Genomic DNA, 144,179 nt, shown 5'->3' on the forward strand with positions numbered 1-144,179 from the left:
TATTTCTTCAAAAAACCCTACCTCCGAACGTACAATCATATAAGAATTGAGTTTCAGGCTGAAGTTGTAGCTCAGTGGCAGAGCGCTTGCTTAGTGTATGTGAGGTACTAGGGTTTATTATCAGCACTGCATGTAAATAAATAACAAAGTTTCAACAACCAAAAAAAATATTCAAAGAAAGTAAATTTCGGGGCTAGGGTTGAAGCTCAGTGGTAGAACACTTGCCTGGCACATGTGAGGCACTGGATTTGATCCTCAACACCACATAAAAATAATAAATAAAATACATAAAGATATTGTGTCCATCTTAAAAAAACATTTTAAAAAAGAAAGTAAGTTTCAACATAAAATTTTGGAGAGGACACATATTCAAATCATAATATTTAGTATGTGTGAGATTCTAGTAGAAAAGGTAGACAACATGTATGAACAATTGGGAAATTTTAGTAGAGGGTTGGAATCTTCAAGAAATATAACAAGATGAAAATATTAGGAATATAAGGTATAAGAATAAATACAAACAATGCCTTTGATGGTATACTCAGTATATGTAATATAACCACAGATATAATCAGTTAATTTGAAGAATGGTCAAGAGGAACAAAAACAAACTCAAACATAAAAAGTAAAAAGAAAGAGAGCATGAGTGAGTATAGAGCAGTAAACAACTGTGGAATAATTATCAAACGATCTGACAAACATAAAATTGGAATTCAAGAGGTGAAGTTAAGAGAATATGAGTTGGCTGAAATATGTGAAGACATACTGACCAAGATATTTCCATAATTATGAAATATTCAAATAACAACTTCAAAAAACTCATAGATACCTTGTTCAAGAGTGCAATTGACAATCTGAATTCTAATAACATGGGGCTGGGATTGTGGCTCAGAGTTAGAGTGCTCGCCTAGCATGCATGAGGCACTGGGTTCAATCCTCAGCACCACATAAATATAAAATAAAGACACTGTCCACCTATAACTAAAAAGTAAATATTTTTTTTAAATAAAATAAAATAAATTCTAATAACATGTTGAAGATTCATGGTACTTATAAAAATAAAATTTATGATAATAATAGCACAAAATGGGAGACAGAACAAACAGAGGTATAATATTATAGGGTCCATGTACCACATGTAAAACAGTATAAATTTTTTGAAAGTAGACTTGGTAATTAAAGATAAAAATTATAAACATCAAGACAATATCTTAAAAATTAAAAAGTGGTATAAACAGTGGATTATAATTGGAGTTAAAACAGAATAATAAAAGCAGTCAAATGATCCAATAGCAGGCAGAAAAAGAAGGATGTAGAGAAATTAGAACCAATGGAGTAAAGAGAAAACCATTATGATAATGGTGCTTTAGTGTCAATCATACTAGTAATGACATTAATATCAATGGTCTAAATCGAATTCTAGATAGATCAAGGGAGAGGGAGGGGAAGGGAGGAGCACGGGGTTAGAAAAGATGGTGGAATGAGATGGACATCATTACCTTAAGTACATGTATGTAGACACCAATGGTGTGACTCTACTTTGTGTACAACCAGGGATTTGAAAAATTATGCTCTCTATGTGTAATATGAATTGTAATGCATTCTGCTGTCATACATAATATATTAGAATAAAAAAATTAAAAAAAAATAAAAATAAATGGTCTAAATCAAGGATTAAAATATTATATCATTTCAACACAAATCTGCCTTGAAACTTACTTTTGTAAATAAGATTACTTGAACATAGCACTGATCACAAATTTATCTATTTCTGTGGCTGCTTCCATGCAGGAGAGAGAGTGAAAGGCCTGGAAAGCCTGAACTATTCATTATATATTCTTTTATGAAAAAAATATTTTTAAACTGTAATCTAAGCAAATCAATTAAAGATATTGGAAGTTTGAATTTTTAAAAAAAGCTTCAATTAAATTTTGTCATAATTTGTTAAATATAGTTGCTGCCTCAACTTCCATTTTTAGGCTTGACATAAATTATTTGAAATATAGTCATACCCCATTCCCTTTGGTCTTCTTAAAATTTAATTTCCCTGTGTGGTTATTTGTAATACAGCCTGCTTATTCTTTATCCTATGGGCCTTTAAAACTCCAGACAAATTAAATTTAGCAGGGCTTATTTAAGCAAAGAACAATTCATGAATCAAACCTCAGAACCATAAGTCTTAAGAGTTCCACCCAGAAATGTGGATAGGCAGTACTTAGAGATAGAAAAAAAAGTGATATATAGAAATATATTGGTTACAGCAGGATATTTTCCTTATATGGGAATAATATGAAGAGGCATTTTCTTTTTATGGACATGATTTGATTAGTTCGCAGTCTATGATTAATTAAAGCTTGGCTGTTGAGATTGGCTGAGTTCAGCTATTCATTACAATAAAATACTTTTAAGTTGGGTTGTGGTTTGTTTATATACTAAGTTAAGTTGCAGATTATTATGTAGGGATTCAAAATATGGAAATACCTATAGGACAAATTTAATTTAACAGATCCCAAACCCAACGCATCCCACAGTTGCTGACCACAATCAAACCTAGTAATGGAGATAAGTTACCCTTTTCACTCATTTTTTTTTCTTTTTTGGTATAAGGAAATGAACTCAGGGACACTCATCCACTGAGCCACATCCCCAGCCGTATTTTGCATTTTATTTGGAGACAGTGTCTCACTGAGTTCCTTAGTGCCTCACTGTTGCTGAAGTTAGCTTCAAACTTCCGATACACATGTCTTAGCCTCCTGAGACACTGGGATTATAGGTGTGCACCCAACCATTCATGTTTTCTTTAGCCAACCCACAACTTTCACAGGAAAGCCTAAGGGCTAATTTCCATTGACCTTTTAACAGACATTAAGGTCCCAAAGTTTCTCTCTTTCTTGCTCCCTACACACCGGGTGAACTCCCAGTCCCCAGTCAGGACTTTCCTAGACAGTGCCTTTATAACTTGCTTTATGACTACTTTTATCCCTAGAGTATGATCATTAATTTTCCTTTCTTTTCGCATCCTAAAGAAGACACTGATTGAGAGGTTTGCATTTTATTTGACATGACTCAGATCTGGTTCCATGGGAAAGACTCTACCTATTTTCAGGTTATTTGCCAAAAATAATTAGGCAATGATAAATATCAAAATTACCTAAAGCTGTACCAGTTTGAACAAAAACGATCATAGCCAAAATTCATAAGGAAGATCTGGAGAGCAAGATGTCCACAGGGAGCTTCAAGAAACTCTGACATGTTTTTTGTGATCTAGAGGCAATGTGAAATTTCAGAGTTGTGCTTTTATCCAGAAAATATATGGAAAAAGCTAAGTAACACCTCTAGTTGAAATTCATGCTCTGTAAAAGCAGTGAATTAAGATTAAGGCAGATTTATAAACTCCTGAGTGATGAATACGTGCCCCCAAATACACAAAGAAGTATTCAAGGCATTTAAGGAAATATGTAACTAATCATTATCTATTCTCTAAGCTACCTAAAAACATACTCTAGTGGCCATTTACTAAGAGAATACAGAAGTTGCAGTAGTAGTCCAGAAAGATTGTTAACAGAAAAAAATCAACAATAGCAACATCATCAAAACAATAAAAAGACAACAGTAACAAAACACAGTCCAGAGCAAGCTTAATCTCATTTCCACATTGACATACTATTATTTATATTATTTAAAATGTCAATTTTTTTTCAAAAATTATAATGCATGTAAAGAACAGGAAAGTATGGCTTATAACACAGGTAATAAAATCATACAACAGAAATTGCTTATGTTAGAGCCCAGATGTCAGATTTAACAAACAAATTCATTAAGTCAACTGTTATAAAATACATTCAAATAACTAAAAACATTTCTAAAGAATTAAAGGAGTATATAGGAATGTTCTCTCATTCATTAGAGAATATCAATACTAATAACACAGAAATAAAAATAGAAATTCTGCAATTGAAAAGAATGATAACTGAAATGGAGAATTTACTAGATAAATTAAATAATCTCAGATTCAACTTGGCAGAAGAAATAGTCAGCAAACCTAAAACTAGGTCTCTTGGGATTATCCAGTCTCAGGAAAATAAAGTATAATGAATTAAAAAAAAGAATAGACTCAGAAAAATGTAGGACAACACTAATGTACCACTATTATATTTATTTATTTATTTTTATTCTTTTTAGTTATATATAAAACTAGGATGGAAACACCTTGACATTATCATAAAACAATATAACACAACCATCTCCCATTCAATTCCCAACACTTTCCTGCTTCCTGCCCCCTCTCTCCACTTTATTAATCCCCTCTTCAATCCATTTACAGTTTACTTTTCAAAAAAATTTTTTAACTAGTATCTTGTGAATACATCCAATGCCAGGACCCACCATGCCGCATCCATGTATGTACATATGAAATTTTGGTCAGATTCAATTCACTGTACTTCTGTTTTCCCATGTCTTCTTCCTTTTCCTCAATCACTTTCATCTACTGTACTAATCCTTCCTCTATTTAGATGAAAGTATCCTTAGTGAGAAAAGCAAAGCAGGACACATCACAATAGCAGACATTAAATTACACTACAGAACTGTAGTAAAAAGTGGTGTGATATTGGCGCCAAAACAGGCATGAAGAACAATGGAATAGAATAGACACAAAGACAAACCCATATAAACACAGTCATCTGATACTAGACAAAGGTGCCAAAACCATATGCTGGAGAAAAGATAGCCTTTTTCAACAAATGGTGCTGGGAAAACTGGAAATTCATATGTAGCAGAATGAAATTGAACTCCTACTTCTCAGCCTGCATAAAAGTCAATTAATAGTGTGTTAAAGACCTACAAATTAGATGAGAAATGCTGCAACTGCTAGAAGAAAATGTAGGCCCAACTCGCCAACATGTAGGCACAGGAACCTACTTCCTTAACAAAACACCTGAAGTGCAAGAAATAAAATAAACATCAATAAGTGAGATGGCATCATATTAAAAGCTTGTGCAGAAATAAAATCTTTTCTCCTCAAATTTTTCCATGAAATAGAAAAGGAGGGAACCCATCCAAACTCATTCTATGAGGCTAGTATCACGCTTATACCTAAGACAGACAAAGACACATCAAGGAAAGAAAACTTCAGACCAATATCTCTGATGAACACAGATGCAAAAAGTCTCAATAAAATACTGGCTAATCATGTACAAAAACACATTAAATGATAGTGCACCATGATCAAATGGGTTTCCACCCAGTGAAGCAAGGTTGATTCAACACATGTGAATCAAAAAATGTCATTCATCACATAAATAGAGGTAAAAACAAGAATTACATGGTTATATCAATAGATGCAGAAAAAAAAGCATTTGACAAAGTCCAGCACCCATTAAATTAAAAATTATAGAGAAACTAGGGATAGAAGGAACTTATTTCAATATTGTAAAAGCTGTATATGACAAACCCAAGGCCAACATCATACTGAACAGAGAAAAAAATGAAAGCATTTACTCTAAAAATGGGAACCAGAAAAGAATGCTCACTCTCATCACTCCTATTCAATATAGTCCTTGATACTTTAGTCAAAGCAAATAGGAAAGAGAAGGAAATTAAAGGAATACAAATAGGAAAAGTGGTCAAACTATTCTTGCTTGCCGAAGTCATAATCCTATATTTAGAAGACCCTAAAAGCCCCACAGAAAACTTCTAGAGTTGATAAACAAATTTAGTAATGTAGCAGGATACAAAATCAATATATATAAATCACTTGTTTTACCCTACTCCAATAATGAATCTGCTGAAAAAGAAATTAGGAAAACTATCTCATTCAAAACAATTTTTTAAAAAAAGACCTATGAATTAATCTAATGAATGATGTGAAGAACCTCTATACTGAAAACTACTGAACACTGAAGAAACAAATCAAATACATTAGAAGTTAGAAAGATACCCCATGTTCTTGGATAAGAAGAACTACTGTCATCAAAATGGCCACACTACAAAACTTGTTATGCATATTCAATGCAGCTCTTATTTGCATTGACAATCTTTACAGAATTAGAAAAATCAGGACTAAAATTCTAATGGAAAAATAAGAGTCCCAGAAATAGCCAAAGCAATCCTGAGAAAATCGAGCAATCAATGCTGGAGGCATCACACTATTTGACCTGAAATTATAATACAAAGCTATAGTAACAAAAGAGAATGGTACTGGAACCAAAACGGAAATGAAGACTCATGGAATAGAAGAGAAGACACAGAGATAAAACTCACATAAACACAGTTATCTGATATTAGACAAAGGTGCCAAAAACGTATATAAAGGATAATTTTAACAAATGGTGCTGGGAAACAGGATATACATATGGTGAAGAATGAAGATGGACCCATATGTCTCACCCTGTAGAAAAACTCAAAAAGCAATGAAGAGATGGGAATTAGACCAGATACTCTGTAACAATTAGAAGAAAATTACCAAGACTCCCGAAGTGCAAGAAATATAACTAAAAATCAATAGGTGTGACACAAACGAAAAAGCTTCTGAATAGTAAACAAGAGTTTGAATACAGAACTTACATAATGGGAAAATATCTTTGCTACCATCTACTCCCAAGAGCATTAATATTTAGAATATATGAAAAGCTCAAACAACAACTATACACACACACACACACACACACACACACACACTAAAGTAGATGAAAAGGAACCGGGTGATAGAGAAGGAAGAGGGCAACATTAATACTGGGGACTTAATTGGACTAAACTATACTTCATGCATTTGTAATCATGTCTAAATTAATCCTAATGTCTTGTATATTATAAACAAAAGTTAAATAAATAAAAAGCTTCTGCAAAGCAAAGGAAACAAGAGTGTGATGACAGAGTCTACTCAATAAACTAAGAATGGAACCACCATATGACACAGCTATCCCACTCCTTGGTATATATCCAAATTAAGAGCTTGTGCAGCTGTGATTTAAAATCAACATATTATAGTAATACAGGCACATCAATATTTATAGCAGCACAATTCATAATATTCAATGTATGAAACCAATCTAGGTGTCCTTCAATGGATGAATGAATTAAGAAAATATGGTATATATACATTATTTAGTATTACTCAGCCATAAAAAGAATGACTTTATGGAATTTGCCAGTAAATAAATGGAAATACAGAGTATTATGTTAAGTGAAATAAGCCAGTCCCAAAAAGTCAAAGGTCAAATATTTTCTTTGATATGCAGAAGCTAATCCAAAATAAAGGAAGGAGAACTAAAAAAAGCAAGAAGACAAGAAAGAAAAAGAAAGAAAGAAAGAAAGAGAGAGAAAAAAAAGGAATAGGGAATTCCAACCTTATATTTAATGGAAGTCCTACAAAGAGAGGAAATAAAGGGTGAGAAAGAATATTTGAGGAAATAATGGCTGAAATTTTCCTAAGTTTGATGAATATAATCAGTTTACATCCAAAAGGCTCAATCAGGTCAAAGTAGGATAAACTAAAAGACATCCCTACCAATAAGCATATTTGCAAATATTCAAGTGTGATATACAAAGTGTTTAAAGAAAAACAAAGAATATTAACAAATAATTCATTCCATTATTTTTTCTACAAGAAGAGAGATTAAGACAATCTGAGATAAACAAAAGCTGAGAGAATTTATTCCTAGCAGAACTGCTCTGTGAGAAATATTGAACAAGGTGCACTGGTGCACACCAATAATACCAACTACTCAGGAGGCTGAGGCAGGAGGATCACATGATCAGGGCCAGCCTGTGAAACTTAGCAAGAGCACCTCTAAAAATAAAATAAAAAGGGCTGCAGATGCAGGTCAGTAGCAGAGCACTTACCTAACATGTTTGAAGCCCTGAGTTCAATCCCAGTACAAACAAACTAACAAATATTAAAGTGAGCTCCTCAAGTTGGAATGAAAAGATACAAGATAATAACACAAATTTTAAGGAAAAACAAGAATACTCTTTAAGGTAAATACAAAGTAAATATAAAGGTAGTATAAATGTATTTTTGTTCTTAATTCTTTGCTTTTCATGTCTGAATTAAAAGACAACTACATACAGCTATGATTGTAAAATGTGTTTATAAACTCAGTGTATACACATGTAACCTATTGACAATTATAGTAAAAAATAAGGGCTACATTGGACTAAAGTTTTCAGAAATAAATATTCATGTTCATAGTCAATTATTTACACCCATTCAATGGGAGGGAGAATTGATTTTTTTCCCTACAAACAGTGATAAAATTTGTTTCCAAATACAAAATTTCACTCAAAATAACTGAAAGACCTAAATATAACACCTAAAACAAAACAGCCCTTAGAACAAACCATATATGTAAATCTTTGTGACTTTGTATCAGTTAATGGTCTCTTAGATATGATACTCCAAGCACAAGCAAAGGAAAAATAAATTTGACTTTATCAAACTTAACTTTTACCCTTCAGAGAATACTATAGAGAAAATATAATTGATGGAGACAGAAATGTTTAATTTAAACATAACAAAACATAGATATGTATTGAAACACCACATTTCTCCATTATCATATACAATATTTATGTTATATGTTAGGTAATAATAAATCTAGTTAAAATAAAACCTATAAACAAACTGAAAAAACAACTAATTACAGACTAAGAGAAAAATCTCTAACTATATTATCTAGTAAAAGCCTAGTACTGAAATTTATAAAATGCTTAGAACATCAACAAGAAACATATTTAAATACAAACATAAAAGGATTTCAGTAGATAATTCTCCAAAGAAGATATATGAATGGTCAATAAGCAAACAAAAAGACAATATCATTAATTGTTTGAAAGATGCAATTGCAACTCACAATGAGATACCAATTCACACCAAATAGGATGGTTATAATCAAGTAGAAGGACAATAGCAAGTGTTGGCAAAGATTGATCCCTCATGCAATGCTGGTGGGGGTATAGAATTGTTCAAACTTATAGGAAATAATTTGTCAGTATCTCAAAAAGTTAAACATAGAACTAACTTATTACTCAGCAATTTTTCTTCTAGGTATCTAAGTCAAATAAAAACATGCTCACACAAAACACACAAACTTCTATATCAATTGTATTATATTCAATATGCAGAATTGCCAAAAGTGAAAAAGATAGATGTCCACCAACCAATGAATGGATAAAGAAAATATGGTGTATCTATACAATGGGATACTATTCAGTCTTGAAAATATACGAGGTATATTTTCAACATATACTTGAGTATAATTCATACTAGAATATGGATGAGCCTTGGGAACATTTTGCTGATTATAAGGTGCCATAAACTGAAAACAAGATACCATGTGATACTATTTATAAGACATATCCAGAAAATTCAAATTAATAGATATAGAAAGTTGATTATTGTTTGCCTGGAGTTGGCAACTGGAATAAGAATTAATTGTAAATGGGTATACTGGTCTTATTAGGGGATGAAAATATTTTAAAGTTGACTTGAAATGATCATCATATTCCTTGGTAAATTACTTAAAATAGTCAAACTATATACTTGAAATTAGTGAAATGTGTGATTTGTAAAATATACCACAATAAATGTGTTAAATAATCAATGAAAATAAAATTACCATATCAAGAGATATGGTCATCATGTGATCAGTACAATTGGTTTAGGAAAACCATTTGACAGTAGTTAAATATCCATTCACAATATAATCTCAGCAAACAAAATAGAAGAGAACTTCTTTAGAGCCATAAAGAACATCTACAAAACATGCAACTAACATCACTGTAAATGGTTGAAGACAAAAATTATTTCCTCCTAAGATTGGAAGGAATACAAGTCCTATTGTATGAATAGTCCTATTCAACAACATACTGGAAGTCTATTTAGTTCAATAAGTCTAAATGCACACATATATAAATAAGAAGGTAAACAAGTAAGGGAATACATAAATAAATGACATACAGTTGAGAATAGAAGAAATAAAAGTCTTATTTCATAGGGATCTTGATTGTCTACTTAAATATTCTTTAAAATCTACAATATAGGGGTTGGGTTGTGGCTCAGTGGTAGAGTGTTCACCTATCATGTGTGAGGCACTAGGTTGGATCCTCAGCACCACATAAAAATGAAATAAATATAGTGTGTCCACCTACAATTAAAAAAGAAATATTCAAAGAAATCTACAATATAGTTATTAGAACTAATAAGCATCTTCAGCCAGGTGGCAAGATACAAGGTCAATATATAAAAGTCAACCATATTTCTAGGTACTAGAAATGAAAAATCAGAAGATGAATTTGATAGAATGTATCATGTCATTATCACCTAAAACCAACAAAAACAGCATATTTAATTTAGAAAAATATGTATGTTTCTATGGTGAAATTTATAAAACATAAATAAAAAATAATAAAAATTTTACCTAAGTATAGAGAAAATTCATGCTCATGAAAATAATCAATATTATTAAGATATTTGTTTTCCCTAACATGATCTATATATTCTATGCAATCCAAGTCAAATCCAAGCAGGACAATTTTTAATTGAAATAAATTTGATTTAAAAATCATATGAAAAGATAATAGAAGTGGAAAGGCCAAAAACAATCTAAAAAATACAAAGAACACAATTTGAAGACTTCTATTATCTTGTTTAAAATAACATAAAGCCATAGTAATCAAGACAATGTGGTACTGGCAAAAGAATACCCACATACGTGAATTGGAATTGAATAGAAAGTCAAGAAGTAAACCCACACATATATGTATTGACCAAAATAAAAAGGCAATTCAATTTTAAAAACATTAATATTTACAACAAAAAGTGCTGGAACTATTAGATATACACATGCAAAAAATGTGTGCACACACACACATAAATAAAATTTGAGCCATGCTTTCTACCACACAAAAAATGTTAATTAAAAAAAATCCCAGATATAAAATGTCTAAGAAAACAAAAACACAGGAAAAATACTTAAGCCCATGCTTTAGGCAAAACATTCCTAGCTATAACCCATTAAAGAAATGAGACATTGCTCTTGATCAAAACTAGAATTTCTACTCCTCAAAATAACTTAGGCAAAAAAGGAAAAGACAAATAAAAGAGAATATTTGAAAGTCACATATTAGGCAAAGAATGTATCACCAAAATATACAAAGAACCCTCAACATTGAATAATAAGAAAAAAATCCAACCAAATGTATGTAAACATTTGGACACTTCACCAAAGAGGATATATGGACAGCAAATTATCACATGAATGATGTGAGACTCCATTAGTCATAGGATAATACAAATTTAATTATAGTGGAATAGTATTAAAATTCATTCAAATGGCCACAATAAAAAACAACAAAAAAATCTGAATACAAACTTGTACGAACAAGAAACAAACAGAATTTTCTTACTTTTCAGATGAGAATCAAAAATATATAGATCAGACAATGCAAACCATAGGTTTTCATGGAAGTGAAATAAAATTAAAAAGAAAAGTATTAATTTTACACACAACAGTGATAACTCTCAAATGCCTTACTAAAGGAAATAATTTGGACTCAAAAGGATACATACTATAGGATATCATTCCTATAACATTTTGGTAAAAGACAGAACTATACTGATAGAGAGTAGATATGTGGTTGTCAGAGGTGGAGAGTAAGTGTCAGGATGGGCTGACTAAAAAGGGATGAGATGGAACTGGTTATTTTGATAAAAGTATTTAATATTTTGATTTTGGCTGTTGTACAGTTAGATGCATTTTTAATTTCATAGAGCTATACACTAAAAGCGTGGACTTTTGTTTAATATAATTCATGTTTCAACAAATAATAATTAAAATAATGGAATAATACAGAAGATGAACAAAACCAAAATTATTCTCTGATTCAATCAGTGCAATCAATGTCTGAAACACTACGAACGCACTTTTGGAAGGAAAGAGTATTTTCTTTATTCATCATGTTAAAAACATTTCAAATTTCTGCCTTTATACTGTCTTCTTAACGTAGAAACAAAATTTTAAGAACAGTTTCAGTTTGTTTAAATATAAAGTGCTTTCTTCTCAAATATAAAGCAAATACTGCAAATGCCTGTATAATGAAAAAGACAGTTATATTTATGAGAATCATGTTGGCAAATCTTAGGTAACTTGCTAAAAGTGTTTGTGAAAGCTCAGAATAAATGATTTGATATATAAAACAAGACAAGCTTAACTTGCAGTACTTTTCCTCTGAATTTTGAGAAGATTTATTATTATTTGGATAAGCACACCTTTGCCTCGTAGGTTCCTATCTGCTTGGTCGCTATGAGCTACAGATTGCACATTTCATTCTCCTAGCAAACTATGACTTGTTTAAAGAACAAGTCAATATGAACTGGTCCTAATTTAATCTCATTTCTTTCACACCAAACATCGCTTTCAGTGTAATCAAAAGGAGATTCTCTTTGATGCAGTTCAAAAGAATACAGAAATATTGTAGAAAGTACATAATATAATTTTTAATATATGAAAACCAAAATCCTGTGAACAAAGGTAAAAGTTGTAAATATCTTTGGAAAGTTTCAGGAAATGAACTAGCTCTATACTAGAGAATTTTCAAATAAGTTCCTGTAAAGAAATTCATTTCATTGATTATTTTCTGAATGTTTTCTCTCTATAAGGCACTGCACTGGGAATTTTTAAATTGTTTTTTTCTTACTTATACATGGTAGTATAATCCATTTTGATGAAATCACACAAGCATGGAATAGATCTTATTCTAATTAGGACTCCATTCTGGTAGGTGGGCATGATGGTGGGATTCACTTAGGTATTTTCATATGTGTACATAGAAATAGTATGTTAGATTTATTCTACTGTCTTCCCTAATCTCATTCCCCTACCTTCCATTCATTTCCCTTTGTCTCATCCAATGAATTTCTATTCTTCCTTACCACCCCCTTATTGGTGTTAGCATCCACATATCAGAGAGACCATTCAGCTTTTGTAATCTGGGAATTGGAATATTTCACTTAGCATGATAGTCTACAGATATAACCATTTACTGACAAATGCCATCACTTCATTCTTCTTTATGGCCAAGTAATATTCCATTGTGTGTACCTACCACTTTTTCCTTTATCCGTTTATGTGTTGAAGGGCACTTAGGCTGGTTCCATGGTTTAGCTGCTGCAAATTGAGCTGCTATAAACATTGATATGGCAGCGTCACTAAAAAATAAGCATGCTTATTTTAAGTCCTTTGGGTAAATACTGAAGAGCGAGATAATTGGGTCAAATGGTGGTTCCAATCCAAGTTTTCTGAGGAATCTCCATACTATTTTCCAGAGTGGTTACACCAGTCTGCAGTCCTGCCAACAATGTCTGAGTTTGCCTTTTTCCCCACATCCTCACCAACATTTATTATTCCTTATATTCTTGATAATTGCCATTCTGATTAGAGTGAGTTGAAATCTCAGTGTAGTTTTTTTTAAAGAGAGAGAGAGAGAGAGAGAGAGAGAGAGAATTTTTTAATAATTATTTTTTTAGTTTTCGGCGGACATAACATCTTTATTTGTTTGTGGTACTGAGGATCGAACCCAGCGCCACGCGCATGCCAGGCAAGCGTGCTACCACTTGAGCCACATCCCCAGCCCCTCAGTGTAGTTTTTTTAAAAATGTTTTTTTGTATTTGTAGATGGACACAATATATTTATTTATCTATTTTTATGTAGTGTGAGGATCGAACCCAGTCCCTCACACCTGTGAAGCGGCCACTCTACCACTGAGCTTCAGCTCCAGCCTCTCAGTGTAGTTTTAATTTATATTTCTCTAACCGCTAAAGATGTTGAATATTTTTCCATATATTTGCTGAAACTGGTCATATATCTTCTTCTGTTAAGTTCTTGTTCATTTGTTGATTGGTTTTTGAGTTCTTTATATATCCTGGAAATTAACGCCCTGTCTGAGAAGCAGGGGGTAAAGATTTTTTTCCCATTCTGTAGGTACTCTCTTTATGCTCTTGATTATTTCTTTTGCTGTGAAGAAGCTTTTTAGTTTGCTGCCATCTCATTTATTGATTCTTTTTATTTCTTGTGCTTTAGGAGTTTGCTCAGGAAGTTAGTTCCTGTGACAATATGTTGAAGTGTTGTTCCTCTATTTCCTTCTAATATGTGCATTGTTTCTGGTCTAATTCCCAGGTCTTTGATCTGCTTAGAGTCCACGTTTGTTGCACTAGGAATTTTGAAAACAAAGACAATTGATACATTTTTCCTAGCTCAATACAGGCCATTCTAACAGAAAAACAAAGGTATTATAATTTTTATGTCAAAAGTCTTTTTTTTGTTGCACTGTCCTCAGATTATACATTCTCTTCATCACACCTATTATGAACATACTGAATTTATTCTTTGTAAATATCTGTTCTCTTTTTCACCTTATAGCCTTCACATAGTTGTTCACTCTGTATGGGACATATCCATGCCAACTCCTACTTTCACTCCCAAGTACTAACACCATTTTACTAACTTCTAATGAACATTTGTTCCTACTTGGGTTAATAAAAATGTGTACTTTTCTTAGAAATCTTTCATCCCCAAAGTAGGTTAGCTCAACTGCAATATATATATATATATATATATATATATATATAGAGAGAGAGAGAGAGAGAGAGAGATGTTATATATTATATATGATATATCATATATAATATACCATATACATTATATATATAATGTACCTTATATATGATGTATATACTATATACAATATATGGTAGATATATATCATATATATATATATATATATATATATATATATATATATATTCTCTTTTTTAAACAAGAGTTGGACTTTTAATGAGTTGTTAAATGACTACATTTCTTTTTTGGTTTTGGTGCAAGGAATTGAATCCAGGGTCACTTAATCACTGAGCCACATCTCCAGCCCTTGTAAATATTTTCTTTAGAGGCAGGGTCTCACTAAGTTACTTAGGGCCTCACTAGGTTGCTGAGGCTGGCTTTGAACTCATAATTTTTCTCGTTTAGCTTCCCAGTGCTGCTGGGATTACAGGCATGAGCCACCGTGACTGGTTCAAATAACTTTATTTCTTAGTGGAGTTTTACTTTATAAGGAATATTTCTACTGCTTACAATAGAGCACACACATAGTAATTGTTGATAGCTGGGAGAATGGATGAGTCAGTACATGAAAAAGAATAGTCAACCGATTATGAAAGCTTGAGGAGTGGAAATATGTCAGGTAAAGACAATGACATGAAACCCAAGAGAAAGGTAAAGAAAAAAGGTACAGCAATAAGGAACCATCTACTAGCAAAAATCTCCCAGAGCAGAGGCTTTTCATTAGAAAATTGGCAGCATTTAAAGTGAAATTTAGATTAAAGGACAGTCTGCATGACCTTGAATGTGGTAGTAAGCCATCTAATTTTTCATTTAGTTTTAATAGAAATAGGAGGACACTTCACACATTGAACTAGTGAATGACATGATTCAGGTTTCAAGTTAGGAAAAAATATTCAGAACATTTCAAAGCAGCAATACTGTTTCTATTGTTTTTCACTTCTTCATAACTCATGTTATACCCAGGTTATAGACAGTAGGATCAGGTCATAGCATTAATCACTAATTAATGTTACTTCTGTTAATAATAACTAACATTCATTGGGCAGTACTTAGGACTATTTTATGAGCTGTACTTTCATTAGAAAATTTGATTTTTAAAATGTTAATTATTATTAATAGTTAATAATAACTATTATTAACCTTATATTCCAGATAAGGAAACTGAGGATCTGAGAGATTATATAACTACCAAGGTGAACAGAAGATTTGATGGCATGTTGAAATTTCTTGCTCTTTTAGTTGGATTTTTTTTCATTTTAATTTCGCATAATATATTTGTGTATATTTATGGGGAAGAGTATGATAATTCGAGGCATGTATGCAATGTGTAATGACCAAATCAGAGTAATTACATTTTCATGTCCTTAAATATTTATTATTTCTATGTGTTGAGAAAATTTAGAGTCTCTTTTTTCTTGGGAAATTCACATTATTAAGTAGACACTAATGTTATTTGACAGGTACAGAGCAAGCTTTATCCTTAGAATGGGTTATTATCACCTCTCTGCTCTTCCAGAACAATTGACACATTCTAATTTACCTAAGAAGCCATTAAGTTGTCCTAGAATGCATAGCATATTGATAGTTAAGGTTTGTTCATTGTTTTTTTTTGTGTGTGTGTGTGAGTGTGTGTATGTGTGTGTGCCTGAATTTTTTTCTTGACTATTTATTAAGGTGTACTAAGCATAGCTTGTACTTCTTTCTTATAATCCACAATTACTCTAATGTGCCTAAGAAATTTAAAGTTCTGATTGAATACCGATGATTACTCACATTTATTTCTAATTAGTCATATTTAATAATCAAGGTGTTATATTTACTTGCAAATTTTTTTATATTGATGCCCCAAAATCTCAGAGGTATGTGTCTCTGCTGTGTGTTTGTTATAGAATTGAATTGATTTGACAAATAATGGGTTAAATGAAAATGAATCAGATTTATGTACAGCATGACTTTTCAGAAATGCTGATAAGAATTTAGGAAACCCACCAGGGGGCGATGGTGCATGCCTGTAATCCTAGTGGCTTAGGAGGCTAAGGCAGGAGGATTGAGAGTTCAAAGCTAGCCTCAGCACCAGCGAAGTGCTAAGCAACTCAGTGAGAACTTGTCTCTAATAAAATACAAAATAAGGCTGGGGATGCTGCTCAGTGGCAAGTGCCCCTGAGTTCAAACCCTGGTATGGAAATAAATATATATGGAAATAAATACAACCAACAATATAGCATGGTTCAGAGAAATAACTAAAAAGAAAAATTGTATTTTATTGCTGCAGATGTGGGTGTTGCTGGTGTTGTTTTAAGCCTTTGGAGACAAATACATTTGATAAAACTAGGGAAAAGTACTACTTAAAGAGACACTAAAAACTGTCAGTTTGTAGGCAAGCAGACAGATAATTGGTGGAAAAAAGCTAGTAAGTAATATTAAAATATGGTTGCCTTTGTCAGCTTTCCATTATTGTAACCAATACTTAAGGATATAAACTTAGAGGAAGAAAGATTTATTTTGGCTCATGGTTTCAGTGGTTACAATCCATGTTCAGATATCTCCACTGCAGAAACATCATGGCAGAAGGGTTCAGTGGAGGAAAGCTACTCACCCCATGGCAGCTAAGAAACAGAAAGAGAGAAGGGGTGAGGGAAAAGATATAGTCACCAAGATACATTTCATCTTCTGCAGTTTTCATTACTTCTTAGTAACAACATAAAATTATCAATCCATTGAGGAGACAAGAGCCCTCATGATCCAGTCACTTCCCCCAAACCTTGCCTCTGAACACTGTTGCATTGGAGACCATGCTTTCAACAGATGAGCCTTGTTGAGACATTCCAAATCCAAACCATAACAATGGTCAAGAACACCCAAGAAAGAGCGGAGGTCAAGCTTTCAAAAGCATAATAAAAGCTAACTTTTATTTACTGATTATTATATGTTAAATATTATCTGAAGAAATGTTTTGATATAATTTTATTGCACCTTTTATGAGGTAGTGTGCCAGCTAAGTCGTTTGTCAAGCAGATACAGTGATGGAGTTAGTATTTCCAAGTTTATTGACAGATAGGTTTATTAAGTATCAAATGGGGAACAGTAGGATCTGGCAATGAAAGTTTTCAGAATATAATGCAGATTGTAGTACAGATATGAGACCTGTGAAAGGAACTCAAGATAGGGGCAGATGCAAGGTTGTCTTATTCTCAATATCTCAGCACACATTCTTTGACTGGAGGCATAAACAAAGGATGTGTCCTCACCTGAAAATCTGAGGCATATCTTCAAGACAATAACAGCTGGAAACTGTCAGCAATATATACAACTTCCAATTGAACTTATTTTTTTTTATTGAAAGGAGAAACAAGCCAGGCACTTTCATGGCTGCTATAGTTTCTAACTTTCATGTCTGTTACAGCTAAGTACAATTATTATCTTCATTTCTCACATCAGCACAGTGAAGATTATACCTGTTAAAGTTTGCTTAAGATCACAAATCAGGTAAGAGACAAAGCTAGAATTCAAACTGAGATGTCTGCCTGGAATCTTGGCACTTAAATTGCTTTACATTAAAATCAGCAGAAAGTAAAGAGAGAATAGGTGGAGGTACAAAATTACTAAGAATATAAAAATGAAGTAATTATATTTACATTTTACAACTTTCACTTAAGTTATGAAGTCAAGCACTTGGAGAGAGAGATAAGCAAAGAAATCTTGAAGAAAATGGAAATGGTGTATCACAGCCCCTCCCCACAAAAATGATTTTCAGACATTGTTAGCACATTTTATTTTAATTTTGTGACAATTAAGTTTTATATTTGACTATTAAAAATTGTGAATAGAGACTCAAAGATTAAAATTGGGGGGCAAATTCCAATTACATCTTTTCTAAATAATGATGCAGTTCTCCATTTTATCCATGCAATGGCAAAGATTCAGTCTTTAGTTTCTGTTCTAAAAGGGCACAGTGAATCCAACTCTTTCTTTCCTTACCCAGTAATTTCTAATGAGACCACAGAAGAGAAATGCAAGCTGAATGGTATAGGGTAGCTATATTTAGGGCAATTCAGTTTCTGGAAGATATAGCACACAAATTTATTTTTATTCCTCCAAATATAGCTGAAATCCCTGGACATTAAAACAAATATAAGAAGACTGAAATGTGAAGTAAAGAAAGCAGATAATCTAGGAACATTGGATCATAATAAATGACCTGGTAGTGAGTTCCCTTTGTTTTGTTTTTGTTTTTGTGTTCATTTTTTGGTACCTGGTGTATTGAATTCAGGGGCACTCGACCACTGAGCCACATCCCCAGCCCTATTTTGTATTTTATTTAGAGACAGGGTCTCATTGAGTTGCTGAGCACCTCACTTTTACTGAGGCTGGTTTTGAACTCTCTATCCTCCTGCCTCAGCCTTCCAAACCACTGGGATTACACGGTGCCCAGATCCCTTAGTTTTTTATTACCTTATGTAATTCAGACAAGCTGGAAAACAAGAAATGACTATGAACATTGACCAAACAAATCTACCTTTTTTAGTCAAAAAATCAGAAAAAAAGGCAGCCTACAAAGACATAAAACGGTAGGAGAATAGATGTTCCAAGCAATCAACACAGAAAAACTGTGACTTTACTTCCAACCATAGCAGCAAGGACTGAGAGAGGAGCCTACATTTTCAACCTTGCAAAGCTGTAGTGAGATGTCGTAAGACCCTATTGAGGTAAGAAAAGCTGAATAGGAAGTTGGGGCTTCCACTGCAACAAATAATAAAGACATCCTCTCCCAGCATGGTTTCAGTGGAGACCAAGGACCTTTATACCCACTCAGCAGTAGCAAACATTCTTTCTTTTCAACAGAGACTGAGTGGGGAACATGAACTGCTACTCTGGACTGACAATTGTGAGGTAGTATCTCCACTTCTACTATCAATTGTCAGAATAGTGTCAGAAAATAAGCAAAAACAGATTTAAGTAATATTCAAACTATCTTACCTTAATACTCCAAATGCCCAGATTTCAATAGCAGATTACTCACCATCATAATAATAACCAACAAATTATCAAACTGAATGAAAGAGATAACAAGTGCTAGTGATGTACTGACAAAAATTCTAGAGTTATCAGAAATTTTAAAACAACTATAAGAAAATGTTTTGATGAGCAACTATGAAGCACACTTAAAATAAGTTGAAAATTAGAAAGTCCATTAATGGAATATAACAAAGAGGGACCAAATGGAAATTTTAGAACAATAGGTACATTGTTAAAATAAAAAGATTAGTGGATGAACTCAACAATAGGACAGAGGAAATAATAATAGTAATAGTAATAATAATAATAATAATAATAATAATAATAATAATAATAATAATAAACCTTGAGGACAGAAGCAATAGAAATTACCCAATATGAAAATGGAAAGAAAATTGCCTTAGAAAAAAATGACAAGTACCTTGAGTATTTGTGGGACTATAATAAATATCTAACAATCTTGTTATTGGAGTCCCAGAAAAGAGTAGAGGGGAGTGAGACTGTAATAGTACTTGAAAAAATAATGACTGAATACTTCCTTAAGTGGCAAAATCCATAACTTTACATATTTAAGAATCTAAGTGAAACTCAAGCAGGCTAAAGTTATAGAATTCATTCCAAGAACATTTATAGACAAACTTTTGAAAAGTAAAAAAAAAAATGTTTAAACAGCAATAGAGAAAAAATACTTTACCAATAGAGAAGAAATACATTAAATGAAAGTTGATCACTTATCTAAAACCATGCAGGCCAAATAAAGAGGGTCATTTTTTTAATTCCTTAAAAGACTGTCAAGTCATAATTCTAGATGCAGTGAATATATTCTTCAGAAATGAAATAAAAATAAAGATATTAAAAGATGAAGTTTTAAGGGAAGGCACCAAGAACTCTTATACTTCCCAGGTAAGGTATCAGTGGAGGCCTAGTGGGTACCCAAAAACCTTCACAAATGCTCAGAAACAATGAGGAGATTTAGTCTCATGAATGTCAAATAAATGTTGAGTTGGGAATTTAGAGTCTCACATTCATTAAATAGAAATGATGTAGAAGCTCCTCTTCCCCTCCACAGGAGTATAACAGAAAGCCAGATATATATCAACTGAGTAAGTAAGATCCAGAGTCTCATAATTTTCAAAACACTCAAGCTTCATAGTGTATGTACTAAACAATAAACTTACAAATATATGAGTCAAAAAATGATAGATCTGAAAAATAAAAAAAAAAATAGTATTAATGCCTGCAACAAAGCCTCTCTCAACAATTGATGAACCAATTAGACTGGAATTTAGCAATGATATGGAAAAAGTCAATATCATAATCAAACAATAGGATCAAATAGATATTTATAGAACACTCCAATCAACAGCAATAGGATATGCAAGGATTTGTAGTACCCACATACCAGATGTGTCTTGGTATAGATGTCCTTGGATGTAAAAACATCAACAAATTTAAATAACAGATATGACACAGAGTGTGTCCTCTGACCAGAACAGAAGCAAACTAAAGATCATAAGCAGAAAGCAGTAGGAAAGTCTCTCAAACACTCAGAAACTACAAATCACACTTTAAATAATTCATGTGTGAAAGACAAAATCCAGAAGAAAATGAAACAATAATAGTGATACACAGAGCTAAATCAAAAGAGAACACAATATATAAAATTTAGTGATATACAATAGAGTAGTGCTAAGAAGGAGATTTAAAGCATTAAATTGATCTCTTAAAAAGAGAGATTTTTCAAATCAATAATATGTGCTCTCACCACAAGAACTTAAAACAAAATGTCAACAATGTCAAAATAAATACAAATCAAGCAGAAGAAAGTAAAAATAAAGATAAGAAGATAAAACCAAAAAACTAAAATGATCATGAAAAGATTTGAAATGAATTCATTCTTTATGAAGATCATAGAATTGACAAAATTCTAGCAAAATTAACAATCAAGAAAAATGGCAAGATGTACATCACCAACATAGGTTATGAAACATGAGATATCACTATAGTCATTGTAAACGTTGAAATAATAAAAAAATAAATATCATGAACACTTAAACTTAGCAAATTAGATATAATGAATCAATTTCTCAAAAAAAACCCCACAAATGCTGCAATTGATTCAATATGACATCGATCATTTGAATACCCATGAGTAAGCAAATTGAATTTTTAGTTAGTCACAAAAACGAAATCTCCAGTCAAAGATGGTTTTACTAGAAAATTCTACTAAGCATTTAAAAACAAATTAACATCAATTCTATATAATCTCTTTCAGAAAAACAAAGGAAATTCCCAATTAATTTTATGAGAGTAGCATTAATTTGATAATAAAATAAGATAAAGAAAGAATAAAAAAGAATACAACAATTCAACATCCCTCATAAATATAGATGAAAAAATCTTGACAAAATATTAGTATATAAAACTTAATAATAAATGAAAATAATCATACACCATGATCTAATGGGGCTTATTTCAGTGTTAAAAGTCTGATCTGATATTTGAAAATTAATCAAAATTATCCACCATAAAACAGGATAATGAATAAAAATTACACAATCTTAATTAATGCAGAAAAAGCACTTGAAAAAATCAACATTCATTAATGATAAAAATGACCAACATAGGAAAAGTAAAGAACTTCTTCTACTAGATAAAGAGAATCTACAAAGCCTCGGCTGCTGCTATGTTTCTTAATACAATAAAAGACTAACACTTTTCACCTAAGACTAGGAAATGCCAATATTCACTCTCCTTATTCTCTTCAACATAGTGCATGGAGCTCTAGCCAGTACAATAAAATAATAAATAAATAAATAAATGTCTTACAGATTGGAAAGGAAGAAATTAAACAACTCTATTTTACAGATGACATGATTGCTGAGAAAATTCTAATGAATCTTCAAAAACAAACAAAAAACAACTACAAAAAGAAAGACTAATGAGTGAATTTATACAGATCTCAGAATATGAAATTAATATACAGTACTGGGGATGTAGCTCAGTGGTAGAGCACAAACCACAAACACCAAAAAAAAATCACAAAAGTTTAATATACAAAATAAATTTTGATTCTATATAAGGATCAACCAATCTGGACATAAAAATTTAGAATACAATAATATTTTTAATATTTATTTTTTGGTGTAGATGGACACAGCACAATGCCTTTATTTTTATGTGGTGCTGAGGATCCAACCTGGGTCCCGCCCGTGCTAGGCAACCACTCTACCGCTGAGCCACAATCCCAGCCCCAATAATATTTTTAAAAAGAAAGAGGAATTCTTCGGTTTAAACCTAACAAAACTTATACAAGACTTGTGTAATAAAATCTAAAATATGATGAAATAAATCAAAAGATATTTAAATAAATGGAGACATATACTGTGATCATGGATTACAAGACTTGACTCAATGTATTCTCCCAAAATTGAGATATAGGTTTAAGATGATTCCTACCAAAATCACAGCAAGATATTTTATAGATAAAAAACAATTTTGTTTTAAAAAATATATGGAAATTCAAGCAGGCTAAAATTTTTTGAAAAATAAGAATGAAGTGGTTTTTCAATCCAGTCACTGATTTTCCTATTATCTTCCTGTTAGCCATTTTAAGACTAATTATACAGCTCTAGCAAAGAGGAGTGTATGATATTAGTGGAGGAATCGACACATAAATCAATGGAGTAGAAAAAGTCACCAGAAATAGTCCACATAAGAATGGTCAACCAATGGGGGCTGGGAATATAGCTCAGTTAGTGGAGTGCTTACTTTGCATGCACAAGGCCCTGGGTTCAATCCCCAGCACTGCAAATAAAATAAAATAAAATAAAGAATAGTCAACCTTGTAACTTCAGAAAAGGTACAAATATAGTGCAATGCAACAAAGATAATCTTGTCAAAAAGGGTGCTAGACCTGGGGGTATAGCTCAGGGACAGAGTATTTGAGGCACTGGGTTCAACCCTTAGCACCACATAAACAAATAAAATAAAGGCATGCTGTCCATCTACGACTACAACAATTTAAAAAAAAATAATGTTAGAACAACAATTTTAAAAAGTTAACCACAGAGCTGGGGTTGTGGGTCAGCAATAGAGCACTCACCTAGCACGTGTGAGGCCCTGGGTTTCATCCTCAGCACCACATAAAAATAAAAAAAAAATAAAGGTATTGTGTCCAATTACAACTAAAAAATAAATATTTTTTTTAGTGAACAACAATCTCACTCACACCCCTTAATCAAAATGGACCACAGACTCCAATACTAAATGTAAAATTATAAATCTTTAGAAAAAAATTATGAGGGATCTTTTGGATTTAGTTGCAGAATTCTTAGACTTGACATCAAAAGCATAACCCATTAAAAAGTACTGATACACTGAAATTCATTAAAATTAAAATCTACTGTTGTGTGAAAAATCATATTAAGAGTATAAAAAGGAAACATAATCTGGGAAAAAACATTGCAAACCACATATCTGACAAATTATTTGTGTATAGAATATATAGAGAATTCTTAGCAGTAAAAACAAACAAAAAAAACTTCTCAATTTAGAAAATGGGGAGAAAGACATGAAGACACATTTTACTAAACATGATATACAAAAATAAAATGTCACATATTAATCAGTAGGGAAATGAAAGTAAAAACCACAATGATATATCACTGCACATTGATCAAAATGGAGGAGTCAAAAATTTTAATGGCACCAGATGCAAGAAATGAGAGAAACTTCATCCCGCATACATTGCTGATGGAAATATAAAAGATAGAACCACTCTGGAAAACAGACTGACATTTTCTTTAAAAAAAAAACACAAAATATGTAACTGCCATATAAACTAGCAATTGCACTCCAGGGCACTTATGCCAGAAAAATTAATCACATTAAATACCTTTACACAATATTCATAGCAGCTTTATTTTTAATAGCTAAACATCTTGGGATAATCTAGGTGTCTTTCAACAGAAACCACAGGGGCCTTATTTTTAATTATTTTATGAGATTCTCATCATTGTTAACAACACAAGAGATAATAAGGGATCACAAAAAGGAGAAAAATACTAGAAAAAACAGGTGAACATGAATATTTTGTATACACTAAATTTGTTCTACAACTTTGCCAAGAGCCTACCAATTTTGCAAACTCTTTGCTGAATAACTCAAAACATCAAGTTTAAGAAACCCTTACCTTCTGAAGACAGACAATTCAAGAGGTATAACTGTGCTGCTTAGTAAAATATAAATGAAACTAAACCAGTAAAGTGCAATGACATCAGAAAGCCAGTGGTTAATGACCTTGCTTTTCTGGTTTAATCCAATTACAGTTTCACCAGAGAATGTTACCAATAAAGCAGTAATTATCATTGAGTACAAAGTCTATGGTAATTACAACTTGATCAGACAATGGCAACTGCCATCTAAAAAGCTTTTATAAGTCTATTAATGCAATATGCACAGAGACTTGTGGTTAAATAATGAAAATACTCTTTAACCTTTCAACTGCTTTTTTTTGTTGTTGTGGGCATGTTGATTATAAAGCATCTGATTCCTAGGAGATCAAATAAAGACCCCTATTTAAAATGCTTAGAAATTTCATTTTCTACTGCTTTTTATTTATCCAAAGCAATAAATTACAGCCTGCTTACCAAAGTGCTAGCTGAAAAAGGAGGCAGAACATCAGTTAGTGTTTATGTGCTGTTCACAGGATTGTAGGATTACATTGCTGGAGATCAGAGGGGGCTGGGAGCATTTTCACTATATCAGTCTGGTTAGAGGAATTTTCCAGAGAGGTGTACTATGTACAGCTGAGCAGATTGGCACCATATCTAAGGAGATGTTCCATTCATAATATAGCCATCACAGATTATCTATGACAACAATTTCATAGTAGACAGAAGTGAAATGTCTTGAAGAATGGTTACTATTGTGTAAGATGATAGCAACTCCAATGTAAAGGTGATTTTTTTAAAAAAATATCCATTGGGTCCTGTTTTGGAACATATGGGGAGGATCACATATTTTAGATATTAGATTCATTGGCTTAGAATGGCTCATATATCTGTCTCATGGACAGGCCAATCAGGGCATCCTAATAAGTCACCCAAGTCTATCAGAGCAAGATCTGCAATAAAAGATTACTGCTACAGGAAGAAATAGGAACAGAGGAGGACCTCAGAATCAATAGATGACTATCACACTACCTTTGCAGATTGCTTTAGAAAATATACCTTTTGAATGAAGTATCTTCTATTTAAATGATGTTCTTTCTGCCACATAAACACTTTAATTTTATAGTTGACTGTTCTCATTTGGTCAGTCTTTTGTCAATACAGAACACCTTCCAGCAGATTCTTTGTCACTTAGTCCATATTTGTGAGTATTTACAGTGAAACTGGTACTAGAGTAGAAGGTCCATGAAGTACATCTTAAAGATTAGAATATGGAATTACTGGGCTCTTACATTATTCTTATTTTATATTCCAGTGCCATATCCTCAGGGTCCTTATTGAAATGAATTTCTGAATGTCTTTTCTCCGAGACATGGGGAAATAACAAAGGATATGTGATTTTAGAAATGGAGATCTAAAAAAATAAATGCCCCTCATACTGTTGGCTCCTATTTCTCTTTCAAGTTGAAAAAGACATGTACTATTTATTAATTATTGACCTTGGGCAAATTATTTCATTTAATTGAGTCTCAGTTTCCTCAGATGTAAGATGAGGATAATGCCAGTCTATTAGGGTTATTTAAATAAATTAAATAAAATAATTGAAATAAACCATAAAGCATAGCTTTAAATAGGCATTTTCTACATTGTGATTTTTCATTATCCTTGTCATTACTTAACCTCAGGAGGATCTTTCCTGGAAAAGAAGACTGAGGGTACATGATTCACAGAGACTCTTAAGGTTTTTCAGTCACTGAGAAGAATTTAAATAGATAATTACATCGAGAATTTAGATGCTTGAAAAAAATATACATAAATTTATATGCAATCATGTATAATATATATAAATATACAATTTTACAAGCACATACACAGGAATATGAATTACTGAATCATCCTTGTTCTATGATTTTTCTCTAGCAGTACTATATTGCTCATTACCAAGACCAGAGAAAAATATTATTGGATTAATCATTTTATATATCCCCGCTCCCATTATCAATTGCCAAAAATATTCAGAGAAAAAGAAAAAGCAGATACTATTTAGAAACAAACAAAACTGGTCTTAGTGTTCAAAGACCTTTATCAATTATTAACTGGCTGCACTTCAAGAAGGCACTTAACATTTCTTAGCTTAATGTCCTCATTTTGTGTAATAAGAATTAAAAATTAAAGTCATAGTGTTACTATAAGGACTTAATGAGATAATGAATTCTACCATTTATTAGGTGCTTAAATATGCTATGTTCTGTGTTAACTGATGTACCAGAATTGCTTCATTTAAGCCTCTGTACAGGCTTATGAAATAAAAACCTGTCATCATTCCTATTACGCATATTAGAAAAATGTATGCTCAGAGAGGTTGAGCAGAGCGTATTGAACACTAATTACATCCTAGATTCATAGAACATACTGAATGCTTTTTTTAAGTTTCCAACACCTCAAATGAAACAAATTATTTATAGGAAATAATTAGATTTAGAGATATTTACGATGTCTGCTAACTATTTTGATTGGATTAGAATTCTACAGCTCACTTTGATGATCTCTTTTGGGACATTTAATCATTTCTATTAAATGATTGTTTTAAGTATAATTTGATATATTTAAACTTCTGAAAGTACTTAACAATTTAGTGTTTTAAATTCAAAGACATTATTTTGAGCTTCATTCATTTATATAAAAATGCATATGTGATGTGGAAGAGTTTATAGAAGTTTTAGAATCTTTGAAGCTTTTAAATTGAACATTTTCTTGACTCTTCCTTAGAGCCCTGCACTTCCCTAGTCCATTGTATTTAACATGCTTAGAAAGTGTACATTTAATTATATTTCTTAAACTGTTTTAAGCATTTTATTTGTATTAGTTTCACTAACTCTTGCAACAATAGCATAGGGGCAGGTTCGATTTTTATTCCAATTTTATAGTAGAGAAAATGAAGCACATTAATTTGCCAAGGAGACTTAGGTAGTAAGTGATCAGCCAGTATTTAAACTTAAGCTATCTACCTCCAACCTAAACCCTCTTAACTGCTGCATTGTACTTCTTCATAAATTGGCATTTTTTTTTGGTACCAGGGATTGAGCACCAGGGCACTTACCCACTGAACCACATCTGCAGACCTTTTTAATTTATATTTAGAAACAGAGTCTTGCTAAGTTGCTTAGGGCCTCACTGAGTTGCTGAGGCTGGCTTTGATCTTGCAGTCCTCCTGTCTCAGCCTCCTAGACTACTTGGATTACAGGCAAGTGCCACTGTGCCTGGCACAAATTGACTTTTTAAATAAATCAATTTAAATAAGCTTTTGTTTTGTTTTAAGAAGACTCCAACCTTGGGAGATTCAAATATATTTAGAATTTATAAACTGTGAAGGGATAGCAAGAATTCGTCAGTTCTACTATATGGCTCCATTTAACGACTTCTTATATGTATTTACTTATGATAATTCATTTCCCCAAAAATCTTCTTCAAGCCCTTTGGGTAAATTGTTTTGAAGAGTTACCATTTTTAGTGCTTGATTTTCTAACAAATGAAGATTTTAGGCAGGTTTTCATTTTTGACTGCACATTAGAATTACCTGAAGAGCTTTCAAAAATACAAATTTTTTTGGCCCAGCCCCCCAAAATTCTAATTCAATAGGTCTGGGATGGAGCCCAGGAAGAAAAAAAATATAAAAAGCTCCCAAGGTGTTTGTAATAGGTAGCCAGGAATTGAAATCATTGAATTTGGAGCTTTACCTCATCTTGGAAGACAGTTATCTGGAACACAAATGAGTACAACCTATTTGGAGCCAGGATTATTCAGCCGATCATTAATAATATTCAGTGTGTTAAGTTGTTTATATGTTAAGTTCCCTCAAAATGTAGACAAACAAAAACTAAAGTGGAAGCCTTCAAGGAAGGATAAAATTTTACTATTTTCATTCTTAGGCACAACAATGCTAGCTCTTAATTAGTGCTTGCATTTCTCTCTCTCTCTCTCTCTCTCTCTCTCTCTCTCTCTCTCCCTCCCTCTCCCTCTCCCTCTCCCCCTCTTTCTCTTTCTCTCTCAGGAAGTTCATTTATCCTTAATAATCCACGCAATTTTCTACTATTGGGGTTTTCTGGTGTGGTAAGTCAAATGGGGTCTCCCCACAATTTATGTCCATGTTGAAATCTCTGAAATCTGTAAATATAACCTTCTTTGAAAAAAAGTGTCTTTATAGATCTAATTCAGTTAAGGCTGTTGAGATGAGATTATCCAGGATTACTCAAATATATTCTAAAGTCAAAGACAAGTGTTTTATGAAATATTGATGAGAAGGCATAAACACACAGAGAAGTTGATCTAAAGCGTGATATGATATTTAGCCTTGGAAAAAAGCAACTACCAGAACTTCAAAGGACAAAGAGTGGATTCTCCCTTAGAGCCTCAGAGAGTGCACTCCTGCTGATACCTTGATTATATGTTTTTATGTTGTTGTCAGTTTTTTTCTAGTCTCATTTTTTTTCTTTTTTATGGACACCTCAGGAAACTAATATAGAGAAGTGGGTGCTACTAGAAAAACACCTAAAACTTTGGTAGTGACTTTGCGATTAAATAATGGGTAGAGAATGGGAGAATATTGAGAAGCATGATAGAAAACATCTAGAAAATATCTGGAAAAAAACTTGATAGAAATATGAGGCTAAAGGTAATTCTGGTGAGAGATTAGGAAAAGATGAGGAACGTGGTAGAAAAATCTTCTGTCTTCTGAGAGAAAACATATGATGTTATAAACAAAATGCTAGAAGAAATACGAGCATTAAGGGTTCCACTCAAGGGAGCTCAGAAGAAAATGAGGGATGCATTTTTAGAAACTAGAGGGAAGGTAATCATTGTCATGTAGTGGCAGAAAATGTATCCAGATTGTGTTCTATACTCCTTGCAAAACAGGACTTTAATCAATGAAGTTTTTATTTAGCTGAAATTTTCAAGCAGAATGTTGAAGGTGAATGTTGCTTATAATAAAATGTGAGAGTAAAAGAGATAATTTGGGAAAGGTATTATTAAGAAAAAAGAGCCCAAACTTGATGATATAGAAAGTTCTTGGCCCATTCAGACAGTAAAGGCTGATAAAATTAGGAAATTCACTATTAGGATTATATTCTCTGGAGAAAAAGCTAAGGCTACGTGACTAATAGATTCATTCTACATCTAAGAGGAAGCCAGAAATAATGATGGGGTCATCTAAGAAAGATATTTGGGGGACCTTATTGTCTTGTTGTATAGAACTCCAAGATACAGACAAGAATCCTTGAAAATTTTAAACATATCTGCAGAACCACTGTTGTATTGCATTGCAAAGGACAAAGGCAAGATGAAATAAGAGAAGGGTATTGCATTTCCAAAATTATACAAGCAAGAATTAGGCTTACAGAGCTACTCAAAAGCAAACCTTCTACTATTTAAGGAAAAGGAAGACTGGCTTCAACACACAGGCACAAAGACAGGAAAAGTCAAACATATGAGTGTAGACATGGCCCACAAAAGCAGCAGGGCCCAAGGGATGGAACAATGAGCAATAGAAGATAATTCTCAGACCTTGAAATTTCTTGAAATTAGTCCTGATGGATTTCCAGCTTACTTGAACCACTTACTTCTTTATTGCTTCTCTTTCTCCCTTTTGAAATGGGAATGTCTATAACTGTTATTGTAAGCCCACCTATCCCATCAGTTGTTCTGGAGAGCAGATAACTTACATTTTAGTTTAGGTCTACAGATGGAGAGAAAGTCTAACCTTAAATAAGCCACACTCTGAGTTTCATCCATCACTTTTTTAGATGATTTAGGTGATGAGATTTAGTACTTTTGAACTAATAATATTTAGATTAGACTTTGGATTTATAGTTGGTTTAATGGGTTGAGACCTTTGGGTATGTTAGGATGAAATGAATGTATTTTGCATATGGGACAGATATAACTTTTTGAGAATCAGAATGCCAACTCCATTGGGTTGGGGAGTACCCTCTCCTCAAAGATATGTTTATGTCAAAAATCACTGGGATCAATGAATGGGAAATGTTTAAAGGATCTTTGAAGGTATCATTAAGGATCTTGAGATGAGATCACCATGGATTACCCATATGGGCCATTAATTTGATATCAAGGGCTCTTATAAGAAACACAAGAGTGCCAGGAGCAGTGGCACATGCCTGAAATACCAGTGTCTCAGTAGGCCGAGGCAGGAGGATTGCAACTTCAAAGCCAGCTTCAACAATGGCAAGGTGCTAAGCAACTCAGTGAGACCCTGTCTTTAAATAAAAAATACAAAATAAGACTGGGGATGTGGCTCAGTAGTCAAGTGCCCTTGAGTTCAATCCCTAGTAACTCCCCTCCCAAAAAGAAAGAAACACAAGAGAAAAAGAACCCGACAAAGGAGAAGACAATGTGAGCATGGAGGAGAGAGATTTTGTCACAAACTAAGAAGACCACAACCACCAGAAGCTGGAAAAGACAAAGAACAAATTCTTCCCTATAACTATAAAGAGAATGTGGTGGTGATATCTTGATTTTGGATTTCTTGATTGCAGAAATGTGAGAGAATGCATTTCTGCTTTTTAAGCCATGCCATTTATTGTAGTTTGTTATGGAATTCTCTGGAAGCTAATACATCAGGACTTCAGGTGATTATTATTATTATTATTATTATTATTATTATCATTATTTTGCAATTGTTTATCAAAGACCATTGTTATATTTTAGATATTAAGAATCCCCCAAAAGCTGATGTGTCAGAAAATTCATGAGAGTTTAGAGGTGAAACAATTGGGTTATGAGAGCCTTAATCTAATCAGTGTATTAATCCCCTAATACAAATTATATGAGTGTTAATTGAAGGCTGGTAGGATATAGCTGGAGGAGATGGGTGCGCAGAGGCCTACCTTTGGGATATATATTTTGTTCATTAATCTCTCTCTCTCTCTCTCTCTCTCTCTCTCTCTCTGCTTCCTGACCATGTCTTGAGCTGCTATCCTCCACCATTCTCTTCCACCATGATGTTGGCCAGCTATGGAGAGACCACTGAAAGTATGAGCCCCCAAATAAGCTTTTCCTCCTTAAAACTATTCTTCTCAGGTCCTTTAGTCATAGTAGCAAAAAAAAAAAAAAAAAAAAAAAAGCTAACTAAAACAACCATCGGTGGGGATTCTCTTTCTCTCTCCCCACTCTGCATCTTTTTTTCTCCCCTTAATATCTCGTAATTTCAGTTAGTGTAAACTAAATTAAGGCAATCCTGAAAGTTCTGACACAGGTTTAGAGCTAAAAAAATGTGGCATATTGAGCATATGGGAAGGAAGAAATCATCACTGAGAAAATCCTAAAGGTAATCTGTTTATATGTGTATTTTTTATGGTAATGAAAATCAGAGAAAAGCAAGTTATTGTATCTGTAGAAAAATATGTCTGTTTCTTTACATAGTCTAGTGATTAAATGAACATGTAAAGTCAATGTAAATGTTGGAAACTAAAAATAAGCAAATTTTAGAGATAAAACTAGAATATAACATCATGTAACTTATTATTTATTTTCTAGGTTTTATAATAAAATACCATTTCTTAGAATTCTGTATTCAAATGACTAGTATTTATTTATTTCATTAGCATGGGTATAGAATTTTTCAAATGCATGGAGTTGAATCAATCATTCTCCTCTGTTCATTGTATGTTATCACCACTGATCTATGCAGAACTCCTTTTTGTTTTATCTTACATTTATTTTCTTTATTTCCTATAGCCCTCTTAATTTCTGTTACAAATATTGGTAAACAAGTTTAATGCATTTTACTTTGCAATATAAAGTGTCCAAATAAATATCATGACCACAGTTTATGTGTTTGTGTTCATATGTATTTATTCTTTTCAATTATAGTTTACTAATTTAATTGGATTATTTCTACCTGGTATCTTCTGTACCTGTATTCTTAATTTTAAATCATAGCTATAAAGTGCAAGTATTTTGTCTGTATCTGCCCCGATTTAAAACCTAACAGAGTTACTTATCCCATCAAAAATTGCCCTTTTTTGGTAACAAATTTAGGCCTTCAATATTTTATTGAAATTTGGGACTTGAAAATAGAAACAAATTCAAAGAACTTTTTCAGATACCATAACTTTCATGATAGTGTCTTTTATTATACAACATTCAATTTTTAAACTGACAGAGTCTATCAAATTCCCTGGAGGCTTCTAAGGAAATAAAATAAAATGAAGCTTTAGAAGTAGTAGAAGATCCTCTGAAAATCCAATTTATATATATATATATATATGTTTAGAGGTGAAACAATTGGGTTATGAAAGCCTTAATCTGATTAGTGCATTAATCCCGTGATACAGATTATATGAGTGCTAATTGAAGGCTTGTAGGTTATAGCTGGAGAAGGCATATATATAAACAATATATGTGTGTGTGTGTGTGTATGAAATTGGATTAGCTGTCAATAGATTTTTATCTTATTTATTTATATGCAGTGCTAAGGATCAAACCCAGGGCCTCACACATGCCAGGCAAGTGCTGTACCGCTGAGTCAAAACTCCAGCCCCTGAAAATCCAATTTCAACAAATTTAATTCACTCTAGAGAACAAGTTAGATGACATCTGGAAACTTATAAGGGTTTCACATCATTTGATGATGTGAATCTGTAAGGAAGATTTGTCTATTCCCTATTCATGTATTTATTCAATCATTTATTTTTAACAGTAGAGACTCGGATATTGGTTTTATTTAGGAGTATAAAATATGATTTATTTGTTTGACAATTGGAGTTCTTTTAGATTGATTTCTTTGCTTTTTTGAGGTGTGTCCACCTTTATTTTACTTATTTTGGGAGGAATAGGGCTTGGATATTTTATTATTTTCTAGTATCATAGATACTCCCATTTTATGTTGTTATTTCCCTATCCCTGTCCTCAAAAGCAGCCAGGTTGTTGATTTCATGTGTCAGGTGGGTGAACACATCCTGCAGAGCCAGCATGTCCAGGGCCAAGCCCAGATAGCATCTGTACCTTCTGCTCCTTCCTTTCTCATTCCTACTGCCTGCCCTTTTTTTAATGGCAAGGTCCAAGGCCTGCATCAGTGTATACACCTTCTGGCTTCTAAGCTTCATCTTCCTCAACCAGACCTTCACGTAGGCCAGGACCCCTGAATAGCAACCTGTGTCAGGTTGACCACCAGACTCATGACCTGTGCCTTTCCTGGCAGGTTCTGGAATCAGGCAGAGATGTTGTGGGATGCCTTGTAGTTGTTGGCAATGCCCTGCAGATGTGTTAACTTCACTTCTTGGAATCTCTGAAACTGTAAAAAAGACAGCAATTATGAGGGTGGGAACTGGGAAGGACTGGGAGGGACTGAGACAAATGCTTCCTGCTCACACTCCAGGAGGACCAGTCATGCTGGACCTATGGTCAGCATTGCATATTGATTTACCAATTTTATCTTTGTCACAACACTAGAAGATGTGGGCAAATTACTACAACTAGTTCAATGGGGCTGAGCACAGTGAGGGTGAATGAACCAAGGTCTCACAGCTGCACGATATGTGATGTGAGCTTCAGGCCCACAACCAGGGCTCCAGGCCCACAACATACACACTGACTGGCCACAGTGAGTTGGTTCACTGCTGTGACCCTTAGGGTCCTCTCTGTGAACAGAAGGGCCAGCAGGATGAACTACATGAGCACTTTAAGAGGATCAAAGCAGGAAGTGCTTAGCATTGGAAAACTGCATACAAACTCCGCACAGGATTCTCAGGGGTTATATACACCCTCTGTTTTGAGGTGAGCTAATGAGCTCACAGTTCCCATACCCAGTGACACTTCTACACAATCAGCAAACCAGACCCCAGCTACTGGGCTTCTTGGGCTTTCCAGAGTATCCTTCCTGTTTCCAGTCCCTGCTATCCACACATAAGCTGGTTGATATTCAGAATGAAGCCCAAGCAAGTGAGAATACTGTTAGCTGCTATCAAGAGTCACCAACTGCATATTTATTTCCACAGCTCTGTTTCTGTGATATTCACCCTTCATCTATTGCCATTTTTTTAAAAATCTGCAACTCCAAGTGTGATACCCCTACCTGCTCTTGTAGTCTATAGAGTCTCTCAAACAACAGTTTTCTTTGCCTGTCTGGGCAGTCTTCCTAAGATGAAGCCCCATGTAGAATATAGGCACAAAAACAAGGAGGAAAGACAGTGTGTTCCTTCCCGAGAGACCCATGCTGAGAAACTGAGGTTTCAGCAGTGTCTCTGGGATATAGGAGGTGATATTGCTTCTATTTGTCTTTTGCCCCTTGTTTCTCACAGTACTCTAGTTGAGCAGTTTTCCTTCCTCAACCCTGGCTGGGTGTCAGGTACTTCCTGCCACATGGTGAAAGGCATCTGCCTTCAAGCCAGTGGGCTCTGAGAGTCTGAGGTTTCCATAGAAACAAAACTTAAAACAGAAGCAAATAGTTTCTTTGTATAATCATTTTCCCAGGTGCCAGGTCTTGTCAGATTGACTCAGCAGCAAACAGGAGCAATGACTTCGACAGAAATACTTGGACTTGTACTCTCACCAAGAAGCCAAAGCAGGACAAGAAATCAGAGTGGGTCTTGGAAGTTCATCAGAACCAGGTCTCCATTGTCACCTAGCAGTTCATCCATGCATAGGTGCATCCTGTGAGGCACTGTCTTTCTTCCTTGGAAAGAAATGAAACATGATTTGGAGTCACTTTAACTTGTTTTTTTCCTGGATTGGATAACTTTAATGAAATCTTATTTATTGTTTGTTTGTTTTCAGATATAGGGCCTTGCTATGTTGCCCAGTCAGGACCAGGTCTCCTGGACTCAAGCAATTGTTTTATGTCAGCTTCTGGAGTAGCTGGAACTATAGGAGAGCATCACTCCAACTGGCTAAATATATTTTTAAAATTAATACACAAAAATATAAAAATTACACATGAGGTAATTTGATATTTCAATACATGTATACATTATATAATGTGTAAATGAGATATAATGTATCTATTATCTTAACTTATTTTTGGATACAGGATGTACAGTGTTAAATGATACCTTTGAAAGAGCTGTCCAATCCTTACCCCAGGTCCTGTGAATGTAACCTTATTTGGAAAATCATCTTTGCAATCCCAAAATAGGCTCATCCTGCCTTCTTTATTTTAATTTTTATTTATTTTTATGTGGTGCTGAGTATTGAACCCAGGGCCTCACACATGCTAGGCTAGTGCTCTACTGTTGAGCCCCAGCACCTGCCCCAAGTCATCCTGCTTTTTAAGGTGGTCCCTACGTGTCCTTATAAGAGACAGAAGGCAAGAAGACAAATAAAGGAAGGCTATACAAAGATTGAGGAAAAAATGGGAGTGAAACTGACACAAGGAGCACCTGAAGCCACCAGAAGCTGGAAGAGACAAAGAAAGATTCTCCCTGGAGCCTTCAGAAGGAGCAGAGCAGTTTGGTTTCAGACTTGTGGCATCCAGAACTGTGAAAATGATAATTTTCTGTTGTTTGATGCTAGTTTTCACTGGTGTCCTGGTTCCTTTTATTGGGGAATGGTATTTAGAAATAACATATGGGCACTAGGTTTCTTCATTTTTACTAGAGTTAACTTATTCTACTCCCTTTTGGTAAGTGGTATTTGAAATACATGTATCTATACTAACTATGCTTATATACATCTATATTCCTTATTACATATCTATATACATATTTTTAAAATTATTTCAATATTGATATAATTAAATCCAAACCAGCAACCTAGGATTAATTCTTACTTTTAAAAATCTTTTATCTTTTTCGTCGGGGGGGGGGGTAACCAGGGATTGATCTCAGGAGCACTCGTCCACTGAGGCACACCTCTAGCCCTTTTTATGTATGTTATTTAGAGACAGGGTGTCACTGAGTTGCTCAATGCCTCACTTTTGCTGAGGTTGGCTTTGAACTCGTGATCCTCCTGCCTCAGCCTCCCAAGCCTCTGAGATTACAGGCATGGGCCACTGAACCCTCTAAAATCTTTTATGTTTTGGGCTGGGGATGTGGCTCAAGCGGTAGCATGCTCACCTGGCATGTGTGCGGCCCGGGTTCGATCCTCACATACAAACAAAGATGTTGTGTCCGCCGAAAACTAAAAAATAAATATTAAAATTCTCTCTCTCTCTTTAAAAAAATCTTTTATGTTTTTACTTCTTTGTAGCATCTTTCTCCAATAGAAACAGAACAAAACAAAGAAACCTGCCTCTCATTATCTACAGTGTAGTTACATAGTTTTTCAAACCTTCTATAGTTTTAGAATTTCTTCTAAAAAAGAAATTTACCAATATAGCACAATGTGTATGTGTGCATTTCTTTTGACCATTAGCTTTACAGTGTCTAGTCAAAACACCACTCTCAAATGTTACTTAAGTGAGTTCCTCTACCCCATCCCAAACTTTTCTGTGTAGTTATCATATATTTGTAATGCACTGAGATTAGTTTGTAAATGTCTGAACTCTATCCCTGCATACATTTCCTAGTTTATTTTTTTAATTATACACAGAAAATTTTTCTATTTCTGGTGTACAATTGTTAGTTTTCCATCAATATAACAAAATATCTGAGAAAGGCAATTTAAGAGAAACATTTTTTAGCTCAAAGTTTTAAAGCTTTCACCCCATGGTCAGCTGGCTTCACTGCTTTTAGGCATGTGTTGAGGCAGAACATTAGGACAGGGGGTACATGGTGGAGTGAAACTACTGGGAAACAGAAAGAAAAGGGAAATGGACAAAATACCCTCATGCCCTCAGTCACCCATTCCCACCAACTAGGCCCTACATCCTAAAGTTTTCACCATCTCCCAATAATAACACAGGATGTTGACCAAACCTTTAGCACATGGAGTTTGACAGACATTTCAGATCTAAATCGTAACAACAATCCTATGGGTTTTGAAAAATGCATAGAATCATGTATACACAACAAAGTTTCATACAAAATAATCTATCTTACCCCAAACTCCCTCATAGTGCTACCATATATTCAATCCTTACTCCCATCCTATAGCCCTTGGCAATCACTGATGTCTTTTCCATTTCTAAATTTTTGCCTTTTGTGAGGTGTCATGTAAATGAAATCATACAGTATGTAGCCATTGAATCTGGCTTTTTTTTCAGTTAACATAACACATTTTAGGTTAATTCATATCACACAAACAATAGTTAATCTCCTATATTGCTATTATTCCATAGTGTGACTGCAGCACATTTTTTCTACTTACTAATTGCTATATTTTTCATAGATATGAATATAACTTCCATAATCATTAACGTAATGCATTAGTGTGAGTATGCTTTTATTTTTCTTGGGTAGATCTCAAGCAGTGATATTGCAGGGTTATACAGTAGACATGTGTTTACATTTATAAGAAACAGTCACATGATTTTACAAATTAGCTTCACTGTTTTATCTTTCTGTCAGAAGTGAATAAGGGTTCCACATGCTTTGTGATCTCAGATGATCTATACTTTGAATAGCTGAAAGTATAATCATGCCACCTGGTTTACATACCCGAAATTCCCCTAAATTGTACATGATTATGAGTACCTGGTATAAATTTTATAACAACATTATTTTATTTTCTTCAAAAAGGTGAATGATAGCATTGATTAGATCAATCTTTGAATTATTTTGCATCCCTAAACTATCGACTTTGGAAGTTTGTGTATGAGTCAAACTCCCTCTTCACTAGGGTTGATGCTTATCTAGGTGCACTTTTGAAAATCACAAAAAAAAGTTCTTCAACTTCCAATTTTAAATAGATAAAATGTAATACAGAACTAAAATAAATAAAATCACAAAAATATTTATGGATCAAGAAATCGAAAAAAATAATAAAAATTGCATAATAATAAGATGTATCTATTTCCCTAAATCTTTGTAGGCAATGGATAATTTATTGGGAAAATGTGATTAATTTGGCTTAGATAAACGCTGAAAGGGAAAGTGAAAAAGATATTTTTCCCAGTGGAGATTGTTATGATTTCAGTGCATCTCTCCAAATTTGATGGGTTGAAAATTTGGTGCCCTGTGCAGCATGGCTGAGAAGGAGGTCCTTTGGGAGGCATTTGTGTCATGAGGGCTCTACTCTCATCAATGGATTAATGGATTATCAAGGGAGTCGGTTAATTATCAGAAGATTGGGACTGTTACAAAAGCCCATTTGGCCGTCTTTTGTTAGCCTGGTCACTATGTAATATCCTGGGCTGCCCTGAGACACTAGACTCTTTAGAAGTAGTAATACCTTCACCAAATGCAGTGCCCCTGCTGTGGACTTATCTTCTAGAACTGTGAGAAATAAAACATTTTTGGTTATAAATTGCCAAGTCTATGATAATGTTATAGTAACATAAATAGACTAAGATAGTTACTACAGTGTACATGTTTCCATTTAACTTAGATGTATGAAATTAGGTATTATGAAATGCACAAATGAATGTCTAACTTAAAAAAAGTGTTTTCCTTTACAAAAATTTAGGTAAGTGAATTGATCTTGTAATGTTAATGCATCTACTACTAAGAAGATAGTGATACAGTCTTATAAACAAGATGTTATTTCTTTACCCTGCCTTCATTTTTTTTTTCCTGTGGTGTTGGGGATTGAACCCAGGACCTTGTGAATGCAAGGCAAGCACTCTACCAACCCCTAAATTTTTCATTGAAGTGTTATATCTCCAACCCCTAAATTTTTCATTGAAGTGTTCATACTGAATATACACAATTACATGGGACTTAATATTAAAATTGAAATCTCTAGGAATTATGCATAGCTGTAACATTGCATGAAATCCTTGGCTATCTGATTTTTTAATCTTTATCTTGGAAATAAAAATGATGATTTATTTAGAAAATTTATGAATTTTTTGTTTTTAATTTTTTTCATTGTAGATGGACAGAATGCCTACTTTATTTGTTATGTGATGCTAAGGATCAAACCCAATGCTTCACTCGTGCTAGGCAAGTGCTCTGCCACTGAGTCATACCCCAGCATCAGTACATTTGTTTTTTACAAAGATTATGCAACTTTTGTGAAATTTGTGCTCTGAAAAATATATGAATTAGTATTTATCCTTCATGAAACTGTAATTTTTCTCAGCAATGTGAGTTGATGGTTCCCTAATAATTTTACATTAAAGGAGATTCTTTATCCCTGAAACAGTTCAATTACATGGAGAAAAATACATAATAGAAATCAATAGCCCTTCAAATACTCTAATTTCTATGAAGTCTAACATGAATTTCCTTAATTGTGAATCATATTTTCCAGTCTTTTTGTGTATCTATAGTTTTTAAATTAATATTGAACATCATGTATGATATGTTATACAGATTTTGGAATATATTATCTTCTGAAAAAATATTCATGTTCTAGTAGGTGACTGGTTTAATTGATAACTAATTGTGCCATGAACTTGTATTGGCTTTGCTTTATATTTTGTTAGTGTGGCTCTGTAGCAATCCAAGATATTTCCCAAGCCATTGTAACTTGAAAAGACTCAGCTTTGAAACACTATCTCTTGGGAATCATCTCAGATACTGGTTTCAGTCTTTCTATGATCTTTTTAAGCTAAGGATAACTCTGAAGTGTGGTATGAGACTCCGCTTACATTTTAAACAAAGAGTATAGTCTGGGTAAAAGACAACATAGAATGAAGAGATGTCAGGAGGAAGTAGACTGACCAAGTCAATCTTCCTGAAACCATCCCCATAGAATGTAGTGTAGTAACTGGTAATTTGGGAATTGCTTTTCACTTAATTTACATTTTACTTGGGCACATGCAATGGCTGTATATCAAACAGTGCTTTAACTTTGAAATTATTCATAGTTGTGGCTCTTTTTGCAGATGAGCATCTTATCCTTTTTAAACAATCAAATGATTAATAGTTCAAGAATTTCATTCAAATTCATCTTCATCACCCTCAAGAAACAAGTTTATTTCCATTAAGCATGTAACCAAGAGAAAGAGAGTAAGAAAAGATGGGAAAAGAAAGAACATTTATCACCATTTTGAAAGTATGTTATGATTATTTTCACTTTCACAGCAGTACCAATATATAGGACAATACAATTTGTACTTTAGAGAGAAAGAACACTGTGTGAAGTTCAGATAATGAATCACAGTGAGATAAAATTGCAGATGAGAAACCATTTGGAAGCTGTTGCTAAAATAAAAGCATTATGTGAGGATTTCTTGAGACAATCTTAGTGGTCTTGAGGGTAAATTTGGTAGAATTAAAAAAAAAAACATTAACTACAACAGATTTAATCACTACATTTTCTAACTGTATTTAGACATACTCATAAGTGACTAAAATTTTGATATGGGGATATTCATTGTTTAAAAGTAAAAATTTAGAATCAATTTTCTTTACAGTTAGTTTTAAATGACTCTAGATGTGTAGCATTTTAAGGAACAAATGAAAACATTTTAGGAAATAACATTGCTTTATTCCAGGCCTCAGTGATTTTCTAAAAATTATATTCCAAGGAATTTATAAAATTCAGTTAAAAAAATCACATAAAGAAACAAAGCACTATTAATAATAAGGAAAAAACAATACAAGGTATATACAGACCCTTAAAGACATCATATATTAGAATCATCAAACATAGAACTTAAAATAAAAATATTTAGGCCAGGCATGTAATCCCAGCTGCTTAGGAGGCAGAGGCAGGAAGACTGTGAGTTCAAAGTTAGCCTCGCCAATTTATGGAGGCACTAAGCAACTCAGTGAGACATTTTCTCTAAATAAAATACAAAATTGGGCTGGGGATGTGACTCAGTGGTCGAGGGCCCTTGAGTTCAATTCCCAGGACCAAAAAAAAAAAAAAACATATTTAAAGAATTAGCAATTAAAATATTTAGGGAATATAAAATTAACAAAATGAAACCTTTGAAATGAAATACATATGATACTTGGAATTTGAAACAAAATGAAGGAGATCTACATATGCATGAATGGTGTAGGGAATACTCACCAACATGTAGGAAGTAGACAATCATGTATGGGAGCTATGTTACATGATATGATGAAATTTTTCTCTCCGAGCAATTTGGTTACCAAACTTGGTAGCAGAAAAGAGAACTTAGACTGATGATAAGGTAAGTAGAACTTAGACTGATGATAGGTAATAAGGAAAATTTTTGAAAGTAAAGAAACCAAAAATCATAACATTCCAAAAATCAACAAGTTCAGATGTTTTTCAGGTTTAAGTTGAAAGTTTATGAACAATATGATGACTTCACAAGCTCATGAATAGATGACACATCCTGACAATGAACAACATTGTATTATTTTTACTTACATATTTCATATAAATGGAATTGTAACCAAAAAGTCCATCCTTGTACCCAATGCCAGTTAATGCCAGTTTAATAATGAGGATACGGTTTTGAGAAAAAGGAAAAAGTTGTTTTATTGCTTTGCTAGCATAGGAGAAATATAAGAGACTCCTGATCATAAGGCTGTGATTCTGTCCATCAGGAGGAACAAGGGGATTTTAAAGGAACTCTTCAAGGTTTACATTCCAGGTGTGTTCTGCTAGGGGGTCCCAGGTGCCTGCACAGGTGCTCTCTGAAGGCCTGTTAGGATTCACTGGTTAATTTGGAAGATATTTCCTTCCTAGATCCTCTGCAGGCATCTCCTTCCTGTAGTGGATATATTCAAGAACAATTAACTAGGGGAAGAAAACACTGTCTTCCTAATCTTAGGGAGCAGGAGCTTAAAGCTTCTCATTCTAGCTTATAAATGGCTTAACAACTGATTTCATCTTGTTTTTTTTTTTCTTGTATTCATTCCAAATATTTTCTTCTAACCTGTACTCCAATTAACTATTTTTCTTTTATTCTGTATATAAGTTGCTATTAACTAATTGTTATGGTTTTGAAAACAGATTTTCCCTAAAATCTCATGTGTTAGACAATGCAAGGATTTTCCGGGGTAAAATGATTAGGTTATTGGAGCCTTAACCTAATCAGCAGTAGGCAGGTAGGGTGTGGCTGGAGGAGGTTGGTTAATGGGAGTTTGCCTTTGGGGTTTATATGTTGTTCCTGTTGAGTTAAGTTCTCTCTGTTTCATTACAGTGTCTTGAGTGGATTCCCTCCATCATTCACTTCTGCCACAATCATCTTCCTCACCCCAGGCAGTGGAGTTGGCTGTCTATGGATGGCAACTTCTGAAAGTATGAGTGCCAAATAAACGTCTCCTCATCAAAAACTGTTTTTGTCAGGTTTTTGGTCACAGTGGTAAAATATTGACTAAAATATTGATCTACTTAAACTTTTATCTTACAATCTTGTAACTGAAATAAAAGAAACACACAGAAAAGTGTGTACATCAGTATATCCAAAATTGTACATAACCATGGAACCTCTAATTTATTCCCTCAAATCAAACATTAGCTATAAGCTAGAATCTCTTTTCCCCTCCATCACTACCAACAAATATGTCCCTAAAGGTTGCAATCATCCTGACATAAAAAAAAAAACATAGATGTATTTTGCTTTGTGTAAAGCCTTACATACATGAAACTAAGTTATTTTATTATTTATTTGGCATCATGTGTGAAATATATTTGTGATTCTGCCAGTATATGTAGTGTAGTCACAATCATTGCTAGAATATGCAGAAATTTGTTTTAGTCTGCTATTGATGGACCACTGGTGATCATGTCCAAATTAGAGACATTACGAATAATGTGTCTTTGAAAACTTTGAGGTATCCTTGTATGCATTTCTTCTGGGAATATGAATAAAATTGAAATTTTGATGCATAGAAAATGCATAGAAAAATGTCAGCGAAACTTCCAGTTTACCAAACCATTTGCACCAATTTACTCTTCTATACTGTTACTTTTCTGTACTGTTACTTGTATACTGTTACTATTCCTTTTAATTTTAGGAATTTAGGTATGTATAGGGATATTTCAATGTGGTGTACTATTACATTTCCCTGATGATTAATGGAGATAATTATTTACTCTTAGACATGAATATGTAACATTTCATTATGGTTTGATTTGCATTTCCCTAGTGGTTAATAATGTTTGCTTTATAAAAATGTCTATTTATATACTTTGCCCATTTTGAACCAGGTTATTTGTCTTTTTATTTTTTAATTATAGTAATTTTTATATACTCAACATACAAAATATATTATCATATTATTTATTTTTACAAAAAATTGTATAATTCCTTAGGTTGCCATTTCCTTTTCTTTATGGTATTATTTGATGCACAGAACAATTTTAAATATTATCTATCATTTCCATATAGTTTCTTTTGTTGCGTGATCTTTTGAAGTCATATGTGAGAAATCATCTCCTTATCCAAATACATATAGATTAATATCTGTTTTTTTCTAAGATTTTTATGTATTTAATTATGAAATTCAGGTTCTTGATCCCTTTGGACCAATTCTTTTTGTTGTGGTGTGAGGTAGAATTTCAACTTCATATTCTTTCGCACGCACAGTTGTCCTAGGATCATTTGTTGAAAATACAAGTTTTCCCCCCATGTCTTAGAAACTTTCAAAATCCAGATGTCTGCAAATGTGAAGACATTCTTGAATTATCATTTCTATTGTATTAATCTTTATGTCTATCCTTATGACAATTCCACACTGCCTTTTATTAACACACATAGGTCATGAGTCTTAAAATTCCAAGTTTAAATATTCTAATTTAGTTCTTTTTCAAGGTTGTTTTGCTCTTTATGTCCATAAAATTTCCACAAAAATATTGTGATCAGCTTGACAATTTCTCCAGTAAAAAGCCCGCTAAGATTTTGATTGAGATTGCATTATTATTTAAAAGACACTAGCTTTTTAATATTGTATCCTATAATTTCATTGATGACATTTATTAGTTCTAATAGGTAGATTTTTAGTGGATAACTTATTATTTTATATATAAGAGATCATGTCATGTGGATATAGAAATAGTTTCATGTTTTTTATGTCAAATTTGGATGTTTTCTTTTTTTAAGAGAGAGAGAGAGAATTTTTTAAATATTTATTTTTTTTTAGTTTTCGGTGGACACAACATCTTCATTTGTTTGTGGTGCGGTGGATCGAACCCAGCGCCGCGCGCACACCAGGCCAGCATGCTACCGCTCGAGCCGTATCCCCAGCCCATGGATGCTTTCTATTTCATTTAATTTCCCAATTGCCCTGGCTAAAACTTCAATGACAAGTATTCTCCCTCTTCTATTTTTTTTAAAACTTTGTGAAAACTTGCTGTCAATTCTTTAAAAGTTTGGTTAAATTTAACAAGCTGTCATTGCCTAAGCTTTTCTTTGAGGAAAGTGTTTTGATTACAAAGCCAAGTTCTTTACTACCTACAACTTTATTCATAAAATACTGAACAAGGAGGCTGGGGCTGGGGCTCAGTGGCAGGGGGCTTGCCTAGCATGTATGAGGCACTGGGTTCAATCCTCAGCACCACATAAAGATAAATAAAATAAAGGTATTATGTCCATCCACAACTAAGCATATATTTAAAAAAAGACTTAACAAGGCCAGTAACTCCATCTTTGCAAGGAGTAGTAAGACCCTCCCCCATGTGTAGTTACAATATCTCAGAAAGGGAGAGAGTTGAAAGAAAGAGAAGAAAGAAAAAAAACAAGAAGAAGGAGGAAGAGGAGAAGGAAGAGGAAGAGGAGGAGAGAAGGAAGAGGAAGAAGGGCAATTACTTAGGCATAAATCTAACAAAATTTGACCAATGGTTCGAGTATGAATTGTTCCTTCCAAAACTCATGTTGAAATTTTATTTTCATTATGTTGAGATAAAACCAGGTTGGACTTTTAAGAGATGATCATGATTCTCTCCTCATGAAGGGATTGAACTTTCCATGCAACTAATAGATTAATAGATAAGTGGGCTAATAGGTTATCTATGAAATGGTTCTGCTATACAAGCTAATTTGGCTAGGTCTCTCATAAAGTCCCTATCTTTCAACATGTGATGCTCTGTGCTATGTTGGGACTCTGCCAGCAAGAAGGACACCAACAGATGTAGTTCCTTGACATCGGACCAGGACTGTAACTTGAAATAAACCTCTTTTCCTTATAACTACACCAGTCTGTGGTAGCATGATTTTAGCCAGAGAACAGTGACTAAGACAACATGTAAAGCATGTATATGCAAAAAAGCTTCAAAAATTTTATGAAACACATTAAGAGGTTTTAAATAAATAGAGATATATATTGTATTCATGTATCATAATACTCAATATATAATGATATCAATTATCCCCACGTTGAATATAGATTGAACAAATTCCTAACAAAATCCCTAGTAAGATTTTTTAAGATATAAGCAAGATTATTTGTTATTTTTCTTTGTATAAAAAAGTAAATAATTAAAATAGGTAAATCGTTTTTTTAAAAAAATGTGTATGTGAGTTATGGGGAATCAGTCTATATGATTTTCAGAGTGAGTGGTTTTGGCAGAGAAATGGATGCATAGATCAATTGAACAAAATAAAGATCCAAGAAATAACCCCAAACAAGTATGGCAAGCTGATTTTTTATAAAGGTGCAAAAATAATTCAGTGGAGGAAGAAGTAAACTTTCTCAGTAAATGCTCCTGGAACAATTGTACATCCATAAGCAAAGAAATGAATCTTTACCTAAATCACACATTTTACAGAAAATCTCACTCAAAGGGTCACAGATACATTAAAAAACATAAAAGTGAAAAATATAGGGAAAAAAAAAACAAAGAGCTTAATTCGTGGGATGTAGGACTAAATAAAGAGTTCTTAGTAAAACATCAAAAATAGGGCTGGGGTTGTGGCTCAGTGGCAGAGTGCTTGCCAAGCATGTGTGAGGTACTGGGTTCGATTCTCAGCACCACATAACAGAAAAAAAAGGTCCACTGACAACTAAAAAAATCTTTTAAAAACACCAAAAAATAGTCTGTTAAAGGAAAACTCATAAATTAATCTCATCAAAATTAAAATGTTTTGTTCTGAGAAATATCATGATAAGATAATGGAAACACAAGATGTAGACTGAAAGAAATAAGCAAATATGTGAAGGGACATTTGACTGAAAAATGCAGTGTGTGTGTGGCGGGGTTGTTTTTATGTATATATGAGCTTTTGACTTAAGAAAATGTTTCTGAGGTGGACTTGGTAGCTCATGTCTGTAATTCAAGCTACTAAGGCGGTTGAGACAGGAGGACAGCACATTCTAAGCCAATCTGAGAAACATAATGAGACCCTGTCTCAAAATAAAGAAGGAGAAGTTCTGTGTTATAACTCAGTGGTAGAATACCCCTGAGTTTAATCCCCAGGACCAAGGAACTTGGGGTTAACTTTCTGGATGGTGAGATTGATTTTCCCTGGGGTAGCCAATTCTTAGAGATAACAAAGGGCATGCCTTTAATAAGCAAATTAACCAATGCAGAGCATGTCTTCTATTTGAACCTTATATTCCAGGAGACAATATTCTTCTGACTTAATCCTCTCAGGGATAACTACCAGACAACAGGGGCCCACCAGTATATTTTAGCAGCCCAGAGAAGTATTTAAATTTGCCAATCATAAACCATTTACCCTGTGTAGTTTCTCATACTGAATGCTGAATGAGGATAAAATAATACATACTAAAATGACCAAGCAGTCAAGATAATGAGTCCCATTTAAGCACACCTGGAGGTTAATCCCTAGACATGTTATTAAGCACTATAAAGACCTATTTCAAATGTGGAAGGCTTTGAGGCTCACCTGTGGGAACACCTCCAGCCAACTCCTTTGTCCCAGAGGTAGAAAACAGAAGATGTGGGTGAACCGAGATGGAAGTTACAGAAAAGAGGATGGATTACAAAAAGGAGGATGAAGGTGAACTCAGATGATAGTCTTGATTCTTTTTCAATGCCTATTTTACATACATTTTGCTCCATGATCTATCCAGGATGTAAGATGGCACACCAAAATGGCTTTTCAGCTATCAGGCCCTCTCTTTCATGGTGGAATTTCTTTTTCTTCTTGCTTAAATAAATCCTACTCTGTTTACTCTTCTTCCCTTCCATGATTGTCCCCGGATTTTGAAGGATATACAAAATGAAAAATGATGATCCCTCTAAAGTGTCTGACCTGGTGGAGGAGGAAGGCAAACATTAGACCCCACCCAGTAAATCTTTTTCCAGTAACAGTGGGCCCCAAGGGAAAAGGGCAGATATTCCTCCTCTCCCAACAAAAATGGGTCCTGGAGGGAGGAGGCAATACTGAGTACCCAACACTGAACTTTAACCCTCTCCCATTGATGATGAGTCCTGGAGGGAAAAAAAGTAAATTGTGAAGCTTTGGGTAACAATCCTGGAAATAAACAGTGAGGGTGGAGTTTTGAGCTTTCATCTCTCAGAATCTGAGCTTTTATGTCTTTCTTGTAATAATGAGTTTCAATTTTTTTTCAACTGCTTTCTGTAAGGGTCAGGTGAAGTGTCGGAGAAAGAGACCACCAAGTGACCACTCATGCAATTGGCAGAAGGGGATTTATTGAACCAGCATGCTGGGGCTCCGTGCCCACTCAAGAAGGGAAAGCAGCCCAGAGCCCCGAGCAGGGGCTGAGCACTGCTTAAGTACACTTTTTTTGGGAGGGCGGGGATTTTACATACATCACAGTCTCCTTTAACAAATCATTATACACCACGGGAAAATCAAACAACAACTCCTGAACATGATTAGTTCATTCATTGGCGGAAACAGGTCAGGCTGCAGTGATAGGTCATTTCTAAACGGGGTACACATTCAAACTGATTGGTTTTAGGGCCTAAAGGACTACGTGACCAGTTACACAGAGTCCCGAGTTATTGGACAACCAGGGAGTCAGTGGGAATATTTACTGGGCAGTTCCAGTATTGTCCTAACAGCTACAGGGATTTCAGGTTTTGCAGGTAGCATAGAAACCTAACAATACCTAATCCTTTACATTTTAACTCAGACCTTGCAGCTTAGAAACTTTACAACACCCGGTCTTTTACCCTTTAACTTTTACGCTTTAACTTCAATTTTTTTTACCCTTACATTTCAAGTGTTAAATTTTTAACCTGCGCAACTAGCTTCCTGACTGTCTGATCAGCACATCCTCAGTTTCCAATGATTAAACCACCCTCATTTTACCCTATAAAATCCACACCCTTCAGTAACTATGGCCATTTTCTACCCAGAAAATGAGCACCTCCAGCTCCTGATTGATTGGCTCCACTGTGGAATAAGGAAAAGCTTGCCTGCTGATCCATTTGAGGTCTGCCAGAGGTTATTTGTGCTTTCATAATCCTGCAGAAACCATTTTGGTTATTTTGATTACAGATTTTATTCTTCAAAATTTGCAATACAAGAACCCAGAAGAAATCAGCAAAGTGGGGAATTTAGTTTCATCTCAAAACTCGGGTTTCAATGTCTCTTGATTATAGGACCTGTGAGCATAATATATGTTGTTTTGTTTTGATGTTTAAGGTTATTTTTTTTTTCTTGAGCCTCTCCTCTTTCTCCTCTGTTCAATCAAAAACTCCAGAGAAAAAGGTTGTTGAAGGAGAACAGGTTTATTCAGAGTCAGCCTTGAAGAAGAGACAAATCTCTATCTTTGTTGGCTGTGGGGTATAAACAGCTTTTATGGGTGGAAAAAGGAGTGTGATTGGACAAAAGTCAGGAAATACACAAACCAGTCTATCTTCTTTCAAAAAGTATCAAGGCCTCCACTGCCTCCCTCTGAATCTCTGTTTTCTTACTACATCAAATTGAACCTCGACCCCCTGGGTGCAGCATCTACATTTTCTTTTTAGTTAGAGACAGTTAACTTTTATGCTGAGGAGAAAACAAGCAAGGAATTACAGATAACTGTCTTTAGGGTTTATAATACCTTGTGAAAAAGATTTTTCTAAGATCTTCTTAAGGGAATTGGAGAAAATAATTTTATTTTAAAAATGCCTCAATGAATTGCTGCATTACAAGACAAAAACTTATAAACTTTATAAACAAAAGTACTTTTACAAGGACATCTACCCAGCAACTGTTTGTTTAACCTTTAACTGATACTGTTACAGAACATGGACACTCCATGAAACTAAGGCAGTGAGAAGGCCTCCCATTCTTCACCTTGATTCTTGTGATTCTTGTTATCAGGCCAAAAACATTTCAGCCACACAACTCAGAATAACAGGCATGAGTTCATTATAAGACATAGGAAAAGGTAAAGGGGACAATTTCAAAAGGAGAGAGTGGGTCCTCTCAGAGAGGAGATATACAACATGCCCCTCTGCCCACCAGTTTTATTGGGAGTCTCAGGGAAATATCCAGCAATCTTTCCAACTTCATCTTCTGACTTTTGACTGGCTGCAGAATGACATCATTCAAGTCACCAAAGTATATGATATCTGGGATCTGGTCTCTGTGAAGGTCACAAAAATCTCCCTCCTTCACAATAACTTGTGTTCTTATTGGCACTCTGGGCCTACATTCCTCCCATAGATAAAAGGTAGTTTGCTGAGGAATGTAACATATCCTGTCTATTTAATCCATGCAGGGCTGCAGGTAAATTGCTTCTTATAAGAAAAACATGTGGAGGGTCAGCAAAGTGGGAATGTTTATAGAATTATTTCCTCAATCTTATGTCCCAATTGCTCACAGCTGTCTGTCCCTTATCAATGCCCCCTTTTATTAATCATTGTAGCCAAGGATTATTGTTTCAAAATATCTGATGTTGTTAGGTAGTAATTAGTAATGAGCAGTGAAATGTGAACCAGTAGCATGGCAGGATCATAGAGCTTATTTATTTTTATTTTTTTTAATAGCTGTACATTGGCAGCATGCCTTCATTCTATTTATTTTATGTTGTGCTAAGTGTTGAACCCAGTGCCTCACACTTGCTATGCAAGCACTCTGCCACTAAACTACAGCCCCAGCCTCAGGTCACAGGGTTTCTTTGAAGTTGTTTTAATTAACAATCTAGTAACTTGTAGAAGAACATTAGGTATACTAACCCTGAGAATAAACAGTAAGAAACAAAGGGAGTCAATTAAGAAATACATCAAAACAGGAAAAATCAATGGGGCTAACTCCTAAAAGGGTTTACTGCAATCATTGTGAAATTAGAATTTATGGCCATGGGTTTCTCAATGTATTTTAGGAGGGAATTTCTTTAATACTGCAGATGCAGTAAGATGAAGTCTGCCTGATTCAAGTACCCTCATTAACACAGGATTGACTTGTAGATGAAGCCTCCTTAAATAGGATGGTTGCCATGACAGTTTAAGAGAGGACAAACTGAGGTTGAAAATTCCCACACACAATATGAAGTAGGAGATAAATATCTAATTGGTAAAGCCTACAGAAGGTGGAGCCCTGGAAAACTTCAAACAGTAATAAATTTGGAAGCAGCATTAGTTTATTTGGTTGTTCTCTGCTTGGAGATTCACTTTCTCCAGAGGGCTTTTGGCTTAAGCATCACTTTACTTTCACTTGTAATGAATTTCATCAGCTGACTTATCAAGTCTGAGTTTAAATTTTCTTTCCTTGGAATACAAAAACAAAGGTTTGGAGTTTCAGCTCCCCTTTCTCTCATGACAAGGTAATCTTCATTTTTGTCTTTGAAAACCTCCCTTACCCCAACCCCTTTGAAAAGACCCATAGTTCACTCTGGCATGCATGTTCCCATTGCAATGCTCTGCTATTCCCAAATAAATATCAGTATTTTTGGGGGGTGGAGGTAATCTTCCTCTGGTTGATTCTTTTATTTATGTTGACAAGGGAAAAAATCATTTTGTTCTCTCTCCTAAGATAATAGAAGAAGTTTCTCACTGATATTGGTGGGGAACAGACAGATGAGGATGGTTGGCAAATAAGGTTAAAAGACTAATTCTATAGAATGAGCCTACTCTACTGACCCCTACATGCTTTCTTTTCTAAGAAGCATTTATCTGAAGCCCTTCCTGGCCTACAGTATATGTCACATTGCTCAGCAAACTATCTGTTCACTGCAGGAGAAACGCATGCCCCAAATAATGTTGATGGGAGGAACCCAGGAGATTTTTGTGACTATATCCTGAAACTCTGAGAGGTAAGGATAGTTCCTCCTAACCATAAAATCTGTAAGAATGTATACTGTCAAGAATCCAGTTAGAACTGGTCAGCATGAGTCCACTTGACCTAGAGTTGTCATGACAGTCTTGAAAGTATGATGTCACCCTGCTGTCAGGCAAAAGTCAAGAGATGAAACTGTATGGGACTCTCTGGAAACTTCTCTGGGATTTCCAATAAAACTGGAGTACAGGAGACGCACATTGTCTCTTTCCTCTCTGAGAGGATCCAATCTCTCAGAGTATCCCCTTCCCCTTTTCCTATTCCTTCAATACCTATAAGGTCCTTGCTTAGCATCTGGATGGTCATCTGAAGTGACAGCTGCCATTTTTAAGAAAAGTATAAACTGGGTGTAATCCCAGCGGCAAGCTTATATACGAAATTATATATAAATTATAATGTATTAAACACAAATATTAAAAGGATTCAGATTGACTTTTGCATTTCTAAAACATAAGTTTTATTTAACAAACAATTCATAGATTTAATTTTGGGGCTTAAGTTCTAATTATACCTAGGAATCTCATTCAATTTAAACATTATACCCTTAAAACCTTAAAAAAAGTAACTAAATATAGAATAGCAGAAAACTAGGTATGCTTCATTTTAACCATAGCTTTGCCTAAATTTTTCACAGTCATGATGTCCATTGTCCTAAAATATCTCACACTGGGTGTAAATGCTCTAACATAATAAATAATAAATTAAAATTAGATTAAGCCTTTGACAGTTACAAATTAATTTGATAAAATGGGACTCCTTTTGTTTGTAATGTCACCCATTTAAAAAGAAGCCCCAAGGGGCTGGGTATGTGGTTCAAGCAGTAGCCCGCTCACCTGGCATGCGTGCGGCCCGGGTTCGATCCTCAGCACCACATACAAGCAAAGATGTTGTCTCCACCGAAAACTAAAAAATAAATATTGAAATTCTCTCTCTCTCTCTCACTCTCTCTTAAAAAAAAAAAGAAGCCCCAAATTATTTTTTGCCCCTGATCCCCAGCCATTTCTTGCTAACCTGTTTGTTAAGCTATTTTCTCTATACCAACTCCCTACAGGTCATCATCTTATACTGAGAAGAAGATGTAACTGGCCCAGGCTAATATATTTCGAGCTAGTAAGGCCTGGCTAAATCTATATATCTATATTTCCTTGGTTTTTATTCCTAAAAATTTTAACTTATCTGTTGGGCGAAGGCAGATTAGCTATCTTCCCATTTGGGGCCCAGCTGCAATTAAATTTATTTTTGCTTTTTATATTGTTTTCTTTTATTTCTGATACTAGTAGATGACCAAAACAAGTTCAGAACACCAACAGCCTCTGGCATGCTCCTCCAGTTAAAATAAAAATAAAATAATTAATATGGCCCAATATAAACTAAAATAGAATCTTTGTGGATTAAAGTATATTGTACAAAACATGATGAATATAAGAGTGATTATCCACTCATTTTTAAATCTTATTAATTCAGAAAAATGAACATGGTTTCACAGTGGTTTACTACATCCATAACACTGTATTCATTACCCCATAACCAATATCCAATGAGTTAGAAATTTTAAACTACAGAGAGAAAATTGAGTCTCTAAAGGAGAAATAACCCTGTTGGAATATGGAATGGTGGCTTATGAATAACTACCAGACAAAGGAGCAAAAGGAATAGAAAGAGACCATAAATCTTTTAAAGCCAGGGGCTAACATTTGATTGGAAGATCACCTGATTGATGGGCAAACTTCCAAAGATGTTGATGTAAGCTAAAATCTACATGATAAACCTGACTCCTCAATGGGAAAACAGGATCATGTTCAAAATTTCTAAATCCCAAGGGAATTCCAGCTCCTTTGGATCACACCCCACTTAGTCATGTACCCTAATAAAAAACAAAAACAAACAAACAAAACTGACTTTAAACTCTGGAAATAGCCCACATTCTACACTGAGAGTACATATCTTTACATTTTCGCTTCCCTTCCTTCCTTTCTTTCTTTCTCTCTCCTTCCTTCCTTCCTTCCTTCCTTCCTTCCTTCCTTCCTTCCTTCCTTCCTTCCTTCCGTCTTTTCTCCTCGTCCTCTTCTCCTTCTTTTCACTCTTCATCCTTCTTTTAATAAAGCTGTTCCTCTGTTTGCTAAAACCTGATACATTCTTAAATTAGTTTCTGTAATTTGTGAAGAGCCTGAAAATTTCAAGTAGATATATCCTCTGCTTCTGGAGAGACCTCCTTAAATCCCTTTATGGGAAGAACATAATATATCTTTGCAGGCTACCCAAGTGTTGCAACCTGCATGGCCATTAATTTAGGGTCTCCAACAGGGTGGTGAGGGGATGGAGAAAAGACAGACACACAAATAGAGAAAAAGCTGGGTCTTGGTGGTTGACTATAATCCTGGTAGGGATGTAATGAAATACAACAAGCTCAGCATATTTATTGTGAAAAAGTTCCTTCAAAGTAAACAGAACCAAAGTCATGAGTATGAGCAGCTTTATTATGATTATCAGCTTGTGCCCATAACTTTCTAACCCTGCACCAGCAGCTGACATTTGAACTTCAAGGTCAAGAACTGAATAGCTTTGTGGCTAGCACAGTACCTCTTATTGAAAAGGGCATCACCATAGCAACTGGGTAGTCTCAAATCCACCAAATTTCTTCACAACTAGAGTTCCCAAGAGAGGCATTGCCTCTGTCACAGGACAGTTTAAGACCCATAATTCAGTCACCACTCCTGACACCCAAAGGTAGCTCAACATCTTTGCCATGGTATAATATCTTTCCAGACAATATCTTTACTTATTTCCATCCAGGATGAACCTGGGAAGGGATGAAATTTTGCTTTCTTTTCCTTGGGGACCACTGTTACTGGGAAAGGATTTACTGGGAGAGGATTAATGATTACCTTCCTCCTCCCTCTTTTTCTGGGTCAGAGAGTTTGGGGGGTTGTCATTTCCCTATCTTGGGGCTTATCATTTTCCATATCCTTCAATCACCTCAAAAATTATTTAATTTCATCAGGGGATTGATTATAATTAATGTGTGTGTGTACAAAATTTTCTGCATAATGTTTTCACCTCTTAAAAAATCTGAGAGAAAGACTGCACTTCCCCAGACTAGCCAATTTTTAGAGAAAATAAGAAACAAATAAGTCTTTCATATGCAAATTAAAACCACTCTGCCATGAATCTACAAGCCTATCAGAATAGCAAAACTTTAAAAAGAAGTAATGTCACAAAATACTGGTAAAGATTCAGAGAAAGTGGATCACTCATATTTTTGTGTTGAAGATGTAAAATGTTACCATCATTTTTTTGAAAGCACAAATTTCATAATTTGCAACATACACTATGATTTGCTTTAATTAAAGCAACTTGCTTGACATGCTTATCTTATCCGTTTTAGAAAACATGTCTGTTAAATACTCATCTCTAAATAACTATATGTTTTGAATTAAATAGTATACCTTAAAGAAGATATATTGAAATCCTAACCCCAGTAAATCAAAATATGACATTTTAAAAAATTGGGGAGCTGAGGTTGTGGCTCAGTGGTAGAGCACTTGCCTAGCATACATGAGGCATTGGATTTAAACCTTAGCATCATATAAAAATAAAATAAAAATGTGTCCACCTAAAAACTAAAAAGTTAATATAAAATTTGGTGTCTTTATAGAGGTTATCAAGTTAAGAAGGGGTCAATTACGTGGACCCTAATCTAATGTAAATTATGAGAAAGGGAAATTTGGACAGAGATAGATAAACATAGATGGAAGATCATGTGAAGACACACAGGAAGAATATGACAATATGACTAGAGTGATGCATCTACATACCAAGGAATATGGTGGTTATTGGCAAAAACCAGAAACTAGAAATGTGACACAATGTTTTTTTCTTTTTTTGAGCCAGTAATGTTTGGTACTTTGTTATGATATCATAGTAAAATAATATACCATAGTCTGTCTTTAAGTCATTATTTCAATTGAAAATGTTATTTTATGAAAAATAGTGGCTAGTTCTTTTATCAGGGATAGAAGTTTTGGCTTGATGTTGATAAAAAAAATCAAGTCAATTGAGTGAGCATGATTGTACAAGCAAAGCTTATATCTAGAAAATGATAGGGCTCTTGACCTCAGGGTGAAGGGGATAGCCCTGACTGAGAGAGTAGTCAAAACTGATCACAAACAAAGGAATGATTCAACATTTTATGGAGTGCCTGGGGTAGGAAGTGTCTGTTGTTTTTATTATAATTCCTTCAAGAAATTTCTCATGAAAGAGATTCTTGAATCTCTTGGCATGGCCATACATCTGATGTTTACAATTGAATTAATTAACAATCAGAGGGTAAGAAAGGGCACTTTCAGTATACTGAGAGTGTTGGAGAGTGAGAAAGGACATTTAGCAACAGATTATGAATGAATGTCCAAGACTTTGTCCACAATTGTGTCCCCTGACATTTTTTACCTGGTTTAGTCCCTATCTCAATCCCCCACCACTCAGAGATGGAAAGATTTTATCTTCCTTATCCTTAAGGGGAAAGAGACATGTATCTCCTACTTCTTGTAGCTACTTTGGGTTGACACATACATGTTGATTCTACCTATCTATGGAAGTTATATGACCTCTTATTGCCTCATCTAAAGAGGACAGGATTGGCAACACAGACTTTTAGTTTAGGACAGTTGAAAATTGAAGCACATATCATCTTGGCTTAGAACTGGTAAAATATAGAAGACACAAATCTCATAAGAATATAAAACATGCCAAAGATATCAGTAGATATTTTATTACAGACAGGTGATAGCAGAAGAAAAAAGTTTAACTTTATAAATTATTTTTAACTAATGATTTTAATTAGTTATACATGACAGTAGAATACATTTTGATTCAATGTATACAATTGCAGCATAACTTTACATTTCTCTGGTTGTACACAATGTAGCATCACACCATATGTGCAGTCATACATATACCTAGGGTAATGATGTCTATCTCATTCCACCATCCTTTCTGCCCCCATGCACCCTACCTTCCCTCCTTCCCCTTTGCCCAATCAAAGTTCCTCTATTTTTTCCATCCTTCCCCCTCCCCATTATGGATCAGCATCCACTTATCAGAACATTTGCCTTTGCTTTTTGGTGATTGGTTTACTTTGCTTAGCCTGATATTTTCCCACTTCATCCATTTACCTGCAAGTGTCATGATCTTATTTGATTTTAAGGCTGAGTAATATTTCATTGTGTATATATACCACAGTTTCTTTATCCATTCATCTATTGAAGGGCATCTAGATTGGTTCCACAGTTTAGCTATTGTGAACTGAGCTGCTATGAACATTGGTGTGGCTGTATTACTATAGTATGCTGATTTTAAGTCCTTTGGGTATAGATGGAGGAGAGGGATAGCTGGGTCAAATGGTGGTTCCATTCCAAGTTTTTGTTAGGAATCTTCATACTGCTTTCCAGAGTAGTTGCACAAATTTGCAGTCCCACCAGCAATGTATGAGTGTTCCTTTTCCCCCACATCCTTGTTATCATTTATTGTTGTCTGTATTCTTGATAGGTGTCATTCTGACTGGTGTGAGATGAATTCTTATAGTAGTTTTTTTATTTCTCTAATTACTAGAGATGCTAAACATTTTTCATATATTTGTTGAATATCTTCTTCTGAGGTATCTGTTCGGATCCTTAGCCCATTTTTTGATTGTTTGTTCTTTTGGTGTTAAGTTTTTTGAGTTCTTTATATACCCAGGAGATTAGTGCTCTATCTGATGTATGTGTGGCAAAAATTTGCTTCCAAAACGTAGGCTCTCTGTTCACTTCATTGATTGTTTCTTTTGCTGAGAGGAAGCATTTTAGTCTGAGTCAATCTCATTTATTGATTCTTGATTTTATGTCTTGTGCTTTAGGAGTTGTAGGGCATGACTTGCTGCCTGCTTCCCAGTCTTGGGGCTACACATGTGGCTAGGATGGCGCCTGGCGATCAGCCAGGAGGCGGTGCTGTGGGTGGTGACAGAAAAGGCAGACCACCTCCAAGATAGGTCCAGGACTCTTCTGCCCTCTTGGACAGCTCGTGCCTTCTCTTACAGACTATGGGATGGGTGTACACATGAACTCGCTCCACCCTTCTGTCCTTTATTCTGATTTGCTCCTGTGCGGTATATAAGTTTTGTGTACTTCCTCAATAAACGAGATCCTGCTTTGACTTGTCTCCCTGGCGCGTCTGATTGTCCTCCGGCAAGGGAGTGCTGCGTGCGGGCCACAAGTCGACCTTTAGCTTTCTTGGCTTGTCCTGGTCAGGGCGTGCTTTCCCCGATTCTCCTGCCGGTCAGGAGGAGATGGGGTGCTAAAAACCCCGACAAGGAGTCTTTTTAATGAAGTTTTGGCCTAATCTGACATGATGAAAATTTAGGCCTACTTTTTCCTCTATTAAGTGCAGAGTCTCTGGACTAATTCCTAGATCCTTGATCCACTTTGAGTTGAGTTTTGGGCATGGTGAGAGATAAGGGTTTATTTTAATTTTGCTGCAGATGGATTTCCAGTTCTCAGAGCACCATTTGTTTGAGGCTATCTTTTCTCCATTGTATGTTTTTGGCACCTTATTCTAATGAGATAACTGCATTTATGTGGGTTTGTCTCTGTGTATTCTGTTCTGTACCTTCGGTCTACACGTGTATTCTGGTGCCAATATCATGCCGTTTTTGTTACTATAGCTTCATAGTATAGTTTAAGGTCTGGTATTGTGATGCCTCTTACTTCACTCTTCTTGCTAAGGATTGCTTTGGCTCTTCTGGCTCTCTTATTTTTCCAAATAAATTTCATGATTGCTTTTTCAATTTCTATAAGGAATGATGTTAGGATTTTAATGGGAATTGCATTGAATCTGTATAGTGCTTTGGGTAGTATGACCATTTTGACAATATTAATTTTGCCTATCAAAGAGCATAGGAGATCTTTCCATCTTCTAAAGTCTTCTTCAATTTCTTTCTTTAGTATTCTGTACTTTTCATTGTAGAGGTCTTTCTCCTCTTTTGTTAAGTTGACCTTGAATGGTAAGGGCCAAAATATTGGCCATCTTAAGTCTCTGTTGTTGAACACCCAGAAGGCTAATTCTACCAATCTTTAAGTGGAAGTAGAGGGTTTTAATTTTGACTTTCGTAATCTTATAGTTACCCCTTCCATCGAATAAGTGTCACTACTCGTACTGGGAGTCACAGCATCATAGCCTATTATAGGTAATGACTATTAGCTCATAATATTGTTCAATTTGTTCTGTTAGAAATTGATTGTAATTCTACATAATGTTAACAGGGAACAGATACAAAGTTTTTAAAGGAAAATATAAAACAAAATTAATAAGTGCAAAACAAATCTAAAATAGAATAGTTCTGAACCAAAAAGCAAATTTTATAGTAACATGAATTTTTATCAAATAAATTTAAGGAAAAGCCAGTTTGAAAAATAAGTCTAGTTTCATTAGAAAGTTTTATTGAAGAGTACTTGAGAGTTTTATTTTCCATGAATCTGATAGCAAATGCTTTAGAAAGGAGTCAAAATTGTGGATGATAAAATTTCAGAGCAACCATGATTAGAATTTTGATGAAAGTTTAGCAAATCACTAAACAATCTAGTTATTTCCACTGTATACAGCATTTTAGAATAATGATTATGACTAATACCATTACATCATGACCATCAAGCTCTCCTTATTTCTCCAGAAATACACAAATATATTCATTTTAGTGTAAAAAATAGAATAATTTCAAAATTTGTATCTTAACAATAACATTTATTTTATCTAATTATAAAATAGTAAATTGAATAAATAAATATCCATCTAATTTATTTTTTAAGAGTAAATGAAAAGTTTTAAAAATAAAGTAGATTTTTTACAAGTATATTTCCTGGGTGAACAATGCCCAATTTTTTAATGTGGCATTGTTTGGAGTGCAGAGTGTTTGGACACATTTAATTATCTTTGTTTAATAAAAATCAATATTCATAATACAATTAGAAGCACACAAACACAACCTGGAAAAGGCTATCCATCCCTAAAAACAATTTGAATTTATAGGACACCAACTTGATAAAGTGTTTTTCTAAGCTTTGTATTTTAGGCTTGTAGGCTTGTGAACATAAATATATTTAACATACATAGAAGTTGGTAATAATTAGCATCACAGCTATATAGAAGTCACACACACATGTATACATATAATGATATATAATAAGTTATCCTTTCCTTTCAAGCAAAATTTAGAATTTATAACTCAACAGGATGATTGTTATTATGTGGTATCCAGCCCAGGGTTGGAAAGACCCCAGCATACTATTTTCCAATCCCAAAGTAGAACTCAATTAAGAGGGTTTGGACATTTTATTATTCACATGCATCTTGGTTGTGGCAAGCCAGGATAAAATGGAGGACTTCACTGGGCCTACAAATGGTGGAACATATAAAATAAGTTGTATACCCAATGCACAGATAGATATCTTCAGATGTTTCATGAGTACAATCTTATTTTACAACCAAGGTCATTCTGTTTCTATTATTATCTAAATATTGAAAACAAGGGAAATGGTCAGTTTCCCCTCCCACATCCTTCATGATCATATCCTTTAGAGTCCTTCTTATCTCACTGCGAGAAAAAAAAAAAAAAAAAACAAGCTTTTCTAAGCATTGAGTAGTGTAGTGTTTACCCCAATGCTCCACCTCTTTGGTGCTTCAGAAGTTCCTTAATATCCTTCACAATTTTGTGGTGCCTCTCTGTGAAACACTCAGGACTGGGGCCAGAGGCACATTGCATCCATATTTTGCAATATCAGTACAAAGAACAAGGACCTGTCAGCAAGCATGTTAAAGTAATTAAGATAGCAAGTCTATTCCATCTCATTTGCAGATTAGGCTATCCAGGGAAGTCCTCATGCTATAGTCACAGTGAGTTCTGAGCAGATTCAATAGTCTGGTTGACATGATATGTAACTTCTATTGCCTAATTCAGAAATAGATTACTTGTTGTTAGCCTGTGGAGAATATGAAAATGTTTAATAGGAACCAATAATGGCAAATCAGCTCCACAAGGCAGTATACAGGTCACTTTAAAATCTTGTGTTAATAAAGTAGCCTGCACAGTAAGCTTTCCTGGGCAAATGTACAATACCAATCTCTCTGTTTGTACTTCAGATGTATAAAAAGAATGAGATACCTCTAGAATAAACAAGTGTTATAAACTGATACAAAGTGTTCCTTGGGTGATGAGACCAAATGGTAGTATTACCTGTACTTGTGAAGGCCAGGTTTTCAACACAGTAGGCTTTACTTGTAAATTAGATACTCTCCCTCTCTCCAAGGGGTCAGTAAGACAAACAACCAGGGGATTACACATACTGTCCATTGTCAGTTAATGCTCTTTGTTGATGATGTGGTGAGTAGCCTGCTACAGTGAATTGTCACTTAGGCCCCAGGACTGCTTAAGAAAAATGTCAGTGGATGTGTCGTTTATCTGTAACTGTAATGCTAGTGGCCATTGGTGATTTAACAAACAAATGTCTGGATTTCTCATTTAATGTCCTCAGTTCTTCAGGCATGTAAGCAGTCCACTCCCTCATGGAGTTATTTTTGTTCTTTAAGGCTTGCAGGCCATTCATTCTTTCAATTAACCCAGCTCCTGTTGGATTGTATGGCTGGTGGAAAATCAATAATATGTCCTGGTTTTGAGCCAACTGTTCTATGTCATGACCTGGGAAATGAATCCCTTGGTCACTTTTAATTACCTATTGTATGCCATATATGGCTCTTAGCAGGATCAATCCCTTAATAATTGTCTTTTTATTGGCTCTTTTGTTGATAAAGGCTTGCATCAAGCCTATAACTGTGTCTACAAAAGTCAGAGCATATTTGGTCCCTTATGGTAACGGAAGGGGAGCAATGTAGTGTATTTGCTAGCACTGAAGAGGGAAGATACTTCATTTTATATGCCCCTTGGTAGCATCAAATTTTGTGGGAAGCACTGAGAACAGTCAACACAAGTTTGACATGCAGTAATACATAAGATATCTTTATGGGCAGTCCCCAGAGTACCACAGATGCCCACTTAGTCTCTGATCTGCATGCTTTAATCTATGATGTAACCAAATGGCAACATCTTTGTTGGGACTTCCTCCAGCCATCATGTCTTTTCCAGTTGCATGACTTTGATGCTTCTCTGGTGATGGGGTCTATAGCAAGAAGGGCAGCATATATGGCACACAGTTGTTTTTCCAACAGGCTATGTTGTTCCTTTGCTCCTTTATATAACTGTTAAAAATATAAGGGGGTCTCAGGTTTCTTAATCCATTGCCATAATCCCAGTGCAAAACCATCTGGAGTGATATGAATAGTAAACTCTGCAGGTTTTGATATATCTAGAATCCCAAGGGTTTGTGCCTGTTTTACTATTTATTTGGCCAGATTTAATGCCTCAGTATTCTGGTCAGTTCAGCTCATAATTTGCCCCTCCTACACAAACTATATAGTCATTATGGTTTAGCTATGCCATGTTCCCCAAAAGCTCCTATGTTAGTGCAGGAATATTCAGAGGTGGATTAATTAAATTATGAAAGCTGTAATCTAATTAACCCTTCTTAGTTTGAATAAGCTAACTGGGTTGTAACTGTAGGCAGGTGGTGTATGGCTAGAGGAGGTGGGTCACTGGGGGACTGCCTTGGAAGTGTTCTTCTTCCTTGTGACTGCTTTCCCACTTCTCTCCCTCCCAGCTGCAATAAGCTGAGAAGCTATTTCCCATCATGATGTTCTGTTTCATATCTGCCACAGTCTGGCTGGGCACAAATCATGAGCCACTCAAGCAGGAGCAAACTTTATTTCCAGACTCCCACAGCACTCCATGCACACTTCCCAGGAATTCTCCCGAACGCCACCCATGCAGCTCCTCCAGGAACCACACCACACACCAACCGGAACTCAACCAACCCACATGAACTCTCTAGGAACTACGTGCGAACTCAACTGGAACTCAATGGGAACTCCGTGAGAACTCAAAAATAGCGGGCACTGGAGGCATCAGGAACCGCCCCTTCTGGCAAAATGCCTGGCACCATCTTGACCTGGCCGTGGCTCTCAACACATATCAGGTTCACAGTGGTACAGTTGACTGACCATGGACTAAGACCTCTAAAACCATGAACCCCAAACAAACTTTTCCTCCTCTAATTTGTTCTGGTCAGGTATTTTTGTCACACCAATAAACAGATAACTAATATTAGGTATCATAATCAGTGAGCCAGACGAGGGATGAAAAGCACTTCCATAACCTAGTAACCCCACAAATTCTTGAACTTCCTTTACTCCGATGGGAAGTGGAAATGCCCAAACTTTATCTATTACAGTCTGAGGTACAACCTTTGTCTTACCTGACCAGACAATACCCATGAATTTCATGATATATCAATATTCTGTACTTCATCAGCCAGGATTTATGGCCTGTATCTCCCTTGCAAACCAGTCAGAAGCATCCGTGTAGCTTCAGGGAGTATTGGAAAAGATTCAGAAATATGCTGGTTGTGGTGGTGCACGCCTGTACTCTCAGCGACTCAGGACACTGAAGCAGGATTGCAGGTTTGAGGCCAGCATTGGTAATTCAGCTAGGCCCTAAGCAATTTAGTGAGACCCTGTCTTGAAATTAAAAAAAGAAAATGAAACAGGGCTCACTGAAAGTGCCTCTAGGTTCAATCACCAGAATAAAAAATAAAAAATAATAGAAAATGAGCAGAATGTTATAAATATAATGAAACATTTTTACCAGAGAAGGTTAGGACCAGGTTCATTACCATATCTTTACTCATGCTGGGTCTATATCCTTGAGGTACCACCATAGACATCCATTGTTGGCATTCCCATGTGAAGGCAAATGGGTCTTGGCTTTCAGAGGCTATATCTATTCTAAAGAATGAAATAGCAGGATCTAATACACAATGATACTCTTCCAATTGAGTGCTGAGCTTTTCTAGAATTGTGGCTATACTGGAAATGGATGCATACAATAGAGGGATCACCCTATTTAATTCCCTATAATCCAGTGTCATGCACCAAGTTTCATTCATATTTTTTTTTTTTACTGGCCACAAAGAGGAGTTAAAAGAACTATGGGCTGGGTGAATTGTGTTTACTTTAGCTGATTTATATATGGTCTCCATTATCTCTTGGTGACCAATAGATTGATAATATTGTTTGGTGGCAGTGGATTGGTGGGGTGCAAGAAAAACAACAGGGGAATGTTTAGCATACTCCACTAATATTGGCTTTACAGCTGACACATGGTTAATCTTATTGCAACACAAATGGAACTCTCCCATGTTAGTTCATAGACACTTGCCCCTACAATATCAACACCTAAAATGTATTTAGAAATATGAGCTATGCACATCAGGTAGGGAATGAGTGGCAGGTGTCCAAGCTGCAGTGTCAATATTACAGCATGAATTCTCACTGCTTTTCCCCACATCCATCAAATCTGCTGAGAATGTGTCTGTCTGGAATACCATATATCAATGTACATTCAGCTCCTGTGTATATCAAAGCTGTTATTCTCTGTGTATTTTTTTAAGATCACTGCATTGTACATTTTATATTTTGCCTCTGGTCCCAAGACATGGGTTAGACCACTGAATCTTGACCTTCCCACTAGCTCTCTTATGATCAAAAGCTCAGAGACTTCTCCGAGGGAGCATAGGATTTACTTTCATTACATCTCCAAATAGGAGAGGTTTTATCTCCTTTTGGAGTATGAATCCATTCTAACTTTTCTGACTGTCTCCCTTTTCTTTTTCTTATTGAAGGAAAATTACTGAAATATTTTGTCCTTTGTCAGTTGCTTCCATATCTGTACCAGGGTGATATTAGGATATTCTTCTATTTTCATTTCATCCACTCTTGTGACTATTAAGTGTACCCAACTCTGTTTATGGGACACTTAAATAGGACCTTCCAGTTTGGGCTGGGTTTTACAGACTTCACTTTTCTTCAATCTTTCCATCTGTTCTAGGTCTGCAATAAGTTGTGCTGCTTGCTGGACCGGCTTTCCAAATAGTGGTGATAATATTGATACCTAGTCACTATGAATGGATGGAGGGGCCCTGTGTAACATTGCATCCTTAACCCTGGTAGCAAGTTATTCTCTCTAGTCCTGGGAAAGGCTGAACATACATATCAGTTTCTGCAAATAGCCCTGTAATACTTCCAAGAGACAAAGGTGCCTCTAGGCATGGAAATATGTCTAAAATTTGGCCACATATTGAGAGTGGCAAAGAGCAGCCAAACTAATATAATCACCCCACATTTTCATCAGTGGCACTGGTGTAAAATTTCTGATACAAAGCAAAGAAAGCAGTTACTGAAGCCATTTTAGACAATTCTATATCATTCAATATTATCCCATCTGCACCAGTGTCCCACAAACAGAGCAGCCATGATGTTATAATTTTGTCTTCTACTTGAACTTTGATAGCAGTTTCTCCAAGTCTTCCAGAGTATATAATCTCATGGTGCTATGTAAATATCTCTCTGGAGTGGGAAACAAATCTGGATTAGTCCCTAGGCCATTCCTGCTGGGTTTTTAACTTTTGGACTATTACAGGGATAGCTTCTATTATATCTTCATCCTCCACCTCAACTTCTCAGTTACTGGAATTAGTGGACTATCTAAAAGCGTCCAACATCTGAGTGTCTCAGTTTCCACTAGTCACCAACATCCTAATTTAGGCTCTAGGCCCATAATATCTCCTCACTTTAGTGTAATGACACTCCATGTCCTGTAGGCACTCACCTGAAAATTCTAAATGCTGTGATAGCACATCCTTGTTGTTCTCAACCTGTGCTAAACAGACTTCTTTCTTTTTTACTCTTTTTTTTGTGCTGTGTATTGAACCTGGGGCATGTGAGGCAAACACTCTACCAACTGAGCTATATCCCCAGCCTCCGACTTATCTTTCTTGTTTTAACTCCCTGCAGGGATGAACCTGAGTACATAACTCTTGGTCTGTTGTTAATTTTAATGCACACAGCAGGGGTCTTGTCACTATGGCAGTGGCATTCTTTGTTGTTTTTTTTTTTCATTTTTCCAAGAATACTTTGGATGCTGCTTCCAAAACTTGAAACACATCATTTTGCATTTTTGAGGTGTTCCCATATATACGCAGTAGTCTGTACCCCTCCAATAGGGAACCTACTTCAAACCTCATTGAGGCTTGCAGCCAGCCCACAATTTCCCTTGCAGACCCTATATGTCCTTTTTTTCAACTCTAGAATTAATTCAACACATTTCTATTTGGGATCCTGAAGACTACACTAATTATTCAACCCTAAGGCTGCAAAGGCTCCAACATACTCTTTTGGATACTAAAGAAAAACAAATGTAGAGGACTCAAAGGAGAGGGTTTTGACATATTATTATGCATGCATTCCTTGGAGGTGGAAGGCCAGGAAGGTCCCACCACTCCTACAAGCAGGGGGAATGCATAAAATAGGTTGCATATCCACTGTTCAGATGGGTTTCTTCAGATGTTTTATGAGTGCATTGTTTTGCTTTACAACTAATGTCACTCTGTTTTCAACTTCAGCTAAAGACTGGAAACAAGAGAAGTGGCCAGTTTCCCCTTTATATTTCCTTTGTTACTGCATTCTTTAGAGTTCTTCTTACCTCACTTCTTGGAACAATAAGCTTGTTCCTAGGCACTGACTAGTGTTTACCCTAAGATTGTCTTCTAGATTTGGAAGTCAGAAGTTCAGAAGGAGAGTTCCAGAGCTAAAAACAACCTGTCAGTCAGGTTGAATTTCTTCTTGAAGCTCTAAAGAAGAATCCATTTCCTTGTTTTTTCTAGCCTCTGTAAGTTGTATACTTTGTCTCAAGGCCCTTTTCCCCATCTCAAAGCCCCCAGCATAGCATCATGAACTCTCAGACTTTTCTGTATCCTTCTTAAAAGGATTCTTGTGAGCTGGGCACAATGGTGCCACATGTGTCATCTGAAGAAATCAGGAGACTAAGGCAGGAGGATTGATAATTCAAGGCCAGTCTCTGCAATGTAGTGAATGAATTGGACATAACTTTATAATGTTCATATATGAATAAATGACCAGTGTAACTCCACATCATGTACAACCACAAAAATGGGAAGTTATTCTCCATGTGTGTATAATATGTCAAAATATATTCTACTGTCATGTACAGCTAAAAAAATAAATAAATAAAGAGATATAGCCCAGTTATAAAGCAACCTGGATTTGATCACCAGTACAGAAAATAAAAAAAAAGAAAAAAGATATCCTTTTAGTAAGAGCTGTATTTGTGCACAGCTTTCCTTCAAAATAATACATAAGGAATCACAAGGTCTTCATGGCAATTAGTTTCAATAGGATATAAAAATTATCCATGTAATTAATAAGTCAAACACTAACTAAAAATGTGGAAATATAAACAAATTTAAATCTCACACTTTCCTTTATTTAGATAATTACCTGAATGCCCCCTTTTATTTTCTGTTTGTATATAAGTAATAGAAGGTTAAAAATGTAAAGAAAAATTCTTTCTTTTTGCATTTACCTGTTTTATTCTTGACTAAGACTTTGAACATTGCCTTACAAATATATAAAGCCTTATCTTTATTTTAAACTAATTTTAAACATTCTTTTCTCTGTGTTGCACAATGAAAACAAATTATCCATTTCCACTATCCACTTTAATGATTGAAAGTAAAAAAATAATAGGTTTTAACTATGTTACTTTGTTAGTTCATGTAATATATAATTTACCTTATGATAATAATAAAACATTTATTCAATTTAACTGAAAAATTTTAAATGTACTTTAAAAATATATGAGGAAGAAAGGCCAAGTAAATGTAAGTTTCAGAAGAAAAAAATCAAAAGATAAAAGGTAAACCTTAACATAGAAAGAAAAGGACATGTTTTCAAAACAACTTCTAGCTAGTTTACCCTTTCAATTTAAGTGAAAAAATCTAAATATACTCTGACACCCTATTCTGTTAGTGGGAAATAACTATGTGATAACATCTGGTGGATAATGCAAACTTTGAAATTCCTAAGTGACAGAAAATGAATTAGGAAAAATGCCCCAGAAATATTAAATTTGATTTTGCAGCTCAAACTCTAGCTGTTAAAAATACATTTTGTAAATCAATAGGAACAACCAAGTCTAAGATATTTCATACTTCTCTTATTTAATGGAGCCTGCCAATAGATGAAGCAGGTTACTTCAGTTGATCTGGCAGTCAGCATGCTGAATTACTAAGCTTGCCTATAATTTATCAAAAACTTTCTATTCAGCATTCCTTAATCTAAAATCACTCTTATCGTCACTGCTACAGACATTTCTATATTAAAAATATTATTAAGAATGTTATAAAGACAACTAAGATTGAGGAATTGGGAAATACACTGGCAAGTAACTACAAGGCTTGCATAATTCAACACAGGGTTTAGGAAATTCTGCAATATAATTTATAATTAAAACTCAGGATGATTATATTGATCTATAGGTGCTACAAATATGTAAGCAATTTTTTATATAAGTATACATTTAATTTCTAAATATTAATTTTTTGATATTTATTTGCCTTCCTATGAATTATAAACATAAATAGAGGCATATTGTGTTTAAACCATTGCAAATTGAAGTACCTTTGTCATAGTAGCTTAGTTTATGTCATAGATAATATCTTCTTTGTGGAGAGGAGATTGTTGGTGGTTAAGTGTGGAAGTGAAGTGGAAAATCCACTTGGAGACTATTCAGTAATTCATTTGACAGATGATGTTCTCTGAAATACAGTGATGGGGATAGATGTGGAAAGAAACATGATGGATTGGTGATATATTTGGGAGATAAATGTGGCAAAACTTCCTAACAGGTTGTATCTGGGGCTGAGTGATAAAAATGAATTAAGGGTAATTCACTGGTTTGATTCTGTAAGATTGAGATCGGGGCATATATGTGTGGAGAACACAAGATTTTGTGCAGGACTTAGGAGATCAGTTTGAAATATGTTGAAGTTTTTTTTTTTTTTTTTTTTTGTATGCTTATTGTAAATTTAAGTAGAGATGTTGAGTAGGTGGTTGAATACACATGTCTGAGAACGGATAATTGATCAATAAGTTGTTCTCTCATCTGTGAAATCTTGTCAATTTTATAAGCAGAAATAAGCATACCTCCTACATGTTTTTACACTGATTTCTGTGTGCTTTCATAAAAATATTTATTAATTTGAGTCATCTCTCTTCCCTTATATTTCAACTAGAGTGCAAAGGACCTTGTCAGCATTCACCCTTATACCTCAAAAACATATGAGTTTCCAGGAATATATGTGTTTGTTAGTATTTAGATATAAGTTGTCCCCCAAAAGCGCATGTGTGAGACAATGCAAGTTTTCAGAGATGGAATGTTTAGATTATGAGAGGTTTAATGTGATCAATAGATTAATCCACTGATATGAATTAACTGAGTAGTAATTGTAGGAAGGTAGGATGTGGGTGGAAAAAGTAGGTCACTGGGGATGTACCTTCAAAGTTTATATTTTGTTCCTGGTAAGTAGATTTCTCTTTCTGCTTCCTGGTTCCCATGTCTTCTGCTGCTTTTTCAAACCACACCCTACCACCATAATGTTCTGCCTTACCTTGGACCCAGAGTTAAGGAGTCCACTGACCATGGACCAAATCCCTGAAACAATGAGCTCCAAATCAATTTTTTTCTCCTCCAGTTGTTCTTATCAGGTCTTTTGGTCACAGAGACACAAAGCTATCTAAAATAATATTTCTCAAAAACTTCCTTCCCTCCTTTTTGAAGAAGTCTTAATATAGATGTTGTAACTTATCCTTTTAATGTCCTATGCCTTTTGGGGCTCATTTGTATTTGTTTTTATTTATAAAAAATGTTGGATGTTTTAGCATATGCAATGCATATAAAAATAAATTGTATTGGAGAGGTAATTATAAATAATATATTTCCTCACTCTGGCATTTTTTGTGATTTTAATATAATGTTTGATAATAATTTTAAATTAGTAGAAAGAAATAACTTGGAAAATGGTAGTAGAAGAATTGCATTATATGCATAGCTATTATGAAACAAAACTTTTAATATATCACTACATTAATTTGAATAATGCAGAAGAAATGTGTTATATAATGGGGAAATCTCATGGAAAGCAGAATGATGGTAAACCTTAGATTTGTAGTGGGAGGCTAAGAATTTAGTAGTGAATTTTCTAGTGGCTTTCTATGGTAAGATAAGTATATGAGAAACACTTATTGAAGTAATTGGATCAACTCTGGGCAATTTAGAGGATGCTATTTGAGAAGCTGATGTACAAGCCGCTTAAAACTAAAAATTTGGTTATTTTATAGACAAAAATGAAATGTTCCAGAAATAAAGTGAAACATAAATAGTAAAAGTTGGTTCAGTGAATAGATAAGCTATTCATTTTTATGTAATATTTTGATGCTCATATGTAAATCATTTATTGGATAGTTTGTAATATAGTCTTGAAATATGTAATAAATCATTTTTGAAGTAACTGCCAACAAGTGTGATTTTTAAAGACACATTTCACTTTGAATACAGGTAAGATAAGGCTTATATTAATTCTCCAAATTAATATTGTAGTTTGTTCAAACATAAAGGGTAGGAAATTGTATTTTTATCTCTAAATATTTAATCTTCTCTAAGAAAGTTATTATACCCCTGCAGAAAATCTTCAGCATGAGTTAAAAATAATAATTGAAAAATATAAAGCTTTCCAAATAAAATCATGAACATTAAATGTATTCCCTTTCACCATTACTTTTCACCACTATACTAGAATCCTAGATAATGTATAATACAAGGACAGGAAATAGAAATCTACACATGGGGATGCAATAAGTAAACTGTTTACAGATGATGAGATAATCTATGTAGAAAATCCAAAAGAATAAACAACAACAAATATATAATATACCAGAGTTTCTGTGTACAATAATAATACAGTAATATCAAACATTTTCTATATACCAGCAAAGAACAAGTGAAATTTTAAATTAAAAACACAATGATATTCATTAATATCACTTCAAATAAAAAAAGATAATGTGACAAAATATACAAAATATCTATATGAGGATAATGAAAAACTGAAGAGTCAAAGAAACTAGAAGAGAAATTTAAAAATAAGTTGAACTAAATGAAATGAAAATATATCAGCTTTTGTGGGATACAACAAAAATCTCCTGGGTAGAAGTTTGTAGTATTGAATGAACACAATAGTAAAACAAACAGATCTGAAATAAATGATCTAGGCTTATACCTAGAAAAATAAGAGTGAATTGCTTTTAAAATGAGTAGGAAAAAAAGAAATTATAAAAAAATTACAGTACAAATCAATGCAATTGACCGAGCACAGTGGTGCATGAATGTAATCTCAGTGACTCGAGAGGCTGAGGCAGGACTAAAAGTTGAGGCCAGCCTTAGCAACTCAGTGAGAGTCTCAGTAACTTAGAAAGACCCTGTCTCAAAACAAAATATAAAAAGACTCAGGGTCTAGCTCAGTGATAAATCATCCCCTGGGTTCAATCTACCTCTCCCTCCAAAATTAATGAAATTTAAAATAGGAAATCAATAGAGCAATACAACAGAACCAAAAGCTACTTATTTGAAAAGATCAATAAATTAAATAAACCTCTTATTTTCACCATACTTTCTTAAGGGAGGTATGGTAAAGCCAGATACAGGTAAAGAGTGAGAAACTGAAAAGGATTTTATATTTTCTTATACTCACAGGTCTCTAGGGAGGACATATCAAGTAAGTCTACTCAGGGGAATCACTAGAGTCCTTTACTAAATGGAAGTAGGGGCTGGGGGAGATTGTGGCCTGTGAATTTATTATAACTTCTATCAGAAGAAATGGGCAAGGCAGTGTAAGCAGGTTTAGGATTGGTAAATTTGAAAAAAAATAGTGGAATAAGGAACATTGGGTCTGTCCCTGGTCATCTAGAACTTGGTCCTAGGGCAATTATGCAAGATGTATCGTCGGCCAGAGTGTCAGAACTTGATTAGGGAGAGAGTTGAGGTTACGGACTTACTATTAGGTTCCCTGCTCATGAAAGGACATTAAGCTGTCTCTAACAAGAGCCTCAAATTTGGGTAGAGACTGCTTTTATAAAAACTATATTACACCATTAGGTTTTGCCAGGGCAGCACTGAGTACCAAGACAAGTCCAATGCTTATTGTTTTGTCCTATACCCAGTATATGAAAACTTTTTCCATGCCAAGCTTCCCAATTTGGGGGTACTGTTGATGAGGGCACTCCCTTGGCTACTACATTAATCAACCTTCTGTTGTTATAACAAAATACTTGAGATAGATATATAAAAATAAAAGGTTTATTTTGACTCAGTTTGGGACGTTTCACTATGGTCAGTCGGTCCCATTGCTTTTGTCAATATTACCCAAATCAATCTATAGACTGAATGCAATCCTTACCAATATTTCAGAAACTAGAAAAAATAATTTTAAAGTTTGTATGGAATTACAAAACAAACAAACCAAAAAATGAAGAGCCCAAGCCATTTTGGAAAAGAAAAAAAAAGCAGAAATCATTACAATACCTGACTTTAAAATATACTAAAATGTTGTAATAATCAAAACAGTATGCCAGTGGCATAAAACCAGACACATAGACTAATGGAACAGAGTAAAGAGCCAAGAAGCAAACCCACCCATAGGGGGAATATATATATATATATATATATATATATATATATATATATATATATATACACACACACACACACACATATATGTACTGTATACATAGTAACTGTGTTATTATACATCTGGTTAATAAATAGGCAAAGAATTTTCATAAACATTTCAATAGAAGATATACAAATGGCCAAGTGACCCACAGGTTTGCGAAAGAATGCTCAATATCACTAATCATCAGGGAAATGAAAATCAAAGCCACAATAAGATAATCACCTCACCTTAATAAGAATGAAGATTCTTCAAAAAATTTTTTAAAAATCTACCTTGCAATCCATTGATCCCACTACTGGTTATATTTCCAAAAAAACTGAAATCAGTATGTGAAAGAGACATCTACACTCTATGTTTATTGTAGCACTATTTATAATAGCCAAGAAATGGAAACAACCTGTGTTCATTAACTGATAAATGGAGAAAGAAAATGTGGTACACATACACAATGAAATATTTTGCATACATAAAAAAGGGTGAAATCCAGTCATTTGCAACAACATGGACAGGACAGAAAGACAACCATCACATAATGCTACTCATGTGGAATCTAAAAAATTTCATCTCTAAGAAGTAAAGAGTAGAATAAAGAATAGAGAAAGGCTCCATCCCTGGGATGGGTATTAAATTATAGTTCAATAGGGTTATGAAGTTCTGGTATGCTATTGCTCAGTAAAATGACTAGATATAATTATAAGGTCCTGCATATTTCAAAAATCAAGAAGAAATAATTTCTTAATGCTTTTACTATAAAGAGGTAACAGATATTTAAAAAGACAAATGTTTACCCTGACTTGAACATTACACAGGGTATTCATGTATCCAAACATCACATGGTACCATATAAATATGAATAAGTTCTGTTTTATTTATCAGTTAAAATAATTTTTAAAAGGAAATTAAAATCAAGATGTATTTTCTAAGTTCATATGTAATTTGGTACTTACAGACAAGTAAACTGTTTTTTCCAGATTGGAGGAAACATGTTTTATGTGGCTATTGTAATTTTCTGTAGTCAACTTCATTACCACTATTAGGACATTATTGCAAAAAGAGTTTGAATATACATAGATTCACCTCAAATAATTGAGTAACATCAATTGGGTAGCAACATATAGTAAATGATTTGTAGCCTCACTGAAGTGGTATGAGAGCTAGGTTTTTTAGGGTGAAGGGAGAAACAGAACAAAGAAATTATTTGATTGGTTAAAGTTTGAGCAATTCCTTTATTTAGACCATCCTGGCATTAAGTTCAAGACAATATAACTAATGCCCATTTAGCCACCTGTAATTCATTGATCTTTTGCTTTATTTTCTTCTAAATTCTATGTTAAGTTTTGTTTTAGTCAGCTTTTCCGCCATTGTGACTAAGGGATCTGATCAAAACAATTGTAGAGAAGAAAAAGTTTATTTGGAGGCTCACTGTTTCAAAGGTCTCAATCTGCATCCAGCAGTTTCCATTCCTTGGGGCTTGAGATGAGGCAGGACATGATGGTGGAAGAGTGTAGATGAGGGAAGCAGCTCACAATATCATCAGGAAGCAGAGAGAGACTCCACTTGCCAGATACAAAATATATACCCCATAGCCAGGCCCTCAATGAATCACTTCCTATAGCCACACCCCACCTGCCTCCAGTTACCACTCAGCTATCCCATCAGGAGGTCAATTTACTGATTAGGTTAAGGATATAAATCAATCATTTCTCCTCCAAACCTTCAATTGTCTCACATGTGAATTTTTGGGGGAAATCACATCTAAATCATATCAAATTTTGATATGCTTAGGTAGGAACGTAGGATATCAAAAACACCTTTGTCTAATGCCCTGTCAGGTAATTAACACAAATATTCTTAACAAAACATTAACAAATTGACTCCAACCATGTATAAAAGGAATTCTATACCACTCTGAAGATGGATACGATCCAGGTATACAAGGCTGGTTGAATATTTGAAATACAATTGTATAATCCATCACATCAATACAGTAATTAAGAAATATTATATGATCATATCAACATGTGCAGGAAAAAAATTGGAAAAAGTTTAATGTCCATTTACACTAAAACCCCTGAAGCTAGGAATAGAGGGGGACTTTCTCAGCTTGATAAAGAACAACTACAGAAACACCTACCATTAATGGCATACTTAATGATTTAAAACTCTATGCTTTCCTCTTAAGATCAGGAACCAGGGCAAGGATTTATTGATTATAGCACTAATACTCAAACTGTTCTGGAAATCCTAGAAAATGAAAAAAAGCAAAGAATATAAAAGGTACATAGATTAGGAAGGAAGATATAAAGTTGGCTTTGCTTACAAATGACATACTTATCTATCTAGAAAATTCCCCCAAAAGTCATCAAATAAGGAAAAATAAAATGACAACAAAGTGGAACTAATAGGAAATTTTAACAATGCTGTAGAATACAGAGATTATATATAGAAATCTCTTTTATATCTGTGATGAATAAGGCAATGTGCATTATAAACCATGTGCCATATAAATTAGAACAGATAAAATGAAGCACTTAGGTATAAAAATGAGAATATTTATATGTCAGGAGCCAGCCATGGACTGTGTGTGAGCTATGAGCATTTGAGCACATGAGTTTATTGGACTGGTGTTGCTGCTCTGACTGGGCTGTGCAACACATGTGTCCTTTTAATTCACTCTTCCTTTGATTCCACATATAATCTGAGGTGAGTGTGGCTTTCCAAGATGTCAGTCAATCTGTTGACCACAAGACATCACCAAGAAACCTCCTGAAACCCAATCCCTTGCCTTATTTGGGTTGGACTTTCTCGAATGTCTTTCCCCCCAATAAATAGGATGGTTTCAGGCATGCTCCCTCTCTCTTTTGTCTACCTTTCTGCCCTCCCTTGTGGGAGCTGAGGTCAAAGAGCCATCCATCACTGAATCCCAAGAAAAAAATGTATCTTCTGTCTCTGTGTGGTTATTTAGTAGCCAGCCCAATTTACCTGGAGTGAGCCTGACTGATTCAGTCACGTGCTGCGGCATTTATAAAACCTCTATATAAGGAAAAATAGGAAACACTGTAAATGAAACTCAAAGAATAAATAAATGGACAGATTTTCCACATACATGGGTAGGAAGACTCAGTCTTATCAATATGTTGGATCTGCCCAAATAGATCTAAATGTTCAATGAGCTTACCCTCAAAAATACCAGCAAATTATTTTGTGGAGATGAACAAACTGATTCTAAAATTTATGTAGAGATTCCAAACAATCAAACAAAAAAACAAGCAAGAAAACATTGAATCACAATAAAGATGGAGGACTCCCACTAGTCATCCTTAAGATTTATTATATAGCTATGGTAGTCAAGATAGTGTGATACTCTTAAAAAGAATAGATAAGTAGCTCAATGGAGAAGAATAGACATCTCAGAAATATATTCATATAAACATAGTTACCTGACCTTTGAAAAATGACTACAAGCAATACAAATGATAAAAGATAATATTTTAACAAATGGTGCTGAAAAACTAGGCATCCAATAAAATTAAAGCACAGACATATACTTTACTTCTTTCACAAATATTAACCCCCAAATGGATCAAAGATCTCAACGTAAAGTGCAAAATCATAAAACTTCTAGAGATGACATGGGATGAAATCCAAGTGAAATTATTATGAGTAGTGAATTTAGATAAAATATAAAAAGCACAATACATGAAAAACAATTAATAAATTGAACTTCAGGAAAATTAAAATCTTCTACTCTGCAAGGTGTAAAATTACACCCACAAATCAGTTGTGTTCCTATACAGCAACAACGAATCAGCTGAAAGGAATTCAGGAAAACTATCCAATTCACAATAGCCTCAAAAGAGGAAAATGTTTGGGAATAAATCAAACAAAAGAGATGAAACATCTCTACAATGAAAACTACAGAACACTAAAGAAAGAAATTGAAGAAGACCTTAAAATATGGAAAAGTCTACCATGTTCTTGAATAGGTATAATTAATAACATCAAAATGGCCATACTGTCAAAAACCCTATGCAGATTGAATACAATTCCTATTAAATTCCAATGACATTGTTCATGGAAATAGAAAAAGCAGTCATGAAATTCATCTGGAAAAATAAGAGGCCAAAAATAGCCAAAGCAATCCTTAATGAGAAAAGTGAAGCAGGAGGCATCACAATATCAGATCTTAAATTATACTACAGAGCTACAGTAAAAAAATGCCATGGTGTTGGCACAAAAACAGACACGAAGACCAAAGTAACAGAATAGAAGACATAGCCACATAAATACAGTTACTTCATGCTAGACAAAGGCACTGTAAGCATACATTAGAGAGAAGATAGCCTCTTCGATATATGGTGCTGGGAAAACTGGAAATCCACATGTAGTAGAATGAAATTGAACCTCTATCCCTTATGCTGCATAAAAACTCAACTCAAAGTAGATCAAGGACCTAGGCCTTGGACCAGGGACTCTGTGCTCACTAGAAGAAAAAGTAGGCCCAATTCTTAACCATGTCATCTTAGGAGCAGACTTCCTCAGTAAGACTCCTAAAGCACAAAAAGTACAATGAAGATTCAATAAATGGGATGTTATCAAACTAAAAGCTTCTTTACAGCAAAGGAAACCACAAAGAACACAGAGAGCCTACAGAATGTAGAGCATTAATCTCCAGGATATACAAAGAACTCAAAAAAATAACATCAAAAAAAAAAAAAAAACAAATAACCTAATCAATAAATGGGCTAAGAAATTAACAGACATTTCACAGAAGAATAAATATGATTAGTCAAAAATATATGAAAAATTGTTCGATATCACTAACAATTAGAGAAATGCAAATTAGAACTACATTGTGATTCCATTTCACCCCAATCAGAATGGCAATTAAAAAGAATACAAGTAACAGTGCATGTTGGTGAGGATGTGGGGAAAAATTTTCACTGATACATTGTTGGTGAGACTGCAAATTGTATAACCACTATGGAAAACAGTATGGAGATTCCTTAGAAAACTTGGAATGGAACCACCATTTGACCCAATTATCCCACACCTCGGTATACACCCAAAGTTTTAAAATCAGCATACTACAGTGACAGCCACTTCACTGTTTATAGCAGCTCAATTCATAATAGCCAAGCTATTGAACCAACATAGATGCCCTTCAACAGAAGGATGGATAAAGAGAATGTGGTATATGTACACAAAGGGATATTACTCAGCCATAAAGGAGAATGAAGTTATGGCATTTGCCATTAAATGGATGGAACTGGAGAATATCATGCTAATTGAAATAAACTTGTTCCAATAAACCAAAGGCAGAATGTTTTCTCTGTTATGTGGATGATAAGCCAAAGAAAGTGAGGGGAAGATTAGGAGTTCATTGGATTAGGCAATGGGGAATTAAGGGATGGGAGAGGAGAGGGAATATGAAATATGTTAGAATTAATCAGACATAACTTTCCTATCCTTATTTATGAATACACAACCAATTTAACTCCACATCATGTACAATACAATAATGGTATCCTAATTGGAACAAGTTATACTGATTATATGCATGTATAATATATCAAAATATACTCTACTGTCATGTATATCTAGAAAGAACAAATAAATTTTAAAAAACTTAAAAATTTTTTCACTGTGTAAAAGGCAGTGCTCATAAAATGATTTTGACAAGCCAGACTGAGAAAAAATATTTTTTAAAAATCTGATAAAGGACTTGTGTACAAAAAACTCCTAAAATTCAACAATAAAAAAATCCAAATTTTAAAATGAGTAAATTTCTGAACAGACAACTGACCCTAAATTATATGAACGGCCAATAAGCATATTAAAGGATGTTATTATTATATGCCATTATGGATTTGCAAATTAAAACAGCAATAAGATACCAATACATATGTAGTAGCATGGTGAAAATCCAAAACATTTGCAATACAAAATGCTATTGAGGAGGTGGAACAACAGAAGCTCTCTTTGATGGTGGGAATTCAAAATGGTACAGCCAATTTGGAAGACAGGTTGGAAATTTCTTGCGAAATTAAGCATATTCATACCATATTGTCTAGCAACTGTTCCCCATAGGAGTTACCTAAAAAACAGTCCATACAAAAACCTGCACATGGTTGATTATACAAACTTTATTTACCATTGCCCAAACTTGGAAGCAACCAAGATATACTTTAACAGATAAATAGATTTTAATAAAACTATGAAATATCCATGTAATGGGATATTATTAAGTGATAAAAAATAAATAGCTATTAAACAATGAAAAGACACTTGTACATTGCTGGTGGGACTGCAAATTGGTGCAGCCAATTTGGAAAGCAGTATGGAGATTTCTTGGAAAGCTGGGAATGGAGCCACCATTTGACCCAGCTATTCCCCTTCTCGGTCTATTCCTTAAAGACCTAAAAAGAGCATGCTACAGGGACACTGCTACATCGATGTTCATAGCAGCACAGTTCACAATAGCAAAACTGTGGAACCAACCTAGATGCCCTTCAATAGACGAATGGATAAAAAAAATGTGGCATTTATACACAATGGAGTATTACTCTGCATTAAAAAATGACAAAATCAGAATTTGCAGGGAAATGGATGGCATTAGAGCAGATTATGCTAAGTGAAGCTAGCCAATCCCTAAAAAACAAATGCCAAATGTCTTCTTTGATATAAGGAGAGTAACTAAGAACACAGTAGGGACGAAGAGCATGAGAAGAAGATTAACATTAAACAGGGATGAGAGGTGGGAGGGAAAGGGAGAGAGAAGGGAAATTGCATGGAAATGGAAGGAGACCCTCAGGGTTATACAAAAGTACATACAAGAGGAAGTGAGGGGAAAGGGGAAAATAATACAAGGGGGAGAAATGAATGACAGTTAAGGGGGTAGAGAGAGAAGAGGGGAGGGGAGGGGAGGGGAGGGGGGGATAGTAGAGGATAGGAAAGGCAGCAGAACACAACAGACACTAGTATGGCAATATGTAAATCAATGGATGTGTAACTGATGTGATTCTGCAATCTGTATATGGGGTAAAAATGGGAGTTCATAACCCACTTGAATCAAAGTGTGAAATATGATATATCAAGAAACATGTAATGTTTTGAACAACCAACAATAAAAAAATTTTTAAAAAAAATCATCTACTTCAATAAATTTATATTGGTTGCCAAAAAAAAAAAAAAAACAATGAAAAGATGTGGGAAAAGTTGAATGCTTACTGTTAAATGAAAGAAGTCAATATGAAAAGGCTACATGTTATGTGATTACAACTATGTTACACTTTGGGGAAAAAACAAAACTATGGAAACAGTAGAAAGATCAATCATTGCTATGGATTAGGCAGAAGAATGGAGAGATAAACAAGTAGAATATGAGGGATACTTTGGGCAGTGAAACTATTCTATGTGATACTATACGTGGTGAATACATCTTATTCTATACTTTGAAAACCCCATAGGATGTAAAACACAAATTTTAAATTATAATATAAATTATGAGTTTTATTATAATGTATCAATATTGGCTGATTAATTGTAATGTATGCAAAACACTAATGCAAGATGTTAATAACAGGAAACTGAAGGAATGATGGGTTATATGGGAACTATTCTTTTTGGTCATTTTCTATTAACATATAACTGCTGTAAAGTCTACTAATTAATTTAAAATTTTATATAAACAATGAGTAAAGGAAAGCTAATGTATGTTGAATAAGAATGTTATGTAATATCTTGGTGAACCCCATTAACTCAGTGCTATTGTCTTGATATAATAGACATACAATAGACTATATGCATCTCTAAGGCATTTTCTTGCAAATTCTAAACATACGTTTTACTTAGAATATTTAAATTTAAAATAAGATTTTTGCATCTGTTTGCACAACTGAAATAAGAATTATCCAAAATATTCAAGGTGAGAAAGCATTTCAAAGCTCTGAATCATACAAATAAATTTCATTCGAATAGTAGCAATGATTTGAAAACATCTTTACTAGGACAGGAAAAAAAATGACAAAATAGTTATAATAGCTCTAATTTATTAGTTTTCTAACTTATTAGTTTTCTATAATAGCTTTCTAACAATTTTGAAAGTGCCAAGTACTATATTAATTAACTTGTATGCATTAAAGGAGTATGGATACAATTAAAACATGTTAAATGCATGTTTGGAAATGTCACAATGAAGCCCACTAATTTGTACAATCAATATGTTGCTAATAAATTGTATAAATTTTTTTTTAAACAAGAGTTCAGAAAGTTGCTCTCCTCTCAGACTTCAAAAACCAATCTGAGCCACTTTACAAAAGCAGATCTGGGAACTGTATGAGCTGAGATTGGTTCCCAGTTGACAATCTGTAAGAATCAGGGACCTCCATTTTCAATGTCAAGTGACCAAATTATGCCCGTGACCTGCTTGAGTTTGAAAAAGGCTTGTGAACTTCAGATGAGAATGCATCTCATTCTACACCATGATTTTATCCTTTTGTGGCACTTAACAACAAGCCCAGAGGCATCAGGCTCAGACTTCTGACATACTGGAGTAGAACATAATAAATGTCAGTTGATTTCAGCCCTTAAGTTTGTAGTAATTTGCTATTCACCAATAGAAAACTAATATAATTCCTCTTTAAAGCTAAGGAATTTTAAGTCACATGATTATTAAGAAGGTTTGAATTTATATACATATATTTTGTATTATATATTATATATACATAAATGTAGTTTACATATATGTGTGTGTGCGTGTGTGTGTGTGTGTGTGTGATATATATTTAAAAAAAATTTTGGCACCCAGGACACTCAACCACTGAACTGCACCCGCGGCCATTTTTAAAAACGTGTTTTATTTTGAGACAGGGTCTCACAAAGGTGATTAGGGCCTTGTTAAGTTGCTGAGGCTGGCCTTGAACTTGGATCCCTCTGCCTCAGCCTCCTGAGATGTCTGCTAGGATTATAGGCATGTGCCACTATGCCTGGCTATTTTTAGTTTTTAATAGCACATAATAGTTGTAGATATTTATGTGGTATGGTGTAATATTACAACATATGTTATATTACAATATATGGTATGGTATAATATTATAATATATAATATGCAAATTTTCTTTATCAGATGAGGGTAATTGGCATATATAGTACCTCAGACATTTGTCCTGGCAAAATTTAAAAAAATTCTCTCTAGCCATTTTGGAATGTATAGTTAATTAAACATTAGTTTTCATTACTGAATAACAAGTTATTGCAAAATTAAGGGCTTAATACAATAGATACTAATTATCTCCTAAACTTGTATGTCAGAAATCTGGACCTGATGTCTCTGGGTTTGCTGCTCAGTGTCACACAGGATAAAATCAAGGTGTAGAATAAATAATTGTTGTCAACTCATAGTTATCCTTCTGTGCTGTAGAACATTCAAAATTATTCTTCCTATCCAACAGTATCCCATACCCTTTAACCATCCTCTCTCCATCACCTCCCTGTTGTCAAGCTCTGGTAAAAACTATCTTATTCTACTTCTATAAGATCAGCTTTTTACAAAGCTGGAATTTCTGTCCTTTTCAATTTCTAAGAAATTGTTCCTTTCATTATTATGTAATCCTTATATCTTTATTGACTTTGTCAGTTAATATGTAAACTAATACCAAAAATTTTCAGTAAAAGAGATGGTAATGCTCATTGAGCAGGATTATTATGACACAGAATTGAATGATATATAGGAAATATCATTAAGCCAGAGCTCTAGAATTAGATTAAAGTAATACAGAATTCCATGCTGTGCAAGAAATTGGTGTGCTGAAAGAATAAAAGAGTGGTCAAATTTCCTGCAACGTATCTTTACACTGAGTTGGATAAGCATGGTATTCTCTAGTATTCTATTACTGGTTCCCTTACTTGTACTTCAACCAAGTAGGAATAAAAGCTTTTCAGTTTCCTACACCAATATAAGGAATTTATAGGAGAGTGCATCCACTAGGAATTTTGTCTCGGTAGATCAACAGATTAAGTAACTATGTTTATAATCACTTTCCTCTGTTACTGATTTATTAGAGAATTATGGACAGTGTTCCATTTGTCTAATCAGCAATTTTTTATCTATCTATTTATTTATTGATTGATTGATTCATACATACCACGGATTTAACCCAGAAGTGCTTTACTTCATCTACATCCCCAGTACTTTTTATTTTATTTATTTTATTTTGAGACAAGGTCGGCTAAGTTGCTGAGGCTGGCCTTGAACTTACAGTCCTGCCTCAGCCTTTCAAAGCTGTTGGGAATACAAGCATGTGTCATCATGTCCAGCTTCTTATCTGCATTTGAACTCTGGCACATATAGTTACTAGAAGTGTGGCTTTAGACACTTATGTTGACTTCTTTAAGTCTCAGTGTCTTCATGTGTAAAATTAAGCTTATAGTAGCACCCAGGTAAAATAACCATTTTGGAAGTAAAATGAGATCATGTATTTTAAAACACTTAACATGATGATTGCAATAACAATGCTTTGATACTTTTGTTAGTTTACACTGTGTTTGGCTGAGAATGACAGCATGTCAAAAGTTTTAATTTTCTTTCAAATAAATGTAGTGGTAGGAATACAGGATTAATGCTGTAACTTCAGCAAGTCATTAGATATATGACCTCTGCTGTAGACAGAATGTTTATGTCCTACTTTAGTTCTATTCATATGTTTAAGTTCTAATTCCAGTGTGATGGTATTTAAAGATAACCTTTAGGTCATGAGGGTGGAATCCTTTCATAATAACATTGTTATCATAATGAGGGGCTTCACCTTCATGACCTCATCTAAATCTAATTAGCTTCTCCTTTGGACATTACACATTAGGGATTAGGAATTCACTCTATGGATTTGGGAGGCCACACAAACTTTCACTACATAATAGATAGGTATACTCTTTCCTTTTGATGACTATTCATAATTTGAAGTTCTTTGCCTTACAAATGCCTGAAAAGGAAGCCATACATATTCAGAATAGACATATGCTCCACTAAAAACCAGGGTCATTGAAAAAAGTTGTGAATAGATAATAAGGGACAATTAGTTTATTTTCAAAATTGCACAATTATTTACCATGACAGTCCCCCTTGTAAAATATACTCAAACCCTAGAAAGCAGGCCAAGTGGGTAAATGGAAACTTAAACTCTGAGTACTGATACAATTTATCCTGAACTTAACAACAATGACCTCAATTTGGATAATAAGTAATTATCCGAATAATTTAACTAAAGTTGTTATCTATTTCTGTGTTCCAGAAAGAAAATTTATTTTTATCTAGTCACTAAAAGCCAAAAAGAAAATTTGAATGAGAACTGATTGTCAGTAGTAGAGAGAAAAATTCTTCTTTTATTAGTTATGTTATTTACTGCTTAACTTCAACTGAATATTAAAAATCTGAAGTTTTGTGTTTTTTCATGATGAAAAAAATATTAATGATAAAAAAATTATGAGAATCTGGATCAGCTGAGAAGCAGATGCCAAACCAGGATTAGATTTTCAAGACATTTATTAGAAGAGATAACAAGAAAAAGTGGAGAGATCAAGAGTGTTCATAATTAATGAATTTCTGATATCTCTATAATAATAGTGGAAAGGAAGGAAGATTGTATAGTAAGTCTTCAAAGAATGTTTCACCAAATCTGCGGAGTCTTATACCCAAATTCCCTGTTAGAGAAGTCTCATATACTGGAGGAAATGATCCTACCTTAGTACCCCAGTAATCTCTCCATGCTTGGTCAGTGGCTAGAAGTAGCCCATGGGAAATATGGGCCTTGGTGTAAACACAATGGTAGATTTGATGCTGCAGTATCTAGGGTCCTTTTTCTAATATGCTCCCATATCAGGGGATCTTAATGGTATTTTCATTACTTCCAAATGCCACACTTTATGGTACACTGATATTTTTCCGTGCAGGTTGAAGAAATAGTTTCTCCATAGTTCCTGTGGACCTGCCTTCTTTGGGAGAGAATTAGAGACATATATTAATGGGATGAACTACAACCACTGTAACCATAGTTGGTCTTGGAGCCACAGCTGATATACTTCATCTTCTTTCTTTTCCTCCATTGTGTAGTATAAATATCCTTCACTTTCAGCTATGACTTTAGTAGATTTTGGTGGCTCATCTGGTAATGGATCCAAACCTTCACTGCTTAGAGTTTTTAATCATTGGTAATCATACTCCTCTCAGACTTAGAGACTATAACTGTCCAGTTATAGTTACAATGGAATAAGGAAGCACTGAAAGCCACCAGATGGATCTTCTGGGTTCCACATATGTTCCTCCTTGTTACTTAAATGCCTTTTATTTTTCATATTGTTACTAGACTCAGAGTCCAAAGTGCCTTGGTTCAGCTGTAGCTTGTGTTTCAATGAGATTCTTGTCATGGTACCTGAACCAGGACCACTAACCTTGAGTAGCCTGGAGTTTCCAGGTTGAAGAAGCACAAAATCCTCCAGTGCATCACTGATATAAATAATGAAGGCTCAATTCTCCTGCCACTTCTTGGTTCTCAGAGTTAATTTTTTGTCCTACCAAGGACACAGCATCATATAGAGGTCTCTTATTCAATGCCACATCTTCTCAGAGTCTTCCTTTCTAAGCTAGTGCTTCAACTATGCTCTGGAAACCTTTTCGGTACTTTGCCATGTGGGTTGTTTCTGAGTGATACAGTATGAAATAATTAATTACCCATAGATTTCATGTTCATGAACACACTTTTAAACTGTAAACTAGGTTCCTTGGTAGGATATTAAGCTATGTGGGATTCCATTGCTATGAATGAGGCTTCCTAGATAGTGGTTCTGGCTGTTGCTTTGCAGATAAAGAAGATAGACCCATATCCAGAAAATATGTTCATCCCCATGATGACTGATCTCTGTCCTTTCCAGGATAGGGGGGGGCTTGAATTAGTCAACTTGCCATCAGGTGAGTGGTTGGTCTCCTTTAAGGACAGTGTAATATGGTGGACTCACCATTGATCTCTGTGGCTGATAGGTGGAGCATTCAGAGGCAGCAGTAGCTAAATCAGATTTCACAATTGAGAGTTGATATTTTCAAATACACATAATCCACCATATCTGCCTAATGGCCACTCCATTCCATTCATATGCTCATTGTGCTTGCTTTAGGGTAACCAGTGATAAAAGCTGATGAATATCAATTGGTCAAGAATTTGATGTACTCAGTTTTTCAGTACTTCCTTCATGGTAGATGTTACTATGTATTATATAAGTCATCACACTTTCCACCCAATCCCATATGTCTATTCACATGTTTCTATCCCAAATACCATTCTCTAATCTTCCAATACTCTTCTTTATAGGCCTTTAACCAGATAGCCAGTTGCCAATTTTTATTTCAATTACCTCTAGAGCTAATCAGGATGTACAAATAAATCCTTCTCCATATTGTTATAATAAAAATATCCATTATAGGTCTTTTCTATGAAAAAATGTTTTGCTTTAATTTATTTTAGTACTAGAAAAGGAAGCAACTATTATTCTTCATATGTCAATATTATATAATGTTACTAGGTAAAATTGACCATTTTATTACACACACATATATGTATATACATATATATGCATATAAATATATGCATATACACATTACATATATGTGTGTATGTGGTCTAATATATGACCACTATCTAAAGTATGTATCCAAGAAAATTTTCTTTAGATAGTGGTCATGTATTAGATACTATTTAGTTTTGCCCTGGCCTCTCTTTTTTTCTGCATTTATTCTTCAAACTGAGCAATTCCAAAATGATTGCTATGCATCTAGTTTTATTTTATTTTCAAAATCAATCCAAATGAAACAAGAGAAGAAAGCCCCTCTTCAAATGAATCTTGGTTCCATGAAATAAATGGATGCAATATATTCAACATTTTCCTATTTTTTGCAAAATTCTGTAGTTTGGATTTTGACACTGTTGACATTATTCAGACTACACACATGATCTGACTCTAAATAACTGATATTAATTTTCAAAAAAAATTGCAAAAATTGTTCTTGGTTCCTTAGAATCATTCATGGATATCAACAATTTTGAAATACCCAAGTAGGAGAATGGTTATCAAGACAGCAGCAATCTTTTCAATTCACATAGGCATAATTAACTGAAGCTTCTCTGAAAAGTTTCCTTTACCAGATTAGCCAACATTCACATCTGTCAAAAGTTGACATAACATATCAGGAAATATTCAGAGCAAATTTGCTTTCTATTCCCTTCTGTGGAATTCATTACTTCTTCTTCTATTTAGCTGGCATATATTGAGGCCCTTTGAAACATATGCTGTAGCATTTTCTCCATGAAAGGAATATTTTTTCTATATGAATAGATATGAAAATTTAAAGATGATAAATACTTATTTGTGTTAGTTTTAAATAAAAAAAAGTTTACATAAAATATTTGCATTAACAATATTTGAGCTTTATACAAGCTTCAAAATTTATTTTAATTTTGTTTGCATGGCTGATAATTACTTTTCTCCCCCAAATTCCCATGTACAATTTGATTATATTAAATGTTGATGGGCAGTAACCTTTTATTCTACATCCTTAAACAAAATCTAGAAACTAAACTCAGAAATAATTAACTCTTATGAAGACATAAAAAATTTTGACATTTGATATCTTAACTGCAAGTACAGTAATTGACATTCAGATAAAGAAGATAGTACCTCTGCTTTTTAAAACAGCAGCTAAGATCTGTTTTGAAAGACTTGAAATTAAATTCTTTAGTTTTTGATGATTTACTTCAAGTCAGGCAAACTGGCATAGTTCTTTAGGGCCTCTTTCATAACGAATTAGGTTAATTATGGAATAAAATTCGGTTGCCACTAATTTATTATGAAATAGTCAATTGTTTCTACTATTAATGATGCCAATAGATTCTCTAGTCATGTCTATATATACATTGACTGAATCAACTGTGTGTAATTTGAAAAATATATTTTTAAAATTTCAGCAAGTTATTCCTTCCAAACAGATGACAAGTTAAGCAAATTTGTAGTTAAAAGTTAAGGATACTAAAATGGTTATTTAAAAATCTTTTCTTTTTATAAATAAAATACATATATTTGCCAAAATAAATAAATATAAGTATAAATAAATGATTATCTTAAACTGATTTTCTATTTTCTACAAAAATTATCCTTGGTAGGAGACCTCTTATATGAAAATATGAAATATTTCTTAAATTTTTCATCATTTAAAATATTTTTTTAGCCAGACATAGTAGGATACACCTGTAATCCCAGGAACTTGGAAAGATGAAGCAGGAGGATTGCAAGCCTCAGCAACTTAGTGAGGCCCTAAGCAACTTAGCAAGATCCTATCTCAAAATAAAAAAAAATTAAAATAAAAATGGCTGGGAATGTGGCTCAGTGGTTAAGCACTGCAGGGTTCAAACCTTGTGCTGAAAAACTACAATAAAGTCCTATTTATAAAAATATTCTTTCATTATTTTTGACTATTTATATGTAATTTTACCAAAAAAAATCTAATTAATATCACAGATAAATAAAATTGCCCATTTAGATGAACAATAACTACATACTAGAATAAATAACTACATAGAAGTAATGATGAACAATTTTAGTTTACTTCTTAAAAATAAAATGTAATCTCACAATATTTGTATTAAGAAAACATTGAACAGAATGAACATCTTCAATGTATACTGTAAGTTTCAGTTTTTGTCATATAGGGTTTTGTCATATAGATCAATCTAACCTTCATTAAACACACAATTTGACAACATGTGGCTTATATGGGTGGTATCCACACAGCTAAGTAGGTTCATATTTTTACCAACAAGTGTAACCTTGGGTAGTGAGCATGATGTTTCTGTTGGGACTTTCCTGTTTGATTGCCATATCTTGAATCAGTGTTTAATTTGGACACTGACCATTTTCTCATCTGACACATGCTAACATGGAAACTTGCCCTGTTTCTTCATTCTGTTGTTTTTTGCTTAAATGAAAAGAGCTTGAAATGTGAGGATATAAATTATAAGACAAATGCACTCGTGTTTTAGTATTGGAAACCATTTCCCCACTTATTAATGTTTTCCTTCCATCATGCCATGAAAGAACAGTTGTAGAAATAACAGTTCTTTTGTTTTATCCATTTATGACTTTATTTAAAAAAGAAAATCCCTGAAGGATTCTGATTTCAAAACATAAAAGATCTGTGATAGATTTTTTTTTTTTATATTTATTTTTTTTTAGTTTTTTTGGCAGGCACAACATCTTTGTTTGTATGTGGTGCTGAGGATCGAACCCGGGCTGCACACATGCCAGGCGAGCGCGCTACCGCTTGAGCCACATCCCCAGCCCTGTGATAGATTTTAATCCCAATTTATTTATTAATAACTTTTGATCATTGGTTATTAGAGTTTACTGAGTTATTTATCTTGGTTTTCTATTTGAGCAACTTATTTTCAAAGGGCACAAAAGGGCACACAGTTTCTTTTTGATCATTTTTGACACATGAAACTAACATTTATCTCAACTACAATATATATCACAATGACATTACAAGTCATACACTATTTTTGGACTCCTTAGCCTGTCATATATATAACAATGAACTATTACTTCCAGTTGAAAATTTTTTTTCTTTTTAGTGTTTTGTTTTTGATTTCTTTTATTTTTGAAATAGAGTCTTTTTGTGTTGCCCAGGCTGATCTCCAACTCCTGGGCTCAAGGGCTCTTCTTGTACTTCTCTTATTGGGAGACTTTTTATTAAGGATTCAATCACAATATCCCTTATTGGTGTTTTCAGGTTTTCCATATCCTTATGGTTTAATTTTGGTTTTTTGATTTTATATTTCCACAAATTACCAATTTCTTCTGTGTTTTCCAATTTCTTGGCATATAGTTGTTTGTAACAGTCTTTGATGATCCTTTTATTTCTGTGATATCAGTTATAATGTCTCCTTTTTCATCTCTAATTTTATTTATTGGGTTTTTCTCTTTCTTCTTAATCTAGCTAGTTTTGTAGAGTTTATCTTTCCAAACAACCAATTCCTCATCTAATGATCTTTTGTATTGCTTTTTTAGTGTTTATTTTTGTTATTATCTTTGTTATTTATGTCTTTGACTAATTTTAGTTTGTTTTACTTTTGCTTTCCTAGGTCCTTGAGATGCTTGATTAGGTTGTATATTTGAAATCTTATTTTTTGATGTAGGTGTTTATTGCCATAAATTTATGTCAGTATTGCTTTTTCTGTATCTTATAAGTTTGTGTATGTTGTATTTCATTTTGATTTCTTTAATGACCCATTATTTGTTTAGTAGCATGTTGTTAAGTCTTCATGAATTCTCACAGTTTTTGCGGTTTCTTTTCTTATTAATTAATAGTTTTATTCCATTGTAGTAAGAGAAAATAAATGGCAAAATTTGTGGTTTATTTTCTTAAATTTATTAAGACTTATTTTGTGGCCTAATGCATGGTCATTAAAAGAGCTAAGATGTCTCCCTTTGTTGATGATCAGACCAGTTCTTCCAGTAGTCATACGCAGGTTACCAGTGTAAAATTTGGTGAAATTAATATCCTTTCCAGGCTTCCATTTAATCTGAATGGTGTCATTTACCTTGATGATGGAAGCAGGGTAGTGAATGATGTGAGCATCATAGGTCACCAGGGGAAGGATCACTTCTGTGCCCACAATTTCTTTCTTATTTTATACAATGTGTACCCGACCTCCTCAGATATAATATAATGTACGGCAAAGTGACCCTTAGTATCATAATCTGGCATAAATTATCTGTGGACTTTTAAATCCTGATGACATCCATAAAAGCAGCAAGGTAGGTTATATCAGTTTAGACTTTGCCACCAACCTTAAAGAAATACTACATGCAGATGTTCTTTATACTTCACCTCATGTCAGGGCATACTTAAGTCTGTTCCTTAGGAAAAAATATGAAAGGAAGTTGTCTATTAGTTTTTAGGGACCAGAAGATAAAGAAAGATCAAGCACACTAGCCAATTTATTTAGCACCCACTGCTTTGGAGCTACTACTCTCTTCAGATGGTTCTTGGGATCATAATCCATGGCTGTTTAAGACATGGAAAGAGTTTTGTCTTTTTCTCTGTACAGAAAATTAACTTAGCTCTAAATTCAGTGAAAAAGTTGGTTCCATTTTCTTGAATATATTTTTTCTTTTAGTCTCAATGTATCAAAAATTATCCTGTCTGGTACACAGAAAAAATGTTCTCCTTTTCCCACTCAGACTTAAACACATCCAACAGTACACTTGGAAGCCCTGTTTCCTCTGTGCTAGAAACAACACATTAGAACCACCCTCATCTCATTTGGATTGTGAGACTCTAGGACAAACCCCCACCTCCACAGTGAGTGTTCTTCTTTTCAACTGAAACTCAAGTACCTATTAAAGCCACTCTCTTGTGAAGATGACTCAAAAGCTCTAACATCCTATACTAAGCAACCCTCCACCATAGTTGTTATCCTCACTTTTTTTTTTCATATTATTATATCCTATATTGAAGAATCACAGTTCAGCCTACTTTCCATCCTCAGTATGGATATTTTCTTTGATGGGCACATCTAATGGATTTAGGAACAAACTTCTAAAAAATAAGGGGAAGCTTTTGAAGCCAGATTTAAAGTTAGGTAGTCAGTGTAGTTAGGTAAATCGGGTCTAATATCGAGTGAAATCTAAAATGGAGGCCATGCTGAGAATGATTCTGGGAAACACAGGACAACTCATGGAATGTTAATGAAGTCCCGAAAAGGCCCTAGGCCAAAGTCCACCTCAAAGAAATGTTAATGGAGCCCAGGAAACAGCCCCCAGCAGATTTGAAGATAGCCCATCCCAGAGAAGTGATAATGAAGTCCTTCCTGCCCAGATTACTTCTTTGGCCCACCTGTGTCCCACCCCTCGGGCCTTCCCACCTACATTCCATCATCAAAACTATAAAAAGGGGAGACAACCACACTTCCACGGATTCCACCTCTTGGGCCCCCTTCTTCCTCCGGGAGAAGTCTTTTCTGCTGTCCTTTAATAAACTTCTAATTTCTACTCTGACCTTGCCTCGGCGTGCTGCTCTGGTGTTATTCTTCAACATTGGGGAAGCAGGGACTCGTCACTGGTCAACAGCGGTAACACTTTCACTTATATTTTGTATAAGCCTAAAATCAGAATTATATTATTCAGTATAATTGTTTTCCATATGTGCTTCACAAAGTCATAGTTAGGCAAAGATACATTTGAGACTATCCATATGCCTCACCCACTCTGAAGAGTTAATGAGAAGGAGATTGAAGGTATGATCCCAAACTCCTCTATTGCTACTTTAATCACAGTAAATCTGCTTTTTCTATATTTTATTCATTTATTTAGGGTGCTGGGGATTGAACTCAGGGACACTGAACCATTGAGCCACATCCCAAGCCCTATTTTGTATTTTATTTAGAGACAGGGTCTCACTGAGTTGCTTAGCACCTTGCTTTTGCTGAGGCTGGCTTTGAACTAGCCATCCTCCTGCCTCAGCCTCCCAAGCTGCTGGGATTAGAGGTACACCACCACACCCAGTTGCTTTTTCTTTATAATGTGCTGATGTTGCATATAAGCTATTTTAGGGGTAATAGTATAATTGTTAAATTCAAAAACTTTTAAAAACAGTAAATCACATTTTATAGTCACAAACACTAAGATCTTGGAATTTTAAATAGTCCTCCAAGATTATTAAATTTTAATAACTGAACAGAAACAAATACTTCAGTTTCCTAATTTCCAACACTCCCCCTCTGCTTCTAGCCCATATTGGTAATATAAAACTGAAAGGAGTATTATGGTGATCCTGGTATTTGAAAACATTTGTGGCACTAAAAAATCTTTAGGTTTTAGATGATTAAATAAAATGAATATAAGCAATAGTCAAACCATGACAAATAACAGAATTAGAAATATAACATATGGAATTAGATTTATAATATGTATCTTAGTAAGTATTAAGTGAGTATAGAAAATCTTCAATGCCAGAAAAAAAGGAATATGCCCCAAATCAGCAAAGCAGAAAAAATTGGAATACAGAAGTTGGTGTTGCCATTGATAGATAGCAGATAGACGTGAATGGTAGAAACATTAAGTTAAGGGGATAATTCTTTAGCCTGGATCCATATTCTGGCCCTCCACACTTTCTTTTAAAAGTCAATTTACTTAAGGCCATTCTAGCCTTATTCTGGGTTAAGTCAATAGGATGTTACCTTCCTTGACAAACAACCCGTTATCATTAAGGCTATTGTATCAGGACCACAAATTACCCTGAAGATTGAACTTTTTCAACCTTAATACAGATCAAAGATTCCAAGACCCAGGAAAACAGGGTAGTTAAAGCAAAGCCCACTGACCATAAAATATGTAAAAGAATGAATTCCAAGTAGAACCAGTCAGTGTGGGCCAAAGTTACTGAGAGCTGCCTTTAGATCTTTAGCATGCTGTTATAATAGTAAAATCCACCCCCTCCCCCGCCCATTATGGATTTCACTTGGATACTTGTGGGTAAGACCATGTGCAGTAAGAATCTAGAAATCTGATGCATTCCTACTGTCAGCCACAGGTTAAAAAGTGGTACCTGGTCAGGACTCTCTAGAAAGTTTGTTAAGACCCCTATTAGAACCAGGTGGAAGGTGGGGGGCATACTAATGCTCTCCCCCTCTTAGAGATGACTCACTTTCTGTCTCTCTTCTTTTTGAGAGAGGTTTCTTTCCTAACAAATTTTGCTATATGTCATTTCTTGTCTGAAATGTTCTCTGGCAAGAACACAAGAACCAAGGAACACAATTCAACACTGAAATTCATGAGGCTAATTGAGGCGCCGCCAGTTTTGCTGCGGGGACACAGAGCGAAAGGCTGAGAGAGTCAGAAACGCTATCCACTTCTATCCATCTCGCAGACCCTTCCAGAGCCTCTGCCACTCTAGATGATGGGGAGGATCTGGTATATCAGGCGAAGCTTACCTAGCAGGCTGAGTGATATAACAAAATGGTGGAATCAATGAAGAAAGTAGCAGGGATGGATGCGGAGCTAACAGTTGAAAGAAACCTCCTATATGTTGCATATACAAATGTGATTGGAGCTAGAAGAGCTCCCTGGAGAATATTCGACAGCATTGAACAGAAAGAAGAAAACAAGGAAGGAGAACACAAAAAATGATTCAGGAATATCAGCAAATGGTTGAGACAGAGCTAATGTTAATCTGTTGTAACATTCTGGATGTACTGGGCAAACATCAAATTCCAGCAGCTAACACTGGGGAGTCCAGGGTTTTCTATTATGAAATGAAAGGGGACTCCCACAGGTGTTGTTAAAGATGGCGCCCGGAGTGCTTCTCTTCCGGGAGCTCAGGTCCATGATGCACTGAATGGCGAGAGAACCATCATCTCCAATCCCTGTGAATGGTGCAAACTTTGAAAGGCACACCTTCAATCCCTGAAGTGGTGGGAACTCTCAGCCAATGAAGAAGTAGCAGCCCACTCGCCTTGCTCCTCCTCATCCTATGTTAAGCCCATAAATATCAAAACCCTGTTTGTGCTCTCTCTTACTCTCCCCCTCCCCTCTCTCTCACTCTCCTCTCTCCTCTCTCCTCTCTTTCCTTCTCTCTCTCCCTTCTCTGCCCCCCCCCCCCCCCCCCCCCCCCCCCCGGCTTGAACCCCTTCTCTTCTGCGATTGGCCGCTATGGTCCTGCTAATAAAAATCTCTGACAGGTAAACGGTTGTTTTGTCTTGTTGAGTTTATGGAGCTTTTCCACCATTTCTTACAACAGGTATCTGGCTGAGTTTGCCATAGGAAATGACAGGAAGGTGGCTGCAGAGAACAGTGTAGTGGCTTATGAAGCTGCTAGTGATATTGCAATGACAGAACTTCAACCAACACACCCCATTCATTTAGATCTTGCTCTCAATTTTTCCGCATGCTACTATGAAATTCTTAATTACCCTGACCGTGACTGAAAGTTGGCAAAAGCAGATTTTGATGATGCAGTTGCAGAACTGGATACACTGAGTGAAGAAAGCTATAAGGACTCTACACTTATCATGCAATTGTTATGTAATAACCTGACACTATAGACTTCAGACATGCAGGGTAATGGTGAAGACCAGAATAAAAAAGTGTCGCAGGATATGGAAGGTGAAAATCAGTGAGACAATAAAGCCAACAAGAAAAATATCTCTGACCACCCCACTTCTCTCTGTCCAACCTCTTGGAAATTCCCCATTGTCACTGAGAACCACCAAATCTGACTTTTACATTTAGTCTCAGAATTTAGGTTCCTGCTCTGTTTTTTTTCTTTGTTTATTTGTTTTTGCTTTTGTTATTGTTTGTTTGTTTAAAACAGCTTTCAAAGCACTTAAAATCAAGAGTGAATTTCTGTGGATTTACTATTCCCAGCTTTTAGGTTTTTCAAGACACTAACAGGACTGCATAGAAACTTTTTCAGCATTACTGTACTGTCTCTGTGCCAGAAGTGGCAAGATCACTACTACAAATGGAAATTACAGGGGCTGGGGTTGTGGCTCAATGGTAGAATACTTGCCTAGCATGTGTGAAGCACTGGGTTTGATTCTCAGCACTGCATATAAGTGAATAAAATTAAAGTTCATTGACAATTAAAAGATATTTTTTTTTAAAAAATGAAATTACATTCAAAAGCCATTCAACTTCTAGGTGATGCATATGAGACAGAGATGGATCACACTTTAGAGGCAATATGTGGTATTATTTTTTCCTTTTTCTAATTGTTTGAATTTTATATCAATGTTAAATTTAATTGGGTGTTAGCTTCAGGTGGCTTAAGGGGTGTTTTGGGGGAGGTTTATTGTTATGGTATTGCTGTAAAAAGTATTTCAAACTGTGCTTAAATGTTGCTGAAAAGAGTGGTGCTGGTAACAGGTGAACAATCCATGGCTTCTCATTCTTACCTACTTTAAGTCTCTCTCTGAAGCATGTTAGCATTGCAGGTGGTAGGGAGAAGCCTGCTTGCAAGTTCAATTCTTTGATTCTTTTCCTTCCTTCTTCCCCTTTCTCCCCTACTCTCTTTCACTAACTCAACCTCTTTTGTTCAGTAATTGTAACTTGAAGCTAATTTGTACTACTGGATATCTGACTGGACCCACAGATACAGAATCTGTATTATTCTTACTGAAACACAGAATGAAATTAATATTAAACTTAAATAACACAAACCTAAATTAAAAATGCTAAATACATTGCACCTCCATCATTTATACTTCTAAAATAAAATCTGTAGTCTAAACACATTGATAGTATTACATTTTCCTGAATGTGAAAATATTTTTCCTTTTTTCTTCCATAAATTGTTTATCTGTCACCCAGAGATGTATATTTTGGAAAAAGAATATACTGCCTATAATCTGGTTGTGAAGAACATTAAGTACTCTTTTAAGTCAATTGATTACATGTCTTCTCTTCCAAACCAGTTAGCAACCCAGTGTTTATGTTTATCATTAAAGTACAACATGAGTATTAAAAGAAAAAGAGAAAGAAAAAAAATAATTAATTAATTAATTAATTCACAGGACTGTCACTGGTAACACCCTTTGGACAAAAATTTATACATCCTCAATAAATGAGGGTTGGGTAGGCTAAATATATTTGATGAAGTTCCCTCCCTGTCTTTTCATTTGCTTCAACAGGCAAAATAGTCTTTTCTGATAATTTGAAGAATAAGCCTGATTTCACCTATGCCTGGATTTTACATTGAGAATATTTTCATGTTCAGTATTCTCAGTCTTAGAAATTCATTTATGAGGCTTCCATACTTACATTAGGTGGTAAATTGCAAAAGTAAACTCAGATATACCTTTCTGTATTAAAATGTGCTGTCTTTTTTCCTCAGGATTTTGATGACTAAAATTAACCATTCATTTCAAGATCAAAACACACCACACATACAAGAAAACATGGTTATATGAACAAGAATCTTTAAAGCAACAAATATAATTATCTTCCTAAATACTTCATATATTGGCAATATTAGTTATAGAATATTTTTAATGTATTAAATATTTAAGGAATTTAAAGATAATATTGAAAGGTGATTAAGGATCAAGATACTTTAGAATATCTGCCAGACAGATTTGAAAAAGAATAAGACAAGCCAGGTATGGTGGTTCATGCTTGTAATTCCAGTGGCTTGTGATGCTGAGGTTCACAAGTTCAGAGCTAGCCTCAGCAAGTTAGGAAGGTCCTAAGCAATTTAGTGAAACCTGTCTCTAAATAAAATATGTTTTTAAAAAGGACAAAAGAGCTGCAGGTGTGGCTTAGTCATGAAGTACTCCTGGGTTCAATCCTTGGTACCCCCCCAACAAAAAGGAAAACAAGATTAAGTTTCAGGAAATAATGTACATAATCATCAACACTGGGCTGGGGATGTGGCTCAAGCGGTAGCGCGCTCACCTGGCATGCGTGCGGCCTGGGTTCAATCCTCAGCACCACATACAAACGAAGATGTTGTGTCTGCCGAAAAAAATAAACATTAAAAAATTCTCTCTCTCTTTAAAAAAATCATCAACATTAATAAATATCACATATGGTGGTTTAACAGTAGATTAGAAAAAACTGAAGAAAGAATTTAAGAAGTGACAGTTCAGAAAGCAGTGTGAAGACAAAAACATTTTTTAAAAAATGAGTGAAAGAGGCTGAGAAAAAGATGCACTGAGTAGATCTAATCTATCTATCTATCACGTATATCACTATTTATATAAGTGTACTTGAAAGAAAGAATAGAAAAGTGATGAATGTATTTTAAGAGATAAAACTGAGAATTTCCTGGAAGTAATGAATGACATGCATCCACACATACAGAAGGCCCAGTATATATCAACCAAGATAGATAAAAACAAATTCACACATTAACTCATCAGAATGAACTTTCAGAAGAGCAAAGAGATCTTAAAAGAACCATTTATAGAAAAAATTGCACTGGAAAAAATATTTGAGATTCAAAGAATAGTGAATTCTTGAATCCATATGAAATTATATATCAAGATTTAAGCACTATTTTACTAATAGAACAATATAAACTTACAATTGGAACAACCCAAGCAGTTTGGCTAAATGGAAATAATAAACAAATTCTTCCAGATCAAGTAATAGACCAGTGTGGCATTAAATGTGACGTCTTAAATTGTTGAGTGTGGTGCAAACATATTGTGCAAGTATCTTGGGGGCACAGCTTCACATAAGGATGAATTATAGAAAATGTATCTTATTACTCTCTGAAAGAAACAGAAAATTACATAAAGTTTCCTATAATTTTGTAATAATATAGAATCAAAGATAAATGTTAAGAGCAACTTTACCTTGAACTTACACCTTTGTTTATAATTTCCTACATCTCTTCCTTTTTGTTTAACATGAGAATTAAACCTTGCTTCCTTGGCCCCTGGAAAGTAATACAATGTAAACACACACTTGTTATTCAAAATGTTACCCATAAAGGCCCTTATTCTTAAATTTTCCACTCTCTCATTCCCAGAGTTCACTTTTTTTCATCCCATCTCATCCTTCTGTATCACTATTTATCTTAGCTTTTCCTAATCTAGTCCTTCTTTAATTATGAAGTTGTGCACAGGGGATAGCAGTGGGTCATAATTAGTAGATGCAATTTCTTGGTAAAAGAATTTTTTAAAAAGTCCCCAGAACTAGCAAACAGCACACGGTTGCATGAAAATTGGCTTATTTGGCCTAGGATTTAAGGATATACAGCTGGATGCTTTTGTGGTTACCTTTTCATTGCCATTAAATATATATATATATATATATATATATATATATATATATATATTTAATCCCTGGTACCCCCCCAACAAAAAGGAAATATATATATATATATATATATATATATATATATATATATATATTTAATATATATATATATATATTTAATATATATATATATATTTAATATATATATATATATGACATAAAGATTCAAAGCTAAACCTGTATGCAATGACCAAGAAGAATCAATATAAAATAAAAAAATAAATAAAAGTTTTCCCCAAATTCCAAATTGTAGAAAACACACATGCACACACAGAGACAAATAGGATCATAAGTGATGACTCTAACTTTATGTCTAACTTCGGTCCAGTTCAGGAATGGCAAGTATTTTGCATGCTTCTCAACATTTCCCATTACTTCCATAGCCCTCTTTACGCAATCATATTTTTCTTTTCTAGTTAAAATTGGTATCACTTCACGTTTCTAATCTGCACAGCACTCCAGGCAGCCAGGACCAGATGATCAGAAATGGCATGTGTGTTGAAATATATTTACGATCTTTGCTCTATCAGCTTCAGCCAGGCAATTTGTGGTTCAGATATTTTGGCTCTAGTTATTCCTAGTTTCGCATTCAGTCGTGGATCCACTGTGGTACAGATGGTTTGCAGGTGTTTGCTTTCTAGGAACCATCTGTTAGGATGTCAAAGCATACTAAATTTGTGCTTTTTGGTGTGCTTTGTTCTATATTAGCAACTCACGTGTATGAATGATTTGATTCCATTAGAAAATGAAATGACTTAAGGAATGAGAAAAGGGAAGTACAGCAAAACATGGGAAAATATTTTTAAATGTAGCCTTAGAGATAAATCTGGGTCATAAATATGAATGCCTGTCTTTTGTAAAGGATGAAACTTAGTGTTGTGAAATCATGTCATCAGTTCAACTGATTTAGCTTCAACTGATATATATATATATATATATATATATATATATATATATATATATATATCCCAGGACCTTGTGCATGCAAGGAAAGCACTCTACCAACTGAACTATATCCCAGCCCTAGTTATATTTGTTTTTATAGGGTAATTGTGCTCTTACTAGGGTTATTTCAGAAAATTATAAAGCTAAATAAAACTGTGTCTAGGTTAAAAGCTTAAAGAATAAACTTGGGCCAGGCGTGGTGGCTCACACCTGTAATCCTAGTGATTTGGGAAGCTGAGACAGGAGGATTGCAAGTTCCAGGCTACCCTTGGCAACTGAAGGAGACCTTGAATCAAAATTTAAAAAAAAAGACAAAGGGCTGGGGATGGATCTTAGTGAGGGAATACACCTGTGTTCAATCCCCAGTACTACTACCCCAAAGAAAAAAATAACATTGACTGTTAGAGTTTGTAAACAAGTCAAAATAACACCTGGCATTTTGCCAGGGGAATGCTAGAGTCTGTAAACAAGTCTGGATGGCGCCTGGCAAAATGCCAGGGGGAGTGGTTTGTGAAGTAACGCCAGTGAGCCTTTAAGTGTGGAGATTTCTTATTGGTTGACTGATGTATCTAGTTTATGCTAATTAGATAAGCTATGTGGAATGTATAAATACTGCTCCTGTCCTGCAATAAATGGCTTCCACTCCTGCTGTATCAATCTACACAAGTTGTTCGTCAACCAACAGCCCCCCCCCCCCCAGGCTATTTTGCTGCAGCCGGACTGCGGCAGATGGTGGCCTGTACCGGGAGCCCTGGGACACTCGGGGGTAAGTGACGAAAAAAAAAAAAAAAAAGCTGCCCATCCATAGATAGGACGGGAGCAAATCTGCTTGTCCCTAGGCAGATAGGGTGAGAGGAAAAATGGCGATTTCGAGAAAATGGAGAAGATTGATGCAGTATGTTTGTGTCTTGTTTTGTCTTGAAATGTTGTATTGTCTTTGTGATGAAAATATGGAAGGGGTGAGAAGTAAATTACTAAGGAAAGAAGGCACACCAATGGAACCAAGAATAGTTAAGGCATGTGTTGATGGAAGCCCAGGAACTCTAGTCAGAAAGAAAAAGAAAGTTCAGAAGAAGAAGGATTATCAGGAAAAAAGTTGCAGCAAAAGGCTATTACTAAATACTTTTCGTCACCTGAGGGTGCATGAAGCGGAGAGGCGGCTGCCGAGTGTGCAAGCCGGTCACAGCGCAGCAAGGATTTTCCAAGAGGCGGAAGCAACTGGCCCTTCCCCGCCTCCTGGCTGGGGAGCTGGCTCTTCCACTGCCGCGAGCCCAAATTTAGACCTGACCTGGAGGCACAGTCTCGCAGGCTCTTGCTCCCTGTGCCCAGTAGCAGTTTGAGTCCGGGACACTCCCCAGGGCCATCTGGGGCTGCCCAGGCACTACAGCCAGCAGAAGATGCTACTGGTGTCCCTGATGTTTGGTCATTTTCAATGCCAATAACTAAGCTACAATGGTTCTCCCACACCTGGAAGCTGATGAGTAATGAGCATTATTAATGCTTATTTCAAATGCAAAAACACCTTGAGATAATGTACTAAATTGTTCAGAAGGTTGTTTTCTTAGTTGAATGCTACAGGATTTTCTTTAGCCATCCGGAGTTCCTGCCTTCGTCCCAGTGCCGGTAAAGACTAAGGTGGAAGAATTTCCAGTGTTGCTGAAAACCGGACGAGACTTCGGCTGAGAAATGGACGAAACTTCGGAGCTGTTGCTGTTTCTGCTGCTACAACTTAGGCTAGCTGCCTGCAAAACTTACCTGGACTGTGAAATCAAGCTAGCTGCCTGCAGAACTTACCTGGACTGTGACCTGGACTGTGAGTTAATCTATTGAGACATTGCTTTACCTGGACTGAGACAACAAACTGTAATCTACAACAAATTTTAACTCGGTATCTTTGCTAACGGTGTCATTGCTGGTATAATTTTTCCAAGGGCTTCTTGCATGGAGCCATCAATTGGCTTGGTATTGTGGCATTTTGTATCCTCCCTTTCTGTTTGTAGCAGGTTATTTATGGTGTTTCTGTAAAAACCACTATGGTTGTTATTTAAATTAAACAAAAGGGGGAAATGTTAGAGTCTGTAAACAAGTCAAAATAACATCTGGCATTTTGCCAGGGGAATGTTAGAGTTCGTAAACAAGTCTGGATGGTGCCTGGCAAAATGCCAGACGGAGTGGTTTGAGAAGTAACAAAAGCGAGCCATTAAGTGTGGAGATTCCTTATTGGTTGACTGATGTATCTAGTTTATGCTAATTAGATAAGCTGTGTGGAATGTATAAATACTGCTCCTGTCCTGCAATAAACAGCTCCTACTCCTGCTGTATCAATGTACACAAGTTGTTTGTCACCCCCCCCCCCTGGTTATTTTGCCCAGCCAGCCAGGCTGCGGCAATTGACAATGCATGGATAGTCTCTCTTTAATTGTATCAAAAGCCAATGAAGGTGAACTAAATTTTTTTCTAGAACACTGTAGCTAATTCCTGTGTTTTGAACCCACAACTATATCATGAAATGAAAATTAACATAAGAAAACTACAAAATAAATTTTTTCTTGGCTAAGAATCTCCTTAACATTTGGAAAAAATTTCTTCCCTTTTCAGTGTACCTAGTATAGTCCTCTACCTAGGAAAGAACTAATTAATATTTTCCTGGATTACATACATGTGTCATGAGCTTTTAATGTTCCAAGAGAGAAATTGATAGCTGTCTTCCTAGTTAATTAACCTGGACATAGACTCAATCTTATTCAGTTAACTTGGACAAGATCACTGGGATAACAGATTAATATGTGTATACCTGCATGGAGACAAGTCTATGACGTGAAAAAAATGTTGGAATAAAGGCACTTGCATAACTTTTATTTTGAGTGAAAGGTGAGTGTAGACACATATCATCCATGATAATGAGAGAGAAAGTCCCAGAAATAATTATGAGGGCTGGAAACCATGGTCTGACCCATCTGTGAAAGTAAATGAAAAGAATATTTCCTTTATCAAAAGAGATAGGTTATATAAGTTTTAATTAGAATTAAGTGGATAAAGGAAATGAGAGTTTTGTTTCCACTCTTTTCCATTGAGGAAGGGTATAGTTAAAGTACTATTTAACAGATAACCCACATAACATTATTTTTTCATAATTGACAAATAAATATGTATATTTATCAAGTAAAATGTGATGGCTTGATCTGTGTATACATTGCAGAATGATTTAATTAATCTAATTAACATATTCATTTCCTCAGCGTTATTTTTGTGTGTGTGTGTTTGGTGAGAGTGTTAGAAATCAACTCTTTCAGCAGTATTGAAATATACATTATTATTAACTCGGTTTACCATGCAGTGGAGTAAAACATTAAAATTTTTTTCTGTAAGTCTAATTGAAATCAGTATCCTTTGATTAATATCCCCATTTTCCTACATCATATGTTAAGCACATAATGCTTTAATGCTTTCTGAAAAGGGAGCTTAATTCTTAAGATGTGCATGTGTCTGTGTGCACTTTTGAAAAGAAATGAATGTTACATTACTATTAATGGAATTTGATGTAATATCTATAAAGGAAACATTGAGAATAATATATTTATTTTCAGGTGTGTTTATTTATAATATATACCACATTATAAAAACATGCGTTTCTAAGGGGAAACATTGAGAGAGTGTGAAAAAGCAATAGAGAAAGGATTTGCTCTAGGCATCCATATTCTTTTCCTTTCGTTAAGAATTGTAAAACAATACAGCATATTTGGAGCACACATGCAAGTGAAATATAGCCTGTGTGAGGCTAATAAATTCATGGACATGGATGGAAATATAAACCTATCAATGCATAGAAATATCTGGGGAAATTGGAAGAAGATATATTTTAATTCTCTTGGTTTTCTCTCTCACAGTACAGGAACAAACAGACCCTTAATTTATTTCTTCTTACAACTAGAAAAGAGGTAAATAGACTATCCATTAGGTTTGATATTATATTTTACCAATTCCATGGGACATCCCAGATCTTATCATCATGATATTGGTTAAAGTATGGCAGTGGTAAATGTCATGTCTGTCATCTTGAGCTTTACCGAGCCAATCCATGTTAGATTTACTCTGAGTAAATGTCAGCGCCATTGAGAGTGCCTAGAAAATGTAGATTTTTTTTTTCCTACTGACAAGTGCTTGACAATAAATTGTCTAGCTGCTACAATAGCTGCAAGCTAATGATTAGGTCTTGCTTCTTGTAAAGTTAAGAAGACTATCATGTAGTTTATTTTATTTGTCAAGAAGAATCCAGATACTGGTTCTATATGCATATTTAATATAGGAAAATTGAGATGGTGCATTAGTTTAAGGATTTTGTGAAAAATATTGTTTGAGTCTTGTTTATAATATGATAAATAATTTCATCTAATGTCATTTCTTTCTGCTTTTCAAATAAAAGGGCATCTAGCCCTTTACACTCCTACAGTCTTTTTTGCATAGAGGATAAGGAATTAACCCACCAACTCAGTACTACCTATCATGGTAGTGGCTGCCATGACTACTACCATTTTTAACCATGGCTTTCATTTCATGAAATAATCCCTAGAGGCTACTAAGTAGAATTTAGTAGCTATCAATTTTAAGAAAACAAGAGACAGGTTAGTGTGTTCTCTAATGGGAGGATACAGTGAATTAAAGAAAATTACTACTTTCTTCATATTAGGAAATGATGATTTGAATCTTCAATGTCCCTGAAAATGGGACATGTGTTAAAGGCTTGGTTTTAGTGAAGCAGTGTTCAGAAGTGGTTTCTTTTGGAGTTATTGGATTATGAGGGCTCTTATCTCATAAATGAATTCATCCACTTATAGATATGTAAATTAATAGACTATTGGAAGGTTATTGGGAGTTGGAAGAAGTGGATTATTGGGGGCATGCCCTTGAAGGCTATATTTTGGTCCCAGCCTCTTCCCCACTCATTCTCTGCTTATTGGCTGCAATGAGATGCAGTTTGGCTCCACCATATATTCCCTGCAATCATATTCTCCTTTGTCACAAGCCTAAAAGCAATGGTGCACAGCTCACATGTACTGAAATCTCTGTAAATATAAACCAAACATATTTTCCTCCTTTAAGTTGATTTATCTCAGGTATTTTTTTCAAAGCTGACTAACATGCTACCACACCTACCACTTGGTGAATAGACCAAATTGCACTTTGTCTGACGTCAAGCATATCTGAGAAAAGGAAAAGACTAAGCTCAGTTTGTTTGCCCAAACCAAATGATCAAATACATTATTCCTTTGGTTCTGTGCACTTTCTGAGTGAGTGAAGAAATTGGATAGAGGAAATTAAAATTAGTCCAATTATAATGTTCTACGTGTATATATTCTGTTAGGGAAAAGAAGATTTCTGATTAACCAGTCATTTTAATTCTAGTAATCATGTGTGCTCTGCCTCAGTGATTTGAAAAATCTTAAGAATCCAAACAGAAGACAGATAATGTATACATTTAGTAAGTTTGTGTAGACACGATTTTCTAACCATGATTGCATTACATTTTTCATCTTGTCTCTTATTTACGTGTTTCATTATAACAATACCAAAGATTTATTATGGTACCATCAGTCTCTCTTGTCTTCATTCAACTGCATGTGTATTTTAGATATGTGCTCAACCTTGGATTGCCTCATTCCTGCCTGTGGGTCTTTTTTAATTTTTATACTGGCTTAATAATCAGTGAAGATGTTTGCTGGAAAAGTTTTTACCCTAGGAGTTTGGATGCAAAAATTGAACCAGTTATTTTTTTTTCAGACCTCTTAATTCTGTTGAATATAATGGATGCCTTTAAGCCCACCATGAAAATCTAGTCTTAAAAGCAGTCATAAAAAGAGAATGTTCTGTGATGGACATAAGAACAAAAGGTGAATGGCTCCCTGTAGCAATACAACTTTCGATGTGTTAACAGAAGGGTTCAATTTATTGCCATCTTCCTTGAGATAGAAGGAAAAGTTAAAATAATTGCAATGAACGACTTTAGAGTACTTAGAATTTGTGTCTATAAAACAAGAACATGATGTGCATAATAAGAAACAAGGACATTAAATAGCTCTTAATTTTGTTAAAATGTGACAATTCATATAAAAAAGAAACAGGATAACTGAAATATAAAATTAAGGATGTCTCCCAAAAGTAGAATAAAAGAACAAATGCATAGAAATATGAAAAAATAAGGAAATTAAAGAATTGACTCAATCTTTTTTTTTCTTTTTTTCCTGAGGGGGTTGTCATGACACCTGACTAAATCGGTCAGGGTCACTCCAGGTGAATTTTGGCAGACTAAATAAAGACACAGACACAGAAAGTATCTATTCTTGGTTGCAGTGACTGCTCCTTAGCCACAGTTCCCACAAGGGGGGCAAGGCAGGCAAGAAAGGAGCATGCCTTGAACTGGGGTTTTATTAGGGAGAAGCCATTCAAATGAGACAAGGGTTAGGGTTACAACAAACAAGTAGGTGTAATCCAACCCCATTGGGTGATGCCCACTACTGGAGCTGCATCTTTTATCCAAGCAGATAAAACAGAAAGTGAATTTAAGTTAAAGTCCAAATTGTATTGTAGAGTGCAATACATGTTTAGTACCTCTTTACTTAAGTACCTCAGGACTTAAAGGTGTGAACATAGCTCCTGTCCAGAATGGCTCCCCACAGGGGGGTGTACTAGGAATTGAACTCTGGAACACTCAACCACTGAGCTACATCCCAGCACTATTTTTTGTATTTTATTTAGAGACAGAATCTTGCTGAGTTCCTTAGTGCCTCACAGTTGCTGAGGATGGCTTCAACTAGCAATCCTCCTGTTTTAGCCTTCTCAGCTTCTGGGATTACAAGTGTGGCCACCATGCCCAGCTGACTCAGGTAATCTTAACATACTAATAATAGACACTATGAGGAGTGAATAGAAAAAAAAAATATTATTTTAAAAAATACAAAAATATTTCCTGGAACTGAAGGATACAAGTTTAGACATTTAAAAACCTAATGATGATGCAGTCCAAGGAATGATTGAGGACCCACAGAAAGTGAATTTAAGTTAAACTTCAAAATATTTTGGTTAAAGTGAAAAAAACTAAAAACATCCATGTGAAATAGTCATATATTCATATATCCAAGGATTTAAAAGTTATCTCCTACATACTCTCTCCACCAAAAGGCTGCTTTCTAAATGTGAAGTAATAATCCAAGAGAAAACTCTAATTCAGGATAGGGACTATAGTATAGGAAATTGCAAAGTAAGTTCAGGTATAATAGAAATTTTCTAGTATTGAGAGCAATGTGTACAGAGAGAATAAATGCTGCCAGAAGGAAGTGTTTTCAAAAAAAAAGTAACTGATGATCTGAATGTTTGCACATTTGTAAAAAAGTGTTGCTTGGTATGTGATAAATTTTTTGGCTCATTATGAGGAAAATGAAACTAATCAAAAATGAAGAAACTGTGAGGAATACAGGATCTGGCTTGGGTGAGCATTTAAAAGTCTATGCATAATAAGAAATAACTATACCTTATAAGAAGTCAGAGGAATTGCAAAGTGATGACAGAAATAATTGCTATTGTAAGATGATATGCAGTAGAGTTTAAGTCTATAACTGACTTTTTTATTTTTAATTTTAAAAATTTAAAGATAATATATGGCATGTAGCATACTATTTTAGTTGCTTTTAAGTGTGCAATTGCAATGGCATTATATACTTTTGTACTCTTTCCCAACCATTATCCATCCCCAGATTTTTAATCTTCTCAGCTTGAAACTTCATAACTATTAAACAGTAACTCCACATTAACTCCTCCTTCAGGCCTTGTAAATCATCATTCAAATTTTTGACCATGAATTTAAGTGCAGTAGGTACCTCATATAAGTGAATTATATAACATTTGTCCTTTTATATCTGGCTTATTTCACTTAACACAATATCTTAGAAGTCCACCCATATTGTTGTATATGTCAGAATCCCCTTCTTTGGCAAGGTTGAAATTATTGTATTGTACATGTATACCAAACTTTCTTCATATAGTCATCTATTGATGAACACATGGATTGTTTTTATAAGTTGGTTATTATGATTAATGATGTTATGAACATGGTATACAAATATTTGAGATCCTAGTTTCAATTGTTTTAAACATATGCCCAAATGTGCAATTTGGGGATCAAATGGCAATTGTATGAAGTTAGTAAAAAAATTTTCTGTTTGATCTGGGGCATCCTTCTCTTGTTCTCAGAAATTTTTGCTTCTGCTTCTTGGGCCTTTGGACTCTGACTGGGATTTATATCATCAGATTTCCTGATTTTCAGGTTTTTGGACTAACTGAATTAGACCACTGGCTTTCTTGCTCTCTAGTTTGCAGAAGATAGATTGTGGGACTTCTCAGCCTCCAGAAACATGTAAACCAGTTTTAATCCAATAAGATTTAAATATGCTAATTACCATTTCCTGTGGTAAGGACAGCACAGATAGTTCATGAGGACTGTGTACAGAGATAGATATACAAAATATATACCTTGGATACTCTTTGTCTACCACTTATAAAATGTAAGGATTTAAGTGACTCTGTATGTGAATCTTTCAAACTTTTTTGAAAACTAAAAATACAGCCTGGGATGTAGCTCAGTGGTGAAGCACTTGGCTTGCATGCAGGAAGCCCTGGGTTCCATCTCCATCTCCTACAAATAAAAATAAAAACAACACTAGTTAGTTTGTTTCTCCTAAAGTCATTGGACAAAGTGGTGAAAGAAAAAGGATGTGCTCAGGGATTTAAATTCCCACTTCAAGTGACTTATAAATGACCTAAAAGTCTCTAAGTGTGGCCCAAAGAAGTGCCTATATTCTGTAGCTGCATATCTAAAACTGCTGAGAATTAGTGTGGAATCTCAAGTTAGTGAGGTGAGACTAGTCTTGGGTATATATAAATCTGACATTGCTGGTGGCTCAATGAACTTGCTTCTGCCTGAATGACAAATGGTACCTTGATCCCACAGGCTGGACGACAGTACCCACTCAGAGTGCACTTGGGTAAGTCACCCTGGCCCCAGATCCTTACCGCTGAGCCCTGATGCTGGGGTTAGGGAAGAGAATCAGAGGAGGAGGAGTGATTGTGCTATGGGAGTGAAGGCCTGGTCTCCCTGACCAGGTGCATGCTGATGGTCACTTGCCCTGCTCAGCTATGGGAGGTGTTCTGGTCTCCAGGATCTGCAGTGTCTTAATATGGTGGTATTCCCTCCTAGCTCCCTTTCTGTACCATGCTGCCTGGCCCCATTTCTGAGACTGTTAAGAAGTAAGAGGGAATAAGAACCCTAGGGCCTGGGATCTATCCAAGGACAGAAAGAACAGTGGAAAAAAATATGTAGTGAGGAAGATCCTGGCTGGAAGGGAAAGGAACAGAATAGCAGGTATGACAGACCAGGGAGATAAGAGTGGGAATGTGTTTACAGGGGCAGCCAAAGGGAGAGGTTGGCCAGGTGCCTGCATATCTTTCACTCCGACAGTATTCCTGGTGGGATTGGAGTCACTGGCACCAAGACATTACTGATATGAGGTTCCCTCAGTTCTTGTCCTCCTAAAAGAAAAATTTCAGTCAGGAGGCACAATTATAAAAAGTGTAAAGGCATAAAGTATTCATTTGGTGAGATGGAAATATGTCCCAACATGGAGAAGGTTACCTCCAAAAGAGGAAAAAGCCTAGGATCTCCCATGTGGAAGCTTTTATATTTGGTCTGGGAACCTCCCTCCTCATGTATAATGCAATTTCGGTTAGTTACTGTGTTTTCCTCCTGCGGCTTAGAGTGCCTGCATCAATTTTATCGGGTTGGAAATTTTTCCATCATAGACCTTATTCCATTTACTCCATATTTACAGGGAACTGACTGAAAGAAGGAGGTGCCTGGACAGTGTAATGGCTATTTGGATGAGACCCAGGGACAAAGCCTGAATTTCCTTTCCCCACCTCCCTTGCTCATGTATATCTAAGTACCTACTCTAACACTATAAATAACTGAATTATAATGTAAATTGCATGCACAGCCTCTTGAGGTATCTATTGTTAATAAGATGTAATTGATTTGGAAGAAACAGGATAGTGAAAATTAGAATGGGGGCTTGTAGGGAAGACCCTAATGAAGCTGGTATATTAAGCCGCTAAATTTTGATGAATCTTCATTGCCAGTGTAATAGATCTTCCCACTCCAAGCAGAAGTGGGCTCCCTATCTCCAGAAGAACTAGCCTTCAAACTCCCAGAAAAAAGGCATCATCAACTTCAGTGACAACAAATCCCCACCCATAGTTCTATTAGATTTTTTACCCACCCTAAGAGGATGTTAACATTACATTGCTTGATGAAATGGTAATGGTCTCCCATGAGGTTAAAAAAAAATGCTGATTCTTCTCCTTCATTTCTTCTAGAGTTATGAATAAATACAAGTCCCCCCAAAATCCCTAAAGGTGAGTCACAAAATTTGGTCAATGAATAAATGATCATAGTTCAAATAACAACTTGAGTTTTCTAACTTACAGAAGCAGAATTCCAAGGAACATGTAAGAAAGCAGACAGTAAGATTCGAGGATGGTAGTGGAAGAAAAATAAAGTTGAATTAGACTGTATATAGCCATGCTGGCTCATTCTACAGAGATTCTGAATTTAACATTACAACTTGGATAATCAGAAAGGGCAGTAACTACTTATTTGGCTGAAATTGATCAAAAGAAGTTTGATAGTAAATAAGTTTCAAATACCAGACCTGCCTTGGTTTAATACAGAGGAAATTATTCATAAATTTATGGATATTGGAATGTTAAAATGTAATTGCCATTTAAGATCTATTCACCTCTCAGGGCCAAGAAAATGTATCTTTTTCCATGGCTGTGAGAAACAAATGTGAGAGGAGCACAAGCATTTTTGAAGAGCTCCATGTTTGTTCTTCCCTGCAGGCCCGAACTTGCAGTCAGAATCCCAGACACACAGTTGGAAACCCTAGTTGGAAAACATAAATTCAATAAGAGTAATTGAATTCTGGAGTGCCAGGGGCTGAATGGTAGTACTCAGATGCAAGGAGGACAGTGTTAAGCAGAGTGCCCCTGTAAACACATTCCCACTCCTGTCTTCCTGGCCTGTCATAACTTCTATTCTGTTCCTTTCCCTTCCAGTCAGGATCTTCCCCACTACAGCAGTCAAAATGGTCTGACTAATGCAAACCTATGTCACTGGCTAGTGTGCCTAGAAGCAAACAGATAGGAAAATGACTTAATTCTTACTTGATCTCTATAAGTAGAAAAGCTGTATATTAAGTGAAAGAAATACTAATTCAAGTAATAAAATAGACAGTCACTGTCTCTAAATTGGTGCCATGCTTAAGCCAGTTTATAGCCCAGAAAACCTAAAATGAAAGGGAGATCAGATCCCTTTGAGTAAGGACCCTGATATACTATAGAAAATATTTACTGTTAGTCTTTTTGTCAGTCTTCCCCAAAAGGACCTTTGGCCTTTATCAGGGTAAGTGTGCATTTGGGAAAAGGAAATAATCAGAATTCTGGGAGTCTTTTGTATTAATCATTCTTTGAAATACAAAAGGGTAAAAGGATTTCTTAAACACTGATGTTTCTGAAAGAAAGCTCATATAAAGTTCAATAATAGCAGCTGTCACACAAAGAGGTGTTATAAATTATGAGAAACTTCCAGTAAAATAGAATTGCTTTTAATTTTCAAAAGCTCCAAGGCTAAAAATAAAGAGAGAATTCGGGACTGTTGCAGGAATATAATTTCCACTGGGAAACATAAGGTGTGAGGAGAGGCTAAGAGAAAAAAATTAAAATGTAGTAGGAAGCAGGTTTTAATTGTAGATTACTGAAATGCTTCTTATTCAACAGCTATCTGGACGTATCTTAGCTCAGTTAAATTGGCATACAAAATTAACCATCATAATGCTACCATTCTCAATTTGGCACTTAACACACATTTCCAAAAGCCTTACTTAATGTACAAATAAAGACAAAGAAAAGGTTATAATTCTGCCTGATATAGCATCCTACTAAGTATAAAAGAAAATGCACTAATATCTTCTTCAGAAGAAGAGGTAAAGTCATTTAATGGTTTACTCTTTTCTTGATATTCTGAAAATTAAATTCTATGAAGAAAATATAGCAATGCTTAAATAGTAATAATACCTCAATACATCTTATATTGTATGATAAGAGAATAAAAGAGGAATGATACTGGCTCAATATGTGTGTGTGTGTGTGTGTGTGTGTGTAGATAAATACACAGATACACACACAAACATATTCATAACAACATCAGGGGAAATAAAAATGAAAATGAAAAAATGTATTAAGACAAATGAAAATGAAAGCACAAGATGCCAGACTTATGGGAATACAGACAAAGGGAAGTTTATAGCAATAAATCCTACATTATGAAAGGAGAAAGATATCAAAATATTAGCAACCTACTATCACATCAGAAGAAACTAGCAAAAGACGCACACAGTAAGACAAAATTCATTAGCAGGAAGGAAGTAATAGAGATCAGAGCAGAAATCAATGAAAAGAGACTAGAATAACAATAGGAAATTTCAATGAAATAAGTTGTTTTTTGAAAATAAAAACAAAATTGACAAACCTTTAACTAGGCTCACTAAGAGATAAACTCAAATAAATAAAATTGCAAATAAAAGAATACACATTACACTTAATACCATACAATTATAAAGGATAATAATAGACTGCTATGAAAATGTATATGCCAATAAATTTGACAACCTAGAAGAAATGGATACATTCCTATAGACACAGAACCCACCAAGGTGATTACTTTCATTTGTATCATTTTTGCTTTAATCAGCTACTGTGACACCTAGCATCTTAACTGGTTCCTCTCCCAATCAACCGGACCACATGACAATGGATTTACCCATTTATAGTTATATAATGTCCACCTTTGTCTTTAAGGCAAATTTTGCCTTCAATATTATTACTTTTTTTTTCTGTATTAGTAAGTCTGTTCAGTTTACTTTATTAGTTCTGATACTGAAGCCAGATTTAAAGGTAGGTAGTTAGTGTAGTTAGGGAAATCCGGTCTAATATCAAGTAAAATCAAAAGTGAAGGCCATGTTGAGAATGGAGTCCAAGAAAAGCAGAACAACTCTTGGAATGTTAATGTCCCCAAGGCCCAGAGCCCATTCCAAAGAAATGTTAATGAAACAGCTCCTGGCAAACAAGGAGATGCTAATCCAAAAGTCCTTCCTGCCCAGATTACCCCTTTGGCCCACCTGTGCCCCACCCTTTGGGCCTTCCCACCTACATTCCATCACTGAAAGATAACAGAACAGAGGACAGGAATGCAGGAAAGCTGAAAGAAGACCTTAGCTATAAAAGGGGAACACATTCGCCCTTTCACATATTCCACCTCTTGGGTCCCCTTCTTCCTCAGGGAGAAGTCTTTTCTGCTGTCCTTTAATAAAGCTTCTACCTTCCACTTTAAACTTGCCTTGGCGTGCTTCTCTGGGTGTTATACTTCAGCATTTGGGGAAGCAATGTTGTCACAACGGTAACAACAGTAACAATACCTCTGGTTATTGGTGAGAAGTTCTGCTCCCTCAAATGTTAAAGTGTGAACATTAGAGAAGCCCAAGGCAAGCATAGAAAGCAGGTTTATTGTAATTATTGTAATTCTTTTTGACCAAAGTTCCTTTTGTTTCCTTAGTTGATGGATATATATTTTCAAGACTATTATTAAGTTAGGAAGCAAGGGATAAGCCTAAGGTAAATTAAAATAACAGTAAGCTCAGTTAGAACCTAGATTCAGCCATTTTTGTCAAGTAAACATCTCAGTTAATGCATGTCTCTAGTTAATTTCCCAAATTTTAAAATAGTTTATTCTGATGGCTTTGATATTTTTTTTTTTTAATGGCTTTTATGGCAGGGTAGAATATTGGAGTTCTTATGTCACCATTTCCATTGCCATCATATACTATATATACCTTAAAATTATTTTTGCTATCATTTTAGTTTAATTTATAGCCAGCTATTATTTCTCAGTAACTAAGTAATTTTATGTTAATCAAGTGTTTATTATTTGACATCCTTCCTCATTAATAAATTTTCTCTGTATTGCAAAAGGCTGAATAGCATCATCTTTTAAAATTTTTGACTTAAAAATTCTGAAGAAGATATTAGTGCATTTTCTTTTATACTTAGTAGGATGCTATATCAGGCAGAATTATAACCTTTTCTTTGTCTTTATTTGTACATTAACCAACAATGTATTAGTGTACTCTTTACCGCACATCCTCAGCAACATTTATCATTACTTGTATTCTTGATAATTGTCATTGTGACAGGAGTGAGATGAAATCTTGATGTAGTTTTAATTTGCATTTCTCCCCCCTTACCTTCATTCCCATTCATCTAGTCCACTGATCTTTCTTATATTTGTCTTTTTTTTAAATCTCCCTTCTCCTTGTTTTAGATTAGCTTCTGCATATCAAAAAATATTCAACCTTTGACTTTTTGGGACTGGCTTATTACACTTAACAGGGTAGCTTCCAGCTCCATCCATTTACTGGCAAATCCCATAGAGTCATTCTTCTTTACAGCTGAGTAATACTCCATTGTATATATAAAGCACGTTTTCTTTATCCATTTATCTGTTAAAGGACTCCTAGGCTGGTTCCATAGCCAAGCTATTGTGAATCTTGTTGTTATAAACATTAATGTGACTGTGTCACTGTACTATGATGATTTTAATTCCTATGGATAACTGGGTCACATGATAGTTCCATTCCAAGATTTTTTTTTTCAAATCTCTATACTGCTTTCCAGAGGGGATGCACAAATTTGCAGTCCCACCAACAATGTATTAGTGTACCCTTTTCCCCACATCCTCAGAAACATTTATCATTACTTGTATTCTTGATAATTGTCATTGTGACAGGAGTGAGATGAAATCTTGATGTAGTTTTAATTTGCATTTCTCTAATTGCTACAGATGTTGAATATTGTTTTAATAAATTTGTTACCATTTGTATTCCTTCTTTAGAGAAGTTTCTCCTTAGTTCCTTTTCCCATTTATTGATTGGTAGGGTGTTTTCCTTTTTTTTTTTTTTTGGTGTTTTTAATTTTTTTTTGTATACCCTGGATATTAATGCCCTATTTGAAAAGCAGATGGCAGAATTCTGTCCCATTCTGTAGGCTTTGTCTTCATGCTTTTGATAGTTTCTTTTACTGTAAAGAAGTTCATTTTTATTATTTATTAACTTTTGTTAAACTTTTTATTATTTATTAACTTTTTAATTTTTTTTTTTTTACTTCTTGCACTTTAGTAGTCTTGTTAATGAAGTCAGTTCCTGAGCTAACATGTTGAACTGTTGGGCCTACATTTTCTTCTAGTGTGTGCAAGATTTATGGCCTAATTCCTAGGTCTTTGATCTACTTTGAGTTGATTTTTGTGCTGGGTGAGAGATAGGTGTTAAATTTCATTCTACTACATATAGATTTTCAATATTCCCAGCACCATTTGTGTAAAAGTCTATCTTCTCTTCAACATATGGTTTTGGCACCTTTGTCTAGTATGAGATAAGTGTATTTCTGTGGTTTTGTCTTTGTGCCTTCTATTCTATTCCATTGATCTTCATGCCTGTTTTGGTGCCAGTATATCATCTTCTTAATTATCCATTGTATTTTGTTTTTCACCTGCCTGCGTATGCTATTGCCACAATTAAATCATATAAAGCCCCAATGCATCTTTCAGTTCTCCTTTGAAACAATCATGTCAAATTAATATAACTTCTATCTTGCCTTCTAGGTTGTAAAACCTATAGTAGCTGAAGTTGTATGTCATGTTTAATAATTTCTAGAACTTAGCATCTTTCTCATCATAGAGAAGATATTCAATACTTCTCATATGAATAAATGAATGAAATGCATACAATTTCTGGGTGCAGTGGCTGACACCTATAATCCAACCATCTTGGGAGGCTGACGATAACAAGTTCAAAGCCAGCCTCAGCAACTTAGAAATGTCATAGGCAGCTTAGCAATATCTTGTCTCAAAATAAAAAGCAAAACGTGTTAGGGATGTAGCCCATTGTGGCTAAGCATCCCTCAATTCAATCCCCCAGTACCCCCCCAAAAAAAAACCCAAAACGCTAAAATTCATAATGCATAGTAATTGTTAAAACAAATGTATGTCAATTCTGTGATTTTTTTTTATTTTTGTAATTCTAGGAAACAAACACAGAGCCTTGAATATGCTAGGTGAGCACTCCATCACTGAACTACAACCCCAGCACTATATTTTTCTGATTATTTGTTTTGAAACATTTTTTTTCTGAGTATATAAGAAATTGAATTGGCTCCTTTTTTTATGTTAAACTCTTTCGGTAGTCACCCCTAAAGTTACATAAAGCTAAAATAAATCATGTAGATAAAAATTACCAGATTGTATTTAAATTCTCAAAAGAATATATATATATATATATATATATATATATATATATATATATATATACATATACACACTTAATTGGCCTCTACATAAAGTCAAAGATTGCCTTGACCTAATTTTTAAAATAACTGAGATAAAATGCTTCATTTTCACATTTTGAATCACTCAATATAAAAGGTCAATAAAGGGATGTGGTTCTGGTGCACTGGTAGAGTGCTTGCCTAGCATGTGTGAGGCCCTGGGCTCAATCTTCAGCACCACATAAAAATAAATAAGTAAAATAAAGGTGTTGTGTCCAACTATAACTCAAAAATTTTAAAAAAGTCAATAAGTGTTCAGTGTATTATATACAGTAATCCTTTATATAAATAAAATTATTAAATTATACTACATGGTATTGATTTCCACAGTTGAAAAGGTATTGCTAAAGTGGAAACAAGTGGTAATAACATTTGGACATATTTTACACTGAATTATAAGATAATATAATCAAAGTTGTAGCTAATTAGCTATCTGACACAGGACTAAGTATTTACAAATTACAAAAATAGAAGAACAAAAACCACACAAATCCCTATAAGAACAAAAACCACACAAATCCCATAGAAGTATTGTTGTGCTTTGTGGAACAGTTGATTGCTGGTCCTACATATTGTTTTACGTAGTCAGTATTTCTTATAGGTATGCCATTAAAGAGGTTATTTGCCAAAGAGTTGGTCCTGTATTTTGGTTTCTATTTGAATCGCTTATAGTGCAGAACTTACTACAAATTGAACTTAGTTTTGCCTGAAATACAAAAAAAAAAAAAAAAAAAAAAAGTGGGAATTAAGGCCCATTTGGGGCAATACATTATATGAATACTATACGTTTATCTTCATAATCTATAAAAGAGAATTACATCAAACTCCTTTCTGATATCCTTTACCATTTTTCAATGTGCTGTGGCATAAAAATATTTTTTTTCTTGTCAAATGAGTAAATAGCCAATCGTGTTATAAATTATTCTTGAAAAAAATAATGAATTGAATACATGAACATACTGGCACATACCTTTAATCCCAGTGACTCTGTAGGCTGACGCATGAAGTTTGTAGATTTGAGGCCAGTTTCAGCAATTTAGCAAGCCCTTGTCTCAAAATTAAAAAAAAAAAAAATGAAAAAGGAAGATCTGATCAGGTAGTTCAGTGTTAAATTGTCTCTGAATTCCAGAACAAAAACAAAACAAACAGATAGTAGTAAACAGTATCCTATACTCCTTGGTTTTCCCTACCCAAACTGGTTGTATGTAGATAAATTTGTTGCTTCATTTGATTCAATGTGACATTTGATAATTTTTTAAGTACCTAAAATTTCCTTCTCAAATAAAAATGTCACATTGTATCATATGAACCTATAGGCTAAAATGAAAGCTTCATCTCTATTTCCTTTTGGCAAAATGTCTGAAGTATTTTCTCATTCATGGTCTGAGCAAATGAATATTATATCATTGTAGTGGATTAAAAGTTACTGAAAGTATAAAACCTTTTACATTTTAATGGAAATATATTGCTATTCTTCACCTGAATTAAATTTAATTGTATCATATAATTGATCTACCCTATTGAGATGCAAAGATCAGTTCCCATTATTAATGTACTATTAGAATTTTACAGCTCTTTCATATTGCAAACTGACATAATTATGTTACAACATTTTTAAAAATTATTGGCTGCTAAAATTCAAGTCCTTATTTTACTGGAATGGATGGGGATCATGTGTTTATTCTAAGGTTCTTTTGGGAATTGACATCCATTCCACCTTTCAACCAGTCAGTATCAATCTAGCATACTACATGAATCAAATGATTAGAAAGAATAGAGAAGGCGACTAGAGAAAAATATTCGCTTCCCAAACCATTTTGAATTCTTTTTCTTAATTCACAAGCTATTGAAAATATTTCTGTAAAGTAATTTTTGGTTAAGATGAAAGAACACTTAATTGGAATTGCTTTTCGACAAATAAATAGTTCTTCTGAACTAAGGGCACAGATACTGTGTCCATAATAACAGACTATCCAGTCATTCAAAATACATCAGAGAGATGTGTTATACAATCTGAAGAACTGGAGTCTTGGAACCAACATCAGTGTTTGCAGTATTTCTCCTTGTAACAAATCTTAGAAAAGTCATATTCTATTATAGTTCTCATATATATATATATATATATATATATATATATATATATATATATATATAAAATTTGATTTGTTTGTTTTTGTTTTATTTTTGGTACCAGGGATTGAACCAAGGGGCACATAACCACTGAGCCACATTCTCAGAAATTTTTAATTTTGAAACTGGATCTTGCTTATTTGCTGAGTCTGATTTTAAACTTATGATACTCCTGCCTCAGCTTTCCAAACTACTGGGATTACAGGTGTGTATCACCATGCCGAGGCAGTAATGTTTTTTAAAAATATTGGTTAAGGGCACTAGGGATATAGCTCAGAGATAGAGCACTTTCCTAGTGCTAAATAAATAAATAAATGAATAAAATATATTTATATATGCACACATATTTATTAATAATATATATGTATATTTATAAGAATATGTAATATATCATGTTTATTATATTATAATATTCTATGTTGTATATATTATATGATAATATATAAAACCCTAACAAATATATATGGATCAATTTTATATCCAAGTATAATAGATATTAGAAATATAAAACATAAATTTCTACTCACATGGAGACTATATGCTAAAAGTTAAAGATGTAAAAAACAAGGTAGGAAATACAATAATTTATGTTGTTGAAACATTATAAAGGAAACAAATAAGGGGATATTACAGAGAATAGTGGATGTTGGAGAGTGAGATTATTTTAAGAAAACTGAGGAAGACCCAAGGAGATGATATTTGAGCTAAAACATGGAACATATGAATTAGAAACCACACGAGGAAGTAGAATTTGAATAAGGAAGACAAACATATTTAATGTCTTCATGAGCCTTAGTACTAAGGAGGCATGTTGTGGGAGAAGATCTATTTTAAATGTGAATCTCAGGATATATTGGAATTTATAAATGCGACAGTTTTTGATACTTCAACGAGACCTTTGCTTTTTTTTTTTTTCCCTCTAACCTCTAAATTCCTCTTCTTTCAAAGCTAAATGTGTTTAGGTTGGGGCTTTTCTTTTGCTGTGAAATGGGGAGAAAACCTATATATCTACTAATGAATGTACTTCAAATTAATTTTTTTATGAAAACAATTTTTTCATGGATAGGTACTTGCAGCTACTCCCTGTCTCTCATTTTAAAATATAGATAAAAATTCTGTGCTACAGGAAAAATATATATGACACTAACAATATTGCTTAAACCAAAAACAGAATTACCACAATAAGATTAGTCCAAACATACCTTTTGGTGAAACTCATGTGCATAATTGTTTGACTCATAAGTAATGCTTGAACTCAATATACATCTCTGAATAAAAAAGAAGTCTCAGGCACATTTCTCATACAGATTAGACCTTCAATAATTGTTGAATGAATGATCACATGATTAAGTAAATGAATAGATGAAACAGATGAATAGATGTGTCAAATCATGTATTTGACCAAATTTCTTTTAACATTGTGATTGACTTTCATATTTGAATATATATGACACATTTTCATATTTGTCAGACTGGGAATAACAAATCCCCATTCTAGAAGACACATAAAAATATAATAGGTGTATAAAGTAGTAGGAGTGGTTTCAGAAATTATTATTTTATTTTATTTTGGTATTTAGTTAATTTTGAAAATCTAAATAACTTTAAAAGTGGATTCAAGTTATGTACACATCCATGAGGAATGAAAACATGCATCAACACAAAATCTTAATTACATTAAGAATCAATAAATGGGATTGTATCAAACTAAAAAGTTTCCTCATAGCAAAGGAAGCAATCGAGAACATAACGAGAGAGCCTACAGAATGACAGAAAATCTTTGCCACCTGTACCTCAGAGAAAGCATTAATCTCCAGGATATATAAAGAATTCAAAAAAACCTAACACTAGAAAAAGAAAACAACCCAATTAATAAATGGGCAAAGCAACTGAACAGGCATGTCACAGAAGAAGAAATATGATCAATCTATAAATACATGAAAAAATGTTCACCAACACTAGCAATTAAGGAAATGCACATTAAAACTACAACACTACAACAAGATTTCATCTCACTTCAGAATGACATTGATCAAGAATATAAGTAACAACAAATATTGGTGAGGATGTGGGGGAAAAGATACATTGCTGGTGCAGCTGCAAATTTATGCAACCACTCTGAAAAGAAGTATGGAGAGTCCTTAGAAAACTTGGAATAGAATCACCATTTGGCCCAGTTACCCCACTCCTTGGAATATACCCAAAGGACTTAAAATCAGTATAGTGTAGTGACACAGCCACATCAATGTTCATAGCTCAATTCACAATAACTAAACTATAGAACCAACCTAGGTGCCCTTCAACAGATTAATGGTAAAGAAAATATGGTATATATACACTCAGTCATAAAGAAGACTGAAATTATGGTATTTGCCAGTAAATGAATAGTACTGGAGACCATCATGCTAAGTGAAATAAACCAATCCCCAAAACCAAAGGCTGAGTGTTCTCTCTGATATACAGATGCGGAATCACAATAGGCAGGGAGGTGTGAAGGACTTGAGGTTCCTTGGAATGGAGGGGGGAAGTGGGGGGAAAGGAGGAGGTAAGAATGGGAAAGAGTAGAATAAATCAGAAATAACCTTTCTATGTTTATATTTGAATACATGACCAGTGTAACTCTACATCATGTACAACCACAAGAATGAGAAGTTGTACTCCATGTATTTATGACATGCCAAAATGCATTCCACTGTCATGCACAACTAAATATAACAAATAAAAAAGCTTGATTACATGAATGTTCAATAGCAGAATTATTAAAAATGTCAAAAAAGTGGAAACTACCCAAATGTCTACCAACTGCAGAATGAGTAAACAAAATGTAGTATATCCATCTAATGGAATATTATTATTCATCCATAAGAAGGGATGAAATACTGACATAAGCAACAACATGGAAGACACCTGAAAATGTTATATTAAATGGAAGTAGTGAGCCACAAGACCTTAAATATTTTATAATTCCTTTTATAAAAATGTCCAAAGAAGGAAAATCCAGAGATAGAAAGTAGATTAGGGTTTGCCTATAGGTGGAAAGGACGTAAATGTGATGTGATCACTAATACAATAATGAAAATGTTCTAATATTAGATTGTAGTGATTATGGTATAATTCTTTAAATATACAGAAAGTATCAAATTTTGTACTTGGGGCACATGTAAGGTGTGTGAATTATAAATCAGTATATCAGTTAAAAATCAAAAAGTGGATATAAGATTTTATGATTATTAGAAGGTATTTTGCTTTGTTTTGCGTTGTTTGTAAAACATTATTTGGGAAAACCATATGCTCTATAAAAATGAAGAAAATAAGATGGTACTTCAGAGGACTATATTGAAAATAAATATGCACTTGACAAAATGATTTATGTCCTCCTATCGTGACTTATTTTTCCATTCCATTGAGAACTCAGGAGGAATAGAAAAATATTAAATAATTCAGGCTTTATATTCCAGAATACATTTTCATTTTATGAATCACTTTGTCTCTGAAAGATTTAATTTTTTATCTCACTGTTATTTCTTTTATTTTAAAGAGCATCTAGCTATGTTGCCCAAGTGGGCTCAAGAAACCTCTTGCCTCATCTTCCAAGTAATTTATAATTCTCTAAAGCTAAACATTATAGGATTTTTTTCCCTAAAAGTCATTTCCCAATATAATGCAATATAAATTGAAGTTTATTATTCCAAATTGTTAGCTGATTTTAGACACATGCCAAATGAGCTCATAATTTTATTTTATTTTATTTTACTTGTGGTTGGGCATAATATCTTTATTTAATTAATTAATTTATTTATATGTGGTGCTGAGGATTGAACCCAATGCCTCATGCATGTGAGGCAAGTGCTCAACTACTGAGCCACAGCCCCTGCCTGAAATATGATTTTTAAAGTATTTTATTTTACTTTCTTAATTAATATAGTTTTTGAGTTGGGGGTCTCACTCTTTTGCCTGGGTTACTTTCAAACTCCTGGGCCTCTCATGAAATGTGATTTAATCTTTCAAAGTACATATCTATAATATATTCAATGAAGGATATTAATATCAATGTATAGGAATGGAGATAAAATTTACTTCTGAGAACCTGTCAGCAGTAGTTTATAACCTAATTCAGAAATATTTGTTGAAAAAGTATTCACACTGAGTACTCACCGAGAATCACATACTGATCTTATACTGAGTAGAAAGATGAATAAGACATAACTCCCACTTTAAAAACATTATTAATATACTTTCAAATATAGCTCTTGAAACCTCTAACTCTAATTAGAAGATCAAAAGTTACTATTAGGACTAAGACTAAACTAGAATATAGATGAATGAAGCTATAATATAATCAGTCATATCATCACATACTTGAAGAAAGATTTGGTGGAAAAAAGGTAGATAAGAGAAACTAGAAACCAGAATGTATAGCTTTTATTGACATGACACTATATCTTCCTAACCCCAGTGTTTTGCAGAACCCACTCTATTATGGCTTAATTATCTATAATAATAAATTAACTATAATAATTAAATTTTCTGTAACAGGGATAAATTTTCTTTCAAGTGTAACATCTTTTGTTCTCATTTACTAATCTTTATCATCTGATTACTAATTCTGTTGGAAAATATACTTTGATGGTAGGATTTTTGTAACCTTTGTATGGCAATGTGATGACTGTAAAGACATCTTCCTAACACAAAGTAATCAATTATCATTCTTATAAATACATTGATCTTTGTTACATTTAGTCAATGTAATCTATCATTTTAAATTCCCTTCTACTGGAAACCATAACAATTCTTTTTTTTTTTATTATTATTTTATTTTTTTTTAAATTTTTTTTATTGGTTGTTCAAAACATTATAAAGCTCTTGACATATCATATTTCATACATTAGATTCAAGTTGGTTATGAACTCCCAATTTTACCCCAAATACAGATTGCAGAATCACATCGGTTACACATCCACATTTTTACATAATGCCCTATTAGTAACTGTTGTATTCTGCTACCTTTCCTATCCTCTACCATCCCCCCTCCCTCCCCTCCCATCTTCTCTCTCTACCCCATCCACTGTAATTCATATCTCTCCTTGTTTATTTTCCCATTCCCCTCACAACCTCTTATATGTAAATTTGTATAACAATGAGGGTCTCCCTCCATTACCATGCAATTTCCCTTTTCTCTCCCTTTCCATCCCACCTCATGTATCTGTTTAATGTTAATCTTTTCTTCCTGCTCTTCCTCCCTGCTCTGTTCTTAGTTGCTCTCATTATATCAAAGAAGACATTTGGTATTTGTTTTTTAGGGATTGGCTAGCTTCACTAAGCATAATCTGCTCTGGTGCCATCCATTTCCCTGCAAATTCTATGATTTTGTCATTTTTTAGTGCTGCGTAATACTCCATGGTATATAAATGCCACATTTTTTTTATCCATTCATCTATTGAAGGGCATCTGGGTTGGTTCCACAGTCTAGCAATTGTGAATTGTGCTGCTATGAACATCGATGTAGCAGTATCCCTGTAGTACGCTCTTTTAAGGTCTTCAGGGAAAAGTCCAAGAAGGGCAATAGCTGGGTCAAATGGTGGTTCCATTCCCAGGTTTCCCAGGAGTCTCCATACTGTTTTCCAGATTGGCCGCACCAGTTTGCAGTCCCACCAGCAATGTACAAGAGTACCCTTTTCCCCACATCCTCTCCAGCACTTGTTGTTGTTTGACTTCATAATGGCTGCCAATCTTACTGGAGTGAGATGGTATCTTAGGGTGGTTTTGATTTGCATTTCTCTAACTGCTAGAGATGGTGAGCATTTTTTCATGTACTTGTTGATTGATTGTATGTCCTCCTCTGAGAAGTGTCTGTTCAGGTCTTTGGCCCATTTGTTGATTGGGTTATTTGTTTTCTTATTGTTTAATTTTTTGAGTTCTTTGTATACTCTGGATATTAGGGCTCTATCTGAAGTGTGAAGAGTAAAAATTTGTTCCCATGATGTAGGCTCCCTATTTACCTCTTTTATTGTTTCTCTTGCTGAGAGAAAACTTTTCAGTTTAAGTAAGTCCCATTTGTTGATTTTTGTTATCAACATTTGTGCTATGGGTGTCCTATTAAGGAATTTGGAGCCCGACCCTACAATATGTAGATCGGAGCCAACTTTTTCTTCTATCAGACGCAGAGTCTCTGATTTGATATCTAGCTCCTTGATCCACTTTGAGTTAACTTTTGTGCATGGCGAGAGGAGGGGATTCAGTTTCATTTTGTTGCATATGGATTTCCAGTTTTCCCAGCACCATTTGTTGAAGATGCTATCCTCCCTCCATTGCATGCTTTTAGCTCCTTTATCAAATATAAGATAGTTGTAGCTTTGTGGATTAGTCTCTGTGTCCTCTATTCTGTACCATTGGTCCACCCTCCTGTTTTGGTACCAGTACCATGCTGTTTTTGTTACTATTGCTCTGTAATATAGTTTTAAGTCTGGTATCGCTATACCGACTGATTCGCACTTCCTGCTTAGAATTGCTTTTGCTATTCTGGGTCTTTTATTTTTCCATATGAATTTCATGATTGCTTTATCCATTTCTACAAGAAATGCCGTTGGGATTTTGATTGGCATTGCATTAAACCTATAGAGAACTTTTGGTAATATCGCCATTTTGATGATGTTAGTTCTGCCTATCCATGAACAGGGTATATTTTTCCATCTTCTAAGATCTTCTTCTACTTCTCTTTTTAGGGTTTTGTAGTTTTCATTATATAAATCTTTCACCTCTTTTGTTAGGTTGATTCCCAAGTATTTTATTTTTTTTTTGAGGATATTGTGAATGGAGTGTTTTTCCTCATTTCCGTTTCAGAAGTTTTGTCGCTGATATACAGAAATGCCTTTGATTTATGCGTGTTGATTTTATATCCTGCCACTTTGCTGAATTCATTTATTAGTTCTAGTAGTTTTTTTGTAGACCCTTTTGGGTCTTCTAGGTATAGAATCATGTCATCTGCAAATAGTGATAATTTAAGTTCTTCCTTTCCTATTTTTATGCCTTTAATTTCTTTCATCTGTCTAATTGCTCTGGCCAGTGTTTCGAGAACTATATTGAATAGAAGTGGTGATAGAGGGCATCCCTGTCTTGTTCCAGATTTTAGGGGGAATGCCTTCAATTTTTCTCCATTGAGAATGATGCTAGCCTGAGGCTTAGCATAGATAGCTTTTACAATGTCGAGGTAAGTTCCTGTTATCCCTAGTTTTTCTAATGTTTTGAACATAAAGGGATGCTGTACTTTGTCGAATGCTTTTTCTGCGTCTATTGAGATGATCATATGGTTCTTATTTTTAAGTCTATTGATGTGGTGAATAACATTTATTGATTTCCGTATATTGAACCATCCTTGCATCCCAGGGATGAATCCTACTTGATCATGGTGCACAATTTTTTTGATGTGCCTTTGTATCCGATTCGCCAGAATTTTATTGAGGATTTTTGCATCTATGTTCATCAGAGATATTGGTCTGTAGTTTTCTTTCTTTGAGGTGTCTTTGTCTGGTTTCGGAATCAGGGTGATGTTGGCCTCATAGAATGAATTTGGCAGAGCTCCTTCTTTTTCTATTTCCTGAAATAACTTGAAATGTATTGGTATTAATTCTTCCTTAAAGGTTTTGTAAAACTCCGCTGTATACCCATCCGGTCCTGGGCTTTTCTTGGTTGGAAGTCTTTTGATTGCTTCTTCTATTTCATCTATTGTTATTGGTCTGTTTAAGTTGTGAGTATCCTCCTGACTCAGTCTGGGCAAATCATATGACTTAAGGAATTTATCAATGTCTTCACTATCTTCTATTTTATTGGAATATAGGTTTTCAAAATAATTTCTAATTGTCTTCTGTATTTCTGTAGTGTCTGTTGTGATATTGCCTTTTTCATCCCGTATGTTAGTGATTTGAGTTCTCTCTCTTCTTCTCTTCGTTAGCATGGCTAAGGGTCTGTCGATCTTATTTATTTTTTCAAAGAACCAACTTTTAGTTTTGTTAATTTTTTCAATAGTTTCTTTTGTTTCAATTTCATTGATTTCCGCTCTGATTTTAATTATTTCTTGCCTTCTGCTACATTTGCTGTTGTTTTGCTATTCCTTTTCTAGGGCTTTGAGATGAAGTGTGAGCTCATTTATTTGTTGGTTTTTCCTTTTTTTGAGGAATGACCTCCAAGCCATGAATTTCCCTCTTAAAACTGCTTTCATTGTGTCCCATAGATTCCGATATGTTGTGTCTGTATTTTCATTTATCTCTAAGAATTTTTTTATTTCTTCCTTTATGTCTTCTGTAACCCATTGATCATTCAGTAACATATTGTTCATTTTCCATGTGATGTAGGATTTTTCCTTCCGTCTTTTATCATTGATTTCCAGTTTCATTCCATTATGATCAGATAAAATGCATGGTATTATCTCCACCCCTGTATACTTACTGAGGGTTGCCCTATGGCATAATATATGGTCTATTTTTGAGGAGGATCCATGTGCTGCTGAGAAAAAAGTATATCCACTTGATGATGGTTGATATATTCTATATATGTCAGTTAAGTCTAGGTTGTTGATTGTGATATTGAGTTCTATAGTTTCTTTATTCAGCTTTTGTTTGGAGGATCTGTCCAATTGTGAGAGAGGTGTGTTGAAGTCACCCATAATTATTGTGTAGTGGTCTATTTGATTCTTGAACTTGAGGAGAATTTGTTTTATGAATGTCGCAGCACCATTATTTGGTGCATAAATATTGATAATTGTTATGTCTTGTTGGTGAATGGTTCCTTTTAACAGTATATAATGTCCTTCCTTATCCCTTTTGATTAATTTAGTCTTGAAGTCAATTTTATTCGATATGAGGATGGCCACCCCTGCTTGCTTACGAGGACCGTGTGCATGGTATATTTTTTCCCAACCTTTCACCTTCAGCCTGTGTATGTCTTTTCCAATCAGATGTGTCTCCTGGAGGCAGCATATTGTTGGATTTGTTTTTTTAATCCATGTTACCAGCCTATGTCGCTTTATTGGAGAGTTTAAGCCATTAATGTTTAGAGTTACTATTGATATATGGTTTGTACTTCCAGCCATGTTTGATTATTTATCTTCTTTTTTTTTTTTAATTTAGTTCCATAACAATTCTTATCAGACAAAAAAAAATCAGTATTCTAGTTCTTCCAAACATATATCAAGTTTATTGGATTTCTATGAAACAACTGTTACATAAGGCAGTTCTGTCTTGTCATACATTTCCCTTCACAGACTTCTGTGTCTCTTTTGCAAGCTTAAATTATTGAACTTCAGAGAGATCTAAAGAAGAGCAACACAACTGGTTAAAATTTGAATAATAAATGGTACATTTGAAAATGTAGGTCTGTAGACACTGTAAAGGAGATTTCTTTTATTTACAAGGATAAGTCAAAATGCATATTTCACAAGTAGATTTTGGTAGAAGGACTGGAGTTCATATATGGCTACAAAATTATGTCAGCAGTACTCATACATTGCTGGTGGGACTGCAAATTTTTGCAACCAATCTGTAAAGCAGTATGGAGATTATTTAGAAAACTTGGAATGGAATCACCATTTGACCTAGCTATCCCTCTTCTCAGTCTATTCCCAAAGGACTTAAAAACAGCATACTACAGTGACACAGCCATGTCAAAGTTTATAGCTGCACAATTTACAATATCCAAACTTTGGAACCAACTTACATGTCCTTCAATAGCTGAATGAATAAAGAAACTGTAGTATATACACAATGGAATATTAATCAGCATTAAACATGGATGTGTAACCGATGTGATTCTGCAATCTGTATACGGGGTAAAAATGGGAGTTCATAACCCACTTGAATCAAATGTATGAAATATGATATGTCAAGAGCTTTGTAATGTTTTGAACAACCAATAATAAAAAATAAAAAATAAATAAAAATAAAAAAAATATAAAAAATACATACATAAAATAAAGGTATTGTGTCCATCTACAAAAAAAAAAGAGAATTAAATTATGGCATTTGCAGGTAAATGAATGGAGTTAGAGAATATCATGCTAAGTGAAGTAAGCCAATCCTCCAAAACCAAAGACCAAATGTACTTTCTTATTAGTGGATACTGATCCATAATGGGGTTGGGGTGGGGAGAATGAAGGAATTTTGATTAGGCCAAGAGGAGAGATGGGTGAGTATAGGGCTGGAAAAGAAAGACGGGGGAATGAGATGGACATTATTACCCTAGGTACATGTATAAAGACATGAATGGTTGACTCTACTTTGTGTACAACCAGAAAAATTAAAAGTTGTGCTTCATTTGTGTACAATGTATAAAAAAGCTTTCTGCTGTCAGGGATAACTGATTAGAACTAATAAAAAAGGTGCGAACAATCTATGTCTCGTTTCTGAGCTAGCTATTTAAAGTAATTATTTTAGAGCTAGTAGTAAAACTCCAATGGGCATGTTCAGATGAATCAATACAAAATGATACCATATAGGACATGACTTGTATAAAATGTGACCTATTTTAAGTGTGATTTGTTTTGTAATACCTTGCAATGGGAAGAAATTGGACCAAATGATTTCAAAGGATATGTGTACTTCTACAACTGTATGTTTTGATTAGAATAAAAAAGAGATACTCTACAATTTTTTAAATTGACATTAAGAAGTTAGCAAAATGAATGAGTTGAATTTAACCTCATTCATTTTACTTGTTGGGGTAAACACTAATAAGTGCCTAGGAAAGCTTGCAGTGAGATAAGAAGGACTCCACAGAATGTGATAATGAAGGAAATGGAGAGGGAAAGCTGACTACTTCCCTTCCTCCAACCTTTAGGTGAGGATCAAATCAGAGTGATTATGGTTGTAAAGTAAAAGAGTATACTCAGAAAACATCTGAAGAACTCCCTAGTGCAGTGGGCATTCAGTCTATCATATATATTTCCTCTGGTTATAGGCAACTTGAAGCTCTCCCTTGTATCCTGGTCTGCCACTGCTGAGGAGTGCATGAGTAATAAAATGTCAAAAAACTCTTCATTGAATTCTCCAAGTTCTTTCTTTGGAACCAAAATGATATGCTGGGGCTTTTGCAGCCCTGGGGCCAATCATGTGTTAATTAATTTTTTGTTGTTTTAATAGGATCCTAAATGTTTAGCAATAAGAAGGAGAGATTGCAAATAATTCCATTCTTAAGACCAAGAATTGGCTAAATATATGTGAAATGATTACTTTTATATGTTTGCTGAGCATGGAGTGCACAGACATTTGGTCAAACATTATTCTGGATGCATATCTGAAAAACATTTTTGGCTGAGATTAACATTTCACTTGGTAAACTACATAAAGCAGATTCTCCTCCCTAATATAGGTAAGCCTCATTCAAACAATGAAAGAACTAAATGGGGGAAAATAGCTGAGTAACAGGGGACTCCTCCTGCCTGACTGTGAGCTGGGACATTGGTCTCTTCCTGCAGTTGAATTTGAACTGAAAAACTGGCTCTTCTTGAGTCTCAAGCCTGCCACTGTTTAAATTAAAACTCAAACACTTGAATCTCCTGGTTCTGAGGTCTTTAGACTTGGATTGAAGATTATATATCAACTTTTTTCATTCTAAGGCCTTTGGACTCAGACAGAAACTCAGAACAATGGCTCTCCTGGGTTTGCAGTATGCTGAATGTAGGTCTTGGAATTTTTTATACAAATTTTGATTTCAAAAGTTGTTCTAGATGAACAAAAATTTAAGGATTTTTCTGAATTGGTTTTTTAATCTGATTCTGAAATTGGCTTTTTAATCTGATTGCATTTTAAAATGATACCAACTCTATTTCTAGTAGTAAAGAGAGTGCTAATAGGACATGCTTTAATTTAGCCATGAAGCTAAATTAATGAGCTTTTTTTCACTATGGCCAAAATACCCTGTCAGAACAACTTAGAGGAGGAAAAATTTATTTTGGCTCATGGTTTCAGAGTTTTGACATTTAGTAGTATATTCCAGACCCAAACCATAATAGGAGATAAACAAAGTATCTCAATTGGTTATATCTAATCAACCACTTAGAAGATTCGCAGAACTGAATAACTATGCATATAATATATTCAAATGTTTTAGAAAAATATGAATATAATGAGATCAACTGGTTGTTTTTAATGTCACTAGACAAAGTGCAGAAATAAAAGGATGAATTCAGGAATTTAAATTCCCTTTTAAAATGCCACACAAATTATCTGAAATGTTCCATGTGTGCCCTGAAGTTATCTCCTGCAATTTAGGGCTGAGGTTGTTGCAAATCAAAGGCAGAATCTCATCCTGTGACAGGCTGAATTATAATGCAAATTGAACTTCCAGCTTTGTAGAGCATCTACTATTAAGTTGAAGACATTAATTGAAAAGGAATAGGATCATGAAAGTTGTAATATGGAAGCAACAGAAGACTTGGATAAAGCTGGGACATTGAGACTTTAAATTCTGAGGAGTGTTTTTACCAGTGGAAGAAGTCCCTCTAGACTTAGTATGAATGGCCTCAGCATACTCAGTGACAGTGGTCTCTCTAGCCTCAGGAAGAGGAGGGTAGCCTATTTTCTACCCCTGTCTTAGAGGATTAATTGTCATTGTTTGAGGAAATAGTAATATCATTCCCTGATACTTCTCTGTACTAAGTCTTATAAGATTATACTAAGTATCATTAGAATCAATACTCCACCTCACTTTGCTTTCATATCTATTATACACACAATAGTGTATACTAGTATTGTATAAAATGGATGCTCAATTGCCAAAGAAAAGGTGAGTATTGTTACCATAATGAACAACAAAGTCAAAACGATGGTTAGAATTGACTGACTCCTGCAAATATAATGGTTTGTTTGACTAGTTGATCATGATGTTCCTAGAAGTACAATAGATAGGAAATGTGCTAAATTATTGATCTGTATAGCAAAAAGTTTCAGCAGGCTCCTATAGGTGAGGTATGAACTGTGACCAAAGAGGAAGTGAGCTACATTTTTTAGAAAAAACTACTCAAGTTTTCTAATTTATTCAAACAGAACTTGGGGACTGTGAATGGTATGGGGTAATGATAAAAGAACATATAATGGAATCAGGTAGAATTCAGTGATATGAGTTCAACAACAGAGATTTTTCTATCTAATATTTAGTTCAGGAAGCTAGAAAGGGCTTTAACAGTTTGGTTGGCTAACATGTGACCCAGGGTGAGTTAGCTGGAAATGCTGGACTTGCCTTTGTTTAACGTACAGGCAAAATTATAAAGCTTGGGAAATTTGAATAATAGAATGTATTTATCATTTAAAGTTTACCTTGACCACACTGAGAAGATCCAGAAGACATACCTTTCACCAATATTGTGAGAAGTAAATTTTCAAGGGTAACCCTGGTACCTTTGAAGAACTCTGTGATTGCTCTTTTCTGTGGACCAGACTGTACAGTGGAAGCAGCATATACTTAATAGGAAAATGTAAGTACGATCAGAATGATTGGATCCTAGAATGGCAGAAGAAAAATGGGTGCTCAATTGCAAAAGAAAAGGTGAGTATTGTTTCCATAATGAACAACAGAGTCAAAACAGTGGTCAGAATTGTCTGACTCCTGCAAAAATAATGGTTTGTTTGACTAGTTGATCATGATGTTCATAGAAGTACAATAGATAGGAAATATACTAAATTATTTGATCTGCATAACAAAATCTTCTATATCAAATGAATAAAAGTCTAACCTGAATTAAAAAACAGACAGTTAAAAAAATTATCCACTCCTAGCATTATAAGTGATGCATAATCTCAGGGGATCCAAGTTTGAGCCCAAATTCTTTTGAGTACAATTCTTTCTTGAGATGGCATAAAGATTTAAGTCAATTCCCCAAACATACTTTCATTTATATTGGCCAAGATACAGATGTTTTTTGGTATGTGTGTATAGTATTTGACTAATGGAGTTGATTTAGACATTGATACAGAAGGTATCTCAAAAGCTTTTAAACAAAATATATCAACTCTGACTAACAGGGATAGGGACACCAAAAAAAAAAATAGAGAAACTTTTGAAACTCCAAAGTTTTATGTACATAGAATAGACCCAGAATGTTACTTAGCTGCAAACTGCCTGCATTTTAATTGTTGAAAATTACTGATAAGATATAGAACTGAGCCCTATTCATGCCCCTGACAATATGTATGCCTCAAATATCAGAATTGCTCGACTAATAACTGACACATGCATCCCACTTACCCCTTCCTTTTAAATGCATTTTTATTTTTAATTGGTACATAGTAATTATACATTTTTATGGGGTGCAGTGTGACATTTCAACACATGTCTAAATGTATGTAACATATAATGCATACATTACACTTAGGGTGGTAGGCATAGCCGTCAACTCAGACATATAATCTTCTTTGTAATGGGAAGATTTAAAATCCTCTCTGCTAGTTCTTTTTGAAATATTTAATTAATTTTTTTCAACCACAGTTACCCTAGTATGTTATAGAACATTACTGGTTATCCATCCTATTCAGCAATACCCTGGGACTCATCAACCATCTTCTCTTCATCGCTTCTGTCCTCCTCCCAGTCTCTATATACTTACTTCCTTTTTGAATGAACGAGTCTAGGGTGTTCCATCATAGTATTCTTCATGTGTGTTCTGGGAAGGCAACACATTATTTCTGAAATTCATAGTTCTTCAGAATAAGTGGAACTGAGCCCAAGGAGAAATAGCTTAATCTGACCTTGGACATGATTTTATATGAGATCCAGTCCTCAAGCAATATCCTGATGCTGTAATAGGATAAGTCTATAGGGTGAGAGTCTCAGGAACAAATGAGCGTATTTTGGGTGTGAGAGAAATGTCAATGTAAGTGACCTAAACGCACACTGTGGTAGTTTTAAACATGGATTCAAAAGTCTTTTGTTCTTCATTTATTGAGTTGTAGGGGCCATTGTATTTCTCTTTGAAATTAGTTAGGTTAGTGAGTGCTTCATTATACTGAAGGTAGCTGATGTAAGGCATAATGATGTGAGTAGCTCCTAAAAGGCCATGCAGTTTATACCTTGGTTAATGGGTGGCTGATCACTATGAGGTTGCTGAGCTGCAGAGACCATCTGTATGCACTCTGGTTGACAGTTCTAACTGAACACAGCCTTCCATATGTTCCCACCAGGGCACCTGATATATCAGTGAAGCCTCTCTGTTGAGTAAGTGCAGCTCTCCATGTGGGGAAATAACAGGAAGTGACCTTCATCCATACTGCACACAAGACTTGCCTAGCCAAGTCCTGTCTGAATACTTAACTCAGGAAATTATGAGATATCGTGTGCGTTTTTTGAAACCAATAAGCTTTGGGGTCAATTTTTATGTAGTCATAGAGAAGTAGGGACACTTACTAAAGTTTCTTAAGCATTTAGCAAATACTTTAAGCATATTAGGAACCTTACTGTGGAGATTGTTACAGGCACCTGTCAAACACTGAACTGAGTGAAACAGGAGATACCACTGGTTGCAGCCAAAAACAAAAGTGGGGTGAGACTGGTACACCATTAAGAAAAAGCCACAAAACAAAAACCTCTTTCTTTAGAGGAACATTCCTTCAACAGGTATTTTCAGCAAGCTGTAGTATCTTCTCTACTCTTCATTGAGCTTCAAACTGGGAAGGATAATTTACAGAGAATTTATATTTTCTTTAAAAAAAAACTTTTCCTCAAATAAATGTTTAAATTCTCTCTCTCTCTCTCTCTCTCTCTCTCTCTCTATATATATATATATATATATATATATATATATACAATATGTATTTATATATAAATATATATATTGAGAGAGAGAATATAAAAGGCAAAGAGTGACAAACAATCAATTCCCACACTGGGACTGACGTTTACAGACCTAGAAATTCTTGAACATAAAGCTGAGTCTACTTTCAAAGGACCCAGGCACACTGACAGAAACATTATGCTGTAAATATTCCTCCAGGCCTTCTCCATAGGGAACTAGAGATTTTTCCCAGGTAACTCTACATTGGGGAAAAGAAAATAATCAGAACTTTTAGGTAATACTGGACACTGGATCTGAACTGACACTGATTCCAAGAGATCCAAAATATCTCTAAAGTCTATCAGTAAAAGGAAGGGACTATGGAAGTCAAGTGATAAATAGAATTTAGTCCAGGACTATATTATAGTGGACACAGTGGCTTCCCAAAATTTTTCTGGAATTATATCCCATTTCATGAATGCATAATTGCAATAGACATACTCAGCAGCTGGCAGAATCCTCCTACTGCTCCTCTGACCTATAGAGCGAAGGTTAATTATAATAGGAAAGGCCAAGTGGACATCAATATAGTACAATAGGAATAATATAATAGTGGAAGGAACATGATGATTAGTACCACCATAATGGACTATAAGATGCAGGTCTCTTGATTTCCATCACATTACCATTCAGCCCACCTATTTAGGTTGTGCATAGTTAGAAGGAACTTAGATAATGATAGTGGGTTATTGTAAATAAGTAGGTGGTGAATCCAATTGCAGCTGCCATACCAGGTTTTCTTCATTGTTTCAATAAATTAAAAACATCCCCTTGTACCTGATATGTAGCTATTGATCTGGAAGACACTTTTTTCTTGGTACCTGTTAGAAAAGACCACTAGAAGCATTCACCTGGCACAGCCAGCAAAACATTTTCATTGTTCTATCTCAGGTATATAATTCTTCACCTTTTTCAGTAATACAGTTTTCATGGATCTTGTTCACCTTTTCTTTCTACAAGATAGCACACTGGGCCATTTTGTTGATTAGGTCATACTGAATGTACCTAATGATCAAGAAATAGTAACTATTCTAGATTTATTGATGAGAGGTTTGCATGTCAGAATATGGAAAACAAATACAACTAAAATCTAAGGGCCTTCTAGGTCAACGAAATTTCTAGGGCTCAGTAGTATGGAGCATGTTTAGAGATGTTTATCTAAGGTAAAGAAAAAACTGCTGCATTTGGAACTTCCTACATTCACAAAAATAGACATGATGCACAGTAGATCTAGATTTGGAAGGAAATGTACTTTGCATTTGAGTATATTAATCTATCTATCAAGTGACATGAAAATGTGATAGTTTTGTGTGGGGCCCAGAACAAGTCACTACACTAGGTCCAGACTCCTATACAAATTGCTCTGCCACTTGGACAGTATGACCCATATGGTGGTTGAATTTTACTAGCAGATGGGAATGCTATTTAGATGCTGGCAAGTACCTATAGGTGACTTGCAGTGCAAGGCTTTAGGATTTGGGAGCAAAATCTTGCCATTTTCTAAAGATAAGTATTACTCTTGAGAAACAACTCTTGGACTGTTGCCAGGCCTCAGTAGACACAGAACACTTAATCATGGGTTACATTATTACCATGCGACCTCAGCTTTCCATCATGAACTCAGCCATAAACTTATGTGTGTATAGCAGCACTCCCTCATTGAATGCAAGTGGTATATATGAGATTGGTCCAAGACATCTCTGAGTCATAAGTATTTTGCATGAAAAATTGAAACAAATGCTGATGGTTTGTACTCTTGCTACGCTACCTTCTCTCTTCCAACTTAAACCTGTGGATCATAGGGAGTTAGTTCCCTACAATCATTTGACAGAGGAAGAGAAGATGATTCTACAAGATGTGCATGAGCCACCAGAAAGTGAACAGCTCAAGCAATTTGCCCCTTTTCTGGCATATCACTAGAGAGCAATAGTGAAGGAAAATAATCTCAGTGTGCAAAAACATGAGCATTGCATCTGACTGTTCACTGTTCTTGGAAGGACAAGTGTCCATAAATGTCATTATATACTCATTTATGGACTGTGGCCAATGGTTTGGCTGGGCAGTCAGGGAAATAAAGGAACAAGGTTGGAAAATTGATAGGAAAGAAATCTGGGGAAGAGGTATGTGGATAAACCTCTTTCAATGAGAAAAAAGTGAAGATATATGTGTCCCATATGAATGTTCATCAAATGTTAATATACCAGAGAATAACTTTAATAATCCATTATGTAGAATAAACTTTTGATATCAACCACCCTCCTTCCCTAGCCACTACTGTAACTGCTTAGTGGCAAAGGGGTCTAGTAAACAGGGATATAGGTAATGCATGGTTTCAATAACAGTGATCTCCATTCACCAAGATTGAACCACCTATGGCCACTGCTGAGTGCCTAATCTTCCAGTAGCAGTGGACACCAATATTGAATATGCAATGCGGTTCCATTCCCTCAGAGTAATCAACGAAATACATGGTGACAGGTATAATACACTGAATTACTTTCATCATGGAGGGGTAGTAGTTTGTTCTTAATGGAATAGACAATCTATGAATACAGATATACCTTCTCTTCACTTAATGCTTTTGTCTGAATTCCCATCCATGAACTAACAGAATGCCTTATCCACCATCATGTTATTTCACAAATAATTGCTTCTCATCAATAAGCTTGCTTCACAATAATGAAGTGCAACATGAGGCCTGTGATCATAGCATTCATTGGTCTTACCATGTTCTGTACCATCTTGAAACATCAGGCCTGACAAAAAGGTGGAATGGTCTTCTGATGACTCAGCAATAGAACCAGACATATGGCAATACCTTACAGGGCCTGAGAAAGCTTCTCTAGAATTCTGTGTATGTTCTGAATCAGAGTCTAATACATGATTCTGTTTCTCTCATAGCCAGAATTCATGAGTCCAGGAATAAAGGGGTAGAAATGGAAGACACACCACTCACTGTTACCTCTAGCTAACCAGTAACAAAATTTATGCTTTCTATTCCTGGGACATTATTCTCTACAGGCTAAGTGTCTCAGTTCTCTTTGGAACTCCATGAGTCACAACAATGATTCCATCCAACTGGAGGGTAAGACTGCTTCTCTGTCACTTTGAGCTCCTCATTCCTCTGAATCAACAGGAAAACCATATCATAGCCTACCTTAGTTGTTCTCAGATCACTTACATTAGCATATGGGTGGCAAACTCAATTAGTGCAAAACGTATTATATATAAAGTTGAATATCTCGTGTAATTTGTTGAATACTATACTGAGTGAAAATCAGAATGGCTGTATGGATTATGCTTTTACACAATTGTAATGTTGAAAAATTATAAGAAAAAACCATAGTCTGAGGGCTGGGCTTGTGGCTCAGTGGTAGAGCACTCTCCTAGCATGGGTGAGGCCCTGGGTTCGATCCTCAGCACCACATAAAAATAAATTAATTAATTAAAGATACTGTATCCAAAACAAATGGAAAACAAATACAACTAAAAATAAATATAAAAAACATAGTCTGCATTACATTAGGCAGAATTAAGCGCTCATTATTATATTTCTTTGGAGACTACATATGGTTTAGGAGATGTGAGCCAATTTGACAGCCAATTTGTGGTGGTTGATTTTATGCATCATCCTGACTGGGTTAGAATGTGTCTAGATTGGGGGTTAAATATTACTCTGGATGTGTTCATGAGAGTGTTTCTAGATGAGCTTAATATATTAATAGGGAGACTGAAAAAAAGCAGAATGCCCTACCTAGTATGGGCAGGCCTCATTTAGTCAAGTGAAGACCTGAATAGAACAAAAAGGCTAAATAAAACACTTCCTACATGACTGCTTTGGCTACAAATTGGTCTTCCCTTCCTTTTGATTACAAGTGAAAACTGGCTGTTCTGGAATACTGAGCCTACTTGTTTTTGTACTAAAACTTAAACCACAAGCTCTTGTTTTCAGAAGCTTAAACTCACAATGGAACTTAACACCATTGGCTCTCATGGTTTCCCAGGCCTTTTTGTTGTGAATGGAACTACATCATTGTCACTCCTGTCTTTCCATTTGTGCAGTGCATATCATGGGACTTTTCATCCTTTATTATTACAGGGGACTATTTCTTATAATAAATCTTATTCTCTTTCTGTGTACTCAATAGGTTCTGGTTGTTTGAAAAACCTTCACTAGTACAACATATTATAAGGTAATTGCAAGGTTTAATTGCATAAAATCTAAAATTTTCTAGCTAGTGTTTAATAGAATAATGAACTAACAAAAATTTCTATTTCAGGAATAATTTAAGAAATATATTTTGAATGCAGTTAGTAAGAACATTTTGTGTAATGTACTTTAATTGTCAATCAAAATTTTAACATAATGACTTTCTTTGATAGCCTATCTATATTTGGTTCTCCCACAAATCCTATATATATTCCCTGAAATTAGAGAACTAATTGACTTTTAGTCTAATAATAAACCATGATTTAATCATAAGCATTTTGCTTATTTTAATATCCTTCATCTTCTTAACTATTAATGTATTATATGTAATTAGTTTACTTACACATTTAACGAAATTTTGATTTAAATATTTATTGTGGTAAAATATACATAACATACTTGACCATTTTAACTATATTTTGTACTTTCACATCACTGTGTACCCATCACCTCTGAATATCACCAGAATTTTTTTTCACCTTCTCCAAGTTAAACTCTGTATCTATTAAAAGCTACCTCCCAATTCCTACTTCCATTAACCTCTGGAAGTTACCATTTTATTTCTGTCTGCATGAATCTGACTATTCTAAATAGTTCATATAAGTGAAGATGTACACTATTTTTTTCCTTTGAGTTTGAATTATTTCATTTTCTACAATATTTTCAAAGTTCAACCATTTTGCAGCATTATCAGAATTTTGTTTCTTTATTAAGGCATAATATTCCCTATGCTATGCACGATATAACACATTTTATTTACTCATTTATCTGTTAGTAACAGATACTTAGGCTGTTTCCACATTTAGGTTTTTGTGAATAATGCTGATGTGAACATTGGTATAAAAATATCTGTTAGAATTCCCATTTTGATTGTTTTGGGTTAATAACTACAGTGGAAATGTTAGATTATATGGTGAATCCACATATAATTTTTTTGAAGAACTACTACAACATATTCCTCAGTGACTGCACAATTTTTCATTCCTAACAGCAGTGCACAAAGGTCCCAATTTCTCTTTATCCTTGTCAACATTTTCCCCTATTTGAAAAGAATCATCTGACTGATATCAAATTAGATATCTTTTTGGTTTTGGTTTGTAATTTTCTAATGATTTATGCTGCTGAGCATCTTTTCATGTGCATATTGGCCATTATCCTATGTTATTTTTGAGAAGTATCTATTGACATATTTTTTTTCGCACTCCTAGCTGAGTTATTTTTATTGTTGAATTAGGGAAATATTTATATATTCTCTTATTAAGTCCTTATCAAATATATTATTTGAAAATATTTTTTTCCCATTTTAGGGTTTTTCTACTGTTTTCGTAGTTTCCTGATGCACAAGAACTTAATTTTGGTGACATCCAATATATTCAGTTTTTCCTTTTGCTTGTGCTTTTAAGAATTATATCTAAGAAATCACTGCCAAATCCAGTGTTATGAACTTTTTTCTCGAATTTTGGTGAGTTTTCTAGTTTAAAATTTTACATTTTAAACTTTGTTCCTGTCAAGTTCACCTTTTTATTTGGTATAAGGTAAGAGTCAAACTATGCTTCTTGGGGTTTAATTTTCCCAGACCTATTCTTTAAAAAGACTATCCCTTACTCACTGAATGGTCTTGCAAACTTCATAGAAAGTAATTTGAATATATATGTTTGTTTTTACTTCTTGACTTTCTACTTTATTCTGTTAGTCTATGTGCTTATATTTATGCCATTACCACACCACTGATGACTATAGTTTAATAATAAAATTTGAAATCAGGAGGTATGCATCCCCTTTGTCTTTATGCAACTTGTTTGGCTATTTGGTATTCTTTAAGATTCCATAAAAATTTTAGGATAGGATTTTCTATTTCTTCGAAAACATCATTGGGATTTTGATAGGGATTGCATTAAATACTTAACAATATTAAGTATTCCAATTCACACACATGGGGTGTTTTACACTTATTTATGTCTTCTGTAATTTCTTTTAGTAATTTATTACAGTTTTCTTTAAAAGTCTTTTGTTTCCTTGGTGGTTTTTTTTTTTTGTATTTTATTGTAAATGGAATTGTTTTCTTAATTTCATTTTATGTTTGCTATTGCTATGTGTAGGAATGTATCTGAACTTTTCATTTTGTTCTTCACTGTAATTTTTCTTCATTTGTTTATTCACTACTAAAAAATCATGTGTGTGTGTGTAAGTTACTATTTTCTATGTATAAGATCATGTTATCTCCAGAGAGATAGTTTTGCTTCTTTTTAATATAGTCAGCCTTTTCTCCCTCTCTAGTTTATATATCCAATATTAAGTTGAAAAGTATAAATATGTGAGCATTCTTATCTTGTTTCTGATGTTAGAAGAGGTTTTCAGTCCTGTATCATTGAATATATTGTATCTCACATGTGGCTTTTATTTCTTTTTTGAGTTTTTTTAATATTCCTCATTTGTTAAGTTTTTTTTTTTTCATAGAAGCACATTGAAATTTATCAAATTCTATTTTGTATCAATTGAGATAATCATGTGGAAATTTTTCCTTCATTTTTTAATTCTGTGTATTACATTGACTGATATTTTTGTATGTTGTAGCATTCTGTCATTCTACAAATAAATTTCATTTTGTCAGAGTGTGTGATTTTTAAAATATGCTATTGAATTCAGTTTGCTAGTATTTTATAGAAGATTTCTGCATAAATATTTATAAGAGATAGAGGTCTGTAGTTTTCTTTTATTTTCCTGGCTTTTATGATAGGCTATTGGCCACATAAAATGAATGTTCTCTTCTCTTCAATTTATGCTTGGAAGAATTTTACCAATGAAACCATCTGGTTAAGGGTTTTTCTTTGTTGGGATATTTTGATTACTGATTCAAGTTCCTTACTATTTTAGCTATTATTCAGATTTTCTATTTATTTATGATTCAGTCTTTGCAGGTTGTGTTTCTATGAATGTTTCCATTTCATTTAGGCTTTTGAATCGGGTTTTCAAACAATTGTTATTAGTTCCTTCTTATAATCCTTTTCATTTCTTTAAGAAATGAATTAGTAATTTCCTTACTTTTACTTAAATCTCTCTCTTTTTCTTATTTCATCCAGAAAAAGATAAATCAATTTTCAAACTTTTAAAGAATCAACTTTTGGGTTCACTGATTTTATTTATTTTTCTATTTTTTTTTTAATTTATCTTTTCTTTAATTGTTACTTATACTAGCTTTGAGTTTACTTTGACATTTTCTTTACAGTGTAAAACTAGGTAATTTTTATTGTTTTTTTTTACCTTTTGTGTATGTGTTTTTGCACATTTAAAATTATAAATTTTCCTTTTAGGCCTGCTTTCCCTGCATCCCATAAGTTCTAGCATGTTGCATTTTCATTTGCTTTAAGATATTTTCTGAATTCCCTTTTATTTTTGACATTGATTTATATAAAATAAGAAGTTTAAACTAGACACTTGTCAAAAATAGCAAGATGAGACCTGAAGGCCCAGATCAGCCTATGAGCCCAGCAAGATCTAGATGACATGGTCTTCCTTAAGTGATTCTCTGTGGAAAGCCAGTGCAGGCAGAATGCCTATGCTCACCTGTGCATCCTCTCTGTCCCAAGTGTAATAGAATAACAATGGCCCCATCCATAGCAGCTCTCCACTGCTGCAAAGAGTGATTTAGATCACATATACTACCAGTGTTCACTTGTATAGCTGATAGGAGACAGACTGGTGAAATGAATCTTTAGCACCTTTAATACCTTTTTTTATGTACTGAGAATTGAACCTAAGGTCACTTAACCACATCCCCACATCCACATCTCTAGCCCATTGTATACATTGTGTCCTTTGGTTGGTTGAGGAGTATGTTTGTTCTATATGACAGGTAATCCAAATGTCAAATGTAAATTGGGTTAGGTGTGAAAAAATAATTTAAACACTTCAGTTATGTTGTTGTCTTTAACTACTGATGTTTTTTGAATGTTAAATAAAGCTATAGGCAAATATTTGTAATTTCAGTAGAATCACAAATTCATATGAATATTTGTCAGAAAAGATTGTTTTTAAAACTGAAGAGTTCTAAAAATAAAAAAAAATAGAAAGATGAATTTTATTCCTAATAAAGCAGTAGGGGAGAGAGACTTTAGTATAGAAGTGAGCTCTAAATAGAGAAAAGACAGTTGGGATTTTTAGCCAAAAGGTAAATTGATGGGGTCAGTGGATATACTATTACTAAGTTTATATCAAGATTTAAGCGATTCTTGGTTTACTGGCATACAACAGTGCTAATTAAAGGCAAACCAAGGATTTAGACATCAAGCATAGGAGATGAGGAACTTAATCATACATCAAGGATATTCAGATATCAAGATTAGGGAGATTCTTGACAAACTGGCTTAGTATAATTATTTGGTAAAGCTGTTCTCTGTAGGCCAAGGATGAGGATTAGTAGAGGAGAAGGCTCTAGAGAAAATCGAATAAAGTTTGGTCCAGGAGGGACTCTCAATTGTCAAAGAACATGATTTTTTTTTTTTTTGCTGTTGTTGTTTTTAAAGAATGCACTGTTTACAGTTATTTCTGGATTTTTGCTTTCTTTTTGTTATTGATTTTTAGTTTTTATTCCATTGGTATCAGCAAGGTTACCTTGCATAATTTCAATCCTTTAAAATGTATTAAGAAGTTTGTTTTACAGTGTTATATATGATCGACTCTGGACAATAATTCCCTGTGCACTTGAGAAAAATGAGAATTCTGCTCCTGTTAGGTAGAGTGTTATTTCTGTATTGATCTTCTACCTGGTTATTTTCAGTACACATTTCATTTTGAGAGAGCAAAAATAAATTTTACATGTTAAATTTGTTCATTTTGTGTTTGGTAGCTATTCACTTTCTATCACACAATATTCATAAAAAACTTAGCATATTGCATTTTGTGTATTTCCTAAGAGTGTTTTCTTATTTTTATTTGCTTATGTTATGCATTGAGGATGGATACGTATATAGGAACTATTCAGTCTGAAATTAACACATGAAATAAAAATTTTATGACAATTATTATTGACATTCTAATGTAGCTAAATGGGTATTTTGCACACAAGTTGTGATATACAATGTGTTTCATTTTATCTAAATAATAGTGATAATGGCAATGCTCATAGTTCACAATGATGAATTATGCGCCTTGTATCACACAGAGTAATCCAAAGTCCCTTAGCCCTAAGAACACTCCACTTCATCTAAGAGATTTATGTATGTATGTATGTTTAAGTACAAGTATTAACACAATTTATCATCTTAATAGTTACATAATAAAACAGAAAATTAGAATTTCCTAAAACACTATGTTCAGAGTACATTCAATAAAAAAATGAAGGCATACTATTTTTTTTCTGGTTATTAACTTATTGGTGTTTGTGTTACCATCACCTTAAATGTCCAGTTTCTGCAGTTCCTAAGTGATTTTTTTCAGAAGTTCCTCATTATAATGCTTAGCTTGTAGCATCCTCTCTGTGTTTTATTGGTTCTAATGAATATCTCCCTGGAAGCCATAGAAAAATCAAGAACCAACAGCTATAGCATTATGGTTTGAATGTGAGGTGTCCCCCAAAATTTTATGTGTGAAACAATGCAAGAACATTCAGAGGTGAAATGTTTGGGTTATGAGAGCTTTATCTAAATCTGTGAATTAATCCCCTGATGGGAGTAACTGGGAGATAACTGTAGACTGGTAGAATGTGGCCAGAGGAAGTAGGTCATTGGGGGCATGCCTCTGGGGTATATATTTGGTTAGCTGAGCTTAGTCTCTCTGCTTCTTGATCATTATTTGAGCTACTTCTTTCTAACACACCCTTCTGCCATGACATTCTGTCTCATCTCGATCCCTGGGGAATGGACCTAGCTTTTCATGGACTGAGACCTCTGAAACTGTGAGCCCCCTAAATAAATGTTTCCTCCCCTAAAATTGTTCTTTTAATGTCTTTTAGTCATAGCAGCAAAAAAGC

General features: G+C 34.4%; 2 pseudogenes; one reads left to right on the forward strand and one right to left on the reverse strand.

Moving 5' to 3' along the window:
* Positions 1–33,703: 33,703 nt before the first annotated feature.
* Positions 33,704–90,814, reverse strand: LOC124081602 (small ribosomal subunit protein eS4-like; annotated as a pseudogene).
* A 2,478-nt stretch (positions 90,815–93,292) lies between these two features.
* LOC124081603 (14-3-3 protein epsilon-like) lies at positions 93,293–94,927 on the forward strand (annotated as a pseudogene).
* The last annotated feature ends 49,252 nt before the right edge of the window (positions 94,928–144,179 follow it).

Source organism: Marmota monax, unplaced genomic scaffold (assembly GCF_021218885.2).
Source record: "Marmota monax isolate L192 unplaced genomic scaffold, Marmota_monax_Labrador192_F-V1.1 WCK01_AAM20220418_F8-fsc00067, whole genome shotgun sequence".
Taxonomy (NCBI): domain Eukaryota; kingdom Metazoa; phylum Chordata; class Mammalia; order Rodentia; family Sciuridae; genus Marmota; species Marmota monax.